At 45.5% G+C, this 122,980-nt stretch overlaps 5 protein-coding genes and 1 pseudogene across 33 annotated transcripts in view; 5 read left to right on the forward strand and 1 right to left on the reverse strand.

Annotated features, from left to right (window-relative positions):
- The window catches only part of Lypd5 (LY6/PLAUR domain containing 5), a 7,073-nt gene extending 5,607 nt beyond the window's left edge, over positions 1-1,466 (reverse strand). Inside the window, exon 1 of the mRNA XM_048440587.3 lies at positions 1,321-1,466. Within this exon, the coding sequence (XP_048296544.2) occupies positions 1,321-1,378 (58 nt within the window). The 5' untranslated portion in view covers positions 1,379-1,466. The remainder of the gene's footprint in view (positions 1-1,320) is intronic.
- An 18,932-nt stretch (positions 1,467-20,398) lies between these two features.
- On the forward strand, positions 20,399-21,211 carry LOC125404580 (calcineurin B homologous protein 3 pseudogene; annotated as a pseudogene).
- A 7,340-nt stretch (positions 21,212-28,551) lies between these two features.
- LOC125404576 (uncharacterized) lies at positions 28,552-41,653 on the forward strand. 3 transcript variants are annotated; one of them, XM_087908128.1, is made up of 5 exons: positions 28,552-28,773; positions 33,131-33,350; positions 36,797-36,959; positions 38,265-38,325; positions 38,877-41,653. In XM_087908128.1, the coding sequence occupies exons 3-5, from the start codon at positions 36,945-36,947 to the stop codon at positions 40,649-40,651; spliced, it is 1,851 nt and encodes a 616-aa protein (XP_087764254.1). In that variant the 5' UTR covers positions 28,552-28,773; positions 33,131-33,350; positions 36,797-36,944; the 3' UTR covers positions 40,652-41,653. The 3 variants fall into 3 exon arrangements, with proteins under 3 accessions (XP_087764254.1, XP_087764255.1, XP_087764253.1); XM_087908129.1 differs by having other exon boundaries at positions 36,833-36,959; XM_087908127.1 differs by having other exon boundaries at positions 33,307-33,350; positions 38,230-38,325.
- Positions 41,654-51,664: 10,011 nt separating this feature from the next.
- LOC125404577 (uncharacterized) lies at positions 51,665-69,076 on the forward strand. 23 transcript variants are annotated; one of them, XM_087908160.1, is made up of 9 exons: positions 51,700-51,826; positions 51,926-52,049; positions 53,284-53,354; positions 55,675-55,834; positions 55,945-56,005; positions 56,348-56,741; positions 58,758-58,909; positions 58,989-59,115; positions 66,977-69,076. In XM_087908160.1, the coding sequence occupies exons 7-9, from the start codon at positions 58,826-58,828 to the stop codon at positions 68,299-68,301; spliced, it is 1,536 nt and encodes a 511-aa protein (XP_087764286.1). In that variant the 5' UTR covers positions 51,700-51,826; positions 51,926-52,049; positions 53,284-53,354; positions 55,675-55,834; positions 55,945-56,005; positions 56,348-56,741; positions 58,758-58,825; the 3' UTR covers positions 68,302-69,076. The 23 variants fall into 23 exon arrangements, with proteins under 23 accessions (XP_087764279.1, XP_048296531.3, XP_087764272.1 ...); XM_087908161.1 differs by having other exon boundaries at positions 55,722-55,834; XM_087908153.1 differs by lacking the exon at positions 51,926-52,049 and having other exon boundaries at positions 51,665-51,776; positions 55,915-56,005.
- Positions 69,077-71,290: 2,214 nt separating this feature from the next.
- LOC125404581 (zinc finger protein 112-like) lies at positions 71,291-80,089 on the forward strand. 5 transcript variants are annotated; one of them, XM_048440590.3, is made up of 5 exons: positions 71,291-71,389; positions 72,807-72,842; positions 74,652-74,697; positions 75,498-75,624; positions 78,597-80,089. In XM_048440590.3, exons 3-5 carry the CDS (start codon positions 74,680-74,682, stop codon positions 80,075-80,077), a joined length of 1,626 nt encoding a protein of 541 aa, XP_048296547.2. In that variant the 5' UTR covers positions 71,291-71,389; positions 72,807-72,842; positions 74,652-74,679; the 3' UTR covers positions 80,078-80,089. The 5 variants fall into 5 exon arrangements, with proteins under 5 accessions (XP_048296547.2, XP_048296549.2, XP_048296546.2 ...); XM_048440589.3 differs by lacking the exon at positions 71,291-71,389 and adding an exon at positions 71,510-71,737; XM_048440592.3 differs by lacking the exons at positions 71,291-71,389; positions 72,807-72,842 and adding an exon at positions 71,509-71,737.
- A 2,597-nt stretch (positions 80,090-82,686) lies between these two features.
- On the forward strand, positions 82,687-94,359 carry LOC146896023 (uncharacterized). Its single transcript, XM_087908201.1, is given in 6 exon segments — positions 82,687-82,849; positions 85,099-85,401; positions 85,404-85,471; positions 87,464-87,537; positions 89,149-89,415; positions 89,494-94,359. Coding segments are annotated over 6 exon segments (2,409 nt in total). The 5' UTR covers positions 82,687-82,711; the 3' UTR covers positions 91,053-94,359.
- The last annotated feature ends 28,621 nt before the right edge of the window (positions 94,360-122,980 follow it).

Genomic DNA, 122,980 nt, shown 5'->3' on the forward strand with positions numbered 1-122,980 from the left:
TGGTGGCACATGCCTTTAATCCTAGCACTCAGGAGGCAGAGACAGGTGGATTTCTATGAGTTTGAGGTCAGCCTGGTCTACATTGAAAGTTTCAGGCTAGCCAGGGCTACACAGTGAGACTCTGTCTCAAAATTTTTTTCTATAGTGTTGTGGAGGGGAGCATGAGTTACCCCACCCTGTGCATGTGTGGAGGTCAGAGGACAAGTTTTAGGTCAGTTCTCTTTTTACACCATAGGTTCGAGGGACCAAACTCAATTGTCAGACTTGGTGGAAAGCACCTTTTTCCTTCTGAGCCATTTTGCCAGTCACAAAGTGCAATCACCTGCACACACACACACACATACACACACACATGCACACACACATGCATGCACACACACGCACGCACTCCACTACTCAGATGTTGAAATCTGGGACAGAGAAGCACAAGTGGGTGCTAACACAGGGACACATCCAGACACCAAACTGTGTCCCACGGTGAGCAAATGCATACAAATTAAGACTCGCGTGAGGTTTGCTCAATATCTAGATCTTCCCTCATGACCCATCCATGCTCAAGTGAGTACATCCCTATATGAGAAGAGGGTCCAAAAAAGAGCTAAGGTCCTTGCCAGCTTCAGGGAGAGCCCTGATTACTCCCCAGAAATTCCCTCAATGGGAGGGTGGGAGGGAGAAGAAGGAAGACCCATGTCAGAGGAGATGACACTGTGGGGGTGCAGAGGGATGGGAAGGGGTGCACACATGATCTCATCATTCTGAGATTCGAGAGAACAAGCCTCTAGCCCTTCTCTCTCTGTCCCAGGGCTCCAGGCTCAGCCTCTCTCCTCAGTCCCAGGGCTTCAGGTCTCAGCCTCCTCCCTGAGACCCAGGGGTCCAGACTCAGTCCTCCTCCCTCAGATGCAGGGATCCAGACCCAGCCCTCCTCCCTCAGTCCCAGGGCTCCAGGCCCAGCCACCTCCTTCAGACCCAGGGGTCCAGGTCCCAGCCTCCTTCCTCAGACCCAGGGGTCCAGGTCCCAGCCTCCTCCCTCAGACCCAGGGGTCCAGGTCCCAGCCTCCTTCCTCAGACCCAGGGTCCCAGGCCCAGCCTCCTCCCTCAGACCCAGGGGTTCAGGTCCCAGCCTCCTCCTTCAGATCCAGGGGTCCAGGTCCCAGCCTCCTTCCTCAGATCCAGGGTCCCAGGCCCAGCCTCCTCCCTCAGACCCAGGGCTCCTGGGTCAGCCTTCCTCCCTCAGACCCAGAAGTTCAGGCCTCTCCTCTCCCAGACTCAGGAGTCCTGGCTCAGACCCTTCTTCCCACTGGACTCAGCACAGGTGGGTACCTGTCAGGTAGAGCCCGATTCCGAGGAGGCCGAGCAGGAAGGTCCTGGGGATCTCCATGGCAGCCTGCGGAACTGAGATGCGACACCGAGGACAGCTCCTGCCACTCTGACTTGCTGTCGGGCTGGTTTTCCCTGCTGATCCCCAGGCATCCCGGGTACCAGCCTGGCCAGGATTCCAGATTCCTCCACCCCGCCCTTCCGCCCTCCTTCACGTGGGCTGCCTCCTTCACGTGGTAATCATGGTGGGGCTGCTCGGCTCCTGGGTGCCGAGGAAGACTTTAGAGGACTGGAACCTTGATTTTGGGGGTGATGTGTATTTTGCCAGTCTGTTTGTATCCTCCTCTCTACATTCTGTGCTGGTCCACAGTTGGTCCCTGGATTCCTGCTCTTTCCCCGCTCCTCCACTCTACCTGTCAACACCCACACAGACACAGGCTTGGAGCGCCAGGATCGAATCTCCAGGCGAGACACCCAGCCATCCTCTCTCCCCCGAGGCTTCTCTGACCCCAACTCCTGACAGCATCTCCCTGCTACCCTCCCGCTGCCAGTTCTGATTACACAGGGCAGGACTGGAGATGCCTCTGCAGTCTCTAGGGATGTTCGGGACAATGAAGGAAGGAAGGAAGGAAGGAAGGAAGGAAGGAAGGAAGGAAGGAAGGAAGGAAGGAAGGAAGGAAGGAAGAAAGAAAGAAAGGAAGGAGTGGATGAATGAATGAATGAATGATCATTAAGAGAGGGAGAGAAATAAAAACGACCACACACAAGATGCAGAATGACAGGTTAGGGCTGTGGCTCAGTTGGTAGAGCATTTGCTTAGCATCCAGGAAGTCCCAGGTTCAAGCCCCAGCACCACATAAAACTGGACATGATGGCCCCAAGGTCAGTCTGGGGTATGTGAGGCCTTGTCTTAAAGAAATAATAGAGAAGCTAGGCAGTGGCAGGACATGCCTTTATCCCAGCACTTGGGAGGCAGAGGCAGACAGATCTCTGTGAGCTTGAGACCAGCCTGGTCTACAAATTGAGTTCTAGGACAGGTTACACAGAGAAGCCCTGTCTCGAAAAAAAAAATCAAAATAAATAAATAAATAATACATGGCTACAGAAGGCTTGAAAGATGGCTCAGAGGGTAAAGGCGCTGGCCCCAAGACGGATGACCCACGTGGTGGGAGGAGAGAATGCCCGCAGGTTGTGCTCTGAGTTCCAAGCACACCCCAGGGCCCACACCCTTCCCCCACATACACACAGAATATAAATAAGTATTTTTAAGTTAAAGAGAACTATAAGAAGACACAATTCAGTGTGGACAGACGTCAATGCCGACACACAGACAAGCTCAGAGGTGAGGAGAGGCGGCACAGACAGGCTGTGCCCCAGAAGGCGTTGGCAAATGCTAATTAAGTAAATGGAGGACCGCCTGCTTCCACAATACCTATACTTAAAACTGATGGGGATTTGATAGTGCAAGGGCTGCTTGAGAAAGTTCCTGAGTTAGTGACTGGGGCAGGCTGGGGGTGGGGGGAGGATGGGATTGACAGAGCAGACAGCTCCTACACCTTTGTCCCTTTCAGGATGGTGAGGGTGGGCAGAGAGTCACAGCTCATTCTTCAGTCCTCAGGTGGAGACAGGAGAATCAGAATGTAAGGTCATGCTGGCTACATAAGGAGTTCAAAGCCAGCCTGTGCTCCAGGGGACTCTGTCTCAGAACAAAAACAAAAAGCACGGGGCTGGGGAGATGGGCCAGTCTATGAAGTGTCCACTATGGTTGTACCAACTCTAGCATCCTTGCAAGACACAGCAGCATGTGTCTATGACTCAGTGCCAGACACTCACAGAGCAACTGACCTAGCTGATTGAGTGTGCTCCAGGTTCAGTGGGAGACCTGAACATAAGACACAAGATGAAGAGGGGTGCCCTACCTTCCCCAGACGCTTTCTTCCACAGGTGCACACACACACACACACACACACACTCACATCTACACATACTACATATATCACACATACCATATCTCTATCCTTCACTCCTTCCACACACATATACATATGAGACTTTGTTCCACACACATATACATGTTCCACACACATATACATATGAGGTTTTTTTGTTCATTCATTCATTCATTCATTCAATCTGGATGGGTGTTGGCTTGCACTTTGTACACACAGCCAGAAAAGAGCATTAACCAGAAAAAGCATCAAATACCCTGGAACTGGAGTTAGAGATGGTTCGTGAGCCACTATGTGGATGCTGAGAATCGAACCTCGGTCCTCTGGAAGAGCGACAGTGTTCTTAACCACTAAGCCATCTCCCCAGGCCAGACCTTATATTTTTTAATAAGCCACATGTGTGTAGATACTGAAGAAGGTCAAAAGATGGGTGCTAAATACCCTGGAGCTTGAGTTACAGGCAGCTGTGGGAGTTGGAAACAGAACTTGGGTCCTCTGAAAGAACAGTTATGAGCATTTTTTTTTTTGATACAGGGTTTCTCTGTGTAGCCCTGATCATCCTGGAACTCATTCAGTAGACCAAGCTGACCTTGAACTCAGATTCACCTGGCCCGGCCTCCCAAGTGCTGGGATTAAAGACGTGTGCCACCACACCCAACCACAGTACAAGCTCTTAACCCCTGAGTCACCTCTTCAGCCCCACAAAAGCCTTGTAATTTCAATTTCTGTCCCAACCCCTTTGAGGGGAAGGTGAGTTTTCCTCTGGCCTCTGACTAAGAATTTTATTTCCAGGGACCTCGGAGCCTCCTCTTTGAAAGACAGTCGTCAGGGGAGACAGTGCCCTTATCTGCCAGTCTCTGCCACAGGGCGGGATCCTGACGTTGATAAGCCACGCGAGCAGACACAGCCGCCCTAATCGGAAAGCTGCGCATGCTCAGCAGATCTCCTGGAGCAGACTTCCGCTGACATCCTCCAACCACGTCCAGTGCTGGAAACCTCCCACCTTTCGTTTCGAGGGAGTCGAGTTTAACCCCAATTTATGGCAATGATATTGAAAAAGATTTTCCTCTTCTTTTTTTTTTTTTTGAAATGGGGGCTTACTGTGTAGTCCAAGTTTAGGGTGAACAGGAAACTCGATGTGTAGATTAGGCTGGCCTCAGACTTTAGAGATCCACCTGCTTCTGCTTCCAGATTGCTGGGATTAAAGGTGTGCACATCATACTGGCTAGACATTTTTTTTTACATCTATTTACTTTCTGTGTGTTCGTGTGTGTGCGCGTGCATGCATTTGTGCACATGAGCTCAGAGGAAGTGTTCACACACACACACACACACACACACACACACACACACACATATGCTGACCGATGTGGAGACCAGGGTGTTGTCCCCTTATTTCTTCTAGAATTCACCATGGAGCCTCAGACACCTGCCTGTCTCCGCCTTCCCAGTGCTGGGGTCATGAGCCAGCACACACCACACCCAGTCCCCTTTTCACAATGGGTTCTGAAGATTGAACTCTGGTGCTGGTGCTTGTGTGGCAGGCACCTTACCTATGTGCCATCTCCCTAGCCCTGTGTTAGGCTGACCTCGTGTAGTCCAAATTGGCCTCAAACTCCCACTGGAGCCAAGGACTTTGAACTTCTGCCTCCTCCTCCCCAAGTGCTGGGATTACAGGTCTGTGCCCAGCAGACCTAAAACGAGTGCATTTTTTTTTTTAAATGGAGACACAGAGCTCTTGTGGGCAATCAAAGACTTGGGCTCTCCTGCTCTCCTCTTGCCTGGCCTCTGCCCCTCCCACCAGGCCTCACTTCCCAGAACCTGTTTGGCATCCATGTTGTTCATCCTGCTTCTCTGGTTCCCAGAGCATCGGCTCTCTGCTGGGGGAGCTCCCTATTGGGAAGGGTGGAGCTTGGGCCCTCTGAGAAGAGGAGACTAGCTGGGAAGGTTTTTGCAACTAATGTGGAAGGTGACAGAATTGAAGGATGAAGGTCTAAAGGGTAAGCAGATGACTGGTGTGTGTGTGTGTGTGTGTGTGTGTGAGAGAGAGAGAGAGAGAGAGAGAGAGAGAGAGAGAGAGAGAGAGAGAGAGAAAGAGAGAGAGAGAGAGAGAGAGATCTTGGCTGATAACCTCCAAGTACTTGCGGAGAAGTTAAGGTGTCACACGGGGAGTTCCCCATTATGAGAGGCAATGGTTACAGAAGGCAAAGATTTCAAAGTATCCTCTTGGGGTTCCTGAAGGAGTTCCCCATCCTCCCTGTAGCCCTCTGATGATGTGGGAGCCCCACCCACATCCCTAGCATCAAATGAAATCTTAGGAAGCTGTCAGTCAAACCAAAATAAACCTAATGACCGGGGTTCATGTCACAAGACAAAAAGTACGACAAATTCAGTTGATCGTGATCCCTGGAGTCCACGTGGTAGAAGGATAAAACCAACCCCTGTAAGTAGCCTCTGACCTTCTGATCCCAACAGTGTGGCATGCACACCAGACCACATAAACAATTGAATGAATAGATGTAAGAAGTGTTAAAGTGGGACTGGAGAGATGGCTCAGCCGTTAAGAGCCCTGGCTGCTCTTCCAGAAGACATGGGTTCAATTCCCAGTAACCACATGGTGGCTTCACAACCAACTGTAATGAGAGCTGGTGCCCTCTCTGGCATGTAGGCATGCATGTAGAACACTGTATACATAATAAATAAAAAAAAAACAACTTTTAAAAAGGAAAGTATTAAAGTGATGGAGATCAACTTGAGGAAGGCGGCAGGGTTGACTCTGACCCCAATATGCACCCACAACGGGCCAGTGTACTCAGAATGAGGCCCTAGGATGCTCAGCCGTAAGTAGGAATGTGTGTCACATCTCTTCCCCCAAAGACTGAGGAATGAGCAGGAGAGGAAGCCAGAGATAGCAGACGAGGCCAAGGAAGCCGTGTTTCCCAGCAGGGTACATGCAAACTCACAGTGGTACGACAAGCTCAAGCTAGACAACAAGAATCTCAGCACAGAAAGGAAGGGCTGGCACAAACCCCAAGCCCTAGCCGAGCAGCGATGGGCATTCGATAGCTTCTGGGAGACAGGGAGATGATTTCCTTTGATGATGTCACTCCCTGGGAAGTCAGTCACACGTCATGAATATTTTCAAATGTCTGTTCTCCCGAGAATTCTCTCAGATTGAATGTTGTATAAGCAGTTTACCCAGCATCTTTAATATCTACCATCTGGTTCCAGCTTTGCCGTTCTCTGGCCAGAATCCCCCACAGTGCTGGTGCATAGAAACAGGCCCATCCTGGAAATCTAACAAAGTTTTTTTTTAAAAAAATAATTCCCCCCCCCCCGTGTGTGTGCAACAGTGCACACATGGAGGTCAGGGGGCAATCTTGGCTAGCCATCCTTGTCTTCTACTTCCTCTGTTGCTCACTAAGGTGTGCCAGCTGAGGTGGCCTTTGAAGTCCTTTCTGTCTCCACCTCACCACAGGAGCGCTGGAACTACAGACACACACCCTGAACTTAGCTTTTCATGGGTGCTGGGGATTTGAACTCAGGTCTCCAAGCTTACATAGCAAGAGCTTTACCACTGAACCATCTTGCTGGACCCAGCAATGACTTGATTTGATTTTTGGAGAGAGTCTTAACTAGGTAGACCCAGGCTGCCCTCAAACTTGACCTTCTCCTGCCTCACCCTCCTCAGTACTGGGGTTACATGCACCATCACACCTAACAAACCATGGTTTTAGTTTATTTGTTTTGCTTATTAAGCATATAATTTGTGCGTGAACGCTTGTCAAGGTATGTGTGTAGAAGCCAGAGGATGTTGAGAGGGAGAAGACTCTTTCTTTCTACCATGTGTGTCCTGGGGATTGAACTCAGGTCATCAGGTTTGACTGCAAGCCCTTTACCCACTGAACCATCTCATCAGCTCACCCACACCCTATCCAGCCGCCTGCTCCAATTCATTTTTCCTTTTGTAAGGTAGGGTCTTGCTGTGTAGCTCTGGCTGTCCTGGAACTCGTGCTGTAGACCAGACTGGCCTGGAATTTACAGAGATCCACCTGCCTCTGCTTCCAGCGTGCTGGGATTAAAGGCTCATGTACCGCCCTGACACCAAACAAGGATTAGAGACTTATTAATTGAAAAGTCTTTTTGACACAATGATTGAAAAATATTTAGGATTCCTTATTTCAAACGACTCCACTAATTGAGCGTGTGGTAATCGTAATGAGTTTTCAAAAGTTAGCCCCCAAGTCACGCATCGTTTCTCTCGGCCTCCTTTGTTCCCACATGTTAGCTGCAGCGAGACTGTTTGCGGAGGACTCAGCTCGCTGCCTCGTCAGAAACCGAATCACGTACGTTGCGCGCCAATATTTTCTTTTGTTATTTTCGCACACTCTGCTTGGAGCGTCAATATTTCTTCCTCGGAGCAGATTTTAACTTATAAAATTAGCACAGTGGTGTCCGTATGTTCTCGGTGTTCAGCAACCAGTACCCAGAAGGTTCCATCTTGCAAAGGAGGGATCCCAGGCCCGTAAGACAAGTCCCCCTTCTCTCCCGCCACCCTCCCCCAAATCCATAGGGCTTTAGTGTTGGGAGCCACCTGGAGGCACAGGTGGTCCTGCAGTTTGGAGGTAGCCACGTGGGGCTGAGCAACCCTGCCTGCACCCTTGCCTGCACATGCTCAGACCAGCAGAATGGCATTAACCAATCAGGACAGCGTTCAAGCCGCTCCACCGTTTAAAAGCAGCTGCCTCGGGGCCCAACGCTCTCTCTCTCTAAGCTTTCTCTTGTCCCTGCTCTATCGTCCCTTCCCCCAATTTTCCTCAAGGGAATGCTCCAAATAAAGATGTGACCAGAGAAGGAATTCTCGTTTTTGGTGGGGTTCATTCCTGCTGGACAGGATGGCGCCCCGCAACTGGTGCTCGAAACCCCGGGACGCTGAGGGACCCTGACAACTACGCCGGGGGACCCTGAGAAAGCCCGGGAGAAAAAGCCAAGATCAGACACCAGCACAGAGAGCCTTGAATTTCAGAACTCTGAGAACATGGAGCGGTGAGTGACGTCGGTTGAAATCCCCAGAAAGGGGAGGAAAAGAAATGTAAAAAGGAATTTCAAAGGATAGGCCTAAAATAGAAAAGAAAATACAAAAAAAAATCAAAGTTAAGGTATCTGAAAGAAGGTACAGAAAGCAACGGGGAAGAAAAATCCCTTAAGTTCAGTGCAGGAGGAATGTAAACAGCAGCAAAAAAGGCGAGGTAACTAAGGCGGGACTTTGAGGACGATGGGGTACGGGAGACCGCGGCTTCCGCTCCCTCTCTGTCCACCTGCGTACTCGCTGATAAGAGACTTGGAGGCAACAGTCTCGTAGGGAGGCGAACTTGATCACTGCCTTCCCTGTTCTTAAAGAGCCACAGAGCTTTTGGAGGTGATTTTCGCCTAATTTTGTTAAGAGAGCTCAGTCTTTGGCTCTCAGGTACAGAAAACTTGAACTTTGTTTGAGGAAGTAGCCGGCGGTGGTGGCGCACGCCTTTAATCCCAGCACAGGCTCTGCGAAAAGCCGTGTTTCCATAGCAACATGGCCGGGCCCTCCCTGAGCGGGGAGATGAGTTCCCAGAGAACGGGGCTCCGCGCGCGGGCAGACCGGGCCCTCCACGGGTGGGCGGGCCCCACGGGTGGGCGGATGCCCCCCTCGCCGGAGCTTGGCGGTGCGAATTCATTGCCTGAGGTGAGGCTGAGTTACAGTTTGCAGTTACGGGATAAACGGCGAGCGCGCACGGCCCGGGGCGGAGCCATGCCTTTGGGCCATGCGGAGCGCGCCATAATGGGCTTCAGAGGCGGAGCTGTGGCAGCCGCCACCGTCCGCTGCTGCTGCCGCCCTCAGCCAAGGTCGCTAAGAATTTAGTCAGATAAAAACATTTGTCGCCAAAAGATTAGTCAGATGAAAACATTTATCCCCCAAACATCGCCCCTTTGTCAGCAGGAAGTAGTAAGATGATCGATGCTACGCCCATTCTCCCTTAAAGAACTGGTCGTGATTATCATAATAAAGGCATGTTTACCTGGTTACCGTATCCTAGGTAACAAAGAAAGGCGGACCTTTTGCCTGAGGCACCTGGTGAGATAAACAATGCTACCTAGAGGTTTTTTCATCTGAATAGAGGAGCTGGAGAGATGGCTCAGAGGTTAAGAGCACTGACTGCTCTTCCAAAGGTCCTGAGTTCAATTCCCAGTGACAACTGCTTTGGTTTTTAAACAATAGAGGGGGACTACACTACCAGTGACAGCTTCCCCCAGAGAAAGGATTTCTCTTGCATTCTTTACATTTAATTTTTAATTCAAAATTTTGCTGGTACAGGCAAACAAGATTTGCTTTTTGAAGCAGAGACCTGCAGATCTCTAAGTTCAAAACCAGCCTACTTCCAGTACTGATTGTGCTGAATTTTTACACTGAGAGTTTTTAATACTCTTAAATGTTAATTTGGGAGGAGAGTTTTGTTTATGTTTTTCTAGGAATGCTGACATACATCTGGATGCCAGCGAGACCGACCAGAGAGATAAAGAAGACGACCCAGTGGATGCTGAGTGTCCTGCTGTGGAAGATTCATGCGGAGGCAGCAGAGATGACCTTCTGGGCGGTGCCAAGAGCAGCTGTTTCACAACATCGACTTGAGCAACACCCTGTGCAACCTCTTATCTCTTAACAATTTTCTGACTGACTCTATTCTGCCTTTCTCCCTCCTTGGAGATGGGTGGGAGCAGAGATATCCTTGGCATGCTGCGTCTAGGTGGGGACCAGATTGGAAAATAGTTTTGCCTTATTGCTCTTAAAGACAATAATTAGGGGGAGATGTTGGGAGCCACCTGGAGGCACAGGTGGTCCTGCAGTTTGGAGGTAGCCACGTGGGGCTGAGCAACCCTGCCTGCACCCTTGCCTGCACATGCTCAGACCAGCAGAATGGCATTAACCAATCAGGACAGCGTTCAAGCCGCTCCACCGTTTAAAAGCAGCTGCCTCGGGGCCCAACGCTCTCTCTCTCTAAGCTTTCTCTTGTCCCTGCTCTATCGTCCCTTCCCCCAATTTTCCTCAAGGGAATGCTCCAAATAAAGATGTGACCAGAGAAGGAATTCTCGTTTTTGGTGGGGTTCATTCCTGCTGGACAGGATGGCGCCCCGCACTTTAGTTCATTTTCTGTTACGATAACTAAAATACCACAGGCTGAGTAGTTTATAAAGCACAGAGGTTGCTTAGCTGGTGGTTCCGGAGTCTGGAAGCCCTAAGAACAGGGCTTGACTCTCTGTGTCTTAACATGGCAAAAGACACCCATGGTGAGACACACGAGGTGACTCTCTCCTTTTATTTTTTTATAGTTTATTTATTTGTATTTTATGCACGTGGGTGTTTTGCCTGCATGTGAGTCTGTGTGAAGGTATCGCATCCTTCTAACTTCTGGAACAGAAGTCAGACAGTGTGAGCTGCCATGTGGGTGCTGAGAACTGAACCCAGGACCTCTGGAAGAGCGGCCAGTGCTCTTAACCACTGAGCCATCTCTCCAGTCCCTCTCCCTTTATTTTTATGTGTGTGTGTGTGTGTGTGTAATTCATGTATACATGTTTACATGTATGTGGGTGCAGATGCACACATGTGTGCATGCTTGCATGTGGAGGTCAGAGGTGGGTACTGTCACATTGTCCTTGGTCTTATTTTTGTTGATATGTGTGTGTGTGTGTGTGTGTGTGTGTGTGTGTGTGTGTGTGTATGAGAGACAGAGAGAAAGAGAGAGAGAGAGAAACGTGTGGGTGCATCCATGCCACAGTGCACATATGACAGTCAGTTGTGGCATCAGCTCCTTTCTTCCACCTCTGTGTGAGCTCTGAGATTGAACCCAGCTCATCAGTCTTGTTGGGCAAGCATAGTCACCGGCTGAGACATCCTACTGTTCCTTATTTCAGAACTCTGAGACAGGCTCTCTCGCTGAGCCTGAAGCTCACTGGCCCCTTCCTCTGGGGTCCCTAGGGCTGTATTAGAGACAGTCATGTCCAGCTTTTTATGTAGGTGCTTGGGGTTTGAACCCTGGTCCTCAGGCTTGCACAGCAAGTCACGGAGCCGTCTCCATAGCACCAAATACATTTATTACAAGTGTTTGCCTGCAAGTATGTATGTTCAACACACATGTGCATATGTGGTGTCCCTGAGGTCAGGCAACAGCTTTGGGTCCCCTGGAACCAGAGTTACAGAGGGTTGGGAGCTGCCATGCGGGTGCTGGGAACAGGACCTGGGTCCTCTGCAGGAGTAGTAAGTGCTCCAAATCACGGCGCCATCTTTCTGGCCTCTGTTTTAATTTTTTTGAGACAGGGTCTACGATAGCCCAGGGTGGCCTCAAACTTATTATATAGCCAAGGTTGACTTTGAACTTCTGATACCTTGCCTTCATTCCAGGAGTGCTGGGATCACTGGAGTGTGACACCACACCTGCCTTCTGCAGTGTTGAGGGTTGAACTGAGGACTTAATGAATGGCAGGCCAACACTCTACCAACGAAGTTACATCCCTGACCCCCATTTATCATCTTTAGAAAGTCGTCGGTACAATCACGGGCACCCATGCTGGTGACCTCATCTTGCCCTCATGACTCAAAGGCCCCACTAGCAATGTCATCTACATCTGAACTTGAGGGTGAGCTTCTGACACCTGAGGTTTGGGAGAAGACAGGGAACTCGTAATGCCTAGCAGTTGGCATCCCACTTCATTTCTGTGGCCCCAGCTCTACTGCAAGCCTCACCCAAGGTAGAATTGTGGATTCCTTGTCTTTTTGGGACTGGCTCATTTCACTTAGCCTGGTATTGTTAAGGTTCATCTAAGTTTTAACATCTGTAGAATTTCCTTGTTTTTGTTTCTCAAGTGGTTTTTGTTTGTTTGTTTTTAACAGAATTTCTCTGTGTAGTTCTGGCTGTCCCGAAGCTCAAACATTTTATTTTTTGGTACACGATCTCAGAACTAACAGTCCTCTTGTCTCTGCCTCCCAAGTGCTGTGATTACAGCCACACTTGGCTTTCTTATCTTTTAAGACTGAGTAACATTCTATTGTATGGACATACCACATTTGCTTTGCCCATCCATCCATCAGTGAATACGTGGACTGCTTTCATGTGCTGGCTCTTACAAGTAAAACAATTATGAATGAACCAAGGCGCACAGATGTCTACTAGGGACGTCCTTCGAATTATCTTGGATACACAGTCAAAGGTATTTGTTTGAGGTGTGGCACACTCTTCTAGGTGCAAACCTCACCACCCTCTCCTCTTTAAGCAATGCGGGGTCAGTGCTGTCTGTTTGCCACAGGCTGAATGTGGTTGTTGGCCCCAGGAGGCTTGCTGGAAGGGCGGTGGTGCTGAGGTGGTACAAATCTCAAGAGGTGAGATGGATGCAAATGACTTGCATTATGGGGATTCCATCCTGACGAATGGGCTCTCACAGTCACTCAAAGTGGGTCAGGCCCTGTGTCACCATACTGGTTAGTTCTCATGAGGGTATGACAGTATGAGGCAAGGTTACCCCACATGCTTCTGCTTCTCCTACTGTGTCACAGATGGGATGGCAGTGAGGGAGGGTGGAAAAACTTGTCAGGACTCTGGTGCCATCCTGGATTTTCATCTACCAGCATTTGGGGACAAATAAACCTCTCCTCTATGTAAGACTGAAATAAGTGATTAGCTGCTAACCGGTATCTTTAAATTATGCCTTACATTTTTAAATGAATGACACAAATACAGTATTTCAAACAAGAGTAGAAACATGCCTTCAGCATAACAGAAATAACTTTAAATTTGCATCAATAAAATTAAGATCCATACCAATGTAAAATATTGTAACTGTAATTCTTACTTAATAGCTGTTTTGTTATATATAATCTTACTATGTTAAAGCTAAAACCTTCCTTTTTAATTAGACAAAAAGGGGGAAATGTTGTGGATTATGCCCACTGTTAATAAAATGCTGATTGTCTGATAGCCAGATAAAAAGTATAGGTGGGGCAATTAGATTGAGAATGCTGGGGGAAAGAAGGGCGGAGTCAGGGAGATGCAGGCCAGCTGCAGAACAATCAGGATGTGTAGAAAATGTGGTAACAAATCATGAGCCATGTGACAAAACATAAATAGAAATATGGATTAATTTAAGTGTAAGAGTAAGCTAGTAATAAGCCTGAGGTATTAGCCGAGCATTTACCATTAATATAAGCCTCTATGTGGTATTTGGAAGTGGTTCCCAGGATGGGAAAACCCTGCCTACAGTAGCTAAGAGTCTTTCTTCCTGAGAAGTGTGTGTGTGTGTGTGTGTGTGTGTGTGTGTGTATGCACCTATGTGTGTGCTGGTGTATATGCCATATGTAGATAGATGTCTGCACAGAAACCAGAGGTTAACAACTGGTGTCTTTGCTTTCTCAGGCAGCATGCACCTTGTTTTGTTGGATTGCTGAGACAGGCTTTCACTATGTAGACCAGACTGGTCTAGAGCTAGCTCATTTTGTAGACCAGGCTGGCCTCTGCTACCACACCTGTCTCAAGCACCTTGTTTTTTTAATGTATACTCTCTCAGGCTGATGACTCAGCGGGTTAAACCTGCCACCAAACTCAGTGACCCAACTCCCTTCCCCAGACATGACATGACAGAAGGAGAGAACTGGTTCCCTCCCTCATTCAGGTTAACACACGAATAAATAAGTGCAAAAAATAATTTTTAAAAAGACGAGCTTTTTCACTGAATCTAAAGCTCATGGTTAGAGCAGCTGACTGGTGATCCTCAGGGATTGGCCGTCTCCACCTCCCCAGCGAAGGGATTACAATGCCCACCACTATCATTCCCTTTCAATGTGGTATCAGCATCCACACTCAGGTGACCATGCTCACAGGGCTAACACTCCTGACTTGAGCTCTCTCCCCAGCACTGAGAAAGCCTCATCTTGTAGCCTAGGCTGACTTTTGTCTCATGATACTCCAGGCCCCAGACTTCCAAACGCTGAGGTGACAGTCTTCCCCAACTAAGATCACCTGAAAAGACCTTGGGGGTCAAATCACTGTGCTCACCATCCTCTACTCTTTCTTTATCTTTTGAGGTTTTTCTTTTTTAAATTATGGGCTGGAGAGATGGTTCAGTGGCTAACAGTACTGGTTATTTTTCCAGAAGACATGGGTTCAATTCCCAATATCTACGTGGCAGCTCAAAATTATGTGTTATTCCAGCTAAGGGGAATCTTACTCCCTCCTCTGGCCTCTGTGGGTACTGAATGCACATGGATCACAGACAAAACCCTCATACACACAAAATAAATACAACAATAATAAAGCCTGGGTGGTGGTACATGTCTTTAATCCCAGCACTTGGGAGGCAGGGGAAGGCAGATCTCAGTGTGTCCAAGGCTAGCCTGGTCTACAGAGTCTTCCAGGCCAGTTAGGGCTACACTCAAAAATAAAATAAATAAGGGAGACCCATTCCAAGTGTAACCTGAGTTCACAGCTCCTGGCCTACAGAACGCCATGAGGCCCAGTGGAAGCTCTCAGTGCCGACTGCAGGGTTGGGGTTCATCTCAGTCCACATCATAGCTCGGTGTGATGGCTGAATCTTAAGTGTTCCCCAAAAGTCACGTGCTGTTGGGGGATGGTATCATCAGCTAATGCAGCAAACTTGGGGGCAGAGAGATGGCTTGATGGGTAAAGATGCTTGCTGGCAATTCCAGTGCCATGCGTTTAATCCCTGGGCCCATGTGGCGGTAGAGAACTGAGTTCTTTGTTTTGGTTTGGTTTTTCGAGACAGGGTTTCTCTGTATCGCCCTGGCTGTCCTGAAACTCGCTCTGTAGACCAGGCTGGCCTCTGCCTCCCAAGTGCTGGGATTAAAGGTGTGTGACACCACTGTCAGGTTTGAGAACAGTTTTGAAAGATGACCACATAGACACAGACAGACATACACACAGACACAGACATACACACACACAGATACACACAGAGACACACAGACACAGACATATACATACACAGACACACAAACACACACGGGCCCAGATTCAGACACACATAGCCACAGACAGACACAGACATAAACACATAGAGACATACACACACATAGACATATAGACATACACAGACACACACAGACATACATACAGACACAAACACACAAACACACACACAGAGACACAGAGACACACAGACAGACACACATAGACACACAGACACACAGACACACAAACACACACACACACACACTCACACACACTCACACACACTCCTCCCAGACAAATGATAAACAACAAAATGACACGCTGGAGGTTCACTCCTTCTTTTGCTACAATAATTTCCAATTTTCTCACCTTGACAACTCTTGGGGTTTTTTTGTGGGGAAATTGAGGAGGGGGTCTTGGGAACAGAATCTAAGGTAGCCCAGGCTGGCCCCATTCTCCCTATGTAGCTGTGGTTGATCTTGAACTCCTGACCCCTCCAATACCTCCAGAGTGTTGAGATCATGAGCTCTCTGACCTAGTGACATTGTGACAGGTGTGAAGTAGAGTTGATATTTTATCTCAGGATTTTATCAACCTGAATACCCAGATAACGGGTCACAGGGTTGGAGTAATCGTTTATTTTTATGCTGAGGAAATGTCCAAAGCAATAACAACCAACTGCAGCCACATCACAGCTGACTGGCAGGTACACGATACCCTGCAATTTCTGCCCACTCACATTCTTTGTGATTCTTAATGGTAATTGTGCGTTCGTTAACATATGGTGTTTCGTGCCAAAGAAAAGACTTATGGATTTAAATTTGTAATTCAACAAATTCTTTCGCGTATAGTGAACTAAAAATTAGCTAAGTGCTGGGTGTGGTGGTGCGTGTCTGTGACCCAACACTCAGGAGGTTCCCTAGGGTAAGGGAGACTGAATCAGACAACAAAACCTGGAGAGATGGCTCAGTGGCTAAGAGCGTTAGCCGCTCTTCCAGAAGAGTTCAATTCCCAGCACCCACATGGTGGCTCACCAGGCATACATGTGCGTACATGCAAGAAAAACACACATAAGCATAGAAAAATGATAAATTGTTGTGGGATATTTGAACACTGTGTGAAATTGTGGCTGAGGTAATAAAAAGTCTTCATCCAATAGCTAGGCAGGAGGTATAGGTGGGACTTCCGGGGAGAGAGAGAGAGAGAGAGAGAGAGAGAGAGAGAGAGAGAACTCTGGGAAGGAGGTGGGGTTACCAGCCAATGTGGAGCAGTAAAGAGAGATGAGGTAACACTCCATGAGACAGAACACAGATTAAAATAAATGGGTTAATTTAAGGCATAAGGGCTAGTGGGACAAGCCTAAGCTAAGACTGATCATTCATAATTAATAAGTCTTTGTGTCATTATTTGGGAGCTGGTGGTACAGAGGAAGACTTGCTACAACAAATAACTATTTTTTCTTGAAACTAATACAAAACACCATGAGCCAAAGAGGTGCTTCCATTAAGAGCACTGGTTACTTGTTTAGAGGGCCTGAGTTTGGTTTCCAGCACCCCCATTGGTGTAGCTCACAATCTTTTAACTCCAACTTCAGTAGCTCCTAAACCTTCTGGCATCCCAGGAACTGTGCATGTGACACAGAGAGATACAAACAGATTAATCTAAAGAAGAAACAAGAGAGATGAGCGTGGTGGTGGCTCACGCCTTTAATCCCAGAGCTAGGGACGCAGAGTCTAGTGGTTCTCTGTGAGTTTGAGGCCAGCCTGGTCTATATAGTGACTATAGCCAGGGCTATGAGACCCTGTCTCAAAAAGGAAATCTTCAAAAAAGAAACACAGTCTAACGTGGACTGTATTTAGGAATTTGTGGGGAAGGGTTTCCTGTGTCTGGTGAGAAAGCACTTCTTTATGAATGAAGAAAGAAGGGCGTTGTTTTGGCTGACATAGGATGAAAGAGGCCTTTCCTGTTGTCAAAGGCCGTGGAGTAGAAGCGGAGAGTCAGCTTCCGCCTTGCGGGACACGTGATGCTTTACCGCCACCTGCTGGAACCTGTTCACAATGAATTTTATAAATCACCCCGGTTAGCAAAGGAACAACATACACACAACTTTTTATTTTAGTGACAGAGTCTCATGTTTCCCAAACTGGTCTTGAAAATACTAGGTAGCCAAGGACGGCCTTGAACTTGTAATTCCCTCTACCCCTCTCACTCCTCGACTTCATCTCGTCCTACAAACTCCTACAAACGCCACTGCACTCTGAAGTCCCTACCATCTCACTTCCGAAGCAGAGAACTAAAGTGGACAGACTCTCCAGAGACAGGCCAGGACTGAGAGAGTGCGGAGTGACTTCCTGGGGAGTCTGTTTCTGTTAGCCCCAGATGGAGAAGGCTACAAGAGAACTAAGAATCCCACTCAAGTCCCTTCAAGGCCGAGACCAGTTCTCGGCCCCTACCCAGGGTTGCTCTGAGAAAAATGCTTCCCACGGGCGGGGATTGAAAGATTTCTATAACAATTTCACACAGTATCTGAGGGTCATCTTTAGTGCTGATTCTCTTCTCCTAATTGTCTATAATTTCTTAGCTCTAATTTCCTGTCCCGATTCTAACATTCTTTGTTTTCCTACACTCTTTCCTTTTCTATCTTCTACATTCTTATTCCTCTACCTTCTCCCTTCTTATTCTTCTACATTCTACATCCCTATTCTTCCAATCTTGACTCTTCTGCATTCTTATTTTTATCTCTATATTCTTATTCTTCTCGCTGGTACAAAATCCCAAGTGTATAATACCTCCATTCATTAGCGACTTGTTAGTAATAAAAACAAACAAACACTGGAAGGAAGATTCTCAGGGACACAAGCATTCTTTCTTTCTTTTTTTTTTTAAGATTTATTTATTATGTATACAGCATTTTGCCTGCATGAATGTCTGCACACCAGAAGAGGGCACCAGATTTTTATCATAGATGGTTGTGAGCCACCATGTGGTTGCTGAGAACTGAACTCAGGACCTCTGGAAGAGCGACAGCGTTCTTAACCTCTGAGACATCGTTCCAGCTCCAACACAAGCATTCTTTGCAGATGCCTAAAAAACTTACCCGCTAGTTGGCACGCAACTGCAGCTGCAGCTGTGGGAGGTTCCAGCCTCTCTTAAAGAGGCCGCTGCAGGGAGAAAAACTAAACCATTGAGATATTTAAGGAGAAGGCAAAGACTGTGTGCGCTGTTTTACATTTCTTAAGGGAGAGGAATGGTATCTGGACATAGCTGTCAGTCAGTAGCCTTTCTCATCACCCGAATCTCAGGACCTGAATGACAACAGTCTAGTGCACCAAAGCTGGCACGAAGTGTTAATTGCTATTTTGAATAAGAGCAGGGAGGTGCCGATGAAGGAAGTTTAGGATTGCATAGATGCTATTGATCTCTTGGAGGACTATGACGTAACAAGGCCAGACACCTGCGACCTCATAAGTAGAGTCTGTGAGGGTTCTGTTTATGATCTGTCCACAAGGACGCTCACCTGGCCACACTGCTGTGTCACTGAGCTAATGATGGAGAGCAGGCGTCGACGTTTCTTTCCATAAATGGGACAAAATCTGGACGATGAGAGATTGTTTCTTATCGTGTAGAAAGAAGCCTTCTTCCTGACTACCCACAAACGTGTGTGCCCCTAAGACTGAGATGGAGCCATGTGACTGTATGTCCATTACATTAAAATGCATGGTAATGGGGAGCTCTCAAGCTGTTATTGCACATGTGAATTACAGGTGAAAGTAACAGTTTTCAGAGTCAGTGGCCCATAAGTCTTGCTGACAGGTTGCCCCACTGGAAAAATAATTCCGCTGGTAGGTTGACATCTGGATTATCAATTGCTCTAAGCTGTAATTGCATCATGGCCCACAATCGCTCATGATAAACGATCGTGACAGAGCCCAGCTTGGGTTTGTTGACATTACAGGAGCATGACTTACCTTACAGGGGCGTGGGTGATGACTCGCAAGCCTTGCACCTCAAGTTCCGGAGTCCACTCTCCAGTCAGCCTCTCCCTCCTGCCTGCTCTAGCTGCCAGTGCGGGTGGGGCAGGGGGGAGAGGGTCGCTGGAATCTCAGACACCGCATGAACCTCTGGTCCTGACAAGGGAACGGTAATAGCCACGTCTCATGAGGGCCACGAGATTCTCTGATTCCAAGACATCAATGGCCACGTCATACCCAAAAGGTGGGGTTCCAGATGGGAGTCACCTAGTGGCCATTATTAGTTTAGGTCTCGTGTGAGAGGCAGCCAGTGGACTGTGATATGGAAATGCAACGGAGATAAACCTCCCTCCCCAAGTTGCTTTGGTCTTGCTGTTTTGTCTCAGAAATAGAAGAGTAGCAAAGACAACATGTTTCACAAACTCTTAAAACTCCACGTCTGAGAGGCTTATCCTTTTATACATGAAGGTAGGTACCCAGCTTCTACCGGTCAAGCACATGATTATCAAAACATGTATGGTTTATTAATACGTTACTTACATATAACTACCCCAGAAAAGTCAAACTTCTATCTGTTGGGTTTTTTTTTTTTTTTTTTTTTTTTGTTGGCAGGGGGTTTGGTCACGGGTTATGTAAGCACAAACATTGTCACAATTGTTTGGGACTTACTTCTTGTCCATGTTAACTAGCCTAGCTATTGTTAGTATGTTTCCCCCTTCATTCTCTCTCCTTTATCTTTCTCTTTCCTTTCATTTATTCCTTCCTTCATCTTTTTTCTCTTTACTCTTTCTCTCCATTTCTAGTTTGCTCTTTTTTTCCCTCCTCCTTTTCCTCTCTCTGTCCCTCCTTCCCTTTCTTCCTTCCGCTCTTGAATGACTTGGAACTCTGCTGTGTAGACCAGGCTGGCCTCAAACTCAAGGATATCCTCCCGCCCCTGCCTTCGGAACTCTGGAAATTACCGGCTGTTCTAGCATCTTTAGTTTTGTAAGGCAAAGACACACATCTCTGTGCTTTCCCAACGAGGCCCTAGGAAAACCACAGGTAGAATATATAAATATGTTACAATCAGCTTCATTTTACTGAATTTGGGAAAGAAAGAGGCCTCGGGGATTGTGACGGGCCTGCCCCAACAGAGGATGCCTTGATGACCTAATAAATCAGAATGGCAGAAAGGTGAGAGCCTCCAGGGACCCAGGTCCCCTTCTCTGGGCAGCTGAGACAGATCGTTTGGAGCCCACGGGGCACCATGGGTGTCTCACATTCGTCCCAGGAGGAGTGGGAGCGCGAGAGCAGGAACGATTTCTGGTGGACGCAGATGCAGGAGGGGTTTCAGAATCAGAGCGTCTTCAACTGGGACCAGATCAAGCAGCTGCACCAGAGGTTCCGGCTGCTGAGCGGAGACCAGCCCACCATTCGGCCCGAGAACTTCGACAACGTCCTGGACCTGGAATTCAACCCGATCCGCTCCAGGATCGTTCGCGCCTTCTTCGACAATCGGAACCTGGGCAAGGGGACCAGCGGCCTGGCTGAGGAGATTACTTTCGAGGACTTCCTGACCATCATCGCCTACTTTAAGCCGCTGCGCTCCCACTTCAATAAGGAGGAGGCGGAACTGTCCCGACGGGAGAAGATGCGCTTCCTTTTCCACTTGTACGACGAGGACGGCGACGGGCTCATCACGCTGCAAGAGTACCGCAGGGTGGTGGAGGACCTGCTGTCGGCAAACCCGCAGGTGGAGCGTGCATGGGTGCGCTCCGTTGCCAACTCCATTGCACACCGCGCCTTGAACGAGGCGGCCAGGGCGTCAGACCAGCCGCTGGAGGAGGGCCAGCCGTATCAGGGCATTACCTTTGAGGACTTCGTCAAGACCTGGCAGAGCATCGACTTGGAGGTCAAGATGCAAGTCAGTTTCCTGAACCTAGAAGCCTTGGCCTTATGCCAGTGAACTGCGGGCTAGCCCCGCCCACCACCACCACCACCACCACCACCACCACCACCACCACCACCACCACCACCACCACCACCACGACCATGGGAGAAGCTGCCCCTGAGCCTTTCTACCTCCTGTAGCAGCTACGCGGGGTATGTGGGACCTGGCGGCTTTTATCTCTGAGAATAAAAATGATCAAAAGAAGAACGGGGCATGGTTGCACTTGCCTTTAATCCAGCACTCAAGGAGGCAGAAGCAGGCGGATCTCTGAGTTTGAGGCCAGCCTGGCCTACATTGAAAGTTTCAGGCCTGCCAGGGCTACCCAGTGAGACACTGTCTCAAAAACAAAAACAAACAAACAAACAAACAAAAGTATCGAGCACAAAAATAACTGTGTCCTCTTATTGTTTCTCTGCAGATGCAGAGTTTGACAACGTAGAAACTCTCTCAAATAAGAGATATTATCCAGATGGGTCTCCCAATCCTAGGCTCAAGGAATCCTCCTTGTACTGCCAAGCAGCTGTGGCCACAGGTGCATGCCACTGACTACAAATTCTTGTCGTAGTTCCCCAATTTGCAAAATCATCTTGCAAAAGTTATCTGATTCTTTTTTTTAAAAAAAAAGCTTTATTTTTTTTTACTCATTTTACATATCAACCACAGTTTCTCCCTCCCTCCACTTCTCCCACTCCCTCTCCCCCAAGTGCCCCCCCCCATCCACTCCTCTGAAGGGGTAAGGCCTTCCATGGGGAGTCAACAAAGCCTGGCACATCAAGTTGAGGCAGGACCAAGCCTCGTCCCACCACAGGAAATGGGCTCTAAGAAGCCAGCTCACGCCCTAGAGAGAGATCCTGGTCCTACCGCTGGGGTCCAAACAGACCAACCGTCACCCACATGGCTAGATCTAGGTGGGTTCCATGGAGACTCCCCAGCTGTCAGTCTAGAGTCCGTGAGCTCCCATGAGGTTGGGTCAGCTCTCTCTGTGGGTCCGTTCTCCCCGCTGCTTTATTATTGTTATATATGTATATATAAATACAACTGAGCCCATTTAGTGTTGATCCTATGTTTATGAGTCTAAGGCTGGCCACTTGGGATCGGGTAACCTGTGGGGGTGGGGGGAGGGTGACTCAACCCTGGAGAAAACTGTTTTCCCCTCTGTCAGCAGTTTTTGGCTGCCTATAGCTCTTCATCTGGGGTTGGGGTCTTGTGGAGTTGCCCTAGTCCACACTAGGATATCAGCTGGTGGTGTCATTGTGCTCATTTGTTCAGATGACAAAGCTGTTGCGATTTCGTGGGTGCAGCTGCCCATGTCTCTCAGACACTCTCTCGAAGTATCCTTGTCTTCTTGCTCTTAGAATCTTAGAATCTTCTGTGATGTTCCCAGAACCTCAGGTGCATAGTTGTGTTGTAGATGTATCTCGTGGGGGATGGACAGCTGTGGTCACTAATTCTCTGCATTTGGACCAGCCGTGGATCTATCTCTGTGACGGTCTCCGTCTCTGATAAGAGAGGTCGACCAGCCGTGGATCTCTGTGATGGTCTCCATCTCTGATAAGGGAGGGCTGAGAGCTATACTCATCAGGTTCTGTTTCTGTTGTCGAGACAGGGTCTCTCTATGTAGCACTGGTTGGCCTGGAACTCTCCATGTAGACCAGGTTGGCCTCAAACTCACAGAGATCCACCTGCCTCAGCTTCCCAAGTGCTGGGATTAAAGGCACCATACCTGGCTGGGTTCATTTGAGGATTCTTGAAAGAGCTACAAATTTAATAAGAGGGTCTAGTTTTTCTCTGTTACAAAAAAATTGTATCCTATTTTGTATTTATTCATTAATTTTTGCAGTTATGAGAGTTGAACCTAGGCCTCATTCATGGGCAAGTGCTCTGCCACTGAGCCCTATCCCCACCCATCTTCAAATTCATGTGAGTGCTTGCTGGTCTCTGCAGACCTGTTATCACAAGGGCTTCCTGAGAAGTCTTTAAAAGTCTCATGCAATAATTTTCTCTTTGTTGTTCTAGTTGAAAAAACATTAAAATTTAAAAATCCGCCAAAATACCTAGTGGAGCTCTAAATCAGAACTAATGAAAGGCTGCTGCTGTGATGAATATGCATTAGCAAAGGGAATTATGAATATTCATGAATCAAGAGAATAACAAATATGCATGAGAGTGAATACTAATGAATATTCATGATGAAGATAGCAATGAATATGCATGCTAGAGATTGAGTTCTCTGAGGTGCAGTTAGTTGCTGCATGTGTCATTTGTTTGCTTACTTATTTAAATTTTCGGGATAAATTTTCAAGTATCTCAGGCTAACCTCAAACTCACTGTGTAGCCTAAGATGACCTTGCTTCTGTTTGAACTTCCCAAGTTCTGGGAGTACAATCACGCACTACTCTGCTGGATGCATGTGGCTCTAGGAACCAAGCTCAGGGCTCTCTGCATGGGGGGCAAGCACTCTACCAACTAAGACTCACCTCTGGCTCCCAGACCTTTCCTTCAGATCAGAGCAGACACAGGATTGCTTCTGTGCCTGGAAGGGATCCTTAACTATGATGTAGAGAGATGAAAACCATTTTTTCAACAATACAGTTAGAGTCAAGCTAGCAGAATTGCCAATGTGTGATCTTGCTGTGGACTAAGACTTGATCACAGAGATCCGCTTGCCTCTGCCTCCTGAGTGCTGGGATTAAGGGTGTGCGCCATCACTGCCCGGTTCCAGTAGCTCTTATAACTTAGTTTTACCTGTTTCTCTTCATTCACATTTTGCCTCAGGGATTTTTACCTTTCTTTCATTCTGGATGTCCTGCTTTTCTGCTTCCTCTGCACCTGGCTTCCCCCCCTTTTCTTTCTCTCCAGCCTAGATTCCTCCTCCTCCTCATTCTCTCTGCCCACCAGCCCTGCCTATCCCTCTACTACCTAAATTGGCTGTTCAGCTTTTTATTAGACCAATCAGGCACCTTAGGCAGGCAAGGTGAACCAAATGCAGCATAAACAAATGCAGCACATCTTTACACAGTCAAGGTAATATTTCACAACTCATTTCTCCTTCCTGGAAGCCCCTCCCCTCGGTATTGATGTTTGCAACAGCATTCAGAGAACATGGGGCCTGCCTGCTTCTCTAATTCAAAAAGTGAAACTTTCATTTTTTCCTTCTTTATGTCTTTTTATTCCAAATACTGGATGAAACCTGGGCATGCTTTTCCAAACACCTTGTGGTTTCTCAGGCTTTTTCAAGACCCACCCTCACCCTTCCACCACCACAACTGTCCACGAAGCTGCCAAACGTCTGCCAGCTTTCTCGTACCCTAACTTTGGAAGGTGTGGCTTTCCCTCTTCCTCTTCTACAGGTAACTTCCAAGTTTCACAGCGTGGTTGCCCTAATTTTGTCTCAAATTTTAATAAAATTGTCCTCAGGCTTCCTTCTGAGTCCATTTTTAAATTATTTTCTTAACAAGATGAAGGGACACAAAAGGGACCCTTGGTTTTCCTGGTGATGTGGTGCAGTCCTTCACACTTTCTCATGTCCTAAGTATGTTACTCCAGAAACAGAGGCATTTCTGCTTTCCCATGGCAGAATCCATTGACTAGTCTGGCGATGGTGGCGCACACCTTTAATCCCAGTGCTTGGGAGGCAGAGGCAGGTGGATCTGTGAGTGAATTTGAGGCCAGCCTGGTTTACAGAGTGAGTTCCAGGACAGCCAGGTCTACACAGAGAAACCCTTTCTGGAAAAATAAAAGTGTCCATTAATAACAAATTGACAAGGTTTAGTACATACCATGGCAGCAGCTTGCCAGATAACTCTGCCAACCTTGCAAATCTGGCTAATTAGGGCTCTTTTAGTTCAGTCTTAATTACTAATACTAACATTGCATAACACATAATACGTTTGCATATCTGTTACATATAAGCTGACACATACTTTGAGGTATGAGGTTTATCAGAATGAGAGGACCTCAAAGCCATGACTGGCCCTAGAGACGGGAGGGAGAACACTGGACAGAAACAACACAGTAGAAACCTAAGATGGCTGGTTTCATCTGTCGGCCTGGCTACACCTGGAATTAACTAAAAACCCAAGACACAGGGCACACCTGGGAGGGATTTTTAGCCAGCTGGATTATTTGAATTTGGAAGACCCACTTTATATACCGATCACTTGAGGTGGGAAGACCCACCCTAAATCTGGGTCACCCCTTCTCATGGCAGCCCATGAGAGGGAGGCAGAGGCAGGTATCACTCTAAGTTTGAGGCCAGTCTGGTCTACAGAGCGAGTTCCAGGACAGAATGAGGAAGCTTTTGCTCCTTGCTCCATGCTCTTTCTGGAGTCCATTCCTTCACTGGCATGAGAGCCGACTTAGGGATTCCAGTGTATACTGAAGACCGGCTGGAACATCCTGAATATCTGCTGGATTCTTGGACTTTCCATAGGTAGACATCCATTGTTGGAACAGCCAGACCACAGCCTGTAAACCATCCTAATAAAAGAGGGAGTGAAGCTAGACCATAGGAGGAAGGGCGGGGGGGGGGGGCGGGGGCAAGAGGAGCCTCTTCAGAATATTTCTATAAGCTATCTCCCCCAAGGAGTCTTTCTAAACCAAATCCTCAGGACAAAGGAAAATACCTTTTAGAGGTGGCAGGAAGTTTTACATCATGCGATTTGGTGCAGAATAGTGCATGTGATGAAGGGCATGGAGGAGCCAGGTACTGTGAATTGAGAGCAGTCAAGTCACAGAGCAGTCTGCTTCTTGGACATGAGTAAGTGCAGGCTTGTATAGTTTTTTTTAACCCAGTCCAGCTCAAATACCTCATCTATTATTATCATTATTTGTTTCTTAAAAAAGAAGCATATTTCTTTCTTTCTTTTTTTTTTAAAAAAAGATGTATTTCTACTTATGTGTGTGTGCAGTGCCCATAGAGGCCAGAAGAGGGCAGCAGATCTCCTAGTGCTGGCCTTAAAGGCATTCTTTGAGATGTCACCATGTGGGTACTGGGAGCCAAACTGCAAAGGTGCAAGACCTCTTATCTGCTGAGCCCTCTTGGGCCCGCATTGGCTCATTTTCTTCTCTTTCATAGGTCATGTGCTTTTTTTTTCTATTAACTCTTTTGGTCTTTTGGGGACCTATCACCCAGCTCCCACATAAATCACCCACCCAGAGTCTTATTCTTACTTATAAATGCCCAGTCTTAGCTTGGCCTGTTTCTTGCCAGCTTTCCTTAAATTGTCCTCTGGGCTTTTACCTTTCTGTATATCTTTTCTTTCTTTCTTATTCTGCGTCTGGCTGGGCGGCTGCTGGCACATTCTTTTCTCACTCCTCGGTTCTTGACCTCCCTTCCCAGATTTCTCCTCTTATTCATTCTCTCTGCCTGCCAGCCCCACCTATCCTTTCTCCTGTCTTGCTATTGGCTGTTCAGGTGTTTCAGGCAGACAAAGTAACACAGTTTCACAAAGTTAAACAAATGCAACATATCTTTGCCTCATTAAACAAATAGTCCACAGCATAAACAAATGTAACACATCTTAAAATAATATTTCACAACAACCGTGTGTGTCTTAGAGTTTTATCGCTGGGAAGAGACACCATGGCCATGGCAACTCTTATAAAGGAAAACATTTAATTAGGGCTGACTTACCAGTCCGTTATCATCGTGGTAGGAAGCATGGTGGCATACAGGCAGACATAGTGCTGGAGAAGGAGTTGAGAGTTCTACATCTGGATCCACAGGCAGCAGGAAGAGCCAGTGAGCCACCCAGGCCTTGCTTGAACATTTGAGACCCCAAAACTCACTCCTAGTGACACACTTCCTCCAACAATGCACACCCGCTCCAACAAGGCCACACCTCCTAATAGTGCCGTTCCCTATGACCCTATGGAGGCCATTTTCATTCAAACCACCACACCTTGTGCACTAGGGTTCTTTAGAGGAATGGAATTTATAGAATGTATCTAATGAATATAGAAAGGAGATGTATTAGAATGGCTTACAGGCTGTGGTCCAGCTAGCTCTCTACCAACGGAGGGTGCAAGAACCCAGTAGTTGCTCAGTCCACAAGGCTGGATGTCTTAGCTGGTCTTCAGTAGACACCAGAGTCCTGAAGAAGTTGGCTCTAATGCAGTGAAGGACTTGGTAGTGAGAGCGAGAGCAATCAGGCAGCGGGCAAGCTTGCTCCTCCCTGTCCTCTATGTAGGCTCACAGAACGCGCAGCCCAGATTAAACGTGGATCTTCCCACCTCAAAAGATCTGGGTTAGAAGTGGGCCTTCTCCCTTCAAATGATTTAATTAAGAAAAAATCCCTGGGCTGGAGAGGCAACTCAGTGGTTAAGAGCACTGACTGCTCTTCCAAATGGGCCTGGGTTCAATTCCCAGCATCCACATGGAAGCTCACAGCTGTCTTTAACTCCAGTTAAAGAGAATGCCAAGGAATCCAGCATCCTTCCACAGACAAAAATGAAGGCAAAACCCTAACGTACATCAAAAACCAAATCTTTAGAAAAAAAAAAAAGAAAAGAAAAATAAAAAATTCTTCCCAGGTGTACCCAGTCACTTGGGTTTTCATTAACTCCAGATGTAGTCAAGTTGGCAGCCAAGTACAGCCATCCCAGCGTGTGGATCAGTGTGTGAAACAGCCAAGTACAGCCATCCCAGCGTGTGGATCAGTGTGTGAAACAACCAAGTATAGCCATCCCAGTGCGTGAAACAGCCAAGTACAGCCATCCCAGCGTGTGGATCAGTGTGTGAAACAGAAAAAAGAGAAGTTGATTCAGGCACAACCTGATATTTTTTTTCTTGTGTTTTTGAGACATGCTCTCCTTTTGTAACCATGGTGGTTTGAATGAGAGTGGTTCATATATTTGAAGACAGGAGTGGACCTGTCTGAGAATCAGAAGGGTTGGAAGGTGTGGCCTTGTTGGGGGAAGTGTGTCACTGAGGGTGGGTTTCGAAGTTTCAAAAGCCCATGGAGGGCCCTGTTTTTCTCTCTGCCTGTTGCCTGTGGGTCAGGTGTAAAGATCTCAGCTACTGCTCCAGGACCATGCCTGTCTGCTTTCTGACATGAGGAGCATTGACTGACCTTCTAAACAACAAGCAAGCCTCTATTTAAATGCTTTCTTTTATAGTGGTTACCATGGTCATGGTGTCTCTTCACAGCAATAGAACAGGAACTAAGACAGTAACCCACGCAGGACTCTAGCCTCATCTTTCGAAGCACTGAAATGCCGGGAGTGCCCGCCATGCCCAGAGTCCACCTGTTTATTGAATGGAAAATTGTAAGCTGGTGGGAAAAGAGCTTTTCAGAGAATTCTGGGACATGTAGTCCAGACGCTTTCTATGGTCCGAGCACTTCTAAGGGAAAGCTTGACTTTGGAAATCGTTTATGGGATAAACTAAAGTATAATCCGCATGTTTGGTGAGATTTCGGTTGCCTGAGGGCTAGAGAGTAAAGCCAATGAATCTGAGGACTCTAGGAAACGCCACCTGCATATGGGGTGACGGCGCAAACTCGGCCCCGGGCTCCTGCCCCTAGGAATCCTGGGAGTTGTAGTTTTGGAGCTTGGCGTTACCGGGGAATTTTGCCTGCAGAGGTTGGAGATTCTGTGAATGCGTTCCTTCGAGGAAGGTGAGAGGGTCGTGGTGGAGTTGAGTACCTCCTGATCTCTTTTGACTTCCACGGTCTGGTAACGGGATGGGCGAGGATCTCTTCCGGGTCACCGAAATGAGACATTGTTGCTGATGTTGCGGGACGGCAGCAACCGCTGCCTTCTGATTTGGGGGAAAGTTTAGCAATTCTGGGGGTTTGGCCCCAAGGAAGACCTGGACTTGGCAGCGTTTGCAGAAACTCCTCGAGTTGGTGATGACAAGTTCACTTTCCCTCACCTTTCTCACACCCTGAATCTTTCTGTGCCTTAGTTTCCCCTTGTGCAAAAAGGAATGCAAAGAGCATCTGTAATACATTTGGTTTTAGAATCAATTATAGAGTACAAAAATGCATGTATATGTATATATATAGGGACATATATTTACATATGTGTGTTGTATGTGGTATCTGGTTTGGTAACTATACAAACACACATCTTGTATGTTTGTATAGTTTTTGGTACATGCAGTGTTCTCGTGACCACGGAAATTTGTCACCCTGATTGTGAATGCAGTCCTTTGTGTCAGAGATGTTATGACAGTTTTTATTTATTTATTTATTTGAGGTAGGATCTCGGTCTGTAGCCTGGATGCACTAGAACCCACTAGACTCTCCTGCAATCCCCCCACCTCAGAACTGAAATTATGGTGTGTGCCACCATACTTTGCTTCTTCCGACCCTTTTGCCTGACTGCTTAAGGAATTTTTAATTGTCAAAGATATATTTTTACTTTTTAAAATTATGAGTATGTGCATATGCCCACACCCACTCCTGAACATACGTACACATCCAAACACATGCCTGTCAGTGGGCAGCAAGTGTCCATGAGTCCACAGGTGTTGGACCTTCTGCAGCTGGAGTTATTGGTGGTTGTGAGCCACCCAGGGTGGGTGCTGCAAACCAAACTCACACCCTCTGCAAGAGCGATATGTGCTCTTAACTGCTGAGCCATTTCTCTAGTCCCTCTGTGACCTGTTTTGTTTTTCCATTTTTAGCTTTATGTGAGGGAGTGTTTTACTTGCATGTAAGTCTTGTACTGTGTACTTGCTTGGTACCTGGAGTGTTCAGATGAAGGCATGGGATCCCCTGAAACTGGAGTTAGAGATGAGTGTGAGCCGCCAAGTGGGTGCTGGCTCCTCAGCAAGAGCAGCAATGTTCTTCCCTGATAAGCCTACTCCGTAGCCCCAGACCTGTTTCGAAAAGGAAGAGCGTGGTGTTCACAGGTGAGTCTGGGAAATGGTTGTCAGAGTATTCACAGTGTTTTCTTTCACTATGGAAATTGCCAGATACTCTCAGATAGAGTAAAATGAACTCCTATGTGACAGTCACTCTCTTACTGTCTTGTTTTTGAAAGTCTTCCTACTTTCCTTCCTCTCCCAATGTGTTTTGTTTTGCCCTTGAATAGTGTGCATGTGTGTGTGCACATGCGTGTGTGTGCCTGTGTGTGCTCATGTGTGCATGTCTGTGTGTATGTATGTGTAGGGGTGATAGGTGTGTGTGGTGATGGGTGTGTGTGGTGATAGCGCTCTCTCTCTCTCTCTCTCTCTCTCTCTCTCTGAACCTGGTGCTCCTCCATCCCATAAGATTAGCAAGTCAGTGAGCTTCAAGGAGCCTCCTTTTTGGGATGTTTACTCAGTAGGACTTCAAATTTACTGTGTCTGTATATGAAGACCAAGAGAGGAACTTTTCTATTCGTTAGGACTGCCATTCAAAAACACCACAGAGTGGACAGTTCAGCAATCCTCGTGTGTGGCACTGAGTCTTGTGTAGGCCAAGATGGCCTCAAACTCCCCTAGTATAGGCTACCCTATGTAGTGAGACCCTGACTCAAACAAAATACAGTGCAATTAGAAAAAAGGTGCTTGCCTTTCTTTGCTCTTCTGCAGGTATACCGGCCACTAAAGTGTGACTCTTGTTTGCATTTCTTTATTTTTAAGAGAAGGAAAAGGGGAGGTCTGTGTTAGGATGGGCTAGGATGTGGAGGTGACAGAGATAGGGGAGAAGAGGAAGGGGGCAAGAGAGAGGGGGAAGGGGTATTTGTCCCCAAGTGGGAGACAAAGGACTGCCTCCGGATAGAGAGGAGACTAAAGATAAAAGGGGAAACCCAGTGTTAGGATGAGGTGTTTAATTTTAGCTGGGCATGTTAATTAGGTGAGCCAAAGGGGGCTTTTGATTGCTGGACTTCAATATTTTGATAGCTGGACCTTGGCACTCAGCCTCAGGAGGAGGAAGGGCCAAATAAGGGAATGGACCTTGGGGGCTAGCTTTAGCCATGTAATCTAACGGTTTTTAATAAGGCAGAGGGAATGGGGAGAAGGACAAGGCCTGCCAGAGCCATGCTTGTCACGCTTGAGCTGGCCTGAATTCCTTTACTTGGCTTATTTACTTATTTAATCCATCGACATTAAAATATTAAAAAATTGACATACAGTTATGATTCTGGACAAGTCCTGGCAGGTGGGGATGGTGCTAGAGCAGGGGCTGGGAGACCACACACAGGAAGCAGAGAGCTAAGTGGGGATGGCTCATGGCTTTTGAAACCTCAAGACCCTCCCCCAGTGACACACTTCCTCCAGCAAGTTACACCTCCTGATACCCAAGACTTATAGACCTTGTGATTCAGACCACCCCAGCAGTGAGTGTCCTTTCGCTGAGCCATTCCTACTACTCCTTCCATGTTCTTTCTCCTTCTAAACCACCCTTCCTTACCCCTGGATCTGAGTTAGTCCTCTGTGTGTGGCACCATGACTTCCATTTGTCTATATTTGACTTCTAAAGCATCAGCGAGACAAGGCTTGGAGCCAGGTTGTGGTGGTGCAATGCCTTTACTGCAGCACTCGGGAGGCAGAAGCAGGTAGATCTCTAAGTTCAAGGCCAGCCTGGTCTATAGAGCGAGTTCCAGGACAGCCAGAGCTGTTACACAGAGAAACCCCATCTTAGAAAACTAAGAAGAAAAAAGCAAAAGAAAAGACAAGGTTTGGAATGCTAGTCGCAGTGTGAGAGCCGGTTCAGGGCGCACCAGCCTCCAGCCTCATTTGTCCAAGGGTACAACACTTGTCTTTATTTTTTGAGAACTCCCTAAAATACCTAAAGGGTGCTACGCACATATGTCCATTGGTCTCCACAGTAATGCTGGGAATGACATTCTGCTTCTGCCCTTTTAAGAGCTGGGTGAGTATGCGCACACTGGTTTAGGTGTTGGGACCAACATCACACAACCGGCTAAACACTAGTTTCTTCCCAGGTGTGTGTGAGGAACAGCGTGTCCATCTTTGCTGCTCTGGGCCCTTTTGTGAGTCCTTTTATTATTATTACTTTATTTTATGGGCAGGAGGATTTTGCCTGCACGTATATATGTGCACAATGTGTGAGCAGTGCCCAAGGAGGCCACCAGAGAGCATCAAATCCCCCAGCACAGGAATTTCAGGGGGTTGTGAGCTAAGAATATGGGTGCTGGGAATAGAACCTAAGAGCAGTTAGTGCTCTTAACTGCTGAGCCATCTCTTCAATCCAGAGCAATATATTCCTTGTTATATATTTTAAAACCATCGTTGTGTGTACATGTTTTTTTAAAACATTTCCCCCCTGAGACAGGGTTTCCCTGGCTGTCCTGGAACTCACTATGTAGACTAGGCTGACCTCGAATTCACAGAGATCCACCTTGTCTCTGACCCCCGAGACTTGGGATTAAAGGTGTGAGCCACCACTGCCTGGCTCATAATGTAATTTTTAGAACAACCCTGTCACATTAATTCTCTTCATTGTTCACGATCTTCGTTTTATGGATGAAAGACTTGGAGGCCCAGGTAGGGAGGACCAAAAGTTCAAAGCCAACCTGGGCTACATACATATTATAGACCAGCCTAGGCTAAATACTGAAACCCTGTCATACACAGGATAGACAAAGACAGAATTGATGCACCGAGGAACTCGTTGTACTCAAGTAAAAAAGGAAATCTGGGGATTGTATTACCTTATGTTAACAGCAAAGTCTATGCATAATGATTACCAGAGAGAAGAGGAACTCAGGCCAGGTCACCGGCTGTTCCTGCTGGGGGTCCAGCTCTCTGCCGTTGCTGCTTCCTAGGTCCCAAGGGGGATGGGGAACCTGAGCCAAACAGCCAACACCGCAAACGGGCGTGAGCCCCCTCCCCTCCCCCATCTGCCTGCGCCCTTTATTTGAGTCACATACTTTTCAACCCAACTCCACTCCTTGGGTCAATGCCTCTGAGTGTAAACAGCACTTTCTGCTGTCTCTGCTGGCCCTAGAACCTGAGACCGCAGTCCTGAGACCCGTAGGAGATGTGTTGTGTGTGGCTGGCATTGGTCTCCTTTACAGGGTCCTGAGTGGACAGTGTGAGCTGTGACTGAAATCCAGCTCATTCTTGTCATCACACCACACTGAGAAGTGGACACCGTGGCTGGTGCTGGTCACGTAATTCAGCCACATGGGCTGGAAACATGGCTGACCAGAGTCTCATGGCTGTCTTCCCTCCCTGATTACGTCTTCCCCAGACTCAGCTGTGCCCCAGGAAGACAACAGGATAACCAAGGTCAAGGTGAGTTGAGCTTTTTCGTTTGTTTTTGTTTTTGTTTTTGTTTTTGTTTTGAGACTGGTTACCACTAGGTAGCCCTGAATGGCCTGGAACTTATTGCATAGACCAAACTGACTTTGAACAAAGAGGCATTTGCCTGCCTCTGCCTCCCGAGTTCTGGGATTAAAGGCATGTGCCACCACACCTGGCCAAATTGGGCTTTTTCTAAGTTTCAAAGTGTTGTCTAACTGGTAGTGGTGCTCACCAGCCTGGTCTACCAGGACAGTCAGAACTGTTACACAGAGAAACCCTGTCTCCAAAATACAAAAATCAAAACAAAACAACAACAAAAAGTGTAGTCTAATTTCTCAAGGATTCCGACATCTTGCTTTTTTCTGGGGAGTAGGTGTTTGAGAATTTGTTGGGCAGAGCTGAGAGGTGGCTCTGCAGTGCTGGCTGCTCCTGCAGAGGATCCAGGTTTCATGCCTAGCACTCCAAACATCTGTAACTCCAGGTTCTGGGGATCTGCTGCCCTCTTCTGGCCTCTGCATGTAGTGCATAGACGTGCATGTAGGCAAAACACTCATAGACATAAAATAACTTGTTTTTGAAACAAGAACCTGTTGCTAAATGCTTATTAACCTTTTATTTTAACATATATTAATTTCTTTTTATTTCTAAAAATTACTTCAAGGGACTGAGAGATGGTTCAGCAGTTAAGAATGTTATTGTAAAAGACCAAGTTTGATTCCCAGCAGCCATGCGGTGACTGCCAATTCTCCATAGCTGTGGTTCCAGGGGACCTGACATTCTCTTCTGCCCGCCATGGACACCAAGTATGCATGTGGTACAGACCATATAGGCAAGCAAAACACACACACACACACACACACACACACACACACACACACACACATATATATCTAATAATATCTAATATTCACCTTGAAGTTGGATAAATGAGCCCAGTATGGAAAAGTGGGAAATGCTAAATAAATCCACATTTACTGTTGTTTTGTTTGTAAAACACCCAATTTCTGTTATTGGGATGTTTTACTCTTTTGACTTTTGGGGGGGGGGGCACCACCCAGCTCCCAAGTAAATCACACGGCTTATTCTGACTTACAAATGCCTGGCTTTAGCTTGGCTTGTTTCTAGCCAGCTTTCCTTATCTTAAATTATCCCATCTACCCTTTGCCTCTGGGCTTTTTGCTTTTCTGACTTCACTCCTACTCCACGTCTGGATGGGTGGCTGGCCCCTGACATCTTCCTCCCTTTGTTCTCTTCTTCGTTTCTGTTTGTTCTCTCTGGCCTGCCAGCCCCACCTATCCTTGCTCCTGCCTGACTATTGGTCATTCAGCTCTTTAAAAGACCATCAGGTGTTTTAGGCAGGCAAAGAAGCACTGCTTCACAGAGTTAAAGAAATGCGACATTAACAAAACCCACACACCTTAAAATAATATTCCCCAACAAATTTTCTTTCTTCTTTTTTCCATGACACATGCTTTATTTGTAATAATAGTATAGATAAGACTTTTAAATTATATCTTTTTAAGCAATATTATGCACCTTAATTCTTTTTCAGTACTGAATATCAAATCTTATAATCTTAAATTCTTATTCAGTACTGAATATCAAATCCAAGGCCTTCCTTGTGCTAGGGAGGTGTTCCACCACTGAGCCACACCCCCAGCCCCTCACTGGGGGATTCTAGGTGGGGCTTCTATCACTGAGCTGTATTTCAAACTCTGTTTTTCTTTTCTTTTCTTTTCTTTTTTTTATTTAAGAGGCCGAGTCTTACTGTGTAGCTAAGTCTGGCCTCAAAGTCTCAATCCTGCTGCTTGCCCCTCAGTGCTGAGATTTCTGACTTTTACTCCATGTTTTCAATGACATCATGCTCCCATAAATCTACATGATCTGTCATGGAAGAGGTACTTGCAACAGATGTTTTTTCTCTACCCACGGATATTTAAATAGTTTAGCAGTTTTAATGTGTTAAGGAATATTCTAGTAATATTTATATAAATGAATATTCTCCTCCAGAAGAAATTCAAGGAAGTTTCCTTACTGTTCCTGTTATTTAGGAATACTAAATTAAAATGCATTACAATATTTTATTTGTATGAGTGTCCTGCCTGCATATAAGTCTGTGCTCCATGTGTGTGCCTGATGCTCACAAAGGCCAAAAGACAGTGGGCATCGGATCTCCTGGAACTGGAGTTACAGTCAGCTGTAGGTGCTGGGAATTGAACCTGGGTCTTCTGGAAGAGCAGCCAGTGCTCTTAGCTACTGAGCCATCTTTACAGCCCCTAAAACATGCTTTTGACATAGGATACTTTAGTTGCTCTGCATGGAGCATATATTGTTCAATGTGTTCTAATTAATCATAGAAGATGGTCATTTTCACATAAGCTAGGATTTCTTTCTCATAGCTGAGTCATACCCTGGCTGTGTTTACTAACTGATTTCCATGTTTCCATTACTACGTGAATGTGTTGTATTGGTGGAATAATGTGTTCAGATTGAAAAGTCTGGTCACACAAGGCAACTTGCTAGGTTCCTCAGAGCCACCCTGTGGGGAAGCACTGGGTTTAGTGCATTCCAAAGAGTTGGGAGGGTTGAAGCTCAGACAATGGCTGAGGTCTGCCTAGGAAGTCAACATCCAGCAGACTCCAAAGGACTCCTGTGACTGAGGGTGCAAGACCTTATCCTGGGGGGGTGCAAGATGCTGAGACAAAGATACCTCTTCCTGGTTCACTCTTAAGTGGACTCTCACCTGGGATGACTGTGGTTCATCTGGGGACCCTGAATGTTCTGGGTTTCCAGATGGAAAGTTAAAGTAGCCCCGTTGGCCATGGTGAGACTTAAAGCACATGGAACTCACCTCCAGACAACAAGTGGAAACAGTTCTGTCACCCTGCTTTGGGGGATCCAGTGGTGTTTATTATATAAGCTGGAGATGATGGTGAGCATCCCACAGTGTACTAGACAGCCCCCACAGCTGCAAAGTGCCTGGCATATAGTGCCAGCAGTGTTCCAGTCGGGATGCTCTACTTAATACAACTGTGCAAGAAGAACAGGGCTGGGGATATAGCTCAATGGTAGAACTGTTGCCTCATATGCATGAGGCTCTGGGTTCAATCTTTCATTTCCCAGCATCAAAAAAAAACGTTTAAAAATTATGTGATTAAACAGATGAATTTATCAGGCATGGTGGTTCACACCTGTAATCCCAGCACTTGGGAGGCAGGAGCAGATGTGGGAAGATCAACACATGATCAGGGCCAGCTTGGTCTTCAAAGCAAGTTCCTGATCATCCAAGGCTACAAAGCAAGACCCTGTCTCAAAATTCAAAAAGGAACAGTAATAAAGGGTGGGCGAATAGCATGGAAACATGGACTCTGAGCACTTAGCTCAGGGTTGCTCCCTGCTCATCTTCCCCGCATTTCTCAGAGCTGTCCTTCTTGCAGAAGACCGAGGTTGAAGTTGAGTGTTTGGTGTCACAGGAGATGGTGACGTTCAAGGACGTGGCTGTGGTCTTCAGCGAGGAGGAGCTGGGGATGCTGGACACTGCCCAGAGGAAGCTGTACTGCGACGTGATGCTGGAGACTTTCAGGAATGTGGTGTCACTGGGTGAGGGCAGACACTGGCGCTGAAGATCAGGTTCATGCAGTATGGCCTTAGATGGGATCGGAGCTCCTGAAATAGTTTCTAGTCATCATGTGACATAGAACTGGAATCTCCCAAGTTTTATAAATAACAATTGAAAGCATGGTAGTATGTTTTCATCTTTCTCAAATCACAATCTCAATTAGTGGGTGGTGGCACACTCTGAGTCATTTCTACCAACATTATTTTCACTAAAGGGAGTTGAAGCACTGGAGAGAGAGCTCATCAGTTAATGCTTTCTGTGCTTGTAGAGGACCAGAGTTTGGTTCCCAGCACCCACATCAGGTGACTCCCAAATACCTTAATTCCAGCTACAGGGGATCTGCTGCCCTCTCCTGGTCTCCATGGACACCTGCAGTCATACACACACACACACACACAGAGAGAGAGAGAGAGAGAGAGAGAGAGAGAGAGAGAGAGAGAGAAAGAGAGAGAGAGAGAGAGAAAGAGAGAGAGAGAGAGAGAGACGTATGTCAATAAAAGTCAAACTAAATATTTAAAAAATTAAATGAAATAGGATTAAAGCTAAAACACGGCCATCAGGTAATGGCACCTGGTACTAAGGCTGATGATCCCAGTTCAGTCTCTGGGACCTACATGGTGGAGGGAGAGAACCAAATCCCACCTGTTGTCTCTGACCACCAGTGGTGTGCACAACCACACACTAAATATAAATGTAATAAAACACAAAAGAAAATACCCTGACTGTCTATCTAGGACCTGGCCAAGAGCTGTTTGGGAGACAAGGGAGGGAAGATAATGAACATAGGCATGTGCCAACTGATTTGTACTAAAGTCTGTCTGTATGTTTTGGGGCTTCCCAAACAATGTTTGTCTTCCACTGACTTCTGTTATTAGTTTGGGAAAGAAGAGATTTTATGTCCCGAAGCAAATGCCATGGAATGCATATCTTTAGGACTTGGGGCCTTCCACTGTGTTGATTTAAAATATATTCTTCAAAGCTGGGTGGTGGTGGCACATGCCTTTAATCTCAGCACTCAGGAGGCAGAGGCAGGCAGATCTCTGTGAGTCTGAGGCTAGCCTGGCCTACAAGAGCTAGTTTCAGGACAGTTTCCAAAGCTGCAGAGAAACCCTGTCTCAAAAAAAAATCTATCATCTATCTATCTATCTATCTATCTATCTATCTATCTATCTATCTATCATCTATCTATCTATCTATCTATCTGTCTATCTATCTATCTATCTATCTATCTATCTATTCCCCCCACCACAGGGCATCAGCTCATAACTCCAGATGCTTTTCCCCAGCTCAAGAGAGAAGACGTGCTTTGGATGTTGATGATGACTAGCTGCAGCAGTGAGTCTACAGGTGAGAACAGAGTGACTTATCCACCCTGCTTCTTAGCATGTGCACAGCTTTGGGGCTGGTGTCAGCCAGGGCTTTGTACTGCTCTTGTGAGTCCATCCTGCTCTCAGCATCCATCTCCACTTGCCCTGTCTCCCTCAGACTTACTAACATCATGTTCTTCCTCTACATTTGGATGGCTACTCGTGGATGTGTACACATGTGTTTGCATGTGCATGCACACACACACATACCGGGAGGCCACAGATCAGTGCTGTTTTCCTTGGTCACTTTCTACCTTACATTTAAAGAACTTATTTATTTATTTATGTGTGTGGTGAGCAGTGTCACTGTGATGCTCTGTAGGGCTCTAAATGGGTCTCATTAATAAGTATGGGAGCCTTGGCTTCTAGGGCGTGGAGGTGAGAGGACAGACACAGGATGTTAGAGGGAAGGGGACCATCCTCTGGTCCAGGGAAGTCTTAGGCGGAGGTCTTAACTATATAACTCGGACTCTAGCCAACAGAGCATTCACACGCCCTACCTCTCTCTCTGAACTCTTTTTATGCTTTTAGGAGCCAGGAATCTAAATGAGATGGAGTTGCTTCAGGAGGTAGGATGGAGGTACCTGCCGCACGAGGAGTTTTTCTGCTCACGAATCTGGCACCAAGTTACAAAGGAGTTAACTCAGGGTCGAGAGCCTGGAGAAACTGGTTCTCCATTGGGGAAACAGGATGGTGTCCAGTGTGAAGAAGCCGGCTTCAGTAAACAGTCTGGTCAGAATTCATTTCTTCAAGATCACCCTGGAGAACGCCGTGAAGAAGAGACACGTGTGAAAATTTCCGGTTGCAGCCACCATCTTCACGCTCTTCCAGGAGAGAAGCCTTACAAGTGCGAGAACTGTGACACCTTCCATCTGGTCTCAAGTCTTCAGTTTCACCAGAGAGTGCACAAGAGACACAGATCACACCAGTCTGACACACTGTTTAGAAATCTCGGTCAAAGACTACCTCTTCATTACCACCAGAGCGTCCCCACTGGAGAAAACTCAAACGAATATGAGGAGTGTGCACCTCTTGGGAAAAACTCACGTGGTGAGACCCCTCTGTTAGTCCACACAGGAGAGGGCCCCCACAAATGTGAGGCGGGTGGGGCAGGCTTCAGTCAGAGCACGTATCTTCAAGTGGATCAGCGAGTCCGTACTGGAAAGGAATCATTTCAGCGTAAGGAATGTGGGAAGGGCTTCAGCTGGTTTTCACGGCTGCGTGCCCATCATCGAATCCACACCGGAGAGAAACCGTACAGATGTGATGCCTGTGGCAAGGGCTTTAGCTACAGCTCACACCTTAACATCCACTGTAGAATGCACACAGGAGAAAAGCCCTATAAGTGTGAGAAGTGTGAGAGAGGCTTCAGTGTAGGCTCGCACCTCCATGCTCATCAGAAAAGCCACACTGGAGAGAAGCCGTACAAATGCGAGGCATGTGGGAAAGGTTTCTGTCGGACCTCTAATCTTCTGGACCATCAGCGAGGCCACACCGGAGAGAAGCCCTATCAATGTGGTGCTTGTGGGAAGGGCTTCAGTCGAAGTTCTGACTTTAACGTTCATATTAGAGTCCACACGGGCGAAAAACCCTATAAATGTGAGGAATGTGGGAAAGGCTTCAGCCAGGCCTCAAACCTTCTGGCCCACCAGAGAGGCCACACTGGTGAGAAACCCTACAGATGTAATACGTGTGGGAAGAGCTTCCGTCGGAGTTCAGATCTGAACGTTCACTGTAGAATCCATACCGGAGAGAAACCCTACAAATGCGAGACATGTGGCAAAGCCTTCAGTCAGTTCTCGAGTCTTCAGGTGCATCAGCGGGTCCATACGGGAGAGAAACCGTACCAGTGTGCAGAGTGTGGGAAGGGCTTCAGTGTGGGTTCACAGCTCCAAGCCCACCAGAGGTCCCACACCGGAGAAAGACCCTATCAGTGCGAGGAGTGCGGGAAAGACTTCTGTCGGGCCTCCAATTTTCTAGCCCATCGCGGAGTCCATACAGGAGAAAAACCCTACCAATGCGACGTGTGTGGCAAACGCTTCCGGCAGAGGTCCTACCTCCAAGCCCACCAGAGGGTTCACACCGGAGAGAAACCGTACAAGTGCGAGGTGTGTGGGAAAGGCTTCAGCTGGAGCTCATATCTTCAAGCCCACCAGAGGGTTCACACTGGAGAGAAACCGTACAAGTGCGAGGCGTGTGGGAAAGGTTTCAGCTGGAGCTCCAGCCTTGTGATTCACCAGCGAGTCCATGCTGATGCTGAATATGGCAAGGGTCTTTTTTCAGCGGAGGATTCATATGGGAAATAAACTCTACAAACTTACATTTTAATATGTCAAGAGGATGCTGAGCTGTCTAATCCAAACTGTCAAAGAGCACAGAGAAATCATCTCATAATTGGGAGTGTATATTAGCTAGAGTTATCATAGATTCTCATGGCGTTTGGGAGACCAGATATAAGTGGGAACTAATGTGGACCTTTGATTGTTTCATTCAGAATCTTGACCCTAATCAGATACGGATCAGATGAGATGCCCGGAAAAGACAAACCTGACCTGGGATTAACTAGAAGCACAAACCTGTTCAGTAGGATTTACACTTCAATAGAAGGGAGACATCATTCACAGTCAAATTTTCTCTGCCTTTTCAGTGCCTTTCAATAAATGTTAAGAAAGCCAGACAAAATGGCTCACAGTTGTAATTCTAGCTCTCAGGAGGCTGAGGGGAGAGGTTTTCTATAGGATCAACCTGAGTTATGGCGTGAGACCCCCATCTCAACATACCAAAAATACTAACAATAAGCCGTGAGAGGAACAATCGTTTGAAAGGTTTTATTAAATTCTTTCCCAGAGTTTCTATAAAGACATTCTCAGAAGTGTTCCAGAAGGCTTGCAGAGCATATGAATTAGATGTCTATGCTCCTTTCCCCAAATCTACAAGGAATATCGGTCATACTGAAGCTCCTGTGTGCAGACGCGGCGGCGTGGACAGCGCTTCTGTATGCTAACAGTGCCAATATGCACAAGTCACATTTCTGCCTTCCTGAGTTTGGACAAGTGGATTCACATGTAATTCTCTCCAGCACCAGTGTCTGAACACTCCTGCTAAGCAGCTTTATGTCCATTTCCCGTCAGCCCTACCCTCAGTGACAACAAGTGCGGCTCCCACATTGTACTTTGTGTGGGTTTGTTCTTGAGCTTCTAGTAGATTAAATGTGGACTATTGAATCTTATCTCAATAGATGAAAAAAAAAACCACTGTAGCAGAAGTTTCCATCTGTTCTTGGGAATAAACGTTCTTAGTGAGGTAAACTGTGTCCTAGTCAAATATGGTGGTGCACATCTGCAATCTCAGCACTGGGTAGGTAGGGCCAAATATGGTGGTGCACACTGTCAGGTGTGGGAATAAATGAGGTACACTTCACATGAAAGTATTAGTAGGGAGTTTCAGGATCATTCAAATCCTGAAATCACCTGTGTTTGTTTTTCCAAACAACTTTTATATCAAGGTAAACTGAAGGAGGGCAGGCAGTACAAACTTCCTTAGCATTGTTTTCTAGGTAGTGGGGGAATGACTTAGGTTATATCCTGTCCATGGCTATTTTGTTACATAGACTGAAAACACCTCTTCCCCAGGTGACCTCCTAATTTACAATAGAAGAAGCAAAACGACATTAGCACACCTGCAATCTCAGCACTCGGGAGGTAGGGTCAAATATGGTGGTGTACACCTGCAATCTCAGTACTGGGGAGGTAGGGCCAAATATGGTGGTGTACACCTGCAATCTCAGTACTGGGGAGGTAGGGCCAAATATGGTGGTGCACACCTGCAATCTCAGTACTGGGGAGGTAGGGCCAAATATGGTGGTGTACACCTGCAATCTCAGCACCAGCTTTAATTATATAGTGAATGTGAGGCCAGTCTGGGCCTTGTCTTTAAAAAAAAAATCAAACAGGAAACTGGGTATGGTGGCTTTATTCCAAAACTTGGGAGGCAGAGGCAAGTGGATCTCTGTGAGCTCAAGGCCAGCCTAGTCTACCGAGTGAGTTCCAGGAAAGCCAGGGCAGATACACAGAGAAACCCTGTCACAAAAAACAAAACAAACAAACAAAACCTCAAGCAGGACCAGTGACATTGTCTCAGTGGATGAAGGTACTTGGTGCTAAATGTGATGACCTGAGTTCAGCCCCAGGACTCACATGGTGGAGAGAACTGACCCCCACCTCAAAGTTGGCCTCTGACCTCCATATGTGCACCATGACACACACACACACACACACACACACACACACACACACACCACCCCAAAAATAAATTGGGGGGAAGGCTAGATCTCATTGTATCTCTGGCTGGTCTGAAATTAAAAAAAATTTGTATGCCTCCCAAATGCTGAGACTAAAGGAGTGTACCACCACACCCAATCACAAAAAGTTTCTTTTAAACAAATTATGAAAACTAGCATTTAAAATAACTTTAAATGGATATATTTACGCAAAATTGACTTTTGTATATCATTCTGAGTTTTGAAAAATCTTGTCACGTAACTAGCACAATCAAGATAGCTAACAGCTCCAGTAACCCCCTGCCCTGAACTTCTCTTCTTGTGGTTCCCATTGTTACTGTAGCACCCATTGTAAGTGGAGACTGCGCGTTCATTTCCCGGCTGCCCAGACCCAAATAATCACACAGAAACTATATTATAATTGCAACACTATTTGGCCAATAGCTTAGGTGTATTCCTATATAGGTCTTACATCTTAAGTTAACCCATTTCTGTTCATCTGTGTATCACCATGAGGCTGTGGCCTACTGGGAAGGTTCCAGCATCTTTCTCCTTCTGCAGCTACATGATGTTTCTCTGACTCTGCCTTCTTTCTCCTTTTATTCAGTTTAGTTTTCCTGCCTAACTCTATTCTGCACTGCCATAGGCTAAAACCACTTCTTTATTAACCAATGGTAATAAATCATATTCACAGCATCCAGAGGGGAATCCCACATCAACCATTGATCTGTTTTATTCCTTACAGTTTACTTTTTCCAAAATGTCATAAATGGGATCCTATGGTTTGTAGCCTGTTGAATCTAAGGTTTTTCACTTGGTGTAATTCTTTAATTCACCCATCTTGTATATATGTCTTTGTGGGGTAACTAGTGATTGAACCCAGAGTTTCACATATTAAGCAAATGTTCCCCCACTCAGCTTCATCCCTCATCCTATCATTCCCTTTCCTTGCTGGATAGTATTCTTTTTGTGGGTACACCACATTTCTCTATTCTTTCACCACTTTGAACAGTGTTTGGATTTCCAGATTTGGTGATTATGAAGAAAGCAGCTATAAGCATTTCACACTATTTCATATATAACCTAACATTTCTTTTGGATTCATAAATATCTAAGACTATTGATGGAATATACAATAGGACTATGTTTAACTTTAAAAAAATCTTTAAAAATTTTTAAGTTGTGTATGGATGTGTCTGTCTTAGTGTGTGTATGTGCATACTGTGTGTGCAGGTGCCACAGAGGCCAGAGTCCTTAGATCCCTTGGAGCTGTGGTTATAGGTGATTGTAAGTTGTTGCACACGGGGCTGGCACTGAGTTTGTTCCCCCCTTTGAGGTTTGTCATCAACAACTAATCCATTTCAGCTAACTTTGCATAAGTGTGAGGTCATATGGACCTCCAATTCTCTGCCTTTTCTACACTGAATTTATCACACTTATGTGGTTATCCATGTGTTCGTCTTTTACTGGGCTCAGGGTCTCCTAATGTTCCTGTCTGATGTTTTGCCAGATACTGTGTAATCAGAGCTGTTAAAAATAAACAGAGTAGCTTCATATGATTCATTGGAATCAGTGTGAGTCTTCCAGCTCCAATCTATTCCAAAATTAATTTGACTCCTCCTCCTCTTCTTTTTTGTGTAACAAAAAATATTTTACTAAAACATAAGATTTATAGAAGTTTCCAGACAAATCATACAAACTAGTCACAAGTTTTCATCATCTTTGTTTGTGAGGGGAATCTACACTTGACAGCAAAGTCACAACATTATTAGTGAGGGCTGTGATGTTTATTTAATGTTCTCACTTTGGTTCAGACAGTCAAGCCTGTCCATCTACAGCATCTAAAGTTAGACTTGGCTAGAAAGCATATTCTAAAAAGCTGGTTAGTTCAATTTTCTGCAATTAAATCCCATAAGAAAGGGGAAGAGGGAGGAGACCATAAAATTAAAATAAAACTATTTCCCCCTAAAAAGTAAAATAAAGACACATATATCACTGGCAACTAACCCTGACAACTACCTTTATTCACAGTGCTTTGTATTTAAACCACAATGAGGAAGTGAATTCAAGCAGAGATTCACAGCTTTTAAGCATTTCACAATAATCTGGATGATACTTCTAGCCTCTGCTCACCAAAGATGAAGGTGCCTGGGCTTTTATTCTGCAATATTTCTAAGACCATACCCACCGAATTCAAGGGAAAAAAGGGAAGAAGTCTTGACAGAGCAGGAGAAGTGATGGACGCTTGGTGATCTGATTGACTTTAATATTATTCTTGGTACATAGCCTAGTTCATGCTCTTGGTGTTTTCTGTGGCTTGGTTTTGTTCATCTTCCACTGCTTGACTACATCTGTAGCAGGCTCTATTAGACTGCCAGCCCCCAAATCATAATATGGAGACTTATTAATTCTGAATGTTCAGCCTTAGCTTAGGCTTGTTTCTAGCTAGCCCTTTTTTCTTTAACTTAAATTATTCCATTTCTAGTAATCTATGTGCTTCCCTGAGACTCATTTACCTCATCTATGCTTTCCTGCGTCTTCTGTCTGTCTGGCCCCCAGCTGGCTGGCCCCTTTTCTCTCTGCCCACCAGCCCCGCCTATTCCTTCTCTGCCTAGCTATTGGCTGTTCAGCTTTTTATTAGACCAATCAGATGGCTTAGGCAGGCAAAGTGAAACAGCACATATTTACATCCTTAAACAAATGCAGCATAAACAAAAGCAACACATCTTTATATAGTAAAACAAATGTAGCATAAACAAATGTAACACATCTTTATATACTGAAACAATTATTATGCAACATAAATGTAACACATCTTTACATAGTTAAATAAATATTTTATTCCACAACATTTCCCTCTTTGTTTTAATAAAAAGGTTTTTATTTATCATAGTAAAACTATAAATAATAAGAACAATTATCAATTAGGAATTACATTTACAATATCCAGTGCAAGTGTTCCAGCTCTGAAGGGAAAAAGGTATCCTGACTTTTGAAAGCCAGTCTATACCTATCTCTGTGAAGGGAAGGTATCCTGGATACCTATAGCTCTGAAGAGAAAGGTATCCTGACTGCCTGGAAGTCAGGCCATATCTATAGCTGTGTTCTGGTGGGTGGATAATTTTCCCAAGGGATGTAGCAATCCTGTTCCCCTCCTAGGGAGCCATTATAGTTCAGCTCTCACCATTCTGCTAAGAGAGTTTCCTCCTAGAGATGTCAGTTGCTTCTCTGTTCTGGTGAAAGTTGTTACTTAATTGCCTCACTCTGCTAAAGGGGACACCCCCATAGAAATGTAGCAGTTGGCTTCTGCTTCTGCAGAAGTTGTTACTTCTCTTCTCCATTCCACTAAGGGAGTTTGCCAGCAGAGACTGTAACTATATCTAGTCTTCAACAGCATCAACAACCCCTGAAGTATATAATATTACCTAAGCAAACAGGAAGTACAATGAAAGCCACTTCCAAAACTATAGAAATGACAGAGACATCTGGCTGTTTGGATAGTTACTCAAAGTTCCTCAGCAACATTGGGACATCCATCTTTGGCCTACAGGTCTGGAATATCTGACAGACTTTTCTGTGAAGCATGAATTTTGAAGGATTTTCCTGCCTTGTCTTGGTAAAGTCTGGTAGTCACTTTCCTTTGTTTTCTGAATGTACAGTTTAGATGGTATACTGTCAGCAGTTGAGGCAAGGGCAGTTTCTTGCTCAATTGGCTAGCTTTGCCACATTGAAGGCAAACTCCATGTGGAGGTTCTTCAGTGCCCATCATCCTTTATCACCCTTTTATGAAATAGATTGGTGTTGCCTGGAGCAGACACATCTCAATGTCATGAAAAGCCTTAGGTTATTGAAACATCTTAAATGCCTTATTCTGTAGGTCTCTGAAGTGTTTGAAGATCATTTCCTATCTAAAATTTACGTGTTTAACTATATATACATGACTAACATAACTACAGATTTGATTATTATAGATGACTAATCATTAACCTGTACTTCTTCATCATACATTACATTTTTAAATGAGCTGCATAAGCACAATACCCCAAACAAGAGTGGAGACATATGCACAGTGTAACAAAAATAACTTTAAATCTGTATCAATATACCAAAATCCATACCAATGTAAAATATTTGAGGTTAATAGTTATCTTTTTATCCTGTATCCCCCCCATAAACAATGACAAACATTCAGAACTCACTGAATGACAAAACTCATCCACCATACCTCTTGGGAATGTGGGCATTGTGTTTGATCTGCTTTCTGAGGGTGACAGCAATCCCAGGGGGGGCTAAGAAAATTGAGATAATGGTTAAGTCCTTGGAAAACTAGTTGTAATGTTTGTTGTCCAGTATTAGAACTGTTCCCATGAAGAGGGTTCAGTATATGCATTTCCTATCTTATAATTTTTCTTGGTTTACTTTTTTATGTCTGTAGCCAAGATTACCAGGAGGTCTCCTCTGATCAAACCTGATTTCTATTAACTTTGAATGACTCCACAGCCTTCTGTTTCCTGTGGAAACAAAAACATAGCCTCTGTCCCAATTCAATACGTTTTCTGAACTCCATTTTAAAGTTAAGGCATCCCTAAAGTATCTAGGCTCATTTAATACAGCAGTCCAGTGTCTCTTAGAAGCTATTGATTGTTCATCAGCATGAAAACAATTCAAAGTTGGACTGGAGAGATGGCTCAGAGGTTAAGAGCACTGGCTGCTCTTCCAGAGGTCCTGAGTTCAATTCCCAGCAACCACAAGGTGGCTCATAACCATCTACAATGAGATCTGGTGCCTTCTTTTGGCATACAGGAATGAACTCTGTAGACATAACAAATAAATAAAATAAAAACAAAACAATTCAAAGTCAACCTGGTAGTGGTGATGCACACTTTTAATCCCAGCACTCAGGAGTCAGAGGCAGATGGATCTGTGAGTTCGAGGCCAGCCTGGTCTACAAGAGCTAGTTCTATGACTGGGTCCAAAAACTACAAAGAAGCCCTTTGGTCTTGAAAAACCAATAAAATAAAATAAAATAAAATAAAATCCAAAGTCAAAACAACATCGTACAGGATCCACACTCCTTGTGTATTTTCCATCTTTCTGTGATTACTTAATTATTTTAAACTATTTATTTTTTATATTTATTATTATAAAATATCATTTCTATGACTGACTATACCCATTTTCTTTTCTTTCTTAAGTGTAGTGAGGAGCTACAGGCAGGCCTACTTTTTGTTCTGCCCGGCTCCCACCCGGCTAGCTCAGTGGGTAGAGCATGGGACTCTTAATCCCAGGGTCGTGGGTTTGAGCCCCACGTTGGGCACCATCTGTAACATGAGGGCCGGGCTGGCTTGTTGGGGTTTCTGTCCCACCCAGTACCCCACAACCGGCAAGTCTTAAAGAAAATCACACACAGGACTCCTTAAGATTATAAACTGATTGGCTCTTAGCTCTGGCTACTTATTAGCTCTTATAACACATATTAGCCCATTATCCTTATCTATGTTAGCCATATGGCTTGGTACCTTTTCCAGCTGTTGGCTCACATGTTGCTTCTTTGGTGATCTGGGTAGGAATGGCGGAAGGAGCTTCCTCCCTCCCTAGCCTTCTCCTATTCTCATTGCCCCGCCCCTACTTCCTGTCTGGTTGACCCGCCTATAATTCCTGCCTGGCCAATCAGCGTTTTATTAAAATATATGATGGATAGAATACAGACAATTCTCCTGCACCACTTAAGCATCTACACACATTTTAAAACACACTGTCGCCTGTTTAGAGTTTTCTTTTCAGTCTGGACCTGCTTTACTACATGCCTGCAGCCTTTTCTACCTGTGTGAGCCAGACCTTAAATTGCTAAGAGGCTCTGTGCTGGCAGCTCTCTCTGCCTTGCTCAGGTCTGTGAAAGCTGAGCTTTATGTCTCATGGGCCTGGGCGAGAGCTGTATTTAACTGGGAGCTGTGTTTAACCAGGAGGTGCATTTAACAACCCCAGCTCCAGAAAGTTGGTGCCTGCACTATACCAGGCATTTTTTACTTAATTTATTGCTTCTATTTAACATTCCAAGTGCTCAAGCACTCACTCTATGGCAGAGCTGCACCTCTGTACACTATGAGCACCAGGTTACCAGGAAGCCATGCCATTTTTTGTTTGATTTTTTAAAAAATTTTTCCCCCATCTTTCTTAGGCCCTACATAGAAGTATGTGCCCTTTGTTGGGTGCCAAATATAACAGGCTTTCTTGGCCTGCTGGCTCCCAAATCAAAACAAGAGCATTAATTATGAATGCTTGGCCTAGTTTAGGTCTGTTCCACTAGCTCTTATATTAATTTGTTTCTCTTCATCTGTGTTTTGTCTCAGGGCTTTTTACCTTTTTTTTTTCATTCTGTATGCCCTACTTTCCTGCTTCCTCTGTGTCTGGCTGGCTGGTGTCTCCCTCTCTTTCTCCTTCGTTTTCTCTCAAGCCTAGATTCCTCCTACGTATTCTCTCTGCCTTCCAGGCCCGTCTATCCCTCTGCTGCTTAGTTATTGGCCATTCAGCTTTTTATTAGACCATGCAGGTACTCTAGGCAGGCAAGGTGAAACAGCGACACATCTTTACATAAACAAGTACAACACATCTTTACTTAGTTAAACAAATATTCTATTCCAAAACACACATCATTTGCTAATGGGGGCACTAAACACAGCCTGGATCGAGGGCAGAACTGTGTGGATCTGCAATACCAGGCACCACTTACCTTTAAAAATGTCTAAACATATTCTTTCCAACTTGTCTACCTTAGGATGACAAATATTGGTCATGAAAAGCACCTTAGATGCTGATAGTTCGAGCTTAAAAGTCCCTCTCTAAGGGTGGAATCCTGGGCCCAGCAATGACCACAAGAAAGGAGCAGACTTGCTCTCATCTGGTTCTGCTTTAAGGCCAGGAATTGGTTCTACCAGCACATGCTGGGTTTCCATGGTGACACCGTGGACAGCTCAGCCATTTTCTCAGATTTAGAGCTTTGTCCCTGCTTTTGTCTCTGTCTCTTCTCATCCCTTTCCTCAGTTTGCTTCTCAGTAATGTTTAGAATCAGATTTGTGATTTTTAAATGTAAGCTCTGGTTTCGTTTGGGACTGCACTGGATACACAATTAATTTCTGAACAGTTAACATCTTAACAATATTGTCTGTTTCAGCAATCAATACAGTATGATTTGCGCAGGACTCTGGGTTCCATTCAATAGAGATCTGTAGTTTTCAGCATAGAGATTCTGCACATATTTTATTCAATTTATACATAAGCATCCCACATTTTTGTGCTAAATTAAATGATACAATTTTTTTTAACTTCATTTCCAGTTGTTTGCTGCTCGGATGTCGAACTCCAGTGGACTGTTTTATTTTGGGTTTGTTTGCCACAACTATGAGTTTCTTGGGATGTTCCCTGTGGACAATCATATCATGTGAAAACTACTCTTTTTCCCTTGCTGCTCTGTGTGCCTTTTACGGCATCTCCACTGAACCACACACATACTCCAAGATTTGATTTGGATTAAAAAAAACAAACACACTTTTGACAGTGGTCCTTTGGGATAATTAAAAAAAAAGTTCATCCTGTGGATTGATAATCAGAAGACTGGGGGGGGGGCGAGGGGAGGGATAGGAGAGGGGTGTTACAGGAATTCTGTTACCGGTCAACTAGTCAACTGAAGGGAGCATTTTTCGTCCAAGAGTCAGGGTTTTCATTGCGGATGGATGTGACCAAAGGGAAGGTGGCCCTTTAGAGGAAGCAGCGAGCAGCGGCAGGTGTAAGCAGTGGCTTATGACTCGGTTCTGGGTCCCCATTTGTCCTTTAATATTTGTGCACGGATTTTGCCTGATAATAAACGGCAAAATGATCGTTTATCAGAGGGGAGAGGGAGATGGAGAACTTGAATTACCAGTGTGCCTGTGTCTTAGAAGAGGCAGCATGGCAGGGTTAAGAGGTGGTGGGGTGTGCGTGTCTGTGAGGTAGTGGGTGGATCCATCCAGTTATCTAGGAGGGCTAACTGTTGGTCAAACTTATGTTTGGTCAAAGTTAGGTCACCCCTGGTTCTGGCTTACTACAACTTGAGGTTTCCTATAAATAAGAACTTTTCTGATATTTGAGAAAGACCATGCTTACAAAATTGGCTAGATATAGCTAGTGACTTTAAAATAGGATTGTCTTTTCTTAGAGTCAGGGTCTCACTATGTACCCTAGGCTGGCCTGGAACTCAATATGTAGACCTGCGGCATAATGTCCTGCTAACCTGGACAATTAACAATATATACATACATACATACATACATACATACATACATACATACATTATATATATATATATATATATATCCTTCAAAATAAAAAAATACTCTTCCGTACCTGCAGGAAGTGTACATTAGGGCTATATTTACAGACATTCTGTCCTGCTTATTCTTTATCCGTTTTAGTATCACAGTATCACATTGCACAAGTCTTTTTCCGATTCCCTGGTGATTCCTTGAAGAATTTTATCTCTGCATTGGTTTGCTTTCTTCTTTGCCCTTATCGAACTGTCAGGCGTGCTGTCTGGGTACTATTTCCTTTTAGGACTCAGGTATATAGGGGAACGCTAGGAGCAAATTACTGCCTATGGGTGAGGACTCTTAACTTTTCTTCCAGGGTCCTGTGGGACGTGTCAACTTCAGAGGCAGCCTGGCGTCGTGGCACACGCCCCCAGCACTTGGGAGTGGGTAAGGTTGAGGCGGGAGGATCACCGTGAGTTCAGTCCGGGTTGCATAGTGCGGACCAGTGTCTCGCAGATCAAATAAGAATTTCCGGGGAGGAGTAGGGAATAGCTGTGTGGCACGCACACAAAGCACAGAGTAGCTACACTCGATAAAGCGAGTTCACGATCGGGTTTCCTCACCACTACAGTTCCACAGTGTCTGGCCCGCTTGTAAGTTGGAGCGCTGACGCGGTTGCTTCTGGGAATTGTAGTCTGAATTCTCCGGCGCTGAGCGCACTTCTGCTGAGGCCGGCGGTATCGGCGCATTCTGGGAATTGTAGTTCAAGTTCTCTGCCTGTTGCCGGAGCTTGGGCTGAGGGCCGATGCGAAGCACTCTGGGAAGTGTCTCCAGGTGGTTTCAGTTAGCATCCGCTCCGCAGGTCCTCCCGTGAGTCTCCTCTCTCCCGCACCTTCCTCGACTGAGCCCTAGATCTGGAGGTTTGCGGGGTCGGCGGCGGGCGGCCGTAGGGGAATCGGCTCCAGGCTGGCGGGGCGGGAGTACAGTGAGCCTCCAGTGAACCCCCCTCCATCCCGCAGAGATCATTGCCCTGACAGGGTCTCTGCCTGTGGTCGGGTCATCCTCCAGCCTCAGCCTCCCCAGTGCTGCAACGACAGGTGTGAGCCGTCACACCTTGCTTCACTGCTATCGCCTGGAGTTGGGGTACGAGGGCCATGCTGACAGGGTTGTTTGGGGGATTGATGCAGGGCATAAAACCCTGCCCTGAAAGTTTTATGACTCATACCCACAATGTAGGGAACCGCGATAGGTGGAGGAGGTACTTTACGAGTTGTCATAGACTCATAGACGAACACGTCTGTGATTTTACACGATGTCAATTTATTGGACATTGAGGTCACAAACTATATCAATTTCGTTGGCTGCCACCTGCCAGGAAATCTCGATTTCACTTGGTAGTTGACCATTAGTCACGGGTTCTTTTATTCCCATCTTAATAACTAATGATAAACCTTAGACCACGCGTTACTCCGCACACAGTTATATGCACACACATGTGCACAGGTTACGGAGTAACTGATGAGAGGGTTAAAGATGTTTCAGCATTCAGAGAGGTTCCCTGAAGTCACATTGTTTGTACAATTAGGTTGTGTGTGTGTGTGTACACGCGCAATGCAGGTGCGTGAGCCTGCATGCACTCTTGCATGCTGCACTGTGCACGTGGAGGTCAGAGAACAACTCACTGAAGAGTCCCAGGAATTGAACTCAGGTCACCGAGTTTGGTGACAGACACCTTTACCACTCATCCGTTGGCACAAGGGTTTCCCCTTTCTTTAACTTTTTTTTTTTTTTTTTTTTTTGAGGCAGGTTCTCTCTGTGTAATCCTGACTGCCCTAGATTTTGCTAAGTATACCAGACTGGCTTCAAACACGGAGATCTGCCCGCCTCTACCTCCTGGGTGCTAGGATTAAAGGCATGTGCCATCACCACCTGGCCCTTTAACTTTTTAATCTTCTCTGTTAGTGTAGAAATGAAAGCCTTGAACTGTTTGTGTCATGTGATCCCGAGTTCTTCTTGTGAGTGTTTATTTCTTTAAGCTGTCAAATCTCTCATTGGGGGCAATTTCAGCTGTAGGGGGTGTTCCCGAACCTCCTTCAGCTGCAGGAGGTGCTCCGGGACCTCCTTCAGCTGTAGGGGGCGCTCCCGGACCATCTTCAGCGGCAGGGGGTGCTCCCGGACCTCCTTCAGCTGCAGGGGTCACTCCTGGACCCCCTTTCTGTCCCCATCAATATTGGTTAACCCTGTACACTTTCCCTATTTTGTTTAGGAAGAGGGAAAATTGTCTCCAGGTTGGTGGGCAGGAGGGAACTGTTTAACTGCTTTGTTGGTTGTTGGGAATGACTGCCATGATATTTCACAATGTTCTCCCCTTCCACAGTCTGACCTCTCAGCATGGATTGAGTGGAAGGTGAGATTGTGATTCCTTCAGCGCAGACAGCAAAGTTCCCGGTGAGTTGACCTGGCTTCTGTTGTTTTGAGGAGTCTCTCTGTGTAGCCCTGGCTGTCCTGGAACTCTGTATGTTGGCCAGGCTGGCCTCGAACTCAGAGTTACCCACCTCTCCTTCCAAGTGATGGATTGAAGATTACGTAACCATGCCTGGCATATTTTTCTTATTTTAATGATGAAGGACTTGAGGTCGGGAGGATAAATTAGGGCTTCAAGGTTGGGCTGGAACTTGTACAACTCAGGTCCATGGCCTAGTGTTAGTGCCCATGTGGCTCTAACACAGATAGCTATTTTCCCTAACTGGACTGGTACGGAGACGCAAGGAATAACCAGATACAGCTTACACCATTATTACGGAAAAGGGCATCTCAAGCTTCTTCCTCCTGAAGATCTCCCCGTGTTTATTCTCCAGACAGCTTTTATACCAACACATAAATTGAGTGGGGGGTGGGGATACACCAGCATTTGTCACCTAGGCAACCAGGTGAATGGTCTTTTGTCACGTCTGCATCTACCTGTCTGCTGAGTATGCTAGCTGTCATGTTGGCTTGAATTAGCATCTCTATAAGGCATCCTCCAAATTACAAAGAAAGGAGCAACAAACTTCCTGACCTTTCTGTCTGCTTGGCTACGTGATCACTTTGGATCAGTCCAATGGCTTCAGAGCCTGGCTGCTACACTATAAAGAAATATGGGAAAAGCTTTGAGTTTCTCTCCATTCAATTTGATGTTAGCTGACGGTTTGCTGTATATTGCTTTAAAAAAGAAATTGTTAAAGAATAAATAAATAAATAAATATGCTAGTTAAATAAAGGAAAACATCACAGCAAAGATTGTGCAAAAAATTGAAAAACATTGAGGCTGATACAAATGAAAAGAACATGTCCCCATGTTTATGAATTTTAAAAATTTGCATTGTTAGGTTCAAACTATTCAAGGTGATCCACAGATCCAAAAAAAGTTGTTATTAAAAATTTAATGCCTTTTAAAAAATAGTAATTTAATCAAACAATCTAAACAATCATAAGCAATTTAAAAGACCCTATTTGACCAAAACAATCTCCATCAAGAAGGAAGCTTGAGAGATAACATTCTTTCATCTCAAATTGTATTTCAAATGTTTGACAATAAAAACAATATGTAACGAAACTAGGCACATAGACCAATGAAACTAAATAGCTATCCCGGAAACGAATTCACATAGATAATCTTTGCCTCATGTTGTAGAGAGAGGCTGCTTGTTCGTCCTGGTCGCCTGACTAGCTTAGTCCCGAAATAACCACACAGAAATTGTATTAATTAAAACACTGCTTGGGCAATTAGCTCTAGCCTCTTACTGGCTAAAAAAAAAAAAAAAAAAAAAAAAATATGGGCCTACAGCCTAGGTTCATAGCTTCCTGAATATATTCTGATCAAGGCATAGAACTGCCTAGAATTGTAACTAGAATTTTGAGCCAAAGTCCTTAGGAAATCCAATCGACTAGGCTCAGTTGCTTGTCCCAGTCCGACCAAAGAGACAAGTAGTGACAAAGAGTAGAGAAAGGAGACTGAACCATAGTGGCCGTGTTGGGACTTAACAGATGAAGGGGTCCAGATGTTGTACTGACCCGAACTCTAGGTTTAAGTAGGGGAACAGGGGCCTGCAAGATGGTTCAGCAGGTAGAAGTGCTTGCTGCCAAGCCTGCGACCTGTGTTCAACCCCCAGAATGTAGACGGTGGAAGGAAAGAGTCACCTCCTGCTGCAGCTTGTCTTCTGGTGGCCACACATGTGCCCTTCACACACACTCTACATACGTGGTCCTCCACCTTCTTGATGCTGCGACCTTTTAGTACAGTTCCTCATGTTGTGGCAGCCCCCAACCATGCAATTATTTTGTCACTACTTTGTAACATAATTTTGCTACTGTTCTGAATCATAATATAAATATCTGATATATAGGCTGTCTGGTGTGTGACCCACAGGTTGAGAATCGCTGCTCTAAAAAACAGCAATAAAATAAATAAGGAAGCATCAGAGCAAAGGTGTGCATAATCAAGCAGCCCTGCTGCGTCTCTTTATCCTTGTTTTGGTTCAGATCCCTAAACGTGAATTGATACATTGTTAATTGCTGGCATTGCCCCAGGGGACCCCTGATTTGTTATGGAGTGTCCCTTCTCTATCAGAGCCAACTGTTCCTATCTTGGGGGTGGTTTGTCCATCCATAGGGCTGTTTGGGATGGTGACTCATCGTGGTGCCTTGAGATTAGAGTGCTTAGGTTGGCTCAGAGCAGTTCCTTCATCTCTGACCCCTCTCCGCTATCTGCCTTCGCCCTTTCTGTCAGCGCTCATTCTCTCTCTGTGACTCCTGCCCATCTGTTTTCGACATTAGAAGAAACAGAGAGACAAAGCTTGGAATGCTGACTGCAGGATGAAGCTGGGACGGGGACCCCACCTGCCTCTGACCTTGTGTGTTCATTGGTGCAACAGCTGTCATCTTTGTCGGTAAGAACACCCTAAAATACCAAGTGCCTCATCCAAGGTGCTGGCCGCGTGTGTTCACTTACTCCCCGTCATAACCATAGGGCTGCTTTCTGTTTCTGTCCCTTCTATAGCTGTAGATGCGCACAGTAGGCTAGGTGTTGGGACTGAGGTCACACAGCAGCTTCATCGCAGGTAAGTGTGAGAAACCTCTGGAGCAGCGTGCTAGCACGCATGTGCTAATGTGCTACTTGGGTAGCCCCTGATGTGCCAAACAATAGCATTTTAGCTTTTATAGTGACTTTTGGGATAGGATCTCCTTGTGGAATCCAGGCCAACTTGAACTGAAAGCAATCTTCCTGCCTCAGTCTCTCCTGAGTACCAGAACTGCAGGTGTGTGACATCACACCAAGCTCTTGTTTCTGCCCAGCAAATATGATTCCTGTAGTTTGTTAATTTTAATTATGTTGATTCTAAAAATATGGCTACCTTATTTCCCAGAGGCGGGACTTCATTCATTTGTCTCTGTTTCCATAGTGAAGTCTTCCATGGCTCTCCTCTCAACTCAGTGAGTTTGCAAAATGGCATGATTTGAAAAGCTGGCCATTTGTGCACTGATTCCCAGAGCACTGACTTGACCGCCGTTCTCCACTGTTCCAGTGTCAAAGTCTGACTCAGAGGCTGGGAAGGGAGTGTTCTCTTGGAGCAAATGGTTGGTTGTCTCTCCTGGGCCAGGGGTTCTCAGCTGCAGGGGCGAGTGCTGTCTGAATCAGCCTCCCTGAGGAGGGAGCACCATTGCTATCCACAGCATGCTGCCATGGGAGCTGGCTGGTCACACCCCGGCCAGATGTTGATGGTTCTTTTCTCTCCCATCAATGCACCTTCCTAAGACGCAGCCGTTCATTGGGAGAACAGAATGATCAAGTACAAGGTGAGCTGGACTGACTGTTTTGGTTTTTTTAATTCTCTCTCTTACATTTATTGATTTATGTGTTGTGTGGGTGTGGCTGTATACAGGTGTACGTTGCCACAGTGTGGTGTACATGTGGAGGTCAGAGGACAACTTGTGGCTCTCTCCTTCAGTTCAGTTTCCCAGGCTTGGTGGCAAGCACCTTAACCCATGAGCTGTCTCACTAGCCCCTAAGTTCTCATCTCATTTCTCAAAAATTCCACATATCTCCTTGCTTCTTAGAAAGTATTAAGGAGAATTGCTGACATTTGAGAAGAAGCCCTGCGGTGCCAGATGTTAGTCACCCTGTGTCACTTAATTTCTATTTTCTTTTTATCACTTTATAAGTGGATGAATAAAGCAATAAAAACAAAGGCTGGAGAGATGGCTCAGCAGTTAAAAGCACCAGCTGCTCTTCCAGAGGACCCAAGTTTGGATCCCAACACCTCCATCAAGTAGCTCACAACAGCCTGTAACTCCAGCTCCCTGAGACATGATGCCCTCGTATGGCCTCTGAGGACACCTGCACTCACGTAGCACATACACACCCCATATACACATAATTACTACTAATAAAGATGGTTTTTAAAAACGATAAAGATAAAATGTAAATATGATTGGATGAACAATCACAGACTAGAAAAGCCCGTGACAGCATCATTCAGGTTGTGACTCTGCTATACACAAAGCTAGACAAGAATAAGAGGGAGACTATCTACTACATGGATGCTAAGGGCTGGCAGTATGGGCTAGAAATTAGCCTGGGCAGAGCACTTGCCGTGCTCCTTCAGTGCCTGGCTTTGATCCCCAGCAGTGCAGAACAAACACTAAGCTTAACATTGTCAATAGAATTTTACATAGCCATAAGCTATGTACTAGTTAAAATAGAGGGACAGGCAAAGTGCCAAAGAGAAATGAACATGGGGCTAGGGGCCTAGCCTAATGGGTAAAGTGCTTGCCTTGCATGCATGAGGCCCCAGGTTCAATCCCCAGCACCACATACACCAGTCATGGTGTCACTGGTGATCCCAGTACTCGGGAAATAGAGGCAGGAGGACTAGAGTAGTGCAGGGTCATCCTGGGCTATATCAAATTTGAGGCCAGCTTAAGCTACAAGACCCTGTCTCAGAAGAAATAATAAAATACAGAGAGGAGAGGGGTCTGGTGATGCACATCTTTAATCCCAGCACTTAGGAGACAGAGGCAGGTGATCTCTGTGAGTTCGAGGCCAGCCTGGTCTACAGAGTAAGTTCCAGGACAGCCAAGGCTATACAGAGACTCTGTCTCAAACAAACCCCCCAAAAAACAAACAAACAAGCAAACAAACAAACAAACAAAACCCACCGCCAACAACAACAAAAACTCAAAGAGGAAATAAACATGGTTAGTAAACTTGTGAAAATATATTAACATTGATTTTGAGTGTGAGTGTGCTCGTGTGCTTGCCAGAGCACATGTGGAGCTCAGAGGACAACTGGCTGAGTCAGTTCTCCATCCCACCACGCGGCTCCCAGGACTTGAACCTGGGATGTCTGGCTTAGCAGCAAATCTCAAATTTGCTGCCTCTTGTTAGCCCAGGTTTTTGTTATAGGCTCAATGTTGTCTATGGCATGAAGAACCAAGGGTCTTTATATTCATTTGAGGGAAAGAATATGACAGCAAAAAAAGTTGAAAAGGAAGTCAGCCTCATACACTGTAATTTTAAAATGGAATGTTTGGATTTTTTTATAATTTATTTTAACTTTATTTTATGTGCATTGGTGTAAAGGTGTCAGCTTCCAGGGAGCTGAAGCTACAGGCAGTTGTGAGCTGCCAAGTGGGTGCTGGGAATTGAACCCAGGTCCTCTGGAAGAGCAGCCAGTGCTCTTAACTGTTGAGCCATTTTTCCAGCCCAAAATGGAATATTTGTTAATGTTGCAGTTTTAACGCATAAGAAAATGGACAATTGAGCTCCATATAGAAAGTGATCTTTTTGTTTGTTTTATGTTTTTGAGACAGGGTTCCATCCTGTCCTGGAACTCAGTAAGGCTTCCAATTGACAAGTCACCCTCCTGTCTCAGCCTCCCATGTACTGGCATGGGACACTGTACCCCACACCCAGTGCCTGTATTGCTGCGGGTGGGACCCAGGGCTTTGTGGATGCCAGGCAGGTACTCCATGCCCGTGCCCCATCCCAGCCTCAGCTACCCTTTGTCGAAAGATTTAGGGGGCATGTGTTTGGTGTTGTAGGAGGCAGTGACATTCAAGGACGTGGCTGTGGTCTTCAGCCAGGAGGAGCTGGGGCTGCTAGACTCTGCCCAGAGGAAGCTGTACCGTGATGTGATGCTGGAGACCTTCAGGACACTGCTCTCAGTGGGTGAGGATGGTTGTGTAGCAGACGGTGGCTCCCACAACGTCTCTGTGGCCCTGGCTGTGTCTGCAGCTCTTGAAGGGGTCTCAAGACCTTGAATCATTGTGAGATACAGAGCTGGATTTTTCCAGTGTTTCTCCCCTGGCCAATAATGTGTGCGTTTTGTACATGAGACACAGGAGGGCAGTGTGATGCTAATGTTTTTGTACCTTCTCTAATTTTAATCACTGCCACACATGGAGTGAATAGATGAACATTCTTTTTTAATATTAAAAATTTTTACTTTGTGGGGCTAGAGAGATGTCTCAGGGTTAAGAGCACTGGCTGCTCCTGCCGAGAACCTGGGTTTGGTTCCCAGCACCCACATGGCAGCTCACAATCGCCTGTAACTCCAGTCGCATGGAGACCCAACTCCTTTGTCTCACCCCAACGACACTGACACGCACATAGTGCACAGACATACACGCAGGCAAAAGATTTATACACGTAAAAGAAATAAATCATAAATTAAAAAGTTTACTTTGTGTGCGTGTTTGTATGTATGTGGGTGCACACGTGCTGTCGCATCTGTATGAAGTTCAGAGGACAACTTGGGGAGTTGATTCTCCTCCGATCTTCAGGCTTGGCAGCAGGTGCCTTTCCCCTCAGAGTCGTCTTACTGGCCCCCTATGATCAATTTTTAATGAAATAAAAATAGGGTAGAAAAGCCAAATGTGGTGCCACATACCTTTGATCTTAGCAATCTAGAGGCAGAGGTGGACAGATCTCTGTGAGTTTGAGGCCAGCTTGGTCTATATAGTGAGTTCCAGAATAGCCTGGAACTTTGAGATCCTATCTTAAAACAAAAGAAATGGGGGTGGAGGGTAGGGATAATCAGAACCCTTGGTGGTAAGTTCTCACTGCAGCAAAACTATAGCCTGTTGCCAAAAATGTGTGAGACTGTAAAGGGAAACGTGTGCTCACATGTACGTGTGCGCGCGCACGTGTGTGTGTGTGTGTGTGTGTGTGTGTGTGTGTGTGATGCTAGAAATTGGATCTAGGGCCTTGCACATGCTGGGCAAGCACGCTGCCATGAAGATGTAACCCTAATACTGTTCTCACTTTTTATCTGGGCAGGGGCTCCCTAACACGGTCAGGCTGGCCTTGCACTCACAGTTTCCCAGACAGGCTTTGAATCTCCCAAATGCTGGGATTATAGGCTAGCGCCACCCATCCTGGTGAAAAGGGAACTTTTTAATAATTTATGCTAATGTCTGCATCTTTTGTGTCTTTTACATGAAATGTATTTCTTTTGTTATGACACAACTAGAATATTGGAAAACAGGGCAGAGGCCGGAGGATCACTTTGAGTTTGAGACTAGCCTGTGGCATAGAGTGAAACTGTTGTCTCCAAAAGTGATTTTTTTTTTAGGTCATTTTCTTCTGCTTCATCTATATTTGATTGTTCAAGTCTTGCTGTTGTAGGGCCACTAGTTTTTATTGGTGTCGTGTTGCTCTTTGTGGTGTTGCATGTGTTCTTACCTTGCCTACCCATCTTTTCCTCTGATTGGTGTAATTGGGACTGTCTGTGTCTCTGGCCATCAATCTTCCAAGTGCCAGTGGATCCAAGCCTCAGATGGTTGCTCCTCATGGTGCAGTCAGGGCCATGGTTCCAGTCACCCCGGAGGTCACTCTGTTCCTGGAGGTCTCTCAGCACTCCCTGGGGTCACTCTGCAGTACTGGGGATCATTGGGGCCTGCTCCCACAGCGGCTGCTTGCGTGGATTTGCTGAGGTTGCTGCCTTGGGCCTGCTCCAGCGGAGGTCACTAATTCACACCCTGTCATGCAGAGGTCTTTGGCTTAGCCCTCTTCCCTCAGCAGTGACTCCCTTGTACCTGCTGCTGTGGAGGTTGTTAGTAATTCTATTCTTTATAAGTCACTGAGTCTCAGGTATTCTGTCAGAGCAGCTAGAGGTATCCAAACTTCAGACACTGTGAAACAACGTTGCTATCTACAAATATGTTGGGCCATATTCACCGTCCATAGGCTGGGCACAACTGTCCTAAGGCGGAGACATTCCAGCGATAACTGATTACAATGTAAAGGTGCTGGTCTAAAAGAAACATCAGAGTTTGCCATAGCAGCATCAGTTGCTATGTAGATTGCCCGGGGCGGGAGGGGGGATATGTCTGTGGCAGAGTGCGGTGGAGGAAGATGGCAGAAGGCTGAAAGTCTCAGCTCTCTCATCTGTAAAGAAATGGTAGTGATGTTAGTGCTGCAAGATGGGGGAAGTGGGAATAAACAGTGAAGGTAGAAGCCCTCAGGACAGTGCCTCTACCAATGCCCAGACCAAAGGGACAGTCCTGACTTCATGAATCCTCAGACTCGAAACTGTTGTCTCAAACGAAAACAGAGCAAACCAGCAAGTCTGGAAAATGCATACTGGTGTGTATGGTATGTGTGTGTAGTGTGTGTGGTTTATATGGTGTGTGTTGTATGTGTGCATGTTGTATGTGGTGTGTGTGTGGTGTATGTGGTATGTGTGTGTGGTGTATGTGGTATGTGTGTGTGGTATATGTGGTGTGTGTGTGGTATATGTGGTGTGTATGGTGTATGTGGTGTGTGTGTGGTATGTGTGTGTGGTATGTGTGTGTGGTGTATATGGTATGTGAGTGTGGTGTATGTGGTATGTGTGTGTGTGTGTGTCATGTGCATGGTGTGTGTGGTGGTGTGTATGTGGTGTGTGTGTGGTGTATGCGGTGTTTGTGTTGTGTATGTGATATGTGTATGTGTAGTGTATGTGTGTGTATGTGGTGTGTGTATGATGTATGTGGTATGTATGTGGTATGTATGTGTATAGTATCTCTATATGTATATATGTAGTGTGTGTGTGTGCATGTACACGTGTACCACAATACACTTATGGAAGTTAGAGGACAATTTGTGGGTGTTACTACAAAACACCACACACCCATGCACACTACACACACAACTTGATAGGATGTCTTATTCTAATTTTCTAGGTGCCTTTGCAGATAGATAGGTAGGTAGGTAGGTAAGTAGGTGGTAGATAGGTGGTAGATAGATAGATGCTAATGTTCATTATCTGAGCTCTGTGGTCTCCAGCTGCTGTAACAAAGCATTGTAGGCATAAATCCTGGGTTTAGGTCTCAGCACTACAAAACAAATAATACTAGTAATAATAATAATAATAATAACAACAACAACACTATAAACCCTGGGCATACGTGGTTTATAAACAACTGAAACCTGGTCTGGAGAAATGAGCTCCTGCTATTCTTGCAGCGGACTTGAGTCTGGTCTTTACGTGTGTAGCTCCAGCAACTGCATTACCTGATGGCCTCCCTGATGCGGTTTCCCTGAGGTCGGGGTTTCAGGCACCTCAGAGCGTATGTCTTTCCCTGGGCTTTCCCATGGGCTTTGTAGTGAGTCACACTCAGTGGGTGGGGAGGGGCTTTCCAGTTCATTTTGGCAGTGCTGAGGATGGACCCAAGGCCTTGTACATACTGGGCATGGCTGCTGCCACCGAGCGGCATCCCAGGCTTTTAAAAGGCCTCTTCTTAATCAGGACCCTAGAAATGACCTCTGCCTTTCACGTGAGCACAGAGCAGAAACACATAGCCTTCAAGTTCGTCTTTGCTTCACGGCCACTTTCCCAGAAGACTCAGGGAAGAATATCGCCTGTTGCTTAGTCTTATTGAAAAGTACTATATGTACGGCCCTGTCTTTGTTGTCTACAGAAACAAGTAAATGCCATAGAAGAAACCTACTAGCCATAGTGAGACCTTGTGGGGGTGGGGAGGAACACAGTTTTACTAAGCAACACATGTTAGGGAAGGTGGCGTTCAGTTTAAATCAGGGGTCAGTTGATGCCATTTACAGCGAGAAACAGACCCTGACAGGAAGGAATTAATTGTCCTCCCTAGATCTGACACACCTTCTAGAAGGCACAAGAATGCCACATTCAGAAATGATCATGTGCAGCATGTGTGCAGAAATGGCAGGCTATGTGCTAGTAGAACTCAGGATGCACCGTCTTCTCCAGGGATGTGCCAATACTGCAGACTTTTTCACCTAAACAATTCGGCTGTTTTATTGAAGAATCATTACATCCATACATTTTTTTATTTTTGGTTTATGTGTATATTAAGTAATATTTTTTCCCCTTGAGATAGGATCTCACTTTTTAGCCCTGGCTGACCTAGAACTTGCTAAATACTAGTCTGACCTCGAACTTGCAGAGATCTGCCTGTCTCTGTCTCCTGAGTGAAGAAAAATATCTTAAGTCCTGGGTGTTAGCAGTACAGATGTGCTTAGCACACACAAGGCCTTGTATTTATTGCTTAGATTGCCAAAAATTAAGTCTCTCTCTCTCTCTCTCTCTCTCTCTCTCTCTCTCTCTCTCTCTCTCTCTCTCTCATGCACACACGCACACACACCACATAATATAAAACATCTAGGGGTTTTATATTATTATTATTTTATTTATTATTTTGTAGTGCTGAGACCTAAACCCAGGGCTTATGCCTATAATGTTTTGTTACAGCAGCTGGAGACTACAGTGATCAGATAATGAACTTTAACATCTATCTATCTACCTACCACCTACTTACCTATCTTCCTCATCTATCCTTCTTCTTCTTCTTCTTCTTCTTCTTCTTCTCTCTCTCTCTCTCTCTCTATATATATATATATATACCTGCCTATCTATCTTCCTCATCTGTCTGTCTGTCTGTCTTTCCATCCATCCATCCATCCATCCATCCATCCATCCATCCATCCATCTCCCTCCCTCCCTCTCCCTCCCTCCCTCCCTCCCTCCCTCTCTCCCTCCCTTCTTCCCTCCCTCCCTCCCTCCCTCCCTCCCTCCCTCCCTCCCTCCCTCCCTCCCTTTCTCCCTCCCTCCCTTCCTATTTCCTTAAGGCAGTACTGAGTACATATGTGTGTGTAGATATTTGTGAATGAACACAGCCTGAAGAATTTCGACAGCAGTACCTTTCCAGTGCACAGAACACCTCTGAAATATTCCAGTTCTGTCAGTGCTCACCACCAGCCACTAAATGTAAGTCCTGGGACCCCAACCCTTAGTGTGGAGCTCAGCGCTGTGGCCGGCAGGACTGTTTCTTGGCATTCATCATTTTTACTGTTTGTTTTCTGACACGGTGTTTTTTCCTGAGTCTACTGTTTTGTTTTGTTTTAAGAAACATTTTTAAAAGTGTTTTTTTAAACACACGGGGAGAGAGATAGAAGTTTCAGAAGTAACCCATGGAGTCCCAGGGTCCATTTCTGGAGCATGATTTGTCCTCTGTCCTTTCTGGGCTCCTCTGGATGTGCCTCTGTGGTCACCCTGCTAACACTGGAGTGACCTTCTGGTGAAACAGGCAGGGTAGCAATCGGACTGAGGGTTCTCTGTGAGTCGGAGGCTAGCCTGATCTGCTGCCAAGTTCCAGGCCAATAAGGAACACCACTGAGACCCTGTCCTTTAGCATTGTCGAAGGTCACTGCTAACTCCCTGTCTGTATAACAAAACACAGTTGGCCATGCAATAGGTAGAACTGTGTGGAGTTGGATTTCCAACCTCCCACAAAGAGGAGTTGTGTTTCAGTAAAAAAAAAAAAAAGATCTTGGGAGCACAGTACTTTTTTTAAATGTTTCTTTTGAAGCTCAGCTTTAAGGTTTGTTTTTTATAAAGTATGTTTATGTGTGAGAGTGTGCACCTGAGCAGCGCCCTCAGTGCTGGAGTTACAAGCGGCTGTGCTGCCTCAAGTGGGTGCTGGGAATCGAAGAACACTCTTAGCTGTCAGTTGTCTCTCCAGCTCCTCGAAGGCCATTTTAAAAAATGTTTTATTACTTAATGTGCTTGGTTGTTTTGCTTGTGTATCTGTGCACCAGGTACATGCAGTACCCTATAAGGCCAGCAGAGGGCATCATCAGATTCTCCTGGAACTGGAGTTACAGATGGCTGTGAGCAGCCTTGCAGGTGGAAGGAATCAAACCCAGGTCTCCTGGAAAAGCAGCCAGTGCTCTTAACCCCTGAGCCATCTCTCCAAGCTCCTAAAGGTCATTAAAAAATTAATAAAGACAACTTTAGAAAAAAATTTAAGAAAAAAATTCTTATTAAATAAATATGGTGATTAAATCAAAGAAAGGACATTGTGCCATGTTCCACTACTCTGCATATACATTATTTTCCTCATATTTCTGCATTCAAAGGGGGGGTGAAATATCAGTTTAAAGGGACACTAATCATGTAAATATTAATTTAAATTTTTTTTGTGTGTGTGTATACATGGCTTACCAGCATGTATGTCTGTGCACCAAATGCATGCTTAGTACCAGCAGCGGTCAGAACATGGCATCAGATCTGGGCCTGGAGTTAGATGGTTGTGAGCTGCCGTGTGGGTGCTGGGAACTGAGCTCAGGTCCTCAGGAAGAGCAGCCAGGGATCTCATCCAGCCAGCCATCTCTCCAGTTGATGGAAGTCTTCAGTGGCAGCTAAATTTTTTCTCATTTTCCCAATAACTTATTTTCCCATTTTTCTGTTGTTTGCTTTTGTTTTTTGAGACACTGTCCTAGAAGTCCAGAGAGGTCTCAGACTCACTGTGCAGTCGAGGCTGGCCTTGAACGTGTGACCCACCTTCCTCCTCCTAAGTGGTAGAATTACAGGCCCTGGCCACCACGCGCAGCTTGTTCATTATTGTCTTCACTGTGTTGCCCTTGACAGGACTAGACTGGCTTCACACTCTCATTAAGCCTCCTGTCTTCGCATCCCAGATTCTGGGATCATAGGCATGTCACCAGAAGTGGCCCAATTCCCATCTTAAAACTGCATCTTGAGGTTTTTAAAACAGATAAGATGTAGCCAGACCTGTTGATAATTCCCAACCCTGTAACCTCAGCTACTCAGGCGGCATTTCCAAAGCCCATCAGAGGAAATTTGGTAGACTGTCTGAAATGTGTAAAAGGGCCAAGGATGTAGCTCCATGGTAGAAGGCTTGCCTAGTGTGTGTGGAGCCCTAGGTCCACTCCCGAGTCCTGAGCAAACAATGCATGGAGTCCTGGTATAAACCAGCACTGCTGAGGTAGAGACAGGAAGATCGGGAGTTCAAGGTAATCTTTGTTGATACAGTGAGTTCAAGGCCAGCCTGGGGTGCCTAAGACCCTTTCTCAGAAAAGATTACACAGGATTCTGTGGTCCTCCCTTTGCAAGGCAAGACCATCTCTGTAAAAAGATAGGCATGATGCATGGTCCAGGAACGTAGGGATTGTTAGCGACTGGCCATCTGTCTCTGTCTTCCCTTTCTTTCTTTCCATTTTTTTTCTTTCTTTCCATCTTCCTTTCTTCCTTCCTTCTTTCTTTCTTTCTTTCTTTCTCTCTTTCTTTCTTTTTTTGTTCTTTTTTTTCAAGACAGGGTTTCTCTGTAGCTTTGGAGCCTGTCCTGGAACTGACTCCATAGACCAGGCTAGCCTTGAACTCACAGAGATCTGCCAGCCTCCGCCTCCCAAAAGCTGGGATTCAAAGTGTGCACCACCATGCCCGGGGTGTGTGTGTGGGAACCTGTTTTGTTTGTTTGTTTGTTTGTTTGTTTTCCGATGGGAATCCTTTCCTTGCTCCAGCGAGAACAGAGTGTCAACTTGTCACTCCCCTGTGATTCTCTCTAGGGCCATTGAATGGGAGACTCATGCACTGACCCCTGGCTTCTAGGGCGTGGAGGTGAGAGGGCAGACACAGGATGTTAGAGGGAAGGGGACCATCCTCTGGTCCAGGGAAGCCTTAGGCGGAGGTCTTTACTATGTAACTCGGACTCCAGCCAACAGAGCATTCACACGCCCTACCTCTCTCTCTGAACTCTCTTTATGCTTTTAGGAGCCAGGAATCTAAATGAGATGGAGTTGCTTCAGGAGGTAGGATGGAGGTACCTGCCGCACGAGGAGTTTTTCTGCTCACGAATCTGGCACCAAGTTACAAGGGAGTTAATGCAGGGTCGAGACTGCATGGGGAAAGCTGGAGAAACTGGCTCTCAGTTAGGGAAACAGGATGGTGTCCAGTGTGAAGAAGCCGGCTTCAGTAAACATCCCAGTTGGAATTCGCGGCTTCAGCTCCACTGCAGAATAAATGGTGGTGAAGATCCTTCTAAAAAGGGGGTGAGTGGGGAAGACGCTAGCTGGGACTGTCATCTCAGGGTGAATGGGCAAACCCACGTGGGAGGGAGGCGGTACAAATGTGAGAAGTGTGGCTACTCCTTCTGCCGCCTGTCGGGTCTTCAAGCTCACCAAGTAAGGCACACGGGAGAGAAGCCATACAAATGTGAGGAGTGTGGGAAGGGCTTCACTCGGGCCTCGACGCTTCTGGACCATCAGCGAGGCCACACTGGAAACAAGCCCTATCAGTGCGATGCTTGTTGGAAGAGCTTCTGTCACAGCTCAGAATTTAACAATCACGTGAGAGTCCACACGGGCGAAAAGCCCTATATATGTGAGGAGTGTGGGAAAGGCTTCAGCCAGGCCTCACACCTCCTGGCCCACCAGAGAGGCCACACTGGTGAGAAACCCTACAAATGTAGCACGTGTGGGAAGGGCTTCAGTCGGAGTTCAGATCTGAACGTTCACTGTAGAATCCATACCGGAGAGAAACCATACAAATGCGAGACGTGTGGCAAAGCCTTCAGTCGCGTCTCAATTCTCCAAGTCCATCAGAGGGTTCACAGCGAAGAGAAACCATACCAGTGTGCAGAGTGTGGAAAGGGCTTCACGGTAGAGTCACACCTCCAAGCCCACCAGAGGTCCCACACCGGAGAAAGACCCTATCAGTGCGAGGAGTGCGGGAAAGGCTTCTGTCGGGCCTCCAATTTTCTAGCTCATCGCGGAGTCCACACAGGAGAAAAACCGTACCAATGCGACGTGTGTGGCAAACGCTTCCGGCAGAGGTCCTACCTCCACGACCACCACAGGATCCACACTGGCGAGAAACCGTACAAGTGTGAGGCCTGCGGGAAAGGGTTCAGTTGGAGCTCCTACCTCAAAGCCCACCAGAGGGTTCACACTGGAGAGAAACCGTACAAGTGCGAGGCCTGCGGGAAAGGCTTCAGTTGGAGCTCCAGCCTCGTGATTCACCAGAGAGTCCATGCTGACGATGAGGATCACAGGGATTTCCCTGCACCAGAGGACACCCTCAGGAAGCACACTCTATAAGGTTTTATGATCTGATATTTCAGATGGAAGCCAAAACGTTCCAGTTCTTAGAACTGTTGTGGGAGACAGAGGAGCTGTATCATAAAAGGGTCAGTATTTCAACAGCAATTAGGAGACCACAGAGCAAAGAAGCCTGTATGTTGGAGCCATGCAGACTTCATTCAGAACCTTGACCTTTAACACACTGTGACAGTAACCACAGAAAGGTTGAGTGTCAACCGGAGGTTGCTAAATATCCTAGAACAGAAGAGACCAGATCTGTTTGATAGGAGCAACATTCCTTAAGCTGCTGGTGGCCACCCCACGTGGGGCTGCATAACCGAATGTGGTGGCCACAAGGTGTTTCTAAAAACACTACACGCTTTCTACTTACCCAGTGGCCAAAACCTCAGAATTCAACAGTTAATAAATCCGAGGGGCTTCTGGCAGCTCTTACCCAAGCCGCGACTGTGTGACTTTGCTGTAGCCTTCCCTGCGCTCACAGCGCGAACCCTGGCACCTCACTGTCCCTCTGCTCCAGCCGACATTGCTCTGAATGGCAGTGCTTTCTGCTGTGCGCACATTTTCTGCTTGCACAGAAGCATAATCGTTTACTTACACTATTTCCCTCTTTTCACCCCTCGCACTTAAGTGTCAGATGAGTTTAGGGGCAGATTGTGCTGTGTCCCAGCCAGTATGGTTTTAAACAGCCGCGTAGCTCCTCTTAACAGAAAGTGGGCCGCAGTGTTACTATGCAAATCTGCTTTCACCATTAATAAAGTATCACTTGTTGAAATTGTTCTGAAATACATTTCTTCCAGTAAACATTTGAGATGTCCATTTACATTGTGTGCTTCTATAGGCAAACAATGCCAGAGACACCTCCTGCCTTCAGTAACTCTTAAGTCAGCTTTGAGAAGAGCAGTCATTTGAAATTTTTTATTCAATCTATCTCTGAATAAAGTTTCTGTAAAATTGTTCCTAGGAGGCTTGAAGGACATTTCAGTTATACACACAGGTCATTTTCCCAACCCCGTGGAACCTGTGTACCAATGTCTATCAAACTGAAGGGCTTTGTACATTGGTGGCTTCAGCAATCAGGGGGTTGTGGCCAGCGTGTCGGCACGCTTGTCCTTCACTGAAATATCTTTGTAGGCCGTCACACATGCACAGACCTCAATTTCATTGCTTCCTGAATTTTGACAAGTGTCTACACTTCTGTGGCCATCATCATCAGCTGTGTCTTTTTAGTCAACAGAAATTGACTAAATTCCCAGTCGGCCCCACCTTCAGTCCAAGAAGCTTTCCGGCTTCTGAGCTGCAGATGCAAATCACAGCTGTCCTCAGGGCTCACATAGGTGCAGGGTGTTGATGTAGAGTCTGACCTCTCAGTTTATTCAGAAAATATTTGACAAAACTCAGCATTCATTCAAGATTAAAAAAATACACGGTGAGGTAAGAGGTAAATATGGAGTTTCAATAAAATGATTTTAATGGAAATATAGACAGTAAGGCTAACTTTGTTATGTCATGGTAGACTTGGCAGATGTTTATTGTGGGGTGGCTCCCACCTAGACATTTAAGTTTAGCATCCTTGCTGAATTCTTCTCCCTCTTTTGTCCTTGATGATTTCTGTCCTGTCTGTATTGTTCATTTTTTTTTCAAAAATGTCATAAATGAAACCCTATCCTGTGTGGCCTGTTGCATCTAGCTTCTTTCACTTGTATAATTTTTGTTTGTTTTTTCAAGACAGGGTTTCTTTGTGTAATAGTCTAACTGTGATGGTGGAAGATACAAAACAATCCCACACTAGTTCAGAATTATGTATAATAAAGGGTTATTTATTTAGGGGAAACTTACAGATCATTGTCCTAGATCACAATCCTCTGCATGAACAGGGAACAGGAACAGAGTCTAGCAGCCGGAAATGAGAGCTGGAAGTCAGAGAACCAGTGCAGACTTTACAGCTGCAGTTATAGTCTGAGCCCACACCCAAGTGGGCTGGTATCTTTAAGGCTATTGGCTGAAGGAGCAGAAGGAGCTTCCACAGCACTAGCAGTCCTGGAACTAACTCTGTAGACCAGGCTGGGCTTGAACTCACAGAGATCTGTCTGCCTCTGCCTCCTGGGTGCTGGGATTAAAGGCGTGCACCACCACTGCCCAGCTACTTGTATAATTCTTTAATTCATCCATTATGTATGGATTCTGTGGTGAGGGGGGTGCTTAATAGGGATTGAACCCATGGCTTCATGCATAAGCAAGTGTTTTACCACCACCTTCAGTCTCTAGGCCTTGGACATTCCTTTTCATTGCTGAGTAGTATTCCTCGTATGGATAGACCACATTTCTTTAGGTTTCCAGGTATGGGGGGGGGCAGCTATAAACAATTGAAAACCATTTCCTTATGACTTAGGGTTTCCTTTGCCTTCAATCAGACCTAGAATTACTACTATGTTGGCGAGTGGTAAGAAGCATATTAAACACTGCTAAACCAGAACTTTTGAGCACAGCTGTGCACTCTGCATCCTCACCATCAGTGTGGGACAGTTAGGTTCTCTCACCAACACTTGGGGTGCTAACATTTTCTTTTGTTTTTGTGCCATTTTTTCTTTTTTTGCCTCTAACAAGCTTGCGGTTCTAGCTCATTTTGATTACATCCATTTCTTTTCTTTAAAAACATGTCCTTGTTTGCTATAGTCACATTCCTATTTGAATCGCTGAACCCATGTTTGAATCTTTGCCCATTTTTGAACTTTGGTTATTTCCAAGGGCTGGCAAGATGACCCAGCAGGTAAAGGCCCCTACTGCCCAGCCTGACAAGGGAGTTGGATCCCAGGACTCTCATGGTGCAAGGAGAGAATTTTCTCCTGGAAGTTGCCCTATGACTTCCTCGCTTGTGCTGTAGCACGCACATGTTCAACACATGCATGAACACACCAATAGATAAATAGGGTTTATTTTGTATATTTTTAGTTTTAAAAAAGATTTTATTTGTATAGATGCCTTGCCTGCGTTATGTCTGTGCATCACGTACATTCATACAGAGCTCGAGGCGGCCAGAAGGCGACGGGGTCCTCTGGAACCGGAACTGGAGTTATATACTTTCAAGGTACACATATTACCATGTAAAGATATTTTACCCAGGACTTTCTTAGAGAGTATAAGGAATGAAAATCAAGAGGGAAATTCGATGCAGGAGGGCGGTCCTCCGCTAGCCTTCTGGGACTGCGTCTGTGCCTCTGCATCCTCACTTCCGTTACCACCGAGCCGGCGCCACAGTTTCTCCAGGCGGAATTATGGGAACTCGTCAGCTTCAGATTGGCTTGTTAGCCATCTGTTCCCCTGGGTTTGAGTTATTTTAGCCAGGGACCTCTAGAATATCCCCTAGATGCTTTTGAGATCGACAGTTCTCACAAACATTTGGGGAGACAAGGAAGGAAGGAGTGAAGTTTGAAAGGTAAGGAGCCGCGGCATTCCGTGGGACGGGGCGTATCTGGGTCTGCGGGGCCCTCGGTGCAAGCTGCTTCAGTTGCCCCTCTCCCCATCTGCAGCCCCCTTCCCTGCCCGCAGCCCCCTTCTCCCTGCTCGTTGCCCCCCTCTCTGCCTGCATCTCTCTTTTCCCCGCCCGCAGCCCCTTCTCCCGGCCTAAAGCCTTCCTTTCCCGCCCGCAGCCCCCCTCTCTCTGCCAGCAGCTCCCTCTCCCCACCCGCGGCCCCCCCTCCCTGTCCGCAGCTCCCCTCTCCCTACCTGCAGCCTCCTCTCCACACCCGCAGCCACCTTCTCCACACCCGCGGCCCCCCTCCCTGCCCGCAGCCCCCTTCTCCCTGCCCGCAGCCCTCTTTTCTCTCCTGCAGGCCCCTCTCCCCACCCGCAGCCCCCCTCCCTACCTGCAGCCCCCTCTCTCCACCCATAGCCCCTTCCCCGCCCGCAGCCACTCCCTCCCCGCCTGCAGCCCCCTCTCCTCACCCGCAGTTCCCCTACCCGCCCTCAACCGGCCTCAACCCCCCTCTCCCCGCCCGCAGCCTACCGCCCTGCCTGCAGGCCCCCTCCGCCTGCAGCCCCCTCTTCCTGCCTGTAAACCCCCTCCCCACCTGCAGCCCCCCTCTCCCCGCCTGTAGCCCCCTTTCCCCGCCTGCAGCTCCATCTCCCTGCCTACAGACCCCCTCCCCGCCCTCAGCCTTCTCTCCCTACCTGCACCCCCTCTCTCCTGCCCCGCAGCTGACTCTGCTTTTTCCACTCTAGCTGATCTCTCTGCATTTTCTGGCTGTTCTGCAAAAGAGAAGTTAGACCTTCCTAGTAGACTATGTAGAGGAAAAAAAAATGGATCGTAAAATGCTTAAAAACTGTCTGGCATGTGGGTGTCATGGAGACCATTGTAATATTCCAATTCACGGCTTCTGTGAGCCAGCAAGCTCTGGGCTGTCCCCACCTATGACCCTTACAGATAGCTGGCTGCTTGCCGCAGGTACTGGGGCACGAACCACGAGATGGAATTTTGTAATTTCACTATTTTCGTTTGCCCGCAGTCCTGACTTCCCAAAAAGCACCGTGCGGAGCCCCGGGTGAGTAAGACTGACTCTAGAGGGTTTGTGGGGGACTTACACTTGTACATGACTGTAATTAAACGTTAGTTTACGCAAAGGAAGTCACCGAGTAGGGAGAGTGGCCTCAGAAGCTAGGCTGTGTGAACCCACACCGACTGCTCAGTCTTTTTGGTCCAGGCTTCGGAGGAAACTGGCCAGTGTCATATAAAAATGGATTAGAACAGTCTCGCAGAGGTCTTGAGAGCAGGGTTTGTATGTTTGTGTGTGTGGACACTGCAGATCGACTCTGCTTCCCCAGGAGTAGGCCCCCCCCCCCCGCCTTTTCCCCATTTAACATTTATTTGTGGGGGGGCACGCGAGTTGTGGTGTGCATGTGGGGATTAGAGGACTAGTTTGGGGAGATGCTGCTCACCTTCTGCCATGTGGGTCCTGGGGCTCAAACCCAATCTGATTTGGTGGCAAAGCATCTTTACCTACCGAGTCACCTTGTGGGTGTCTTGCCCAACTTGCCCAATTAGGTGAGGCTGACTGGCTGACCGACAAGCAGGGAAGATCATGCCATTAGCTGCTCTTCTCAGCACTGGCTTTACAAACCTGTGCCACTGGCACGGAACCCGGATCCCCATGCTTGCCCAGCAAGCTCTACCAATGAATCTATCTCCCCAGTTCCTCATGGTAGGATTTTCAAACAGCGTGTTTCGTCTCTTCCACTCTTCCCAAATAATGTTTACCGTGCAGACACGGAAATCTTGGAAAATACAGACTTATGTAAAGAAAAAATTGTTCCTTCTCTAGCCTGTGAATGGAACGGTGACTATTTTAGCATGGTTCTGTCAGGGTTTCTTGGGCAAGTTTTTCTTTAGTGGTGTCTGTGTTCCAGGGGACTGGCTGTCCCCTGCAGCAGCGGAGAAACTCACTCTGAACTGGCAGCCCTGGCCTCACCTGGGGAGCCCTGCCCTGCTCAAGCCCTGCCCACCTAACTGGATTCCTGCAGACATTTCTCTTTTCTTTCTTCTTCTTTTTTTTTATTTTTATTTTCCCATTGAGACAGGGTTTCTCCGTGTATGTCTAGCTGTCCTGGAACTCACCTCCTGCCTCTGCCTCCTGAGTGCTGGGATTAAACAATAAATACTGTCAACAGTCATATCTTACTACAGAATCCCAAGGAGCAGAAGGCTCTGGTGTGTGTAGGGTCAAATTAGAATTCACAGAGCACTCATTCCCTGTGGGCTCTATAGTACTTCCTCCAAGAGGGGGAAGACCGACTTCCGGCCACTGTGGATTATTAGCTTTAGAGGTTATTCCATGGGTACTGCCATCACCATTACTACCAGCTGTGACTCTGACAATTTCTGATCATTAAAGCGAGTTCCAGGACAGTCAGGACTGTTACACAGAGAAACCCTGCACCAAAAAAAAAAATTTTTTTTTTTTGTAATTTAAAACTTAGAGAGCTGGAGAGATGGCTCAGCAGTTAAGAGCATTGCCTACTCTTTCAAAGGTCCTAAGTTCAATTCCCAGCAACCACATGGTGGCTCACAACCATCTGAAATAAGATCTGATGCCCTCTTCTGGCCTGCAGGCAGACACACAGACAGAATATTGTATACATAATAAATAAATAAATATTTTTTAAAAATTGCAAAAATTAGTATAAGGAAATCTAATGTTGTGGTTGGGCACACTGTTCTGAGATGTTTTCCTGAGAGAAGTACGTGTCATATGTGGGAGGAACATGCACCTGACTGTCTGACAAGGGTCAGCTGTGTGGTCAGCACGCTGGCTCTGACCTCTGACCTCTCTCTCTTCCTCTTTCTGCCTTCTTAGGCTCTGCACCTCCTGGAAGGAGCACTAAATGATGAACACTCACAAGGTAAGGAGAGCTTGCCATTTCCGCCCTCAGAGTGCTGAGGTAATCCTCAGACAAGATGGTGCAGGGGTCACAGTGCTTGCCTCCAAGCCTGGAGACCTGAGATTGATCCCCAGGACTCCCATGGTGGAAGCAGAGAACCAGCTTCCACGAGTCACACTCTTTCAAAAAGCACTTTCACGCACTCCTGTGTGACGCCGCACATGGGCGCACTCACACACTCATAAAGAATAATGTGATTTTAAAAATAGGATGTATGAAAGCATTTGAGGTGAGGTCCTTAGGATGTGCCAGGTGCCCATTTGTCCCGATACGTTTAACTCCTCCCTGCCTTTTCAGGGCCATTGTGTCTCCAATGGACGTTGGTATTGATCCTTTTCCTGGGGAGACACAAACAAACATCTTTTCACCCTGAGTAGGGAATCCATGACAGAATCAAGTAACAATCCCACCCAAGTCCAAGTAGGTGAGTCAGTGAGTTTCTTGGGGTTAGCCCCAGGACTGTGACCCTCACTCACCTGGAACTGCAGACACCTCAGGAGGTAGAGGAGTCCCTTCCGGGGAAACTCTGCTGATCTGAGTGCCCTCAGCAATCTTTACTACTCACCCTGTGACCAGAGGGGCTTTGTGCATCTCTCCAGTTTCAAGGACTTCCTGAGACTTTTGAGTTGTTTATTTCCGGAATCTCAAGAAACCTTGTTTTAGAACTCCCTGAGTCTTTCTGAGCTTCCCCCAGGACAGATGCTGCTAAAGGTGCTAACAGTGGTTGGTTGTAAGATTGAGGTCACTTGTACTTGTTGTAGGAGGTGGTGACATTCAAGGATGTGGCTGTGGCCTTCACTGAGGAGGAACTGAAGCTGCTGGATGCCTCCCAGAGGAAGCTGTACCAAGAGGTGATGGTGGAGAATTTTAGAAACCTGCTCTCAGTGGGTGAGAACGGATGCACTCTAGCACATATCTTTGTGGCCTTGGAGTTGGGAGGAAGCTTTGGGGCTCTCAGAATGGTTCTCTGAATTTGCTCATTCCTGTGGTGCCTGTGGAAGCCAGTAGAGGGCGTTGGGCCCTTTGAAACTGAAGTCGCAGATGGTTGTGAGCCACCATGTGGGTGTTGAGACCTGACCCTGAGTCCTTTGGAAGAGCAATCAGTGCTCTTAACAACCCAGTCATCTCTCTAGCCCCACATTTTATTATTTAAAAAAATTATTACATCTTGTTCTGTGTATGTGTACATGAGTGTGGGTACCCTCCTAGGCTAGAAGAGGGCACCAGCAGTTATGGGTGGTTGTGAGGTACGGAATGGTGGGTGCTGGAAACTGAACTTGGGGTCCTCTGATAGAGCAGCAAGTGCTCTTAACTGCTGGCCCATCTCTCCAGCTCCTCTACTGATGATTTCTTATATGTGTGTGTGTGTGTGTGTGTGTGAGAGAGAGAGAGAGAGAGAGAGAGAGAGGCACCTTGGTGTGACAGTCTTCAGAGGCCAGAAAAGGGAACTGAATCCCCTGGAGCTGGAGTTAGGCAGGTGTGGGTGCTGGAAATCAAACTCTGGTCCTTTGGAAGAGCAACAAGTGGTCTTAACCACTGGGCCATCTCTCCAGCACCTGAACTGGCAATAATGAAATAAAAAACACTTGCCTTTCTCAGAGAAAATGACACATGTTGTATGGAAAGGTGGCCAGGTGTGTGAGTCGGTGTAGAGCCAGTGAGGAGGGAGCAGAAGTGACGGGAGCTTAAAGGTCGCTCAAATGTTGTTTTTGCAGTATATGTTAATGATGGGAGGGTCATAGAATAAATGGTATTTCTTCACTGGGCTTTTGTGCAGAAGTTTCCAAAGACACTATTTTCATTGTTTTGACGACTCAGTTGCTACGGAAGCTCCCACTGCAGTTTTGCTCTAGCACGCCCTTTTGACACCTGTGATTTTGCATGTCTGCAGAGCACCAGCTTTTCAAATGAGGTGAACCACACAGAGGAGTGAAGCCTCTAATGAAGAGGGCAGCAAAGAGGGAGAGAAATTTAGGCGAAGTCGTACGTGACTCATCCACAGGACGTGCTGGTCACTGTCCCTGTTGTCGCTGTCATGCTGTCAGAATGTCCAAACCTGGTCCAAGGTCATTGCGACATTCTTGTGGAATCCCTAGCCTCGTTCTGCTGTCTCAGGAGTGTGGGCTTGTACAGGCTGACTCGAGCACGTCTTAAAGGACTTGTAGTTCTGTAAAGATGGCCAGCCTGAGTAAGAGTTCTCTGTGACGTGGTTTGAGCAGTTGGAGCTTCACTTCATGTTCACTTCAATGTGGCTTTAGCTGCTACCACCCCCGGCACTGGCATCAAACTTCGGGCCTTGTGCACACCAGATAAGCGGTCTACCCTTGAGTTCTGTTGTCATCTTGGAAAGTGTGTCCCATAAGAATTCCTATGATTAGTTCTTACGCTTTATCCACAGGAAAAATAAAATTCTGTCTCCTTATTCCTCATGTTGGAGAAGGAAGTCTAAGAAAGTAGCCAGAGTGAACTTTGCCTTTAAGAGGTTTGCCCAGCTACATTCCATTAGCTTCTTCCAGAGTTTACATCTACAGTAAGAAATTAATATTTCATTGTTAGCCCAACAAATGTATGGGGGAAATTAAATATATAATACATACTGAAATCTATAATAAATTAGATATAACACACACATACATGCATCTCCAGTAGATGTTTAGTGATGTCATTACTGCTTGTAGTGGTTCTCTGGTAGTTTGTCTCCTATTTCTTCTGTTTATCACAAGCTATTTTAGTTTCAAATTCCCTGAAACACTGCATTTATCAAGTTGGAAGACTTTTGTTTGAGAACAGGGTCTCACTTTGTAGCCCTGGTAGGCTGGAACTCTCTCTGTAGACCAGGCTGACCTCAAACGTGCAGGGATCCGCCTGCCTCTGCCTCCCGAGTGCTGGGGATCAAAAGTGTGCACCACCACCACCACCACCACCACCACCACGCTTAGATAACTCCAAAGCTCTGTTTTCCTTGTTTCCACAATGATGATGACAGTCCTCGCTGCCTCTGAATTTGGACTCCTGAGAAAGTGAAAACAAAGATGGACCAGATGCCTCAGCGAGAGCTGGGGGATGGCTCTTTCATGCTCCCACTGGCTTTGGTGTGTCCTTCAGCCTTTGATTGAATCCTCGGCTCTCCCACCATGTGCCCCACCCCAGACAAAGCCTTGCAAGTTTTCAGCCAAACTTGGATTCAGCTCTCTTTCATATATTTACTTTAAAATGCCCTTTGCTTCCATGACTTGGGTTTGGAGTGAACCAAGGAGCCACCTGTACATACTTTGCCAGAACACATGCCAGGCAGGAATCTAGGTAGTGGCTGGAAAACTAAGCAGCATAAAATGTTTCTTCTTATTGGCACTGTCATGTGGTAGGAAAGATACATAATTTTAAAAAGAAAAAAATTTCAGAAAGTATGTTAGTAATTGATTTGAATGACTTTTATTAGTTCTCTCTTTTAAAATATGATTTATTGTTTTATCTGTATGCGTTTTTGCCTACATGCATTTATGTTTACCATATATATGCTCAGTGCTCACGGAGGCCAGAAGAGAGGGTCAGATGGCCTACGACTGGAGTTACGGACAGCTGTGAGCTGCCGTGGATGAACCCAGGTCCTCTAGAAGAGTGGCCAGTGCTCTTAACTGCTGAGCCATCTCTCCAGCCCTGGTTTTATTAGCTCTTAATAGTTGGGAACTCAGCAGACTATATCTTGATTTCTGTCAGTATTTAAAGCAGAGAACTTCATTAGTAAGAAAAAAGAGAAGCTGAAGAATCCTCTTGAATTGCATTATAGTCTAGTATTGTGTCCTGAGTGTGAAGCCCTAAAGTGTAAACAGTTTCACTTGTCTTTATCTCTGTCTTTACAGGAATTAACCGTCAAAGCGAGTTGAGGGCTGTCCAAGATGGAAGGTCACGTGAGGCCCTTTCCTGCTGGCAAATCTGGCAGCGGGTCATGGACGACTTAACCAGGTGTCAGGACTCCATGGTGACCAGCACGCAGTTACAGGATGACTCCCCCTGCCGGGTCCAGCGATGGTCGTCTGCTCACGTTTCTGAGGATGAAAACTATACCCTGAGTCGTAAGGCAAAGGTTCCCGCTGATACTGGAAGGCTCCCACTTCCAATGTCGAGAACCCAGGGTTCTTGGCAGAAAATTTTCTTGACTGAGCCACAGAGTTCCAAGAATGGCTACCAAATGATTTCCACAAGAAGTGAACGGGGTCAGAATAAACAGGATATGGACTCTGTAGGTCGGATTTCACGTTCCCTCAGTGATCACAGAGTACACAAAAGTAAAGATGGTCACAGCCCCAGTGGTTGTGTGAGAGAGAACATAAAGGCGGCAACCTTTGATCAGAATAGAGCCATTCGTGCTGGACAGAAAAATGACCGGTGCAAAGAAGCTGCTGCTGGTCACGCCAGCTTTGACCGTCACCAACGGTCAGACCGGGGAGAGAGGTCTTGCACATGTGTGGAATGTAGGAAAGGTTTCCGTTATAACGCAGATGCTTGGGTTCGTCAGGGAGGTCACACGGGAGAAAGACATCAGGGACTTGGCCATGATCCACATCCACACATCCCGCAGGAGGTTCCTGCCGCTGCGAAATCATACGAATGTGAGCGATGCGGAAAATTCTTCCGCTGTAGATCTGCACTTAATGTTCATTTTAAAGTCCACACCAGGGAGAGACCGTATGTTTGTGATGCTTGTGGGAGCGCCTTCAGCCAGGCCTCCCACCTTCAGGACCATCAGAGACTCCACACCGGGGAGAAGCCATTCAAATGTGACGCGTGCGGCAAGAGCTTCAGTCGGAATTCACATCTTCGGTCCCATCAGAGAGTACACACCGGTGAGAAACCGTACAAATGCGAGGAGTGCGGGAAGAGCTTCATCTGTAGCTCAAATCTTTACATTCATCAGAGAGTCCACACCGGAGAAAAGCCCTATAAGTGTGTGGACTGCGGGAAGGAGTTTAGTCGCCCTTCGAGTCTCCAGGCCCATCAGGGCATACACACCGGAGAGAAATCCTATGTTTGTACTGTGTGCGGGAAAGGCTACACCCTGAATTCAAATCTTCAAGTCCATCTGCGCGTCCACACTGGAGAAAAGCCATACAAATGTGACGTGTGTGGGAAAGTCTTCAGCCGTTCTTCACAACTACAGTCTCATCAGAGAGTTCACACAGGGGAGAAACCTTACAAGTGTGAGGTTTGCGGTAAGAGTTTTGGTTGGCGGTCAAATCTTTTAATTCATCACCGAATCCACAGCAGTGATAGGGCTTCTAAGAGCACGAGAGATGGCAAAAACATCAGGGAATCCGTTCAGGAAAAACATTCTGTAAAATAATGTTTTGAAATACTCGCGTCCTGTGCATTCTTTGTTTCTTTTCAATTACATTTTAAAGCAGTTTTAGACCCAGAGGTGGCTTAGTAGGAAGAGCACTTGTTGCCCTTGCAAAGGATCCAATTTCCCGAAACTCATGGTGGTTCACAACCATTTTTTTTTTTTTTTGAGACAAGGTTTCTCTGTAGCTTTGGAACCTGTCCTGGAACTAGCTCTTGTAGACCAGGCTGGCCTCGAACTCACAGAGCTCCGCCTGCCTCTGCCTCCTGAGTGCTGGGATTAAAGGCATGTGTTACCGCCTCCCGGGGGTTCACAACCATTTTTAACCTTTGTTCCAAAAGATCCAAATACATACATGTAGGCAAAGAGTTCATACACATAAGTAAAACTTATCTCAAAGACAATTTAACATGTTTGGGGACACACACATGCCAGTGAAGGCATGCCATATAGCATATGTGTGGAGAGCGGAAGGCATCTTTTGGGAGCCGGTTCCCTTTTTCCACCATGTGGGTAACCAGGGATCAAACTTAGGATGTCAGACTTGGTGGTAAGCACCTTTGCCCACTGAATCATTTCACTGGCCTATTGTGTGAATTCTTTTAATTTTTCAAAAGAAAGCATAATTATTTTATTCAGGTTAGTGTTTCTACTCCTCATATCCTAGTGTTTCCAGGCACACTGTTAATTACCCTGAGAAGGCTTTGGTTACAACCCTGACCTCTTCGAGTGTCACAAGAACTTTGGGAAGGGTGAACTACCAGGGCATTTTGGAAGTGCCACAGTGTCTGTTATAAAAGGAAAAGGGCTGCTGGGTTGGCATAAACCTCATGCTGAGTACTGAAATTTTTATTGATTTATTTTTATTTTTTATTTTTAGCGAATTGGGGGATGTACTTTTGAACCTTGATGTTTCTGTTTGGAACAGGAGTCCTAACAGCCAAAATCTCTAAAAACCCTCTCTGGGCCTGGGGATGTGTCAGTGTTAGAATACTTTTCTAGCATGCCAGATCCTGGGTACAATCCCCGGTGTGGATGAAACAGAAAGCCACTCAGTGCTGTCAATTGCAGCATCCACGTGGTCTTGTTATGGTTAGTGTCTGTCCTTTCCCCCATCCTTGTTGTCAAGTTGGGCCCTGTCTTCTTGGATTTTGTGTTTTGTTTGCATTATGCTTTATAGATTCAATTATCTTTTCTGATGGTGAATTTTGTTAACCTGACAGTAACAAGATGCTCCATGCTGCGCCATGGATTCTTCGGCACAGTATGGAGTAGATGGGAAATGACCCAAGACTCATGTATGGGACACTTGATCCCAAGTTACTCAAACTTTGGAAATGGGGCCTCGAGGGCAGACCTTCGCTTCTGGTGTTGGCTTTCCTTCTCTACTTCTTGGACTAGTCACCAAGTGGGAGACTGCATTTATAGATGCCCAAGACAGAGCTGTTCCCAACACGCCTTTCGAACCACGATGACCTGATATCCCTTTAAAACTTGGCCGGTCCCTACCCCCCCCCCCCCAAAAAAAAAACCCCACAACCTCTCTTAATGTTATTTTTGTCGGGTATTTTGCTCCAGTGACCTCCAAAACAATACAAACTAGTTCAGGGAATGACCAACATCCTAATGGTCTACGATCTTTGTGAGACGGATAAAGTGATCGGAAGATGAAGGGACTTCTGGGAGCTGTAGTCCGAAAGCTCCCAGAGTTTCTTCCTTGCAGTGGGGGAATTCTCAAAACTCTTGTGGGAGGGCGGGCGCTTGTTCTCCCGATAGCTTCCGGGAAGTGTAGTTCAGGAACTAGAACTAGTCAAGCTGTGTCCACCCATGGAGAACAAGGCCGCCGTCCTTTTTCGGACGAGAGAGGCGAGTGAATCCCACATCCATCTCAGCCCCTTTCAAATCTTTTTAGCCTGCGAGACGGCGCTTCTGGAGACCGGAAGTGCAAAACCGGAAGTTCAATTCAATTCTCACACCCCACCCCCCCGCCTCTCAGCATCTCCCGTTGTTGCTAGGTTGCCGCGCAGCTAGGATCTAACGGGGACTTATTAGCCAGCCTCCTATTGTTTGGTCCCAGCCGTGTCTTCGGGCGTCCTCCTCCTGGGAGCTCCGTGACGAGAGCCATCCCTGGCTGTCGGAATGTGGGGCCCTTTCCCTCACTTCCCTCAGGAAAGTCTCCCCACGTCCTTTCCCTAACGCATCTCCAAGGAAGGAGGGACTTGTTACAGCCGTCACCGCCCCAGGTACTGCGCCAAAGGCGCTATCCTGTTGGGGTGTCCCTTCAGTTCATCGGGGTCCCTTGACCCGGGAAATTGGCCACCAGAAACATGATCACATTTAATCTGTTAAAAAGATTTTTTTTTTTTTTTTTTAGTGCGTGTTTTGGGGTGAGGGGTGAAGAGAGCGGGGGGGGGGGAGAGAAAGAGAGAGAGAGAGAGAGAGAGAGAGAGAGAGAGAGAGAGAATATGCACTGGTGCTTGAGGAAAGTTAGTAGTAGGGGCCTTCAGATTCCTAGAGTACGGGTTCCAGGCGTTTTGGTTTTCTATTTATTTATATTTATTTATTTTTTAAGTGCGTGTTGGGTGGGTGGGGGGAGGGCGGGAAAGAGATAAAGTTCCAGGCGGTTGTTGTGCTGACATGGATGCTGGAGACTTACTCTGCTCTTCTGGAAGGTCTGCAAGTGCTCTTAAAGCCCGAGGCACCTCTCCAGCCTCTCCCATTGTCCCTCTTACTCGTCATCTTTGTGCCTCTACCTCCCCAGTGCTGGGATTACAGGTGAGTCACCACACTTCGTTTAACAGGGCCTTATGTAATTAGAAAGAATATAGCTGGCTTTTCTTTTTAAACCTGTGGTCAGTCTACTCGTTAATACGTCTTGTTAATACGCATTTATATTAGGATTGCTTGAGTTCAAGTACAAAGCCACTTCTTAAGTTGAATGATTAGGAAAATAACCTCCCCCTCTGTATTGCATACATATTTCTATATACATGTTAAAAGATTTATTTATTGTGTATATAGTGTTCTGCCTGCATGTACACCTGCAGGCCAGAAGAGGGCACCAGATCTCATTATGTATGGTTATGAGCCGCCATGTGGTTGCTGGGAATAGAACCCAGGACTTTTGAAAGAACGGTGAGTGCCCTTAACTGCTGAGCCATCTCTCCAGCCCCATGTATATATGTTTTTAACGTGCCAGGTCCTGCATTGCCTCCTCCTGTTCACCTTTCATGCCTTAGTTTTATCCCTTTTAGTTACTGTCAGTTGGTTTGGAATTTATGTTGTCTGTGTCATTCTTATACAAACTGATATCTAGGACTGGGGAGGTGGATCCAGGGTTAAAGTGATCCAGGACTGGAGTTTAGATCGCTGGAAACCCATGTAAATGTCAGGTGAGCTTAGCCTTAGGCAGCTGAGATGGGATCCCCAGAGCAAACTGCCTAGCAAGAGTGCCCTTATCAGTGAGCTCTGGGTTTGATTGAGAGACCCTACCTCTCAATGAATGAATGAGATGGAAAAGGAAGGTTGATTCTTGACTTCAGCCTCAGGCCTCCACATCCGTGGGTGTCCATACATGTCGGGTGTTGTGTGTTGTGGGGTGTTCCAAGGAGAGTCACTCCAGAATGTAATTTTAGGCTCACTGGCCACAGAGAGGAACCGTTTTTGTGAACTTGACCTCAAACCCCTGTTCAGAAATATATTTGTTAATTGACACACAAAGGTTGTGTTTGGATTACAACAAATTCCTCATACCAAGGTCCCGTTGATCTACTTATGCTCTCTGAAGGAAACCATCAGACCCCTGCAGCCTTAGTCCTTATTGTGTGCTGTTCTCAGTACCCAATAATTCAAGTTGCTCCAGGTGTGCCTGGATAGTCTGGAGACCAAAGTCATGCAACAGATGGAAAATCAACTCCATAAACCATAGAAAACAGTCACTGTGCTCTACAATAGTTTCCTCAAGGGCTAGGTACCTCCAACAAGCACTAATACATTCTACTCCTACCCTAGACTCAGTGAGAAACAACTGTTACATTCTAATGTTACCCTAGATACAATGACTCTGCTAAATTCCCACTATACACACATGCAAAAATATCCGTACACATGCACATCATACACACTGGAAAAATGGGGGGTGGTTACTTATTGCAAAAATATAAAACTGAATCAGCATGTATTCTCATTCTGGAAAACACAGAGAATACAAAGATACTTAAAATTTGACAATGTCTTTTTAAGTGTCAGTGAGGTCCAAGGCCTTGTGTTCAGGAGGCAAATCAGTCTATCACTGAGCTAACTTCCCAACCTCCCAACAGTGTCTTTCTTGTTTGTGTCTTAGGGGCTTAGATTACAGGCCTGACTTTTATCAAAACCACAGTCATACTTTGTCATTATAAGTGGCCCGATGTCATGGTGAAAGCCTTTGATCACAGCACTGTGGAGGTAGAAGCAGGTCAATTTCTTTGACTTCATGGCTTGTTTGGTCTACATAACTAGTTCCAGGCCAGCCAGGATACTAGGCTCCTGTCTCCAAGAAAACAAAACACCAAAGGTACTAAATAGGTGCATGTTGTTTTCCCATAACCTCTTGCAGTCCATTTTTTTTTCAGGTTTATATCTGTTTCCTTCATTTTTGTTCAGCCCTGGCTTTCATCTCTAGCACTGTATAGCATGTAGGCTTGGCATGCATGGCTAAAATGAAAACCAGGCCTGGCGTGCATGGCTAAAAAATTTTGAGTGCTGTGGGTAAAGCCAGGAGGAACAGAGGTTCAAGGTTATCTATCTTCTGTGATACTGAATTTGAGTACAACCTGGGCTGTATGGGACCCTTTCTCACCTCACTCTCAAGGAAGAAAACACACATGTACACATACACACAGAGGAAGGAGTAGTAGAGTCAGTTTAGACTGTTGTTGGGAAGGGGTGTGAGTGCAGAACAACTATTGGCTCAGTCTGCTCGGACCCCTCTGAGTCTGCAGCACCCATGTGACCCTGTCCTCTCTATTTCTCCTCTTCCGTAGGAGCTGGATCGAAGTTACTTTTGTTTGATGTCACAGGAGGGGGTGACATTCAAGGATTTGGCATTGGTGTTTACTGCAGAAGAACTGGGGCTGCTGACCCTCACACAGAGGAAGCTGTACAAGGACGTGATGCTGGAGAACTTCAAGAACCTGGTTGCTGTGGGTGAGGACAGGTGTCCTGTGACACCGAACCTCAGCCTCCCAGAGACTCTCTGTCCTCAGATGCTCAAGGCTCTGGATCATTTGAAAGGATTCCCTAGGACAAAAAGGATTTTTCTGATGTTTCTGCTCAGTCAAAATCTTTTAAAACTGCTGATTCTCAGCTAGATTTTCTGTTAGAGAACATTCGGCGATGTCTGGACTCATGTAACAGGTGGAGTTTTCCTGTCCCCGAAGCCACTTCCAAATTACCACACAGAGGCTTAATATTATTTATAAATGCTTGGCCAATAGTCCAGGCTCATTACTACCTAACTCTTACATTTAAATTAATCCTTATTTCTTAGCTATGCTTTGCTACATGGCTTATGGCTTGCTTCCTCCACAGCTGACTGGCTTCTTCTTGACTCCGCCCTTCTTCATTCCAGTATCCTCTGTTTGATTGTCCCACCTAACATTATCATACCTTGCTATAGGCCTGTCAGCTTCTTCATTAACCAATGAGAGTAATATGTATTCACAGTGTACAGAAGAATTATTCCACAGCAGACATATTTCTCACAATTCAGGGATGGCTGCTACTAACATTTAGCAGTTAGTAGCCAGGCACAAGACAGCTCCCACAGCAGGATGATCTACCATCCAGAGTGTCCATATTCTGCGGGGGAGGGGAGTGGGGGTGGGGGAGACAGACGAGGACGACACACCCTCTTTCACATGAGCCACAAATGAACAGCTTAACTCAATACTGTGGATTTTTCTGAGACTAGAATACAGGGTCTTGTGTATGCTAGGTAGGAATCTGCTGTTGAGCCATGTTCCCAGCTTTCTGGTGAGTTCTAGGCAAGTGTAATCCCACTGATTGACATCCTCAGTCCCTTCCTTTGGGGGATTCTAGGCAGGGGCTCTACCACTGAGCCACACCCAGGCCCCTCACTGGAAGATTCTAAGCAGGGGCTCTGCTACTGAGTCATGCCTCAGCCTTGTACTTTGTCTTTCTAATTTTACCTGTGATCCATTAATAGGTTAAAAAAAAAAAGCATGGTGCAATATAGTAGTAGTTTCTTTTTTTTTCTTTAAAGACAGGGTTTCTCTATGTAGCCCTGGCTGTCCTGGAACTCGCTTTGTAGACCAAGCTGGCTTCGAACTCACAGAGATCTGCCTGCCTCTTGTTCCTGAGTGCTGTGATTAAAGGCCTGTGCCACCACTGCTTGGCATAGATTTTCTTTGCAATAGACTAGATGAGGATAGGATGTCAGAATCTGTTTTGGAGGGCCTGATGCAGCAGAGCCTGGTGGTTTCCAGTGAGGGATGCGAGAGAAGGTTAAGACATGATGGAACAGATTCTGTCATACATGCACAGCCATGACCTTGATTTCTTTTAACTTTTGAAGTTCCCTTCAAATCTTTGTGTGTTTGGGTGTCTGTGCACATGAAGGTCATCAGGCATCCTCCTTTATTACTGTCTGCCTTATTTCTTTGAGGCATGGTCCCTCCCAAACCTGTGGCTGGCAGCCAACAAGCCCCAGTGATCACCCCCAAAGCAGCAGAGGTATTAGGTGCCATCAGGAGACCATGCATGGCCTGTTCCCATGGGTGCTGGGGGCCGCTCTTAAGTCCTCCTGCTAATAGCAAGTGCAATTAGCCTCTGAGCTGTTCCTGCCCAGCCCTTGGCTTCTCAGTGCAATTCGTGATCAAAACATTTCTAAAATTAATTACACAGGTGCTGAGGATTTTGTAATTTAGACAAAAACGTGCTGTAACATGAGGGCCGGCTTGTTGGGGTTTCTGTCCCGCCAGTACCCCACAGCCGGCAAGCCCAAAGAAAATCACACACAGGACTCCATAAAGTTATAAACTGATTGGCCCATTAGGTCAGGCTCCTTATTAGTCCTTGTAACTTACATTAACCCATTATCATTATCTATGTTAGCACATGGCTCCGTACCTTTTTCAGCTGGGCAAGTTACATGCTGCCTCCTTGGTGGTCTGAGCAGGAGTGGCAGAGGAACCTCCTTGCTTCCCAGAATTCTCCTGTCTCTTTGCTCCACCTCTACTTCCTGTCTGGCTTTCCCGCCTATACTGCCTGCCTGGCCAATCAGCGTTTTATTAAAATACATGATTGAAAGAATACAGACAATTCTCCCACACCAACGTGCTTTAATTTTGTGTTCACTTTAAATGTATTTGTTTTGTCTTTTCTTAGGGTGGTGTCCCTACTGGAAGCAGAAGAAAGGCTTTGGCTGAAGGAAACAGAAGCCCAGAGAAGTAGATATCCTGGTGAGAACTCATGCTACCGGTTTCCCAGGTCCACTCCATAGTGTATCCTTGTTGTTACTCCTGCCCACTGGCCTAACAAAGTTTGAAAGGTTTTACCTGAAATTTGATAGAGTCCCATTTGCATAAGTTCTAGGGAAAAAGGGTGAACACACTTTTAATTGATGTCATTGTGTATTAGAGCATGGATGCATGGATAGTCTTTGTGCCCCAGTACTCATGATTTTGTTTTGTGTTTCTTCATTTTTAAATTTTAAAAAATGTTGGTGTTTGTATGCCCCATGCATATGGAGCCCGTGGAGCTAGACTCCCTGTAGCTGGAATTACATGGAGTTGTAAGTCCCTTAATGTAGGTACCAAAGCCCAAACTCAGGTCCTCTGAAGATCAGCAAGTGCTTTTAAGCACTGAGCCATCTCTCCAGCCCTTGTAGCACTGATGGTGCACACCAGACAGAGTCTGTAAGTGGGTCCACCGAACACTGTGAGTCACCCTTGCTCCACATCCAGGAAGATCTGAGGAAAGGACAAGTGATGTTGTAAGGACAGAGTGACCTTTGCCCTACCTGGATTGGGTCTCACCCATGCCCTTAATCTGGCCTTTTCCCATAACCTGTCCTCATCTCTACGACTGCTTTCTTTTTTTTGTTTGTTTGTTTTTTTTTAAAGTTTATTAAATTATAAAAGTTTCCATTTCCACCCCTCCTCCCAACACCCTCTCACTCCCCTCACTCCCCCTCCTCCTCCCTCTCCATCCCTAAGAGCAGTCAGGGTTTCCTGCCCTGTGGGAAGTTCAAGTTCCTCCCCGCTCCCTCCAGGTCCAGGAAGGTAGGTATCCAAACAGACTGGATCCCAAAAATCCAGTATATGCAGAGGAAACAAGTCCCAGTGTCATTGTCAATGGCTTTTCAGAAAGACTCCGGGCCAGCCACATTCAGAGAATCCGGCCACATTCAGAGAATCTGGTTGGATCACATGCTCGTTCAGTCCCAGTCCAACTGGCCTTGGTGAACTCTCATTAGATCTGTCCCCTTGTATCAATGGGTGATCGCATCCCTCGTGGTCCTGATTTCCTTTTTCATGGTCTCCCTCCTTCTGCTCCTCATTTGGACCTTGGGGGGCTCAGTCCAGTGCTCCAATGTGGGTCTCCGTCTGTATCGCCATCCATCGTCAGATGAAGTTTCCCTCTGGTCCTGCCTTCTTTGCTCACATTCTCTTTCCTTCTGCTTCTCGTTTGGACCTAGGGAGTTAAGTCTAGTGTTCCAATGTGGGTCTCTGTCTCTATCTCCATCCATCGCCAGATGAAGGATCTATGGTGATAAGCAAAATATTCATCAGTATGGTTATAGGCCAAGGCCGGTTCAGGCACCCTCTCCTCTGTCCAGAGAACAATCTGGGGATCTCTCCTTGGACCTGGGATCCCATTTATAATCAAGTCTCTTGTAAACCCTAAAATGACTCCCTTAGTTGAGATATATTCTTCCCTGATCCCATATCCATCCTTCCTCCCTCCCCCCATCCCAGTCCCCCGAGTTTTCCCCATTCCTCCCCTACTCCCTTCTCTCTAACCCTCTCCCCTTCCAACAACCCTCCCACCCCACGACTGCTTTCTTACAGGCAGTAGGAGTCAACATGACTCGGCGACTACTGGGAAACTTGCACTGAAACATCTTTCCTGGGAAGAGCTGTCTTGCTGGAGCATCTGGAAACAGGTTGTGCGGGAATCGACCAGGTGTCTTCAGAGGAGGCGTTCTCAACCACTGCAAGATGATTCCATTCTGGTTTCTGACAACAGCGACAGTACAGGGAATCACAAAGGAGATAGCTCCAGCTGCCTTGAACATGAAGACTTTTCAGTTTCAAGAACTCATAATCATTGTCAAAGTAAGTGTCTGCATAATTCACAGAACTAGAGCAGAAATAAGGCAGTCTGTGTGAAATGTGACCCGTGTGTGTTTGCAGATTCGAAGAAGAAATCATCGCTTTATAAGCAGCTTAAAAGCAACAAAGGACAGAAGCCCTACAGATGTGAGAGCTGTGGGAAGAGATTCAGCAGTAGCAAGGGTCTCATCGTTCACTGCAGAGCTCACGCGGGAGAGAAACCTTACAAGTGTGAGGAGTGTGGGAAAGGCTTCACCCGAAATGCAGATCTTCATGCCCATTCCCGTGCTCACACTGCAGAGAAGCCCTGTATGCGTAAGGAATGCAGGGAAGGCTGCCGCCAGGATTCCAACCTTCAAGTCCATCAGAGTAACCATACCGAAGAGAAGCAATTCAAATGTGAAACTTGTGGGAAGGGCTATAGTTGGTCCTCGAGGCTTCGCACCCATCAGAAAGTTCATACTGGAGAGAAGTCATACAAATGTGAAGTGTGTGGGAAGGGCTTCTGCTATAGTTCAAATCTTAAACAATACCAAGTAACACACACTGGAGAGAAACCGTCTAAGAGTCAGGAGTGTGGGAAAGGATTCAGTTGTGGGTCGAATCACGCTTCTCAGAGAGTCCACTCAGAGAAGAAACTCTACAAATGTGAAGAGTGTGATAAGAGCTTTGGTCAGCTCATTGATTATCAGGCATACCAGCAAGTTCACACTGGAGAAAAACCACACCAGTGTGAGGTGTGTGGGAAAGGCTTCAGTCGCTTATTTGGTCTTCATTCCCATCAGAGAGTTCATACTGGGGAGAAGCCATACAAGTGTGATGTGTGTGGAAAGAGCTTTAGGTACAGTTCTCAGTTTATCTACCATCAGAGATGCCATACTGGAGAGAAACCCTACAAATGTCAGGAGTGTGGGAAAGGCTTTGGCAGGAGCACAGAACTTCGCCACCATCAAAGGATACACACAGGAGAGAAACCTCACAAATGTAAGGAGTGTGGAAAGGCCTTCAGTCTGCCCTCCAATCTTCGAGTCCATCTGAGCATTCACATGAAGGAGAAACTCTTCACGTGTGAGGAGTGTGGGAAGGGCTTCAGCCAGCGCTTGCGTCTTCAAGCTCACCAGAGAGTTCACACTGGAGAAAAACCATACAAGTGTGATATATGTGGGAAAGGCTTCAGTCGCTCCTCTGGCCTCCATTACCATCACAGAATCCACACTGGGGAGAAGCCATACAAGTGTGATGTGTGTGGAAAGGGCTTTATATACAGTTCTCAGTTTACCTACCATCAGAGATGCCATGCTGAAGAGAAGCCTTTCAGATGTCAGGAGTGTGGGAAATTCTTTGACACGAGCACGGACCTTCACCACCATCAGAGGGACCACATGGGAAAGAAACCTCACAAATGTGAGGAGTGTGGAAAGGCCTTCCGTTTCCCCTCAAAGCTTCGAGTCCATCAGATTATTCACACGAAGGAGAACCTCTTCAAGTGTGAGGAGTGTGGGGAGGGTTTCAGTCAGCTCTCAAGTCTTCAAACACACCAGAGAGTTCACACTGGAGAGAAGCCGCACAGATGTGACATGTGTGGGAAAGGCTTCAGTCACAGTTCTCGCCTTCAAAGCCTTAGGAACGTCCATACCTAGAGAAAGCAGCAGAGCGGGTGTGGTCGTGCATGCCTGTGAACCCAGCGTTCAGGAGGCCGAGGCTGGAAGATGATAGATTTGTGGCCTGCCTTGGCTCCAGAGCATGGTACTTTTTTAACTTTTGTGGAAATGTCCATCTACTCCATTAAAACGATAACATACCCGGAGTAACACCTAGAACTCATTTTTAGGGAAGAAACACAGGCAGTGATCATCTTGACAAGACTGTGAATGAATATCAGCAATCATCTTTCAGTGTACGGTGCGCCAAAAGGTACCAGGTGAACCAGCACTCGCCAGGTGCTGACTTTCTCTCTAACTAACAGTGGGCACTATTTTCACTAAAGACTAAAGGTGTGGAAAACGAAACTGCTGACTAAGACTTTCCTATAGCTAAGGACTTATCCTGGGGTTTTTTTTTTTCATGCAGTATGGAAGATTACAATGAAAAAGGCTGTACATGCGTCTCTGATCATCAAAAGTAAATTGGTGTCAGCCATAACTGTATGTAAGATGTTCATGGCATCATCGTTTCGTAATTGGTTGGCTGGCGAATGGACTTTCTGTTTTGCAGTCCAATGGTAACTCTGCAAGCATCAAATGAGAAGAGGCAGAATTAGCTATGACTGCTGAACGTCGATCAGGGTATATTAACCTGAAAAACCATAGAGTGTGAAAGCTAGATGTGTGTTTTTAGAGAAACAAATGAGGCTGGAAAAGATGGTTCAGTGGGTAAAACAGCTTGCTGGACAAACGTAGGAATCTGAGTTTGAATCCCCAGTACCCATGCAAAAAGCTGGGTATGGCCATGTGTAGGTCTGTAATCCTAGTGCTGTGACAAGTGGAGACAGGAGGATTGTTGGGACTTGCTGACAGACCATGTCTCTAGGCAGCAGGGACAGTGTGACAGAGCAAGACACCTAAATCATCCTCCAAACTCCAGACACATGCACATGGGCATACATACCTGTTCATGTATGCAGAGCATAACATACACCACACACACAAAATACAGAAGGTGGGCTGGAGAGACAGTCCAGCAGTTAAGAGTATGTGCTCCTGTTTCAGAGAACCCTAGTATTGCTACCTGCACCCACTTCTGGTGGCTCACAATCTCTAGCTCTAGAGGTTCTAGCTCTAGAGGTTCCAGTGCTTCTGGCCTCAAGCACATGTGCACATGCGTGTGCATGCTCAATTTAAAGATGAATCATTTTTAAAAGGTACAGATGTATGGGCTTAGTTATCTCTAGTGAGATTTTAATCGTGTACATTAAACGTTTTGAAATCTAGAATTTTTAGAAAAACTATAAAAATCATATACAATTTTATATCCTTAACCCTGATTCGCCAGTTGTTAAATTGCCTAGTCATCATTCTCCTGATTGATGAATTTGTGCACACTCAAATACTGCCACCTACGTATATGACTGTTCAGATGTCTCATCTCTTACATCAAATACTCAAGTGTGTTTTCCTTAAGCAGCTGTAATATAATATTCAACCAAGTCAGATATTGATACACAACACTGTACAGCCGAAAACAGCTTATCTAAATGTCACCAGCTGTCCTGGCTGGCACAATATAGTGTGTACTGGTTCTAATCGAGTAGTTGCACTGGGCACCTTTATTCTGGACCTCTCTGTTGTATCAGGTGTGGGTTCACGCAGGTCCATGAGAAGAAGACACAGAGGCACTCTAAGCATGAATTTAGCCTTGCCAGCTGCAGGGCTCAGCCTATGGCCGGCCGACTCACTGCCACTTTGATGTTGTAGAATACTGTTTTAAGCCGTGTTGCTTTTTTGTGGAACATTTGTTTAATGATGTAAAGATGTGTTGCTTTTGTTTATGTTGCATTTGTTTAACTCTATGAAGCTGTGATTCTTTACCTGTCTGAAATACCTGATGGTCTAATAAAGAACTGAACAGCCAATAGCGAAGCAGGAGAAAGGATAGGCAGGGCTGGCAGGCAGAAAGAATATATAGAAGGAGAAATCTGCAGGAGGGAAAGGAGGAGCAAGATAAAACAGAGCAGGACATCAGGGCCCAGCCACCCAGCTAGCCAGGCAGTAAGAGTGAAAGTGAGATATATAGAAATAAGGTAAAAGCTCAGAGGCAAAAGGTAGTCAGGGATAATTGAAGTTAAGAAAAGCTGGCAAGAAACAAGTCAAGCTAAGACCGGTCATTCATAAGTAAGAATAAGTCTCTTTGTGTGTGATTCTTTTTTTTTTAGGTGCTGGGTGGTGGGCCCCCCCAAATAGCTAAAGAATAATTAAAAAAAAAAAACCACTAACAACATTTTGGCCTTCCAATGTGGGGCTAGAGTAAAAAATAACACATTGCAAAGGGTCTTTTTAAAAACATATTTTTTTTTCTGCATATGAGTGCTCTATTTGCATGTATGCCAGCATGACAGAAGAGGGCATCAGGTCCCATTATAGGTGGTTGTGAGCCACCATGTGGTTGCTGGGAATTGAACTCGGGACCTCCAAAGGAATAGGCAGTGCTCTTAACCACCAAGCCATTTCTCCAGTCCACAAAAGGCCTTCTTATTGTTACACAGTTCACACCTTCAGCAAGTCAGTTTCCATACACCAAAATGTCTTATCTGAGCCCCCCAAAGAGACAATGCCAATGTAAATTTTCTGTTGAGACATCTTGCCTCCAGCAACCAGGTTTTGGTTTCAACAGTTTCAACCTTTAGAAAACTGTCAGATAAGATTTAGATACTTCAAACAGAAGGTACTGGAGACAAAAGTTAGCAGTTACAAAAGTCAGATCAAAGCTAGGTGCCAGCACTCCTGAATCAAACCAGGTGTAGAAGTAAGGAAATCCCCTAACATATCCCCCTTTTGTATATGCTACAATTAATTATACTGGAAATTATCTATCCTTTTCTCTATCTGTTTTATAGTATTATGTAAGTAAGCCCAAACAGTTTACAGCCAGTAAGGTTACTATTGCTAGAACAAGAATAACACTTGCTAAAACAAGAAATCAATTAAAGTGATATGAGGTTGAATGAGGCTATGGTATCTGCAAGACCTTCCGTAGTATCCATTCCTGTTGTATCAGGTGACTTTTTTGTAAAAGTCTCCTTAATTTCTTGCTGTAAATCATAAAGCATTTGAGAAGAATTAGAGTGACCCATCAAGTGCCCATAACCTTTCCTCAGTCGTACTTGCTATTATTGGATTTTAAAGGTGTAATACAATAGGATGTTGCATCCCAATCACATTTAATTTTATCTGCTCCTTTAATATTTCTAACTGATCTCCCAAAAGTATAATAGCTTGTCTCAAATCTCTATATCATTGACTGTCTCACTATTTTATTTTGCTGAGTCCAAAGTTCTGTAGAATGCTCATGCCTATGTCTGAAGAACTCAGCAGCTTGCATTTCTTCATGAAACACCACTCCAGCTTTTGCAGCAGCAGCAGTTAATGCAGTATTCCCATAATAACTGCCATAACCAGTCCAACCATTTGACATGTTCTTTCTAATATTCCCTCAGCGAGCATCTGTACCAGGATCATCACAGGTAAGTAAGTCCTGCCATGGCCTCGGCAACTTCACTGGTATCCAGATTGCTGGCCTTGCTCTAAGAATGTATAAATTTTCAGAAGTTAAGTTTAAGGACATACTAGAATTAACACAGGTATGAAGGGTACAGCATTCACAAGTGATGCTGTAATTATTTGGGTGCCATTGTACAAGCCCCTTCATTAGCATATAAGGTAATGGTACACATGCCATCAAAGGCTGGCTTTGATTTCTCTAAAAGACAAAAGTTTATTTATCATCTTTAATGTTTAATTTTCCTTCCCGTGCCTAACAGGGTGGAAGGCTCTTGCCAGTTTCCACAAGTTAGTCTGAATCTAATTGGCAGATTGCAGGAGAGGAATCTAGACATTCCAACTTCATGCCTTCAGATAGGTTCATTAGTGGAAGAACTAATTTCTAAAGTTCCGTTCAAACTATACTGCTGCCATTTTCGAGAATATTTTCCTTGAGGGGAGCCATAAGGACTCCAGTCAACGAGGCATCCTTGGGAGATATTAATTAGCACATGATGCTTCTCACTCTTTTTTAATTTTTTTTTAAATGAAAACTTTATTGTAAAGAATTTGCAAAGAAGAAAAAAAATCACACATTAAAATTATCCAGACCCAAAGTCTATGCATTTTAGCAAACACCCATGGAGCTGAGACAGGCACTTCAAAGCTGTGCAAGTTAACTTCAGATCTTACACTTTCACTAGCCAATACATACATTTATTAATTTTTATTGAGCTCTACATTTTTCTCTTCTCCCCTCCCCACCCTTCCCCTCTCCTTCAGCCCTCTCCCAAGGTCCCCATGCTTCCAATTTACTCAGGAGATTTTTGTTTTTTTCTACTTCCCATGTCGATTAGATCTATGTAAGTCTCAGGGTCCTCATTGATGTCTAGGTTCTCTGGGATTGTGATTTTTTTGTCTAGTTATCTTTGCTTTATGTTTAAAAGTCACTTATGAATGAGTACATATGATAATTGTCTTTCTGGGTCTGTGTTACCTCATTCAAAATGATGTTTTCTAGCTCCATCCATTTGCCTGAAAATTTCAAGATGTTATTTTTTTCTGCTGTGTACATTGTGTAAATGTACCACATTTTCCTTATTAATTCTTTAGTCGAGGGGCATTTCGATTGTTTTCAGGTTCTGGCTATGACAAACAATGCTGCTATGAACATAGTTGAGCACATGTCCTTGTGACATGGTTGAGCATCTTTTGGGTATATACCCAAAGTGGTATAATTGGGTTTTGAGGAAGGTTGTTTCCTAATTTTCTGAGAAATCGCCACACTGATATCCAAAGGGGCTGTACCAGCTTGCACTCCCATCAGCAATGCAGGAGTGTTCCCTTTACCCCACAACCTTTCCAGCATAAGTTGTCATCAGTGTTTTTGATCTTGTCCATTCTTACAGGTGTAAGATGGAATCTCAGAGTTGTTTTGATTTGCATTTCTCTGTTGAGTAAGGATGGTGATGTTAAATTTCCTTAGGTGTCTTTCAGCCATTTTAGATTCCTCTGTTGAGAGTTCTCTGTTTAGGTCTTTATGAGTTCTTTGTGTATTTTGGAGATCAGCCCTCTGTCTGATGTGGAGTTGGTGAAGATCTTTTCCCATTCTGTAGAATGTCGTTTTGTCTTGTTGACTGTGTCCTTTGCTTTACAGAAGCTTTTCAGTTTCAGAAGGTCCCATTTATTAATTGTTTCTCTCAGTGTCTGTGCTACTAGGGTTATATTTAGGAAGTGATCACCTGTGTCAGTGCATTCAAGTGTACTTCCCACTTTTTCTTCTATGAGGTTCAGTGTGGCTGGCTTTAGGTTGAATTCTTTGATCCATTTGGATTTGAGTTTTGTGCATCGTGATAGATATGGATCTATTTTCATTCTTCTACATGTTGATAATCCAGTTATGCCAGCACCATTTGTTAAATATGCTTTTTTTTCCATTTGATATTTTTTGCTTCTGTCAAAAATCAGGTGTTTGAAAGTGTGTGAATTAATATCTGGGTCTTTGATTTGGTTCCATTGGTCCTCCTGTTTGTTCTTATGCCAGTGCCAGGCTGTTTTCAGTACTATATCTCTGTAGTAGAGTTTGAAGTCAGGCATTGTAATGCCTCCAGAAATTCTCCAGGATTGTTTTGGCTATCCTGAGTTCTTTGCTTTTCTATATGAAGTTGAGCACCATTCTTTCAAGGTCTTTGAAGAATTTTGCTGGGATTTTGATGGGCATTGTGTTGAATCTGTAGATTGCTTTAGGTAAGATTGCCATTTTTACTATGTTAATTCTGCCTACCCAAGAGCATGGGAGATCTTTCCACTTTCTGATGTGTTCCTCAATTTCTTTATTCAAAGATTTAAAGTTCTTGTCATACAAGTCTTCCACTTGTTTGGTTAGAGTTACTCCAAGGTATTTTAATTTGTGGCTATTGTGAAGGGTGATGTTTCTCTGATTTCTTCCCCAGCCCTTTTATCATCTGTGTACAGGAGGGCTACTAATTTTTTTTTGAGTTAATCTTGTATCTTGCTACATTACTGAAAGTGTTTATGAGTTGAAGAAGTTCCTTGGTAGAATTTTTGGGCTCACTTATGTAAACATATCATCAGCAAGCAGTGAGAGTTTGGCTTCTTTTCTGGTTTGTATCCCCTTGATCTCCTTTTGTTATCTTATTGCTCTAACTAGGACCTCAAGAACTATATTGAATAGATATGGAGAGAGTAAGCAACCTTGTCTCGTTCCTGATTTCAGTAGGATTGCTGTGAGTTTCTCTCCATTTAGTTTGATGTTGGCTGTTGGCTTGCTGTATGTTGCCTTAATTATCTTTAGGTATGTCCTTGTATCCCTGCTCTCTCCAAGACCTTTGTCATGAAGGGATGTTGTATTTTGCCGAAAACCTTTTCAGCATCTAATGAGAGATCATGTGGTTTTTATTTTTCAGTTTGTTTATATGGTAGATTATCTAGACAGACTTTTATATGTTGAACCATCCCTGCATCTCTGGGATGAAGCTGACTTGATCATGGTGGATGATGGTTCTGATGTGTTCTCGGATTTGATTTGCCAGTATTTTATTTAGTATTTTTGCATCAGTGTTCATGAGTGAGATTGGTCTGTAATTCTCTTTTGTAGTAATGTCTTTCTGTGGTTTGGGTATCTGGATAATTGCAGCCTCATAAGAAGAGTTTGGCAATGTTCCTTCTGTTTCTGTTGTGTGGAACAATTTGAGGAGTATTGGTATTAGTTCTTCTTTGAAAATCTTTTAGAATTCTGAGTTGAAACCATCTGGTCCTGGACTTTTTTTGGTTGGGAGACCTTTGATTGTTTCTATGCCTTCAGCAGTTATAGGTCTGTTTAATTTGCTTACCTGATCTTGATTTAATTTTGGTAAAATTAAATTCAGAAAGTTGTCCATTTCCTTTAAGTTTTTCAATTTTGTGGAATACAGGTTTTTGAAATATGATCTGATGATTCTCTGTATTTCCTACATGTCTGTTGTTATGTCTCCCTTTTCATTTTTGATTTTGTTAAATTGGATATTCTCTCTCTGCCTTTTGGTTAGTTTGGATAAAGGTTTGTCCATTTTGTTGATTTTCTCGAAGAACTCTCTGTCTCATTGATTCTTTGAATTGTTTTCTTTGTTTCTATTTTGTTGATTTCAGCTCTAAATTTGATTGTTTCCTGCTGTCTAGTTCTCTTGGGTGAGTTTGCTTCTTTTTGTTCTAAAGTTTTCAAATGTTCTGTTAATCTACTAGTGTGGAATTTTTCCAACTTCTTTATGTAGGCATTTAGTGCTGTGAACTTTCCTCTTAACACTGCTTTCATTATGTCCCATAAATTTGGGTATGTTGTGTAGTCATTTTCATTGAATTTTAAGAAGTCTTTAATTTCTTCCTTTATTTCTTCCTTGACCCATTGATGATTCAGGTGAGTATTGTTTAACTTCCGTATTTTTGTGGGCTTTCTGGAATTAGTGTTGCTGTAGAATTCTAGTTTTAAGCCATGGTGATCTGATAAGATACATGGGATTATTTTAATTTTTTTTGTATCTGTTGAGGTTTGTTTTGTTACTGAGTATGTGGTCAATTTTTGAGAAGGTTGCATGAGGTGCTGAGAAAAAGTGTATTCTTTTCTGTTTGGATGGAATATTCTATAGATGAATGTTAAGTCCATTTGAGTCATAACATCTGTTAGTTCCCTTATTTCTCTGTTCAGTTTTTGTCTGACTGACCTGTCCAGTGGTGAGAGTGTTGAAGTCTCTCACTATTAATGTATGTGAGATTTAAGCTTTAGAAGTGTTTCTTTTGCAAATGATTGTATTTCTGGCTTAGATGTTCAGTTTCGAGATTTTTCTCTTGATGAATTTTTCCTGTGACTCATATGAAATGTCCTTCTTTGTCTCTTTTGATTGATTTTTGTTTGAAGTCTATTTTGTTAGATATTAAGATAGCTTGTTTCTTAGGTCCATTTGATTGGAATTTTTCCCCAACTGTTTACTCTGAGGTGATGTCTGTTTTTGAGGTTGAGGTGTGTTACTTGTGTGGAGAAGAAAGATGGATTCTGTTTTCATATTCAATCTGTTAGCCAGTGGTTTTTTTTTTAAATAGGTGAGTTGAGTCCATTTATATTAAGGGATATTAATGATCAGTGATTGCTATCTCCTGTTAATTTAGTTTTCATTGTTGGTGATGTTAATTTGTGTGTTTTCCCTTCTCTGGGATTTGGGGCTGTGAGATCATCAATTGCCTGTGTTTTTGTTGATGTAGCCAACTTCCTTGGGTTGGAGTTTTCCTTCTAGTACTTTTTGTAGGGCTGGATTTGTGGCTAGGTATAAATCTGGTTTTGTCATGGAATATTTTGTTTTGTCCATATATGGTGATTGAAAGTTTTGCTGGGTATATAGTAGTCTGGGCTGGCATCTGTGGTCTCTTAATGTCTGCATAACGCTTGACCAGGACCTTCTGGCTTTCGTTGTCTTTTACATTACAGAAATGTAATTCTGATAGATCTGCCTTTTTATGTTACTTGGCTTTTAATATTCTTTCTTTGTATGTTTAGTGCTTTGATTATTATGTGGAGAGGGGACTTTTTTTGATCCAGTCTATTTGGTTTTCTGTATGCTTCTTGTATCTTCACAGGCATATCTCTCTTTAGCTTGGAAAAGTTTTCTTCTATGATTTTGTTAAATATATTTTCTGTGTTCTTGAGTTGAACTTCCTCTCCTTCTTTTATAACTATTATTTTTAGGTTTGACCTTTTCATGGTATCCCATATTTCCTGGATTTTTTTGTGTTAAACTTTTGTTTGATTTAATGTTTTCTTTGGCTGATGAGTCTATTTCCTCTATTGTATCTTCAGTGCTTGAGATTCTCACTTCCATCTTTTATATTCTGTTTTTTTTCCATGTTTGTATTTGTGGTTCCTGATTGTTTTCTCATGATTTCTGTTTCTAAAATTCCCTCAGCTTGTTTTTTTTTATTGTCTCTATTTCAGTTTTCAAGTCTTGAACCATTTCTTTCATATGTTTGATTGCTTTTTCTTGATTTTCTTTAAGGGATTTGCTGATGTCTTCCAAATTTTATTGTCTTTTCCTCCATTTCTTTGTGGGAATTTCTTATTTCCTCTTCAAGAGTCTCAAACATTTTCCTTAAGTTATTTTTTTTAGGTCATTTTCTTCTACTTCATCTATATTTAGTTGTTCAAGTCTTGCTGTTGTAGGGTCTCTAGATTTTATTGGTGTTGTGTTGCTCTTTGTGGTGTTGCATGTGTTCTTACCTTGTCTAATCATCTTTTCCTCTAATTGGTGTGGTTGGGGCTGTCTGTGATTCTGGTGATTAATCTTCTAGGTGTCAGTGGATCCAAGGCTCAGATGGTTGTTCCTTGTGGTACAGTCAGTGCCACGATTCTAGTTACCCTGTTGGTCACTCCGTGTTCTTGGAGGTTGCTCAGCACTCCTGGGGTTTGCTCTGCTCCCTTGGAGTTTGATGTCTCAGGCCTGTTGTGGTCTAGGTTGTTGGCTCAGACCTGTTTCTGTAAATGCCCCTGGTCTAGATTCGCTCCAGCAGATGTCCTTGGCCTGGGGGTTGGTCCTGCAAAGGTCTCTGCAAAGGTCTCTTATCTACTCCCTTGGAGGTCTCAGACTTCAGTGCGCCCAGACCCGCAGAGGACCTGGCTTAGGCCTAGTTCCTCAGAGGTCCCAGACTTATGTCCTGATCCTCAGACCAGTTTCTTTAAATGTTCCTGGCCTGGATCCACTCCTGAGGAGATCTCTGGCTTAGGGTTGGTCCTGTAAAATTCTCTGACTCCAATATACTCCCTCAGAGGTCCCAGACTCATGCCCAGCAAGGCTCCTCACTCTTATACTGTTGCCAATGCACCCAGATTCCTTGTTGGTAACCCTCATCTCACAGAGCAATAGATTTATGGAACTAGTAGCAGTAATCTGTCATTTGAAGCCAGATTCTTGAAGCATATAAAACTTGTTATGATAATCATGGATAATATTACTATGGATAGCCATATTTGGGAGGTTATGTTTAGGCACTGTGCTCCATTTCTTATCCAACAGGAATTCCCTGTACTCCCACAGTGTAATTGACAATCACACTACCCTCCTCTATTGTCTGAAAAGGACTTCTATTGTCATATGGACCAGGTAGCCATGAAGATTCATTAACCACTACAAGAATATCTGTATCTCCCCCACTCACTGCTATGTTAATTAGAGGATTGGGAATAAAAACCCAATACTTATGATCCATCCCTTCGACATGCACCATTTCCACAGAAAGCATGGCAAGAAATAAATTTGTAACATTTAGAGGCTTGTAAGTCATGCGAAGAATTGTCTCACCTTTCCCACAAACTCCCCAGTTGTCTGCTGGTGGGAGGCTTACTCGTTTGCTGCAAAGGTCTCCTTTGTCTGTTTTGCGGAGGCATCTCTGCAGCTGCAGCCTCAGAGAGATTCCTCTTGCTCATGTTGAATTTTTATCAATTTTGACAGGATCTGCTATCTATTATCTTCTGTGGAAACATAAGCATAACGGGGTACCGCCTGGATTATCATAACACTTGGACCCATTGTAACACCTCCCCCATTTTCCAAGCAGATGTCATGACATCCTTGTAGTACACAGGTTGATTTAAATCAGCAATTTTTCCTTGGTCCAATGCCTTTCTGCTGCTGTTGTCTCTGTTTCATTAACATTTAGAAAATTTAAGGTTAATAAGGGATTAAGCAGCCAAGCCACTAGAGGGCTCTCACCTCTTTGAAATCTTCAGATAGAAAGAGTGGGTTCCTGTTTCACCCTGCTTTGTATTCCTTTCTAGTGCTGGGGTTAAAGGTGTGCCCTCCCCAGACCTCTATGGTTAAATAGTGTGGCTGCTGCGATTAAAGGCATGTGCAACCACTGCCTGGCCTGTGTGGCTGCTTTGCACTGACCTTCAGGCAGGTTTTATTCATTAAAACACAAAGAATATGCCACTATAGCTGCTGAACAATGGATTTTGGGGAAAAAAAAACAAAACACCTGCTGAATTGGGTCAGCCAGTATATTATAAAGATGTTGTAATGTTTTTATGAAGTCCAGGGAAAGTGTTGAGATGGGGCTGAGGGTGTGCTTATGTTTCTACAGGATGTAAAAGATGGTGGATCCTATCAAAGCTGATAAAAATCCAGTGTGAGCAAGAGTCTCTTGGATGCTTCAGTTGGTGAGATAACTGCCGTGCCTCTGGGGGAAAAGGATACAGAGGCTTCTGAAGCAGACAACTAATCCTCCCACCTGGGATAGCTGAAGAGTGCTACACATCTGTTCCTTGCCATGCTATCTGTGGTAACTATACAAATAACAGGGCCAACTATACATACTGGACCTTTATACTTAGTCCTCCAACTAATTTAGCAGTAAGTTGGGAGATAAGGATATTCCTGTAGTAGTTAATAAATCTTGAATGCTTGGTCCTTATGACAACTGAGGTCCTGCTCAGCCAATGGAGGAGGGTAAAGAGAGTAACATTTATACTTTGAGAGCACAAGGAATTCCTATTTGTATGGGAAATGGATTTTAATGTCTAAATATAACCTTTCAAGTATGGCTATCTATAGTCAATACTACCCAAGATCTGGTAGCATTCCCGCTGGGCTACATCTTCTCTGGAACTAATCCTAAAGGTAAACAAAGGAATGAAATTTGGCAAAGAATGTATTTCACTTAGCAGAATTTGGAAAATTAAAATATGCTTATCATACCAATGATACTTATTCTGAGTGCCAATGGGCATTATCAGTTTTAATTTGCTATGCCCATTGCAGCCATTGTTTCTAATAAACATGTAATCACAGAATCAGTGTTTTCAGAACTTAAGGCAGATGTGCATTGAAATCCAGAGTATGTATCAATGGTATAATGAATATATTTTAACTTTCCAAATCTTGTTAAATAAAATATGTCCACTTGCCAAATTTTATTTCTTTGTGTACCTTTAGGTATACATCAGGTGTGGGTTCACATGGGTCTGTGGAAATAGGACACAGAGATATCCTATGGATGATTTTTTAACCTTTCCAGCTGCAGAGGGACCAGTCATTTTTCAGTTTATTGTTATACAGGTCACACCTTCAGCAAGTCAGTTTCCGCCTGCCCACACCTCTTATCCAGGCTTCCCAAAGAGACAATGCCATTGCAGTTTTTCAGTTAAGAGACATCTTGGTTTGCCAATTCCTCCTGCAGCCAAGTTTTGCATAGGCTTCGACCCTTTAGGAAACTCAAATAAGGTTTACACACTTCAAACATAAGGTACTGGAGACAAAAGGTAGCAGTCATAAAAGGCAGATCAAGGCTCGGTGCTAATACTCTGGAATCTGGTTAGCTGCAGGAATCTGCAGGAACTCCCCCAATACCTCTGTTCTCCATAATCACGAGACAGTGATTTCAGTTGCTGAAGGCACTCAGTCTGTGACCCTTTGTTCATGAAGCCTGACTGACAACCACAAACACCACAGGGCAGGGGAGTGGAGTGGCACATGGCTTTAGTTTCAGTATTCAGGAGGCTAAGATAGGACAACTGAGTTCAGAACCAGCCTAAGCTACATAGTGAAAGCCTGTCATAAAAATATTTATTTTTATTTATGTGTATATGTGTTTGTGTGCCACACAATGCAGTACCAGTGGAGGCCAGAAGAGGGCATCAGATTCCCTAGAACTAGAGTTGTAGATGTTTTTAGTGACCTGATAGTGATGTTCGGGGACCAATTCTGGCACCTCTGCATGAATAAATGTTTGGAAGTTCCATCCCAAGCTCCCTTCCCTGGGAATTGCCTCAGTCCAGACTCCACCTCCAAGAAAGCCTACCAAATGGTGATCCCTCCTCAGAGATGCTCAAGACCGTTCCCACAGGGTATTTAAACTGTCCCCCAGAGAACAAACATGTGGTTTTCTGGTCTTCTTCCTTGTCAACTCTCTGGGAGGGTGGAAGGCCACCTGGGAGCAATGGTATCCATCAAACCTGGGCTTTTTCTAATTCAGTTTGATTTGGATTATTGCATCAGTGGAGAGGTTTATTGGGCCACAAAAACTTTTCATCAAATGCATTTAATCACTGAGCTATTTATCCAATCCCTATTGGTTTATTTTTTATTGTTGTTCCTTTATTGCTTTATTATAGACACAAGGTCTTGCTTTGTAGCCTTGACTATCCTGAAACTTGCTACATACATTAGTCTGACCTTGAACTCATATAGATAATATAGGCATGCCTCTGTCTATGTCTCTGAAGTGTTAGCAATTCATACATGAGCACTGTGTCTCCATCACTCTGCCTCTCACTCCCCCTCCAACTCCTCCCATTTCTCCTCTCTATCTTAAATTCATGACCTCTTCTTTAATCATTGTTGCATAGTCCACTTTTAAAATTACTATTATTATTATTGTGTCTGTATGTGCATGTATGCATGCTCATGTGAATGCAGGCGCCCACAGAGTCCCCAGGAACTGGAGTTGTAGGCAGCTGAAACCTGCCACATGTGTGCACTGGGAGCCAAACTTTGGTCCTCTTTAAGAGTAGTACCAGATCTCAGCTGCTGCGCCATCTCTGGTCTCCAGGGCCCTGTCTTAAAAGCAAAAAAGCATTTCTGATCACATTTCCACCCTTTGATTTTTAGGATAAGAGTTTTATTGGTGGGCAGGTCACACTGGTGGGTCACTGTTGAGGGCCAGCCCAGACATAAACCATTTCTCGTACCAGAGTGGAGGTGTGGGAATAATTGAGGCACAGTTCACACGACAATATTGGGATGGAGTGTCATGGTTCATTCAAATCCTGAAGATCACCCTCATTTATTCTCCAAACAGTTTTTATATCAAAATGTAAACTGAGGGGGGAAGTTCATTGGCATTCTGTTTCCTAGGTAGCAGGGAGAATGACTTAGCTATACCTCCATACCTATGCCTCTTCTGTTACATAGACTGAAAAACATTTCTTCCCCAGGTGACCTCCTAAATTACAATAGAAGTGTTGTAAGGAAGAGGGCTCCTAGTTTGTCCCGGCTGCCTGGCTAGCTAACACCTGAAATAACCACACAGAAACTGTATTAATTAAAACACTGTTGGGCCATTAGATCTAACTTTTTATTGGCTAACTCTTACATATTAGTTTAACCCATCTCCATTAATCTGTGTATTGCAGTGGCTTACCAGAGATTCTAACCAGTGTCCATCTCTGGCAGAGGATCCATGGCTTTTCTCTCCTGACTGTTCTTTTTTCCTCCTAGAATTCAGTTCTGTCTTTCCCGCCTACCTAATTTCTATCAGGCCCAAAGCAGTTTTTTTATTCATCAACCAATAAAAGCAATACACAAACAACAGGAACTCGTACACCATAGAAGGAGTGTAACATGAAGGACTGGCTTGTTTGAGTTTTTGTCCTGCCCGGCCCCCCAACTGTTTAGTCCCAGAGAAAAATCACACACAGATCTCTGTAAGTTATAAAGCTGATTGGCCCATTAGGTCAGGCTTCTTACTGGCTAACTCTCACATCTTGATTAACCCATTTTTCTGATCTATGTTAGCCATGTGGCTCAGTACCTTTTTCAGTGGGGGCAACTCACATCCTGCTGCTTTGGTGATCTGGGCAGGAGTGGGAGGAATCAACTTCCTCCTCCTCAGAATTCTCCTGCTCCCCTTGCATCATTTCCACTTCCTGTCTGGTTTTCCCGCCTATACCTCCTGCCTGGCCAATCAACGTTTATTTAAAACATGATTGACAGAATGCAGACAATTCTCCCGCACCAAAGGAGCAGAACACCATTAGCACATCCTGACCACTTGCTTAGGATGGTGTCAGGTTGTCTCACTATCAAGAGGCTAGGCGACCACCTTCTGTGTGGAAGGTGCAAATTGTGCCTTGCAAGTCACTCAGAGTTCTGACAATGTAGGAATAAGGGCCTGTATAATCTGGCCCCTACAGGCCGCCTATGGTATCCAGTCCCCATGTTTTATCTTATGACCTTGGTGCATCCGGTCTGTTGCTGACACATCAGCTTCATGCCTGGCTGAAGCTCAGATGTGTGTGGTGATATTTTGTTTGTGCTGTAACAAATAAAGCTTGCCTGAAGAACAGAGTACAGAGCTAACTGCACTAGTTAGCTATAGAGGTCAGGCAGTGGAGACAGAGGCAGAGGATCTCTGTGAGTTCAAGGCCACCATGGGCTACCTGAGACTGAAGACTGAATTAGCCTAAAGAAGAAACAGAGTTCACACCTTCGATCCCAGCACTAGGGAGGTGGAGACAGAAGTGATATGGCTGGGCGGAGAGAGGAATACAAGGCAGGAGGAGACAGGAGCTTGGGGCATTTAGTTTGAGGATTCTTAGGGATGGGATCTCCCACTTGGTCTGAGGATTCAGTAGGGGTAAGAACTAGTGGTTGGTTGCTCTGCTTCTCTGATCTTTAGCATTAATCCCCATTTCTGACTCTGGGTTTTATTATTAAGACCAATTAGAATTTGCACTACACAGGGACCTTCTCTCTGCCCTCTGGTTTAGCTTTGTTTTTCTCATAGGACTTAGATCTGCCTGAAGTAACAAATATAGCTACCTGTTTATCTGGATTTTAGAACATTTTCACACACATGGTGAGATGTTCGGGAGATGGTTCAATTCTAAACTCTGAACTTGTTATGTTCCACATATATCTATAAATAGTCTGAAAATAATCTTTTCTTTCTTTCTTTCTTTCTTCCTTCCTTTCTTTCTTTCTTTCTTTCTTTCTTTTTTTTTTTTGAGACAAAGTTTCTCTGTGTAACAGCTCTGGCTGTCCTGGAACTCACTCTGTAGACCAGGCTGGCCTCAAACTCACGGAGATCTTTCTGCTTCTGCCTCCTGACTCATGGGATTAAAGGCATGCACCAACACCTGGCTGAAGATAATCTTTTTTTTTTGATTTTTGAAATATTTTTTAAAAAAGAAAATGAACTATCTTTTTTATTATATATATACCAAGCCAAGTTCCCACTTCATCCCCTCCTCCCATTCCCTCCACTTACCCTCCCACCCCAGCCCCCATCCATGCCTCAGAGAGAGTAAAGCACATTACTCTGGGGAAGGTCCAAGGTCCTCACTACTATATCTAGGCTGAGCAAGGTATCATCTAAAGAGAATAGGTAGGATCCCAAAAGCCAATACAAGCAATAGGGATAAATCCTGGAGCCACTACCTGTGGCCCCATAGTCTGCCCCAGCCATACAACTGTCAGTCACATTCAGAGGGACAAGTTTGGACCTATGCTGGTTTCTTCCCTGCCCAGCTGGTATTGGTGAGCTCCCATTAGCTCAGGTAGACTGTTTCAGTGGGTGAATCCTTCATGGTCTTGACCTCTTTGCTCATATTCTCATTTCTCCCCCTCTTCAACTGGACTTTGGGAGCTCATAGTCCAGTGCTCCAATGCGGGTCTCTGCCTCTGTTTCCATCAGTTGTTGGATGAAGGTTCTATTCTAAACTCTGAACTTGTTATGTTCCACATATATCTATAAATAGTCTGAAAATAATCTTTTCTTTCTTTCTTTCTTTCTTTCTTTCTTTCTTTCTTTTTTTTTTGAGACAAGGTTTCTCTGTCTTGTCTCTTAAATATCTCTGGTGATATTTAAGATATTCATCAGTCTGACTATAGGACAGGGCCAGTTCAGGCACCCTCTTCTCTATTGCTTAGGGTCTTAGGTGGAGTCATCCTTGTGGATTCCTGGGAATTTCTCTAGAGCCAAGTTTCTTGCTAATCCCATAATGGCTCCCTCAGTCAAGATATCTCTTTCCTTGCCTTCATCTCTGTCCTTCCTCCATCTCAACTATCTCATTCCCTCAAGTTCTCCTCGCCCTCCAACTTCTCCCCTCCTCTTCCCCTTCTATCCTCCCTTCTCCCCCCACCCCTATGTTTCCAATTTTGTCAGGCGATCTCGTCTATTTTGACTTTTCAGGTGGATCTATATATGTTTTTCTTAGGGTTCACCTTGTTACTTAACTTCTCTAGGATCATGAACTATAGGCTCAATATCCTTTGTTTATAGCTAGTATCCACTTACGAGTGAGTACATACCATATTCATCTTTTTTTGGGTCTGGGATGAAACTCTAGTTCCATCCATTTGCATGCAAAATTCAAGATGTCATTGTTTTTTTACTGCGGAGTAGTACTCTGGTGTGTAAATGTGCCACACTTTCTTTATCCATTCTTCAGTTGAGGGGCATCTAGGTTGTTTCCAGGTTCTGGCTATTACAAATAATGCTGCTATAAACATAGTTGAACATACACCTTTGTAGTATGATTGAACATCTTTTGGGTATATGCCTAAGAGTGGTATTGCCAGATCCTGAGGTATGTTGGTTCCCATTTTTCTAGAAACCACCATACTGATTTTCAAAGTGGTTGTATAAGTTTGCATTCTCAATACAACAATGGATGAGTGTTTTCTTTACTCCACATCCGCTTCAGCATAAGCTATCATTGGTGTTTTTGATTTTAGCCATTCTGACAGGTATAAGATGGTATCTCAGAGTTATTTTGATTTGCATTTCCTTGATGGCTAAGGATGTTAAGTGTCTTGGCTGAAAATAATCTTTTATTAAAAGATTTATTTATTTATTAAGTATACAATGATCTGCCTGCATGCATGCCTGCAGGCCAGAAGAGGGCACCAGATCTCATTTCAGGTGGTTGTGAACCACAATGTGGATGCTGGGAATTGAACTCAGGACCTTTGGAAGAGCAGGCAGTGCTCTTAACCACTGAGCCACCTCTCCAGCCCCCTGAAAATAATCTTAAGCAATATCTTTCTTACACTCATTTTAAAAAACATAACCAACAATATACAGTTGCATGTGGAATCACTCACTTGAGGTCTTTAATCAGAATTCAAGAAGCTTTAGTTTTAGGGGGTACTTTGAATTTTGGGGTTAGAGATAGTCAGCTTGTGCTAAGTGGTGTGGTAAGAAATTAAACCTCTAAGTTGGGCATGAGAGCTGGTTGGTGACAAGAGAACCAACCATAGCCCCACTCTCCACAGCCACTTCACTGCTGTACTAACTCAGGGACTCTCTTCCTCTACTTGTTTCCTCCTCTCTCTAAGATTTAGTTATTTACATTTTTGTTAGGTCTGCTTGCTTTAGTTTATGTGTGTGTTTTGCTGCATATATTATACACATTGTGTGCATGCCTGGTTTCCTAGGAAGTCAGAAGAGGGCATGGGATCCCCTGAAACTGGAGTTATGTATACTGTGAACTATCATGTGGGAGCTGAGAACTGAAGCTGGGTCTTCTGCAAGAGCAGCCAGTGCTCTTAACCGCTGAGCCAGCTCTCCAGCTCCTTGTTTTAAATTATTTGTGTGTGTGTGTGTGTGTGTGTGTGTGTGTGTGCACGCGCACGCGAGTGGCGTGTGTATGCAAGTGAGTGCAAGTGCCCTTAGAGGCTAGAAGAGGGCATTAGATCTCCTGGAGCTGGAGTTACAGGAGGTAGTGAGAAAACTTGTGTAGGGACTGGGAACCGAACCTGCTTGTACCTGAACTGTCTCCCTTGCTTTCCTGCCTGTTAGGGGACAGGGTTTTACTATGCAGCCCTAGCTGGCTTCAACTTCATGGATGGTCCTCTTGCCTCTGACATCCCTGTCCTGGCTCTCTCCTGTCTCCTAAAGGTCTCCCATCTTTCAGTACCATTACACTGGGACCAAACTTCCAGGACACGACCCTCTTGGGAACAAGACCTCTTAAAGCATAGTGTCCTCCTAGGAAGGCACGGAGTGACGGAGTGACGGCTGAAGTCTTTTGGAAGATAACATGGCACAGTCCAGTCAGCCTCAGGTAGTGCTGTCGAGCCCAGAGTACACATTCTGACCCCAAGACTTTGCGCCAAGATAATTCCCCAGCAGATTAAAGGCCTATTGTCTGGGGTGTTTATCTACTTTCCAAAGACTGATCCAAGGAGACCCGCCCACAGGAACATCAACACAGAGGCCCCTGCTTTTGTTCTTTCCTCTTCTTACCTTTATTGCATGAACTTGGCAGCAAGTATTTGATGAGTCACTGTTCCTACCCCTCCCAGAACTGTCCCCTGGAATTCTAAGCAGGGTGAGGTTACCCACCTCTAGCACTTGCAGGATAGTGGCCACACACAGGGTGAGAAAAGACTTGGCACATGCGGTACGGTCTTTACCCAGGGTGAGGAGGGACTTTTGCAGGGTTGTTTGGAAGACAAAGCGATGCTATAGTGACAGTGAGCTCCAGGGCTGGGGTTGGGGCTCTGCTGGGAGAATGCTCGTCTATCATGGATGAAACCCTGCACCTGTAAGCAGGGTTTGGGGGCTCATGTTGTGATCCCAGCATTTGCGAAACAGAAGCAGGAGTTCAAAACCATCCTTAGCTACATAGCAAATTTGGGACTAGTGTGGGCTCCATGAGACCCTCATTTTAAAAACAAAAGTGGGTTCTGCAGTCTGAAGGACCCGGTTGATGTCTATAGCCTGCAGCCCACTACTCGATGACTGATAAGGCCCTGGGTCCTTCTGTCTGTCTCACCCTCCTCTTCTCCTCCCTGCCATTCAGTCCAGCCTGGATCCTGGACGCACCACAGCTCTGGCCCTCATCTCAGGGCCTTTGTGCTGGCTGTTCATTCTTCACAGAATACTTTCCCTCAAAGGTCCAAGTCTTTCCCACTGCCATGTCCCTTAGGTCTTCATTCCGTTCCTCCCCTTGTCAGGGTGGCTTCCCCTCGATGTTCCCATCGTCTCCGCCTTCACCATCGCCTGTGCACCCTCTTTTCTTTCTGAGATACTGCGGCACCCCTTATCTCGGTTGTTGTCTGTTTCCTAACAACTGTGAGAACAAGGCATTTCTGTCAGTAGTTACTTATTTTTAGATGGGGTTTCATGTAGCCCAGGATGACCTAGAACTTGCTTCATAGCCAAGGGTAATCTTGAACTCCTGCTCCTCCTGACTCTTCCTCAGTGCTAGAAATGCTAGTGTCTCTCTCCACAGTGGTCTCTGGAGGTTTAAACGGCGAGCCCTCAACAAAGCAAGACCCAGCGCAGAACTGTGACAAGGCCTTACGAAGTCTGACTTCCCTACTTTCTGACCTCATCCTCCACATCTGTAACACGGAGTCTGAGAACTGATCTCTTAAACATAATGGAAAAGGGGCTGACGGGATGGCTCAGTGGGTGTGGGCTCTTGCTGCCAAGCCTGACTCTGTGAGTTCGAGCCCTCGGACACACACAGTGAAAGGAGAGCACGGAGTCCACAGTTTGTCCTCTGATCTCTGCCTGCAACCTTAGCACACGATAAATAATTGGAACACAAAATAAAAACCATGAAAACAATCCCAGGATCGGAGGACCACAAAACATTTTCCACGCCATCTGGCCCAGAATGAACAGTTAATAAAGGTGGGCTCTCTGCGTTCTGGGAGAGCTGTGCTTCTAAGACGCGGCCTGCTTGTGCTGTGAGCCCTACTTTTCCTTAAAGGAAACACATGGTGTAAAATCAAACTAGACTGCACTAAATAGGGACCATATAATTGGTCACACTGGGATTATTGTGAAGGACAGATGGTCAGTAATTAAAGTCAGGGCAGAAAGACAATCTAAAAGTCATTCCTGCAATAAAGTCACAGCCGACAGGGGCCAGCACAGGGTAGATGTTATGAAACTGGTTTCCAAGTCACATCCTGTGCCAGGTGCCCTTTGCTAGGCGACTGAGTTACGTAAGAGGCAGGGTCAAGTTGTGTCTGCTGAACATTCCTTGGCTCACAGCAAGAAAATGTGTGGGAGCCACGGCCTGGCACCTAGCTTCAGTGGGATCCGGGGGATGGGTCTCAGGGAGACATTGGGAGTGACTTTGGGGTCTTCCTATGCAGGTACCTTCAGCTCCCTGGGCACAGAGAGATCGAAAGTTCTCTCTAAAACATAAAAGAGGATTGGTGTTGGCAGCTGGGTGGTGGTACAGGCCTTTAATCCAATCGCTAGAGGCAGAGGCAGGTGACTCTCTGAGTTTGAGGCCAACCTGGCCTACAAAGTGAGTTCCAGGACAGCTAGGACTGTTACACAGATGAAAAGTCTTGAAAAACCAAAGCTAAAAAAAAAAAGAAAGAAAAAAAAATAAGTGTTGGTGCTGTTGCTCGGACCAGCCTGGGCTATAGAGCAGGACTCATTCTCAAATAGAAACAAAGTAACTGCACTAGGGATGTAACTCAGTTTTCAGCAGCGCTTGTCCAGGAAGCCTAAAGCCCAGGTTTCATCTCCAGCATGGTGTGAACTAGATGTGGTGGCTTCTGCCTTTGGTTCTAGAGCTTGGGAAGTGGAGGAAGTGTGATCAGGAGTCCAAGGTCATCCTCTGTCACAGACTGAGTTTGAGCATAAGACTAGATTGTATGAGAGGCTACCTCAGCAGCTGTGTGTTGACCCCCCTCCCCAAAAGGAAAAACTCCAACCAGAACAAACACAAATCAGGTATGGGCGTGTATCTCAGTGGTACCTACTGAACTTCAATAGGCCCTTGGTTCAATGCCTAGCACCCTAAACCAAAACCCATATTCAGTCAAATCTCTTCTCATAATTTTCCATGCTCCAGTCTCTACGACCAACCCATTCTCCTTTGTCCTGGTGTCCAGGCACATTCACTTTGTGCCAGCAACCCTGACCCTCTGGCTCTCTCCGAACTCAATCAGTGGGGCTGGGTTTTTGCATCTCTTGTTCCCTCTGTATGGAGTTGATCTCATTCAGACAGCTGTGCCTAGCACTCGGTCATCTTGGTTCTTTTTCCAGTGATCTGTTCCCAGCAGGAGATCGCTTGTCTATGTAAAAAGACAAATGGCTGGTGCCTTGTGTGGCTCTGCTGGGGTCGTATTCTGTCATAGACAGTGGGTGTGGAAGGAAAGAACCTGTCCCCAGATGTCACCTATGAAAACAGGATGCAGCTCCTTTGCAGCCTTTGTGCTACAGCCGGGTCACAGAAGGACAGTGGGTCATAGCCAGATGGTGGTTGACGTTAGCATGGGAGGTGGGCTTGGGTCTCCCTGACCTACAGAATGAACTTCAATGATAGATGGCTTGTAGAGTTTCTGTTGCTATGAAGAGACACCCATGGCCACAGCGACTCTTATAAAGGAAAATGTTTAATTGGGGTGGCTTACATTTTTAGAGGTTTAATCCATTATCACGGTGTGACATGGTGGGCGTGCAGGCAGACATTGTGCTGGAGAAGAAGCTGGGAGTCCTGATCATGAAAGTAGGGATCCGAGGAGACTGAGGGGCAGTTGGGAAGGAGGGGGTCACAGAAAAAGGGGAAGCTTGCTGAATAGCTTTTGCCTCTGAATGCAAACACTCCTGGAAGGAAGGTTTATAGGATGAAGATGCCCAAAGCTACTGAAACTTACTACGCCCAAGATGCCCCAAAAGTTGTCAGAGTGACAAAGCTCCTAGCCAAAGTTATAGAAGCAGCAAACAGTTGCTGCTGGAGGGGACTCTTCATGGAGCTGCCTGCAGCCTGTGTAGAGCTCCAGGGTTGCTGCAGGAGGATACTCTTTGTGGAGCTGCCTGCGACCCGTGTAGAGCTCCAGTGGTGTGGCTTCCCCCAGTCAATGCTGGGGTTGACTCCTTAGTGCTGCAGTTGTTATCCATGCTGCTGTCAGTAACTCATCTATCTGCCTGTAAGTCACCCCGGTAAACTCATTGGTTCACCAAGCTAAACTAGGTGGAGGTGTTCCTTTGGTCTGTTGCTGGTGGGCCTATCTATCTAGGGTGAATGGCTGTATGTTCATGCCTACCCAGGATATGTATATATATATGTGTGTGTATGTATGTATGTGTGTGTGTATCTCAGAATACATATATATGAATATATATTAGAGACAGAGGCAGGGACAGTTGAGGAATAGAGATGGTGGAAGAGACAGAGCTCAGAGATGGAGCTCACAGATGGAGGGACACAGAAACAGGTCAGGGTGGAGGAAGATCTGATCAACTCTAGATAAGACAATGATATGAATGTGGGGTTGGGAACAGAGCAGAGGTGGCTTTTTTGATCCAGTGTGGGATGGATGCTTTAGTTTGAGGCTGGCTTAAGCAGGGCATGGTAGTGTGTGTGTTTATAATCCCAGCATCTTGGAGGCTGAGGCAACAGGCTCATGAATAGGAGGCAAGTCTGGGCTACATAGTGAGACCCTGCTTTAAAAAAATTAGACTTAGTTTGTTTCATGTTGCCATAACAGGCTGTCACAGACTGGATAACGTACCAGAAGTTATTGGATTATGGTTGGGGAGTCCAGGAGCATGGTGTTAGCAACTGGTAATGGCTCTGCGTTGTGACAAGTGTGGCACCAGGTATGAGGTGAGAAGTAGTTGAGGAAGACACCTTAGGTCAACAACCCGTGGCCTCAATATCATGTTCATATGTACAGACCCATGTACCCTACACGTGTAAACATTCATGTGTATATTTACTTAGACAGGGTTAAGAAGGACACAAATGAAATCCTAAATCATATTTGCCTCTAGGTTGTAGATCTTACCCTCAGGAGAGAGCCTGTGCTTTCATTTTGTATTCTCATTCTTCTTAAAAAATCAGTAGTGAGGACTGAACCCACAGCTTCACACATCCTAGGCAGGGGCTCTACCCCTGAGCCACACCCCAGCCCCTCACTGAGGAATTCTAGGCAGGGGCTCTACCACTGAGCCACACCCCAGCCCCTCACTAGGGGATTCTAGGCAGGGGCTCCACTTCAGAGCTACATCATCCCCTTCTCTGTGCTTTTGTTTTTGATTTGTGATTTTGAGACAGGTTTTTGTTTTGTAGCCCAGATTGGTCATAAACTTGCAGCGATTCTTTAGTCTCTCAAGGGCTGTGACTACAGGTGTGTACCATAACTCCCGGCTCTTGACTTTGAGAAAATATTTTATGCATTTGAGTGTTTACCTGCATTTATGTTGTGTTCTTTTTACCTGTACTATGTTCCTGTCCTTTTGGAGGTCAGAAGAGAGTGTCAGATCTCTTGAAACTGGGGTTGCAGTGTCAGGGAGCCATGGGAGAGAAACAGCAAGCAGCTCTGGAATGCCTGGACTGCAATCTGGGGGTCAGCGTAAACAGGCTGGGTGAGCCTTGGAGAGACAGAGTCTGAGGACTGTGTGTCCTGAGGACCTCAAACTGCTATTGAGCATAGCTCTGTTTGTTGCCCTCACGGTTGGTCACCATGTGCTGTGGGGACTCCTTTAGCCAACAGCCTTTAAGATACTGGCCCACTTTGGGTGTATGCCAACAGCCATGTCCCTCATAAACTATGAGTTGTATGAAAGCTCATAGGGTGTTTCTAGCCCCTCATTGGGCAATGTTACTGGCACTTGCACTAATAGTGATTGCCTTTTTTTCAAAGCATTGCTATTGCAACAGATGAAAAAAATCAACCACCACCTTAGGAAGAACTTAGGGATGTAAATTGTTAGTAAGATTAGGCTGAGATGTTTTTGTTAATGGCTTTGAGGTAGAAAACCTTGGGAACAATTTCAAGTTTAGAAATGCACACTTTTGTTAGTTAAACAAGAGACTCACTGAGGCCAGGGAACAAAAACAGTGGCAGCTTGGCTATTGCTGGTCATGTGCCTTTCTTGTTAGGATGGGTTCATGATCAAAGGTGATGATTAATTCCTTGTACCCATTTTTGTCATTAAATTAAAATTTAATTTAATAATTAATTTAATAATTAAATTCTGTTATTAAATCAGATTTCTAATATGATTTAATAAAAAACTCTTCATGGGTGGGTATGCACCCTCAGGATTTAAAATAGAAGTGACTATATTCTTATATAACAGTATAGATTTGTGTTTCTTTTAAGGTTTTTAAAAAATTACCTTTTGAGATAAATAATAAAGCGATCGATCCTTTCTTTATATCCCTAAAATTCAGACTACCAGTAAAAGAACTGGCTGAGAAAAATTCCTTGCTTGCTTAAACTCTGTTAATCTATAACAAGTTGCTTAGATAGGAATGTATGTAGATCTTTGGAAATCATTTTTTTTTCTTTCCTTTTCTTTTATTTTCTGTGACAGGGGTTCTCTGTGTAGCCTTGACTGTCCTGGAACTCACTCTGTAGACCAGGCTGGACTCAAACTCACAGATCCACCTGCCTTTGCCTCTCGTGTGCTGGGATTAAAGGTGTGCACCACCACCATTCTGCTTGTTTTTCACATGTAATCCGTGAAAGTTTTAATCCTGTAAGAGAAATGAGAACCGCTCTGATTTTTACCTGTACTCATTGCAGTCCTTTACCTGAAAAATGGAAAGTATCCACATTGTGATTTTTATACTGCTTGAAAGATGCTTCTGGGGTGTATAAGCTGTAGGAGTAAAAGACATGAGAGACCCTGACGTGCTGGAGATGTGTGTGTGTGTGTGCATGTGTGTGCGTGTGTGTGTGTGTGCGTGTGTGTATGTGTGTGCCTGTGTGTGTATGTGTGTGTGCGTATGTGTGTGTTTATGTGCATATGTGTGTGTATGTATGTATGTGTGCATTTTCCTTTTTCACATACCCCAGAGAATTACGTTTTACTCCCTCTAGAAAAAGTCTGTTGTGTGATCCATCGCTGACTCCACACCTCCTCTTTGGTTCTTGAGCTGCTGCGGGTTGTTTCGCGAGCAGCATTACAGATAATTTTTAACTATTATATGGGGGTGACAATCAAACCCGGTTCTCAGAAAGAAGCCAGTGTTCTTAACCACTAAACCATTTCTGCAGTCCCTCATTTCTTCTCTTTTTTTTTCTTTTTAAGCAAGTGTTTGCATTTCACAGTCATTAAGATTAAACTATTTCCCAATGTTTACATTGCTGTAGAAGTTTTACATAACTATAACAAAAAGTGCTTACAAAAAAAACTGTTTTGGATTAGATGGGCTTTCATTTAGATTGTTCAGAACATGCTTGCATTTAGATTTTTTAAAAAAGCAAATGGATACTGTTCTCACCGACACCTTTGGGTGTTTTCATTGCCTAGAGTGCTCCTGAATGAACTGGGCATGCTCAGGAACAAGTGTGACTGGAACAGATCTGGATTTCCCTTTCCTCTATTCTCCTGAGTCCAGCTGTACCATCTGTCAGAAGATAGGAACTGGCTTATGTTGAGGAAGAACAGAGAGGGTTGGCATTCTCCCCAGAGACACACAGCATGGACACGACCCAGAGAAGGACGGGAAGGCCAGGCTCCTCTTAAAAGCTCCATTGGTATCTAGAAACTTCTCAGGTTGGAACAAAGCAGGTCCTGGAACTGGCCAGGGCCATGAAGGATGGAGTAGAGCAGTGAGAGAACTGTGTCCCCTGCAGGAGGAGTTAGCACAGATGACCAAGGCTGCCTACCCAGGGCAGCACACAGAGGTGGCTTCCTGGCATTTGTCCCCAATGCTCTAGGGCCTACTCAGCCCTAGGGACAGAGCATGTGAGAGCATGGGCTATGAGGTCTGCTCCCTCCCAGCAGGATTTCTGCAGGCTTCTCCCTTTGCAAGGTGAGTAAAGCCTGTCTATCCAGCTCAGCCAATGAATTGCAGATGTGTCTTGTCTTAGAATGGGGCAACCAATGCCCCATAACCTCATTGGAGGTGGAAGACGTACCCGATGGTAGGACACACTGATGCCGCATCGTGATTGTGTAGTTGATGGGAACTGTGGCCGGCTCACCCAGGGTTGAGAGAAAACACTGCATATCACTGATCACAGTTAAAAACTCCAAAGCCAGGGAGTGGAGAGATGGTTCAACAGTTAAAAGCCCTGGCTACCCCCCTCCCCAATGCCCAACAGGATTTCTCTGTGTAGCATTGCTGACTGTCCTGTACAGGACTCACTTTTTACACAGGCTGGCCTGGTACTCACTGAGATTCACCTGTCTCTGCCTCCCATGTGCTGGGATTAAAGGCCTGGGACACCACTACCCGGAGCCCTGGCTACTCTTGCAGAGGACCCTGATTTGATTCCCAGCACTCACTTGGTGGCTTACAACCTTCTGAGACTCCAGTTCTAGGTGCTAAGTTTCCCTCTTTGGGCATCTGTGGTCAACACACACACACACACACACACACATACACACACACACACACACACACACACAAAAGTGACATGCTGACAAAACATCCTCACCTTTTCCTTAGCTCCCTCACCTTTTCCTCAGCTCCCTCCCCCTGTCCCCAGCTCTCTCCCCCTGTCCCCAGTTCTCTCACCCTGTCCCCAGCTCTCTTACCCTGTCCCCAGCTCTCCTCTGTCTCCAGCTCTCTCCCCTGTCCCCAGCTCTCTCCCCCTGTTCTCAGCTCTCTCACCCTGTCCCCAGCTCTCTCCCCTGTCTCCAGCTCTCTCCCCTGTCCCCAGCTCTCTCCCCCTGTTCTCAGCTCTCTCACCCTGTCCCCAGCTCTCACTTGTCCCCAGCTCTCTCCCCTGTCCCCAGCTCTCTCACCCTGTCCCTGCATCTCTCTCAGGCTGTCTTTAGTTTCCCATGTCTCTGTGTTTCTCTCCATGACACCAGGTGCTTACTGAGCACCTACAAAAATGCCAGGTGGTGTGCTTCCTGGCACTCGTTTCTATCCCATGATGCACCTGTACCATTAGCATCCTTCAGTTTTTCAGATGAGAAAATTTAAGACTCAGAGCTAAGTAGACACTTACCTTGGTCTCTTCAGCAAAACAAAACAAACAACCACACTGTGATATGGACTCTGGTTTGTCAGACTTAAAAAATGGTGTTTTCCTGTGACTTACAAGCACTTCCTAGAGTGACCCCTTTGGAACAGGTACAGGGGAGGTGGGGATGAACACATCAGTGGAAGAAAAGCTGAGATGTTGAATCTGGGGAGCTGTTGTTGGCTGCTCCCTCATCTCAGTGAGTTATTTCCAATTCCCATGAGCAGCATTCGCTCTGCAGGTTAAGAAGTCTGTTACTTCTCTTTTTGGGGACAGGGTCTCATTAGCCCAGGCTGCCCAGCACTCACTATGTAGCCACCATGGCTGGGCTATGCCTTGCGGATGATCAAGCCCAGGACTTCCTGTGTGCTAAGCAGGCACTCTCCAGCTCAAAATATCAGTGTATTGTCACTAGCCCTGTCTGTTTGATGTTTATCCACCCATGGAGCCCCTAGAGCCCTCTCTCCTCATCTCTCACTGTCCTTTGTCTGTCTGTCTGCCTCACATTCTCCATTAGCAGGCTCTGAACCAGACTGATCAGGTGTGACACCCTACTTTACTTCTGGACTATAGTGGCCCAGAGGCAGAATGTCACCCACTACGTGCTTTACTGTGTCCGCCAAGAAATGTCAGAGGACAGCAGCACTTTAGGTATTTTCCTCACTTGAAAGATTAATTCTTTGAGAGTTTCATATCCTGTAATTTAATCACATTCACACCCTCCAGCCAGCTCCTCCTAGAACCAAACCTCTTCTCTAATCACCCAAGTCTGTGTCCTCTTTCTGCCTTTTAAAAACCTTTCAAGTCCAGTTCGGGGAGCAACACTATTCTGTCAGTGGATGACTAAGCAGATTATTCTGGGCAAAGGACGCGATGCTTTCCCATCATGCTCTATGCTCTCTGGGCGTGAAATGAGGACCTGAACTGCCCAGTAAGAACAAGGTCGTGGGTTCATAAAACTCCATGGTGAACTCTTGCAAAGGTCATGAGTGTGCAAAGGTCCCATGTACCGCTGGTCCTCCCCCATGGGGACAGAGGAGTTTGTGTGTGCCAGTCTGGAAGCTTTGACTTTTAGACTCAGAAACAGCACTGTCTTTCTGGTCTCCTCCTCCCTAATCAGGACTACCAGTAACAGGCTTGTTTACCTCTGCAAGCAGTTGGTTGGTCATTTTAACAGAGAAAGAGACAACAATGTGAACACATTTGCCCCACAATGGGGAGTTAGGGCCTGAGTCCTGCTGAGATGGGCAGGATGCAGGTTTACCATGATAAAGGAGACAGACCCCTTCCTGCCAGACACCAGTTATACTACAAACATCGCAGTTCCTTGAGGTCAGAGGATTAATGAATAACAGAGATGCAGAGGAGAGAAGAAACAGGGGTGGGAGATGGGGGGGGGGAAAGGACAATAGGGAACATCATGCCCCAAGGGGCAGAAAAAGGTATTCAGACAGGGAAGGATAAAGGCAGAACAAGACAGGGAGAGAGTGACCACCTCAGTCAGAGAGATGCAGGAGTCCATGGAGACATGTCTCCTAACAGCTGTGTTCCTATGTTATCAGATCCCTGCTTTACTGTCTTCTCTGCCTGTTCTGCATCCACCTCGGGATCTCAAATCACAGTCAGACCTTCTCTCTGTTTCTCTCATCTGTGTCTGTGCCTCACAGGGCTCATAGCTGGGTGAGACTGACGATTGCTCTTCTCCTCCAGTAGCACGCATAGTGTCTTCTAGCACTGTGAGCACTAGTAAGTCGGGGTGAGGCTTCCAGATGAGAACCAGCTAGATTGCTCCATGTTCTTCTGCACCATGAGAATGTGGTGCCTTCAGCAATATGGGTTTACCATCAAGTTGTGAAAGACAACCAACGGCATTGGAAATAGACTGGGATGTTTGGGGGTGAGACAGTCTATGGGACCCATTGGGTCAGCTCGAGCAGATATAGCCTATTCTTGACACTAGTGACATAAACCATGAAAAACTTGGTAAATGGAACCTTGTAGTTGGGGAAAAGCACAGCCCCTTAAGTGGCAGTGCTGCTGTGTGCCGTGGCATACACCTTCCGCATTCGGGACTGGAGTTTGCTGTAATTTGAGATGTGTCCTGTATTTGGAATGTTTGCTCCCGTGTACATTTGTCAATTTACTGACTGTTTAAAAAAGAGGTTTAAGGAAGGGGCTGTAGCTCCGTTGGTAGAGTGCTTGCTCAGCATGTGTGAAGCCCCAGGTTCAATACCTTGCTCGTCATAGACTTGGTGCTGGTGCCCACCTGTCATTCCCGCAGGTGGAGGCAGGAGGATCAGTTGGGGATCGGTTCATGATCATTTTTGGCTATAAAGCAAATTCGCGGCCAGCATGGTATAAATGAGACCTCTCATCTCAGAAACAAAGTCCAGCATTGCTCATGTTTCTACCAACTTTCCTGCATCATCCAATGGCACCAAGTTTGCTGATGATAGAATTGCTTAGAGCGGGCTCCCAATTTATATGCTTTGATAAAGCTATACCTTCCAAACTCTTTGTTTAAAATGTGAGGATGTCTTTTGTAGGTTGTAAGGTGGTCAATTCTGTTCCTAAGGATGGAGTGAGCAGACAATGACTGGCCAAAAAGGAGTTTTATTTACCTCATGGGAACAAGCATTTAAAGGAGAAAGTAAACATTGAGACCCCCCCCCCCATGGTGGCAGAAGGACACCCACCTTGAGACACTGTGAGCATCATATCTCTGCACTCCTGGTCTTCTGTCTCTGGCAGGTCTCAAGGGCTAGAGCCAGCCTCAGGAATGAATTCTCATCTTCAGCCAAAGGATGGAGTCTTAGAGGCAGAGGCAGGAATGTGCCCTGCTTCCTGTAGCCACAGGTCGAGTCCCACAGCATGAAGTGGTGGGATCCCGAGCAGTCTCCCTGCTTGAGACAGAAGCTTCGGAGCACCAGTCCTCAGACTTGTCTGTCTCTGTGAGTCTTCACTGCGCTGTTTCTTCTTGATAGAGCATCTGGGAGCTCAGCCCTCAGCCAGGAGCCAGGAACCTGCCCAAGGCTCTGGCTAGGTTGCGGACTGTTCAGTGACTTTACCCCTCCAGAACTCACCTAACCCAAATTTATAGAACCCTCTGGGTCCCGATTGGCTGAGTGTGTACACACAAATACACACACACACACACACACACACACACACACACACACACAAATAAGGTGAAAATGGAGCTAATCAGAGAAGAGTTGTCAAAAATCTAGTGGGAAAGGGAGGGAAACTAGTTCACAATCAGGTCAGTGCCTACCCACCTTTTTGCTGTCCAAAGAGCTCCTATCAGTTCTGGCTCACCCTCTCCAGAAACTGCTATGGGGTGAGGTTCTCCACCCCTTCCTTCCTGTTGCTACTGTCACTTTGATCATACACCCACCCACATACATCACTGCCTGCCGCCATCAGCTGCTCCACTTGGTTCACCATGGCAGCTCTGTCTGCCAATCCCATTCAGCTGGGGTTTGTGTTTCTTTCCCAGCTGCCTCATTTGACAGGTTGAGTGCCTCGCTCTGGGTCGTCAAATAGTAATGCAGAGCAGCCGGAAGTCCTATCCCATTTCCCCTTCTCTTTCACAATGATCTCTGAGCCTTAGGTGCAGGACTGTGCTGTTGGTTGTGGTCACTTTATTCTGTTTTCTCCAGGGTATTGCTGTGTTGATACCTCTGGCTTCAAGGCATTCAGAGATTTGGAAGCTAGCAGCCACAGCCTGAGGACTATCTAGTGACTTTCTAGATGTGCCATCTATGATGCTAATCCACAGTATGAGAACTGCACAGATTTATACTTTCACTGGTTTTGAGACATGGTCTCACTATGTAGCCCTGACTGTCCTGGAACTCACTTTGCAGCTCAGGTTGGGCTGGAATTCACTGAGATCCACCTGACCCTGACTTCTGCATGCTGGGATTAAAGGCATGTGCCCCACCACTGGCTCATACACTTTTATGTGCTTAGTTAGTGCTACATTTGTTTCCCTAAAGTTGCCACCATGAACACCAAATGTTTCATTGTTCTGAAGTTCTGGTGTAGGTCTTCTGTCCCTAGACTTACAAATGAGAAACCCCAAAGCAAAGATACATACACGTGACTTACATCACCATTTCCTTTGTGGCCAGTCTGTGTACACTATTAAACATTTACAATATGCTTTACTTATTTTCTTTAAAAAGTTTTTTGTATGTT

The sequence above is a fragment of the Myodes glareolus genome, chromosome 1 (assembly GCF_982192425.1).
Source record: "Myodes glareolus chromosome 1, mMyoGla1.1, whole genome shotgun sequence".
NCBI classification, from domain to species: domain Eukaryota; kingdom Metazoa; phylum Chordata; class Mammalia; order Rodentia; family Cricetidae; genus Myodes; species Myodes glareolus.

Bases quoted from the DNA above. Each gene is read 5' to 3' on its own strand.
- LOC125404576 (XM_087908127.1), top strand. The intron at 33,351-36,796 runs GTGAGTTGAGCT...TCCTTCTTGCAG, and splicing joins ACAGGATAACCAAGGTCAAG to AAGACCGAGGTTGAAGTTGA. The intron at 36,960-38,229 runs GTGAGGGCAGAC...CCCCCACCACAG, and splicing joins CAGGAATGTGGTGTCACTGG to GGCATCAGCTCATAACTCCA.
- LOC125404577 (XM_087908153.1), top strand. From the start codon at position 58,826: ATGTACTGGCATGGGACACTGTACCCCACACCCAGTGCCTGTATTGCT. The intron at 58,910-58,988 runs GTACTCCATGCC...TTGGTGTTGTAG, and splicing joins GCTTTGTGGATGCCAGGCAG to GAGGCAGTGACATTCAAGGA. The intron at 59,116-66,976 runs GTGAGGATGGTT...TTATGCTTTTAG, and splicing joins CAGGACACTGCTCTCAGTGG to GAGCCAGGAATCTAAATGAG.
- LOC125404581 (XM_048440590.3), top strand. The intron at 75,625-78,596 runs GTGAGAACGGAT...CTGTCTTTACAG, and splicing joins TAGAAACCTGCTCTCAGTGG to GAATTAACCGTCAAAGCGAG.